The following is a 144,179-nucleotide window of genomic DNA, read 5'->3' as shown; positions in this document are numbered from 1 at the left end:
TCCATATATCTCGAAAGACATATGTATATTGTTCATATGTCTCAAAAGACATAGGTATAATGTCCATATGTCTCGAAAGACATAGGTAATTCTGTCTATATGTTCCGTAGAACATAGGTAAACCCTCGACTCTTGGCATGCCAACTATACCCCTAGCTATCATATCACATAACATGGGCATTATCATTTATAACAGTTCATATGTTCACGTCACTTATTCATATCATTTCTCTTTTAATCACATATTTCTTCTTTTCTGTCACATACCACATGTACGTGTAATCATTGATCTTATAATCACATGTTCCTTCTATTCTGTCACATACCACATGTATGTGTGAACATATATCTCATATCACATAACATATATCACATAGGTTCATATCATGTAACATACATATCACATGTGCATATAATCACGTAGTTTACTTTTATGTAATTCATATCACTTATCATATGATTTCATATTCATATGTCACATAGCTTGTATCACTTTATATGGTTTCACATTATATATATATATATATATATATAGCATATCTTGTTCACATATATTTCCCATATAAACTCATATCATTTTATTCATATCTTATTCTTACATCTCGTCTATGTTCATTCACTTAATCTTCTATGTTCATATATCACATATTTATATCATTCATTATGTCAATATCATAGGCTTATGTAAACATATATATATATATATATATATATCACTTATACCGGTTCCTATGTCTTATCACACTAGCAAATACTCATACAAATCATGTCATACATACAATAACATAAATACAATTTAAATTGCACTCACCTTAGCCATGCTTTGATTCAATCCTAATTTTTTGATTGTTCCAAAACTTGTTTAGGCTCAATATCTACATAAACATAATTTCTGGAATGATTATCAGAAGCCTAAACCTTATAACTTATGTTAACAACTTAAGCTAGTTTAATTAATCAACATTCCATTTTTTTTCTTTAGGAGGGAATCGATACCCCCCAGGGGGTATCTGTACCCCCTGCATAATCTGGATTTTTTGCCCAGAAAATTACTGTTCATACACGAAAATTCACTATTTCCACTTCAATTCTTCATGTTTCATTCCCTTTCATATTCTTAACTCAAATATACATACTTAAACTAATTTCTACTCATTTATCACATCTTAAACCTCAAAATCTTCTCCTCTTTATGAACTTCAAAAATCATACCCAATTTTCAACATGTTTCAAATTCAATTATAACACTTAATACTTCTTAATTAAGCTGATGACAAGTCAAATTTAACTTCAAATTCAACTTATCAACTCTATTTCAAGATTTCATTCAAGAACTCCAAATCTTTAATATTCCCTAACTCCTTTATCATTTGATTTTAAGATAACTTAAGCTTTCTTTAAGCTCAGTTATCATCTAATGATCAAAGCCCAACCATAAAATCAACAAATAATTAGCTAAATCGAAAACTTACATTTGTTTGTATGCTTCACGGTGAAGAAGGAGAAGAAGATGAGAGAAATGTCTGGAAACCTTTGTCCACATTTCTCTTTCACGTGGGTTATAAGATAACCCCCAAATATTATTTTATTCTTTTATTTGTTCAATGACCTTTTTACCCTTTAATTCATTTGATAACTACTAACAACTTTCAGGAAATATCTCCACATAAATCATTGAACTATTCAACTATTCTACTTTTATCCCCAAATTTTAAAATTTTATAATTTGATCACTAACCCGGTATTGAGGATGCTACACACATATACTATCATTATCATGATCTCTATCATTATCATTAACCAATTTATCATATGCTTTTGTACTTATCATTTATGTATATCATATAACACATATATCATAAATAAATAAACATACATAATATCATATAATAATGCAAAAACTTTTGATATCTTTTATAGGCTCACGTATATTACTGAGAACTTAAGGTATTCGAGTACATTGAGGTTGTGCACTTATGCTATCACCACTGCTCGAATAAGTCTCACTGAGTGGCATATGAAATTTTGTCCCGAAGGACCTGTGAATATGTCCTGAAAGACCTATGAGTTGTCCCGAAGGACCTATGAAACCCTCGACTCTTGGCATGCCAACTATACATATAGCTCTCGTATCATATAACATGGGCATTATTATTTATCATTTCACATATTCATATAAGCTCATAGCTTCGTTCACATATACCTGTAATCATGTAGTTTCTTTTCACGTAGTTCATGTCAATTCTCATATTACATGTACATTTTCTCATATATCTCATATCATATAATTCATGCTCTATCCTCTTATGTTCACATGACATATAATGCATACAAATCATATTCACACATGCCTTTACTCATGAATTCATACATCATACAAATCATGTCATCTTTTGTTCTCATATGTTTCTCATACATCACATATATCATTGTTATTACATTAAAAGATATACATGTAGTCTTATGTGCCCTATCAATACTATATGTTCCTGTAATCTCCTATTACCTTATAAGTAAATACTACTTATTTTATCTCACCTTTCAATTTATTCTCTTAATTATTTATATCAATTCACATGGTTTATTACCCAACTTATATCACATTTTCAAGTATTACACATATCTCGTCACATATCTTTTATTATAATTTCATATATAATAACATATACTCATTTTCATGTATTCATGCACACATAAGAATCGCAAATCAAATAACATTTTAGGAGTCACTTCTTACCATAGTAACTCCGTCACTGACTCATCACAAGCAAATGTATGTTCGATAACATAAGTACAATTAAATTTGCACTCACCTTGACACTTTATATATTCAAATCTACTTCTATGATTTATTTCTTTGGATTGATCTTATCATTGCAGTCGTTTCAGAACTTGCTTGTGCTCGATATCTACACAATCATACATTTTTAAGGTAAATATCAGATATATACACCTTGTAATTTGATACTAATAACTTAAACGAATTTAATAAACCCATATTCACTTTTTCATTTAGGGGGTATCGATACCCCCTAAGGTATCGGTACCCTTATTATATTATGGAATTTTGTTCAAGAGGGTATTAGTACACATACATAGGGTGCCGATACACTATGCCCAAAACAGACTTTTTCACCCGAAAATTCATCATTTCCAGCTTAAATTCTTCATGTTTCATTCCCTTTTCTGTTCTTAACTCAAGTACATATACTTAAACAAATTTCTACTCATTCAATACATCCTTAACCTCAAAATTCTATCTTTCATATAGAAATCAATAATCATACCAAATTTTCAAGATACTCTAAATCTAATTCTATCACTTCATATCTCTTAATTAAGTTGATGACAAGTCAAATTTAGTTTCAAATTCAACTTATCAACTCTTTTCTAGAAATTCACTTAAAAACTCATTCTCTTTAATCTTTCATAACTTCTTCATCTTTTGATTTCAAGACAACCTAAGCTTTCCTTAAGCTTAAGTATCACCTAAGGATCAAAACCCATACTTAAAATCAACAAATAATCAACTAATCAGAAAACTTACCTTTGCTTGACTCCCTCTCTCTCGTATGATGATGATGATGATGATGATGAAGAAGAAGAAGAAGAAGATGATGAAAGAATTGTGTGGAATCAAAATGGATTCCACGTGTTTCCCTTATCTTATAAGGGAAATAAAAATCTTTCATGTCAAATGACCATTTTACCCTTTAATTCATTTGATAATTACAAACAACTTTCAGGAAATATTTCCAAATAAATCATTGAACTATTAAACTATTTTACTTTAATCACCATATTCTGAAATTTTACGATTTAGTCACTAACCCGGTATTGAGGATGTTACAATTTCTTTTAAAGTATATTTTTTTAAAATGCGTTTAAGGAATTTGATGTGACAAGAAAATCATGGAAGACGCGGTTCTTGCCTGGAAAGTGTGCCTTAGGACATGCACCTTTGGTCCACTTAAGCAAAGGCGTGTTTCACTTAACGCGCCTTATTATCACTCAGTCAGAAAGGGTGCTAGACCAATAAAATTTGGGTGCCTAACAAGTAATATTATAATATTTGGGTATTTTTGGGTAAAAACGCCTTTGAAAGCCACTCGATTTTGCAAAAGCAAGTTAGATAGAATTTTAAAAAATGCTTAACACAAAAATAAGTCCCTAAATTATATTTAAAATTTATTCTTCATCCGTTATACTTTTAGGTGCCTACCGTTAAAAAAGTGTTAAAAGTGACACATGTAATATTTATATTTTTTTATTTAAAAATAAAATATTTTAAAAAAATATAAACATGACACGTGTCATATAACGGTTTTTTAACAGTAGGCACCTAAAAATGTAATGAAAAAAACATTAAACACCTATTTTTAACAAAAAAATTCTTTAGGCAACAAAAGCTAATTTTGAGTATAGTTTAGACGCTTATTTTTATATTAAGTTTATTAAAAATGTATGTTATGTAACTTTTGGGCTTAGTTGTTTTTAGGGTAAATTATACAAATTGTTCCCCCTATTATAAGATGTTGTTTTATTGAATCCACCTACTATTAAAAGTTATAAAATGATCTTTCGATTAAAGGACGATGCTTTGTTGAGTCCCTCGACTATTAAAAATTACAAAATAGTCACTCGATTATTCATATATTTCAAATATGTCCTTTTACGTTAAAAATTTAACGACAATCTGAGTTGTAAGTTAACCTACTGACTAATATATGATAAAATTTGATCCTAGAATCTGAAACGACCATCATATTTCAGTCAGTACGTTAACGTCTAGCTCAAATGGCAATCAAATTTTTAACAAAAAAAGGATTAGTTTGGAATATATGAATAGTCATGTGACCATTTTATAACTTTCAGTAATTGATGGACTCAACAAAGTAACATCCTATAGTCATATGACAATTTTGTAACTTTTAATAGTCAAAGGACTCAATAAAATAACACCTTATAGTTAGAGGACCATTTATACTCTTTACCCTAGTTTTTAATATGTTTTTTTTGTAATTTTATTTTATTAAAAGATTTAAAATAATAGAGTGGAAAATAATAAATTAGTCTGGAAAAATTAAAGGGATAAACCTTGGTAATAACATCACATACATTTAAATTTTATTAATCAAGCACGAACCAATTAAACTTAGTGATTAAATGATTTATTGTTATCCCCTAAGGTTTCGGGTTTGAACATATACGTGAAAAGTATGTCGATAGTTAAAAGATTTATTGTTATAATGAGTCCTGACCAAATATGCTTGCTCCAAACCGAGCTAATCTTTAAAAAAAAAAATTGAGACATTTTATTTCTTGAAATTTGAATTGTTATTTTATTTACTCCAAACAATTAAATTCGTTAAAAAAATTAATAATCTATTTTCGTTCTTAAAGATTTACAAGATCATCTTCTCCCACGGTTTAAAAAAATTCGTTTCTTACATAAAATCTTGTGGCCGTCGAATAAGAATCCCGCAGTTGATTTGCATGTTGTTGCCCCAACATTGATTTATACCCTTAAATACAAACTATCACCGGCACATTCAGATCATATACAACCCATATCGCCATTATTGTCTCTTACTTCAAATTCATCAAAACTGAATCAAAAGCTTCGCTTTAGCAGAACTTTGTAAACGTATTTTAAACCTGCATTCTAATGCATCAAAGAAAGCACACTGTAAATTATAATCTAACGTTAGATTATCGTTACGAACAACACAAGATCGAGACAAAAGGCTTCTGAAGAAACACGATAAACAATTGAAGACTAAGATCAAACTACGAGAGTTAGAGGTTAATGGAAGGCACCGCCACCCCATGCTATATTCAAGATAACAAATAAACTAGAAACCTGTCTAATTTGAAGCAAGAAAATGGAGGAGTGATCAGAGTTATCACAGGTTAAAATGGTGTTACGATGAACGGTGTGGATTAAAAGAGAGATTGAGAGAATTCGAGGCCAAACTATATCTTTTTTCTCTAAAATTTACGAGTTAAATTAGAAGTTAACCCTTTTTGTTATCGTGTCAAGCGAGTAATATAATTTAACTGCAAATAGATAACATAAATGATCAAAATATAATGTTTTCAAATTTGATGTTCAAAAGAAGAAAGACTGAAAATTAAAATGACCTTCAAATGTAATTTACCCATATTGATTCAAAAAAATTACATAATTTTATTTTTTAATATTAATAATCAGAATAATTCTTGATAGAAAATACAATAATTTATTTTATCAATAAAACAACTTAATAAATTCAAGTATTTATTATAAACTCACGGGATATACTTACCCAAGGCTAACACAGGATTAAGATAGTTTTTAATACTCTCTCTTAGAGTTTTCGGCTCTAATATTTTTCTTTTCATTATCGACTTTTAATATTAATTAATTTTCATTTATCTTATTATATCGTATATTTATTTTGACACGTTTTTCTTTATTTTCGTTTTAATTAAATGTGTAATATTTATAACGATAAACACCTGTATGAGTTAAAATAATTTAGGTATCTATTCGAGAAAATATATATAATTTGAATACTTATTTTAATATTAAGCCTATATTTTAAATCTATTTATTTTATATAAAAATAATAAATTTTATATAGTATAAGTAAATCTTATTAGACAATTGAAATTTATAATATTTTTCTATTTTGACTGTACATACTTGGAGTCTACAACTCGTCAAAAGCAAAAATATCGCGACAGATAAAGAGACACAAAAGACTCGCGTAATAACGGAAGGGACAGGACAAACAAGACAGGAGACGAGGGGACCCACTGGACGTGTGTACCGAATATTCGCTATATTTGAATTAGAGGTTTGGAATCCGCTTTTCTTTCCATCATCCCAAGCAATGATAAGCTGATAACTAAATCAATAACACATCATACCTATCACGATAAGCAGATTAGCCTTTCACTGCTATGTCAGTAGAAAAAGAAAGACGTCTGTACAACGCATAGAAGATAGCGAGACCACTTCGCTCTCTCCTCCCCTCCCCTCCCCTCCCCTCCCTCTTTTCTCTCTCTTCTGTATCTTTTTCTTCTTGTTCATTGCATTTGGAACCCTAGAAAATCCTCGAAACTCGAGCTTCACATAAACATCAGAGAAAGAAACTGAAGGCGAATCTGTAAATCTCTCGAAATTAGTCCAGATTCGAAGTTAGAGCCGAGTCAATTCGACCGGAATCGTTCCTTGACTCGGCTGGTTTCGAGAGATCGACTTTCCTTTTTGTTTCCGGGAATTAAAAATGTCGTCGCTGAGCAGAGAACTGGTGTTTCTCATACTTCAGTTTCTGGAGGAAGAGAAATTTAAGGAGTCGGTTCACAGGTAAGCCTTTTTTTGTTCAATTAAGTAGTTTCTCTGTATACGTATACGTACAGTGTATTCGTATCTTTACTTTGTATTCTAGTTGTTTTCGTATGCATAAGCAGAAGGAAATGAAGGAAAATTTTGTGAATCTGAAGTTTTACCTTTCTTGGGGGGTATTATGGTAAAATTTGTTTTAGTATTTTTCGTTGCTCTGGTAATTTGAGTTTTAGCGGTGGTGAATTGTGAAAATTAGAGGATTTTGGTTGTTGGGGGAAGTTTTTGATTATTGAATTACTGTGTTTGTATCGAAGAAACGAATTAATTGAATGTATTTGTTGTTTTTCTAGTTTTAAGTTGTTTAATTTTTTTGGTAAACTAAGTTATTTTAATTTTTAATTATTAGAAAGGGGAGAAGATTGGAAAGGAGAAGAAATGATAACTAATTATTAGTTGTAAGTAGATATTTTTTAGGCGGGCTATGTGTTTCTCTATTCCTTAGTACCTCACTTTTGGCTTCGGGAAGTACGGAGATTTGTTTTGCAAATTGATAGCATGTACATGGTTGTGATTTTTTTGTTTGAAACAATTCCCGTCTCCTGTAGGCTTGAGAAAGAATCAGGGTTTTTCTTCAACCTGAAGTACTTCGAAGAGCAAGTTCAGGCCGGAGAATGGGAAGAGGTTGAGAAGTATTTATCTGGTTTTACAAAAGTTGATGATAATCGGTATTCCATGAAGATATTCTTTGAGATAAGGAAACAGAAGTATCTGGAAGCACTCGATCGGTATTGTTAATGCTTCAGTTGTTTTCCTAATATAAATTCTTAAAATTAATGATTAATGAATAATTTTTTTCCTGCTTAAATACATTGAATTTTACTATTGTGTTGCAGGCAAGAAAAGGCAAAGGCTCTTGAAATATTGACAACTGATTTAAAGGTGTTTTCCACATTTAATGACGAATTATACAAAGAAATCACTCAGCTTTTGACACTCAACAATTTCAGGTAATTTCATGGTGGAAATAAACTGTGCTATGTAGTTTCTATTTGCCAAGGCATAACATTGATGGATGATTTCTATATATTAAGCAGTTTTTAAGTTTAGAGATTTGATTGGATAACAAGGATTTTTTTTTTTTATATAAGTAAGCTTTTTTCAGCCAAGAGCCAAGTAACTACATCTTGATCCTTTTTTAGAGAAAACTTTCATTTTAATGTAAACCAAACCCTGATGAATGCCTGATATCTTCCTAGTTGTGCAATTGTATTTTTCTGTTCTGATTGCAGGGAAAATGAGTAGCTTTCCATTTTAATGTAAACCAAACCCTTATGAATGCCTGAAATCTTCCTTGTTGTGTAATTGTATTTTTCTGTTCTGAATACAGGGAAAGTGAGCAGCTTTCCAAATATGGGGATACAAAAACTGCTCGAGCTATAATGTTGGTAGAACTAAAGAAACTCATAGAAGCAAATCCACTTTTCCGTGATAAGCTTGCTTTCCCTACTTTGAGGTCCTCAAGACTAAGGACTTTGATCAACCAAAGGTGAAGTTGATATGATACTTGCTACTATGGAGTCGGGATTCAAATATAATTTGTTTACTATTAAATATGTATGAATATATTTTTGATTTGCAATTATGGGTCCATACAGCTTGAACTGGCAGCATCAGCTATGCAAGAACCCAAGGTCAAACCCTGACATCAAGACTTTATTCACAGATCACACATGTACGCCTCCAAATGGTCCTCTTGCACCTACACCTGTCAATCTTCCAGTTGCTGCAGTTGCAAAACCTGCTGTGTATACATCACTTGCAGCACACAGTGTATGCAGTCATTTTGTTATTTCTGTGAATGGTGTTCTTCTTTAATAATGTTTATAACATTGCTTGACACACGGCTTGTCCTATTTTTGGCATACAGCCCTTCCCTCCACCCGCTGCAGCAGCTGCTGCTGCTAATGCTGGTGCTTTAGCAGGCTGGATGGAAAATGCTTCTGCCTCATCATCTGTCCAAGCTGCTGTTGTCACTGCATCATCTATATCTGTTCCACAAAATCAAGGTCAGAACTTAAGTCTGACTCATTGGAATCAGCTTTACTAAAGACTGGAATAATTTGGACATTTAATCTATTATTCACAAGTTGGTCAAAACTTAGTTTAATGCTCCCCCTTGAAACTGGGGTGTGTGGTTCCCGTCTTTTGTCTGTATCAGTGTAGAATGACATTTTCGTCATTTCTTATCCCTGGATGTGTTGCTCTTGAGGAAACAATTCTCTTTTAACTTGAATTCTTATTTACCTTTTCTTGTTGGTATTGAAGACTCTAGGGCATTTATGTTTTTTCCCCTATAAAGAAACTCTGCCTTTAAATGCCATACAAGATTGCCTAGGCGACCAATTTGTGTCATGTAAATCTCTTGTTATGTACGCATTTTAATCTTATCTCCATTTGAACTGTTTCAGTCTTAAAGCGTCCGAGAACACCTCCAGCAGTACCTGGGATGGTTGATTATCAGAATCCTGACCATGACCAGCTAATGAAAAGATTGCGGCCTGCTCCTTCAGTTGAGGAGGTGATTTGTCTCTCTTCCCCCCCCCCCCCCCCCCGGGGGGGGCCTTCCTTTTATCCTTCTTACTTGTTCCGCAACTTGTAGTTTCCCTTTGGTTTTGTTTTAGTAAATATGTTTATATTTTCCACTTTTAGGTTACATATCCCGTACCACGGCAGCAAGCTTGGTCATTGGATGACCTACCAAGAACAGTGGCTTTTACCATGCATCAAGGATCCATGGTCACAAGCATGGATTTTCATCCTTTACACCACACATTGTTACTTGGTATGGAAGTTTATTTATATCTTTCTCATCAAGACGAGCTTGAAATTTATCTCCTTTTATGATGCAATGTAATTGGAGCAGTTGGTTGTTCTAATGGTGAAATCACACTATGGGAACTTGGAATGAGGGAGAGGTTAGTTTCAAAGCCATTCAAGATATGGGGAATGTCAACATGTTCAGTGCAATTCCAGGTTTGTGTCATTAATTTATTGAGGTTTCTCTCTATGTGATAGTGTCACATGACTCATGTCTGTTTTAGCAATTTCTCTATGTTTCAACACCTATATTAATTTTGTTAGTGGAATTACTGCAGGCTTTAATGGTCAATGATACACCAATATCTGTCAGCCGCATCACATGGAGCCCTGATGGAAGTTTTATAGGTGTGTTCCTTTTGATGGATTACTATCATTTTAGTTCGCATATGTTTGTGCTTATTGCCTTTCTTGTTGCAGGTGTTGCATTTTCCAAACACTTGGTTCACTTTTATGCATATCCTGGATCAAATGATCTAATCCAGCGCTTGGAGGTTAGTTATTTTTTTCTACTTCTGAAACTAAAAGGATTCATAACTAGTGTTCGACTTTTTTTTCTTATTAACAGATTGATGCCCATGTTGGTGGTGTAAATGACTTGGCCTTTGCTCACCCAAACAAACAATTGTGCATTGTTACCTGTGGAGATGACAAGCTTATAAAGGTAAAGGGTATTAAGTTTTATTAGAAGTATTTGATTAAACTGGATGTTTCTTGTTATCCTCATCAAAGAAATGAAGCAGGTATGGGATTCGATGACGGGATAAAAGCTGTTCAATTTTGAAGGTCATGATGCACCAGTTTATTCCATCTGCCCACATCATAAAGAGAACATTCAGGTACCAACAAAATATGTCATGGTTGTTGATTATATATACCTTTTAGTCATAAGGATAGGAAACACGTAACAAAGCCTTAATTGTAAAACTGATGCACCAGTTGTGTTTGTGCTGTCTTGACTGAGGTTATAACTAGTCTTTGCCGCCTAAAGTCACTCTCACAACAACTTGTTCAAACTTTAAAGCATGAAAGTACGTTTATCAATCTGCTCTTGCCTTCTGTAATTTATGATTCCACTTTCAGTTAGTATCCATCACAGGGCTGCCTGATTTATCACAATTCAAAGCCATTTTCATAATTCTAGTTAGTACTTTCCCCTAATAAATCAATCTTCCCCTTGTTGCTACACTGGTCTACTATATCTGATTCACTCCAATATTTTAGGTCAGTGTCGTATGGACATATAGTTTTAGTTGGTTCTGTTAAATTACTTTTTGTTTTGGCTGAGAATTGAATGCTTATTTTTCTGTATGAATGCCAATTTATACCCATGTGGTGATCATCTATGCCGTTGAAGTTTATATTTTCAACTGCTGTCGATGGGAAAATTAAGGCTTGGCTGTATGACAATATGGGTTCCAGAGTTGACTATGATGCCCCTGGTCACTGGTGTACTACAATGCTTTACAGTGCTGATGGAAGTAGGTATGATCATGAATTTTAAGATAGAACTTTCATTAAAAATTTTGAGTTTATTGAAAAATTTTGTTTGCTCTTAACACCTTTAAGTCTTTTGCTGATTTCATTCCAGTTTTGAACTTTTGCTGATTTCTGATTTTGTTTCAGATTGTTCTCTTGCGGAACTAGTAAAGATGGAGAATCTTTTCTGGTTTTAGTGGAATGAAAGTGAAGGAGCAATAAAGAGGACTTATGTGGGGTTCAGAAAGAAATCAGCTGGTGTGGTGTCGTTTGACACAACACAAAATCATTTTCTAGCTGCTGGAGAAGATAGCCAGATAAAGTTTTGGGACATGGAGAATATCAATCTTCTCACTTTCACAGATGCCGAGGGAGGACTCCCTGTAAGTTAAATATTCGAATCTCATAGCTGTTTTGTGAAACATATTACATATATGCTACTATGTTGAGTACCTAACGGATCATATTAATTGCTTCAGAGTCTTCCACGTGTGAAATTCAATAAGGAAGGAAATCTCCTAGCGGTGACTACAGCTGACAATGGATTCAAAATACTTGCAAATGCTGTGGGTATTAGATCTTTAAGAGCAACTGAAACATCAACTTTCGATCCACTGAGAACATCCATTCTTTCTGCTTCGATTAAGGTAATGATTGTTTAAATTTGCTTAATATGTCCTTAAGAAAATTCATGTCTAAATACCATCATGTTTTTATGTTTTCTCTGTTGGTTAGGCTTCTGGCTCTTCTGCAGCTGGCAATGTCGGTCCTGTAAGTTGTAAATCGGAAAGGAGCTCTCCTGTCAGGCCTTCTCCTATACTAGTATGCTAGCTGGATGTACCTTGAGTCACCTTTTGAACTTTTTTTCTGAATACCGTAGTTGGAGCTTGCGGTATTAATCATATTGTTCATTTTTTGGAGAGGAACTTTTTGTTCTTGCTCTTGGTTACCACTACAAGCACATTAGGAGATTATATTTAAGGCCCAACTTCCTATTTTAGCTCATGGGCGCTCCCTTCCATATCCCTTTTCATGCAATAAGGACCATTTTTGTATTTCCACTGGAACCACTGTGCTGTCTATTATACAAACAGACTTAGGTTTTTCAAGTGTTTTTCATTCTTTTGACGTTCTTCCAATTGCCTTTATTGTTTTGAATTGTTCCCCCCCCCCCCCCAAACAAACAAAAGAATGGAGTTGATCCATTGGGAAGAAATGTCGAAAAGCCTAGAATTGCGGATGATGCAATAGACATCACTAAAGCCTGGCAATTAGCTGAAATCACGGATTCTGCTCAATGTCGGTTGGTTACCTTGCCCGACAGCACGGATGCCTCCAGCAAGGTCTGTTGAACTTCTAATAATCAGTTCTGTGTCGTTGTTTTTCTACCATAGCACTGAACCATTGCATCTCCTTAAAGGTTGTCCAGCTTCTGTATACAAATTCTGCTGTTGGCATTTTGGCACTTGGGTCAAACGGTGTTCAGAAGCTATGGAAGTGGTCCCGCAGTGATCAGAATCCATCTGGGACGGTAAAATAATTTCTCTAATACGATTGTTTTACTTTCGACAGTTTCTTTCTAAATTCCTTCCTTTTAATTGATGACCAGAACTCTAAAGTCCTTTAAACTTTAAAGGCCACTGCCAATGTAGCTCCACAACATTGGCAACCAAACAGTGGTCTTCTTATGATTAATGATATAACAGGTGTCAACCTGGTAGAAGCTGTACCATGCATAGCACTCTCGAAGAATGATTCGCATGTGATGTCAGCGACTGGTGGAAAAGTTTCTTTGTTTAACATGATGACTTTCAAGGTATGCCTTCATTTACCTGTGTATTGAATGCATTTCATGATTGGCATGCTAATAATATCATGATTTGCAGGTAATGACAACATTTATGTCCTCCTCCAGCCTCAACATTCTCGGCATTCCATCCACAGGATAATAATATCATAGCGATCGAAATGGAGGATTCAACTATCCATATTTACAATGTTCGAGTAGACGAGGTGAAACTTCCTAACAGTTTTTGATGCGTTCTATTTGTTCTTACTTCCTGGCATTTTAAGTGGTCCTGATGCAATCTGTTTTCAACTTTTTAGGTGAAATCAAAATTGAAAGGTCACCAAAAACGGGTAACCGGTTTGGCTTTCTCAACCAACCTCGGTATCTTGGTTTCATCAGGCGCTGATGCTCATGTAAGTAGTATCCTGGCTCGTCATATTTTACTTATTTTGTTTGCATCTTCCCTTTGGGTTTCGAAAGCTATAAAATTTCCGGTAATCATAAAAATATAGAGAAGGCCAACCGATTTTTTCAGTTAGTTTTTCGAGTTAATCTCCTTGATATTTTTCGGGTTCCAGCATCTCTGATATATATTTCAAATTCTTTCATCAACTTATTTTCAAGTTTTTTAGTTATATTAGTACTTGTTAACATCTTGCATTTCTCTGCAGCTGTGTGTGTGGAGCATTGATACGTGGGAGAAAAGGAAATCGGTTCCAATCCAAATCCCAGCTGGAAAGGCACCTACGGGTGACACTCGAGTTCAATTTCACTCGGATCAAATTCGCATGCTGGTGGTTCATGAAACACAGCTAGCAATATATGATGCCTCCAAAATGGAGCGCATCCGACAGGTAGTAAACTCAAAATGTGGCATGGACTTTGATGATTTGCTATCTCTTTTACACGAGGGAACACTGTCTAATGCCATTTCATTTGCTGCAGTGGATTCCACTGGATGGACTACCTGCGCCCATATCTTATGCAACATATTCTTGCAACAGCCAATCTGTTTATGCTACCTTTTGTGACAGTAATATCGGGGTGTTCGATGCTGATAGCCTGAAACTTAGATGTCGTATCGGCTCGACAGTTTACTTGCCACCAGCAATCTTGAAGGGGCAAGTTATCTGCAACTTTATTCCATGCAATGCATATATCATTCGGTTTATATAATATAACCGGACTGTTAATCTGGTTCGTTTTACAGAAACAAAGCTGTATACCCGCTTGTCGTCGCTGCACACCCAATGGAGCCAAACCAATTCGCAATAGGTTTTAGTGACGGATCTGTGAAAGTGATGGAGCCATCCGAATCTGAAGGGAAATGGGGAGTGAGTCCGCCAGCGGATAACGGTGTGGCGAATGGTAGAACGACATCGTCATCTACCACAAGAAATCACACCCGATCAGTTACAAAGATGAGATATGTTTTTTATAGTATTGAAAAAGTCTTTTATGTGTGGCTACAAATGTATTGGGTTCTTATTTTTAAGCCTTCCCTGTGTACCATTGCAGCCCTAGATTTTTATGAATGAATGCCCCAATTCTTGTATAACCCTCATTACTTGATTGAGATGGCTTTCTTAGTTTTACTTGTACTTAGCCCCTTGAACTTTTGTAAATATAATTAATATAACCCTGAATGTTATTTTGCATCTATTGTGTTCTTTAAACTATGAAATACATCAATGAGATTCGATCTAACCCAATTTTATTAGGTCACGGTTTCTAAAAAAGTGAATTTGCTCAGGTCAACTTTTTTAAATGGCAAGCTCAGGTCGGATTCGGTTTTAGGATTAAAAATACCCTATCCAACACAAAAATAATATAATTATACATTATATATATAAAGATAACTACGTTAATAACCCTCTCTATATTTATTTTTTTCAAATAGATCCCTATTTTATCGAATAAAATTAATTATTTTTTATAAATATATTTATTTCAGGTCAGTTCTAATCGAATTCAAGTTTTATCTCAAAACACGGATCACGTTTCAAGTCGAGATTTGAATAGGGTGAAGTCACCCAATTTCAAGTGAATGACATTTTTTTTAATTGAATCGGGTTGGACGAAACCCGGCCCATGACATCCCTATTTACTCAAATGGTCTTTAATTAAAATGTTTTATCTCTATTTTTTGAAGTCATCCCTAATTTCATCTCTATTTACTCGAATGGTCTTTAATTATTTAATCAAATCAAATTAATTAAAAAATTAAAATGTTTAATTATTTAATTAAATAGGGTAAATTATGACTGTAGTACTTAAATTATCAGTTTGGTCCATTTTAGTACCTAAACTTTCAATTTTTTCAAAAGCATACTTAAAATTTAGTTTTTATTTCGTTTTAGTACCCATGTTCAAAACTTAACATTAAGTTTTGATTTTTTTTGAAAGTTTAGGTATAAAATGGGCCAAAATTGATAGTTTAGATACTAAACGTTTTAAGTTTTTAACGACAGATATTAAAATGAAACAAAAACTGAACATCAGGTATGGCTTTGAAAAAAATGAAAGTCTAGGTACTAAAACCGACCAAAAATGATAGTTTAGGTATTAAATGCATAATTTACCCAATTAAATATTGTATAAAAAATAAAAAAAATTAGTTTAATATTAAAAGATTAGATAAACTTCACTTTTAATACCTTAAGTATCACTTTTGTTCCATTTGGTCATTAAAGTATTTTTTGTTTCAAAATCATACCTAAAGTTACATTTTAATCACCCAACGTTAAAAATTAATGGTGATGCTAACGTGTCACAATAAGGTAACGTCATATCATCATTGATTTTTTTTTTTAAAATGCCAAGTCAGTAGTTCTATTAATTTTTTAACAAAGGGCGATCAAAATGAAACCAAAATGTAATATTAAGTATGCTTTTGAAAAAAAAATGAATAGTTAGATGACCAAAATGGAACAAAAATGATAATTGAGGTACTAAATGTGTAGTTTATCCTAAAAGATACTAAAAACTTGCGCTAGAGAGTCTCAATCCAGATTCTAAATTGGTTCCTAAAACACATCCTGGTTATTATCAAACTCTTCTTCTTCTTCTTCTCTACCTTGCTCTTACTCCTCTCTTGCTACTTTTTCATGCGAGTCTATCAACATTTTAATTTTGTTTTTTGCTTATATTAGGTATATTTTGCTCAAATTTTTGTTATCGAAAATTTCTTATGACAAGTATGTTATGGTTGTTAAATGAAATTGACAAATTTAGGGATTTAAGAAGAGAAAAGATAATTTAGGATTTAAGAAACATGGATTTTTCATTGAAATCACCAGAATGAATTCCCCTTTACACTCCATTTGCACATATATTTCTAGTACAAGAATCCTAAGAAATTATTATATTCACAGACGGCAAAACTAACATAACCGTTGTACTCCTCTTTTCAAGTTTTGGACTGTTGATGACCCGGTCCAACTTTTCCTTCAAGCAATTGGTCTGCTTCTTCTGGGCTCAGTGGTGTTGGGCCTCCCAAACTCAATTGATCAGCCCCTCTTAATTCAAAACTCCCTATTTTTTTTCCATACTCTCCATTTTGCTAATACACCCCGTTTCATTAACCATTTCCGACTCCCATTTTTCCTTTTTCTACTCGCGACAAACCCCCAATTTGTTTAACGAAATCCCTAATTTCTTCCCCATTTTCTCTGCGAACATAACATTACCATCTCCTTTAATTGATCATTGTCCCTAAGGATCAAAGTCTAGAAATTGAGACTTCAACACACTATAGTCTTCCCAAGTCACATTTTCTACTGCCAAATTGGGCCACTGTATCAAAAACTGAGTCACGCTCTTGTTATGCCTCTTTAAGACCCTTTTGTCATGAACAATGGCTAGGTAGACCTTTATATCTCCATCATCGCTGATCTCTGGAGGATTTTTTATGGAAATTACTTCTTTACCCACCTTTTTCTTCAATAAGCTCACATGAAATACCGGGTGAATTTTTTAATTCGGAGGTAGTTTCAGTAGTTTCCTTTATCCTTTCTAATTTTATTATCCTTTCTATTTTGTAGGGGCTATAGTACTTGGCGGCCAAATTCAAATTCTTTCTGACAGCCACTGATGATTGTTTGTAGGGTTGCAATTTAATGTAAACTTCCTCTCATTCATCAAATTCTCGATCTGTTCTATTTTTGTCTGCGTTTTGTTTCATACGATTCTGAGCCTTAGTTAGGTTCTCTTTCAATATTCTTTGTAGTTGCTCTCTTTCTTCCATCAACTCTTGTACTGAATTAATAGTAGTATCAACTGTCCAACTCATCATGGGAGGCTTGTATCCATACAAAGCCTCAAATGGTGTCACCTCTAAGGTTGTATGATAGTTGGTGTTGTACCACCATTCAACTAAAGGTAAGCATTTAGACCAAGTCCCTAGTCTCAGATATGCTTCTTAAATAATGTTCTACACAATGATTCAACCTCTCAGTATGTCCATCCGTTTCAGGATGATAGGATGTGCTAAACAAGGTGGTAGTGCCTAATTGTCACATCAATTCCTTCCATAAAAGACTTGTGAAAGTCTTAACCCTGTCTGATATGGCCATCTTAGGAGGGCTATGCAACTTGTACACCTGATCCAAATAATTTCTTGCTATTTTAGTTAATGTATAGGGATGAGAGATAACAAAAAAATTCCCATACTTAGTGTACTTATCCACAACCACTAATATGCAATTGGATTTCATTGACTGTGACATTCCTTTAATAAAATCCATGGTTATAACTTCCCATGCTTGGTTAGGAATAGCAATAGGTTGTAACAGCCCTGATGAAGCCACATGTTCTCCTTTTGTTCGCTGACAAACCTCACACTTCATCACATACCCTTTAACTTGAGCCTTTAATCCCTTCCAATAAAATTATGGCTTAATTCTCTGATAAGTAGCTTGGACTCCTGAATGTCCTCCTCGGGAAGAATCATGCAAGCATTCATTCACCTTCTGTCTAAGGTTTCCATTTTCTCCCACATAAATTCTTTTTTTTTTGTACCTGAGTATTCATTTTATCCATTTCCACCTTGAATATTCTTCTAGATTAATTACTAAAGCTATAATGAATTTTTGAGCCAAAGTGTCCCCTTGGTAACTCTCCTCAATTTCCTTAACCCATTCTGGAACTAGTACAGTGATAGTCATTAATAATCCTCCATCTGTGTCCTCCATCTGTGTCAATTCTGTCCCATCTTCAAATCTTCTTGATAGTGCATCTGCAACCACATTCAACCTACCCTTCCTGTAGTGAATTACATAATCTAGCCCCAGTAATTTAGACAACCCCTTTTTTGAATGGTAGTAGTTAATTCTGCTCTAGCAAATGTTTGAGTGGTTCATGGTTTATTTTGATTATAAACAGTCTATTCTCCAAATAATGTCTCTACTTGGAAAAAAAAACTTTAAGATGGCTATGTATTCCTTCTCATAGATGGATAAATCTCTATGTATCGGTCCCCCAAAGCCTTGCTTAAGTAAGCCAAGGGTCTTCCATCTTGTTTCAGCACAGCTCATATTCCCTTTTGACTTGCGTCTGCCTCCAAACAAAAAGTTTTGTTGAAATTTGGAAGAGCTAAGACATGAGCCTTACACATGGCTTATTTTAATTCTTTGAATGCTTCATCTGCTTCTAGACCCCATTAAAATACTTTATTCTTCAGTAAATTAGTGAGAGGTTTGCTGATTTCACCATACCCCTTAATACATTTTCTGTAATCATCGGTCAGTCCTAGGAAACCTCTTTAGGACTTCAAATTCTTGGGTGTTAGCCACTGTTTTTTAAGGTTCAATAGAAACTTCTACTACAGAAATGATGTACCCTAGGTACTCCACCTTAGGTTATCCAAAAAAAACATTTATTCTGCTTAGCATATAATTGATTACTCCTTAATACTCCCAATACCACATTTAGGTGTTGCTTGTGTGTTAGATCAGGATTATACACTAATATGTCATCAAAAAAATACTAGCAAAAACTTCTTCAAATAAGGACCAAATAAGTCATTCATTAATGCTTGAAATGTAGCAGGGGCATTAGTTAAGCCAAAGGGTATCACCATGAATTCATAGTGCCCTTGATGTGTTCTGAAGGCTGTTTTAAGAATGTCTTCCTCTTTCACTCTGATATGTCAATATCATGACCTTATATTTACCTTGGAAAAATAGGAAGTTTCTGCCAATTCATCAAGCAAACCCTCAACTACTAAAATGAGAAACTTATTTTTTACTGTCACAAAATTTAGTTGTCTATAATCCACACACATCCTCCATATCCCATCATTTTTCTTCACAAGTAAGCAGAGTGAAGCAAAAGGACTCCTGTTGGTTTGGATAATTGAAGTAGCCAACATTTCATTAATTTTGATTTTCAACTTCTGTCTTTTGAGTGTGAAGAAACCTGTAGAGTCTGAGGTTAATTGGTTGTGTTATCTCTTTTAATACCATTGCATGATCATGGTTCCTGATGGGAGGCATCTTTTTATGTTCCTTAAAAATATCTTTGTATTCTTCTATCAATGGTTGTAATTCTGTTGGGATTTCTGGCTCCACTACTTTAATATTTAAAAAGTAAGATTCCCCAATTACTTCAGTGCCTTTCCCAGTCAATTTCATCATTTTAGCTTCTGAAACTATTCTTATAGGTAATTTCTTTTGATGTCCTTCTAGTTTAACTTCCTTATCTCCCATCATAAATGTCATTGTGAGTTCCCTGAAATTCATAAGACTGTAATAGCCTATCCAATCAACTCCTAGCACCATATCACTTTGTCTCATATTTAAAACTCTGAAGTCAAACTCAAACTCATTTCCTTGCATCTTCCAACTTAACCTCTTGCTTCTAGCAGTACTGTATAACTTGGAAGCATCAGTAAGGGAAATTGTTAGATTACTAGTTTGCTCTACGTCTACTCCTTCTTTAGCCCATCTTGGTGTGATGAAATTGTGTGTGTTGTCACTGTCCATAAAATATTCAAGGTTTTGCCTTTAATCACCCTTTGCAGTCTTATATTGTTAAGCCCATCACTGCCTGTTAATGCATGTATAGATATAGCCAAAGCACATTATTCTCTATGCTCTACTTTTTCCTCATTTTCTTCTTCTTCTTCTTTCAGTATTTCTTCTTCTTCTTCCATTATGTTGAGCTGTTTGAGTTTGCATTGATGATCAGGAACAAAATTTTCTCCACATTTAAAACACAAGTTATGTGTTCTTTTGTATTCAATCAATATTTGTTTGTTTTGAGGATTCACAGCAGCCTTAGTAACATGGTTTGAGCCTGTTATTTTTTAGGGTTAGTGTATGTATAATATCCTCAATATCGGGTTAGTGACCAAATTGAAATATTTCAGAATTTTTTGGTCAAAGAAAAATAGTTGAATAGTTTAATGATTTATTTGGGGATATTTCCTGAACGTTTTTAGTAATTATCCAAAGAATTAAAGGGCAAAATGGTCATTTGACAAGAAATATATTTTTCCCTTATATGAATGAATCACGTGGGGGAAGAGTTATATTCTTCTTTCTCTTCTTCATTTTCTTCTCCAACTGTGGAAGCTAGGCAAAGGTAAGAGTTTTCTATTTTGTTGATTATTTGTTGAGTTAAAGGTTGGGTTTTGATCATTAGATGATAATTAAGCTTAAGGAAAGCTTAATTTGTTCTAAAACAACAAAATGAAAGGTATATGAGAGATTAAAGATTTTGAGTTCTTGAATGAAATCTTGAAATAGAGTTGATAAGTTGAATTTGACTTGTCATCTATTAGAATAAGAAGTTAGAAGTGTTAGAATTCAGTTTGGATAACATGGAAAATTTGGTATGATTATTGATTTCTATATGGAGAATAGAATTTTGAGGTTTAAGATGAAATAAATGGATATAAATTAGTTTAAGCATGTATATTTGAGTTAAGAATATGAAAGGGGATGAAATATGAAGAATTGAAGTGGAAATAGAGAATTTTCGTGCAATGAACAGTGATTTCTAGGCTTGAACGAAAATTCCAGATTGTGCAGGGGGAACATATTCCCCCTAAATGAAAAATGGAATTTTAGTTCATTAAACCGGCTTAAGTAATCAACATCAAGTTTAAGGTTTAAGCTTCTGATAGTTGTTTTGAAATGTTATATTTATGTAGATATTGAGCCTAAACAAGTTCCGGAATAATCAAAGGATTAGGATCGAATCAAAGCAAGGCTAAGGTGTGTGCAATTTATTTTGTACTTAGGTTCTTGAACAAACATTGGCTTGCGATGAGCCAATGATGGAGTTACTATGGTAAGAAGTAACTTTTAAAATGTTATGTGATTATTATGTGTGTTTGTAAATAGAAATGGATATATATATATTCTTATATGTTACATGATTTACATGTTTACATGAAATTGCACTAGTGATGTATTGGAAACATATGAGAACAAGAGATGACATGATTTGTATGAGGTATGAATTCATGAGTAAAGGCATATGTGAATATAATTTGTATCCATTATATGTCATGTGAACATAAGAGGATAGAGCATGTTATATGATATAAGAATAAGTGATGAAACACAAATGATATATATGTTTATGTGAATCCATGCAAAGTGATATGAGCTATGTGACATATTAATATAAATTCATATGAAAAGTGACATGAATTACAAGTAAGTAAACTATGTGATTATATGCACATGTGATATGTGATCATAAGAGCAATGATATGAGTACATGAATATATGAAGCAAAAGAAAAATGACCATGTTATATAATACAAGAGCTATAGGTATAGTTGGCATGCCAAGAGTCGAGGGTCTATGTGGTCCTTCAGGATATATACAGTGGTCCATCGGGACAAATACATAGGTCCTTCGGGACAAATTTCATATGCCACTCAGTGGGACTTATACGAGTTGTGGTGACAACATTAGTGCACAACCTCAATGTACTTACATACCTTCAGTTCTCACCAGTGTACCATGGGCTAATAAAGAGATAATATCAAATATAATATATTATCGTATTTTCTTAAAAAGAGTTCAAAGGTCTTGATATTTTGTAAGAAAAAGGTTTTGAAAAGTCAATGTGATATTTCAGACTCGTATTCTGGTTGGATACGGGTTAGGGTGTTATATTTAATGGTATCAGAGCTACGGTTTAGCCGATTTTAGACTAAAAACGAAGTTAAAAGTGTTTTAAAGTATACATGGCAATACAAAGTGAAAAAATTTCTGATCTGATAGTGTAAGGAGTATAATGTCTTGATAATAGAGTTAAAGTGTTATGTTATATTAGATGTATGATCATAAGAGTTTCCAAAGTGAAGCATAAGGCAATAGACTGAAGGTAATAGCATTCACTTGCCCTGGCCAGGCAGGGAGAAGAGCGAAAAACTTCAGAGCGTGCCTGTACAAGATTAGAGAATGTTTCATGATGTTAAATGATATTATGACGTATTTTTAATTTTATACTTCTATAATTCATAGAATGAATGTATTTGAAAAGAGTTAAGAGCACCCGATTTTAAGGGTGAATTTGAGGAAGGTTCTGTTGTTACAGACCTTTGGTTAAATGATATGAAGATAATGCTGGAAGGTGTTCATTTCTCCAAATGGGAGAAATTAAATTGAGAAGTTTCGTTACTACGTGGATAAGATAGAATATGGTGAACGAATGTCACCATAAGAACATTAAAAGATCAAGTGACGTGGTTATGATTTATAGAACAGTTCAAGAATAAGTAAATGGATGATCGATTTATAAGACGAATGAAGTTAGAATATATGAGCTTGAAGCAAGAGAATTACACATACATGTGTATGAAAGTAAGTTTAATAAGTTAAACAGATTTATTGTTGAGTTGATTCTGATTAAGAAGGATACATGTGATTGGTTGTTTAGGGCTTGCGCCTTAAATTAAAAGAGTGTTATTGGTTTTGAATTTGTTCTCGTTTCAAGAAATGGTTAATTGCGCTAAAGCTCTAGAGAGATAGCTCGAAATGAAATGATTGGAGAACAAAAATCTCAGACGATTAAGAAAATTAGTGCTTCATAAAGTTAAACACCATCAAAGAAAGATAGAGATTATGGTTTTCAACTTTAAACTAGATATGAATTAGTTGTATTCTCCGTTAGAGAATCAAATCAGATGAGAGTTCGACAGACTCCAGCAGTAGGGTTTAATCTTGAAAGATTAAACAATGATTTAATTGATAATAAGTCAGGGTTAAAGACAACCTTTGTGAATTGGATGAAAAGCTCTATTAGAAGTTATGTAAATCGAAGTAGAAAAAATATTTTAAATGGATTAGATGAATATTGAAATCTGGTGATTGTTGAAACAAGTAGAGAAATTGACTATCAAAGTCATGAAAATGTGATAAGGAATGATAGTTAAGGATAAATATATGTGATATAAAATAGCATGGGAGTATGAAGGACATGGGTATGGTTTAGTTATGTATAAGACAAAGGTAAATGGAATGGTTGAATTTGAACCAAAGGAATTGTATTATGGACGAATGAGAATGAAGGTTTGATAAGTGATGAAAATAACGAATGAATTATTTTGACTGGAAAGAATATATATATATATATGGATAGTTTGATGAATGTTTATGTTTTGATGGAAAGAAATAAGTTGAATAATAAAGTAGTGTGATGGTGAATGTATTAAAGTTAAAAGATTTGTATGTTTGACGAAAACTAAGGATTGATAGAAAAGTTAAGAGGATAAAGAAGGAAAAATATAAATGATATGAAATGAATGTAAGAGCATAAGGGAAAAAGGCAATGAAAGAATTAAAGTAATGAAGTGAAGTTTATGATAGCACGAAAGATTTATTGAAGAGGTGATATGTGAAAAGGAATATTAGAATTGTAAATAGTATTGTGTACAAGCAAGAGTGTGGATATGATAAGGGATTTGAATTATAGATGGAAAGAGTTAGCAATGGCTAACAAAATTATGTGATGAAAATGTATTGGAATTATAAGATATTGTCAGGTTATGATAACCAAATATGAAGTGGATTCGAATGCAATGAATATTTTAATTATGTAATGTGATGGAGTGAAAGAGATAATGATTTGAATGCTCAAGAGAAGATAAATAGTAATAGAAAAGTTTGAGAATGAGTATGTCAGTGAACAATTTATAAGATAAAGGAAATTATAACGTTTGATTTTGAAACAGAGGAATAATATTGTATGTGAGTAAAAGTTCGAGTTTGAAAAGTTGAGTAAATCGTTAAGGCAAATTTCGATGGAAAAGAATGTATATGATCAAGTTAATAAGGGTTGTACCCTAGATTAAAAAGTTAAGGATTGCGTTCAGAAAATTAAATGTGCAACTGAATAATGTTAGAGGATCTCCACTATCCTAAAGTGGAAAAGTTAGATGAAGTAATTTAGTTGCTATGTTGTTGAGCTAAACTATGGTAAACAAATGTTATAATGGGAATAATAAAAGATGCATTGAGGTAAATATTGTTTTGGAAGAGCTTAAAGAAATAGTACATCAAGTGATTATTTTATAAGATAGAAGACGTTGAAATGTTTAGTATGAGCAAAGAAAATTTCATGGTGAACGGGAATGAATGTGGATTTGAAAAGTTAAGAAAACTATAGTTGAGATAATTCTGGTTGGAAAAAAAGGGTATATGATTAATTGATTAGGGCATGTTCCCTAGATTGAACAGTTGTTATTGACTAGCTGCAAGAGTAAAGGTGATAGAGTAATAAGATTGGAAGAAAAGATAAAGTCAATTAATCAAGTATAATATGGACCTAGACATGGTTATGTATTTTAACCATATAAATATGATGAAGGCAATGACAAAAGTATTTATAGATTTTAAAAAAAGAGCTTTGAGGAAGAAAAAAAATAATACAAGTACAAGAGATGGTAAGGAATGAGGTTCTGTATAAGTGAAGATGCTTATCAAAGTTATAAAGATGTGATAAAGATCGGTAATTAGAGATGAATATAAGTGAGATGAGTAGAGTATGAAAACACTGGTGAAAGATATGATTTAATTGTGGATAAGGGGATCTTGATTATAGAAAGATGGAGTTTAAATGATTCGATATGATAAAGATTATATGGAAGTGTAGATTATAAGTTTGATGGAAAAGTAAGAAAAAAATGTGCAAGGTAATGTGAAAGATTGTTTAATTCCGTAAAGTATATGTTTAATCACAATTGAAGAAGATGTAAAGTTATGTTCTTGATCAAACGATGATGGAATAAAAGTTTGGTTATTGTTGCACAATAATTAAAAATTTATAAGGAATTTGATTGATTTATGATGTTAAGTGATGAAAATAAATGTTACTGTTTATGTGATAAGTGACATTATATGAATTTTAGAAATATCAAAGGAAAATGCAGAATCGAAAGAAATAAAAGACAGGAATGGATGAGGTTACCTGTTACTGTTTATATGATAAACAAAAGTAGATTAATGAATAGGGAAAAAATGTTAGTTAAAGAACTAAAGGAAGGAAAGATTAAATGAAGGAAACAACATGAGAGTATTAAAATATTTGTTATTGTCAAAGTGTGTAATGAAAATTCGAGGACGAATTTTCTTAAAAGGAGGGAAGATTTGTAACATCCTCAATACCGGGTTAGTGACCAAATTGAAATATTTCAGAATTTGTTGGTCAAAGTAAAATAGTTGAATAGTTTAATGATTTATTTTGGGATATTTCCTGAAAGTTTTTAGTAATTATTCAAAGAATTAAAGGGCAAAATGGTCATTTGACAAGAAAGATATTTTTTCCCTTATATGAATGAATCACGTGGGGGAAGTGTTATCTTCTTCTTTCTCTTCTTCATTTTCTTCTCCAACCGTGGAAGCTAGGAAAAGGTAAGAGTTTTCTATTTTGTTGATTATTTGTTGAATAAAGGTTGGGTTTTGATCATTAGATGATAATTAAGCTTAAGGAAAGCTTAATTTGTTCTAAAACAACAAGATGAAAGGTATATGAGAGATTAAAGATTTTGAGTTCTTGAATGAAATCTTGAAATAAAGTTGATAAGTTGAATTTTAAGTTGAATTTGACGTGTCATCTATGAGAATAAGAAGTTAGAAGTGTTAGAATTAAGTTTGGATAACATGGAAAATTTGGTATGATTATTGATTTCTATATGGAGAATAGAATTTTGAGGTTTAAGATGAAATAAATGGATATAAATTAGTTTAAGCATGTATATTTGAGTTAAGAATATGAAAGGGATGAAATATGAAGAATTGAAGTGGAAATAGAGAATTTTCGTGCAATGAACAGTGATTTCTGGGCTTGAACGAAAATTCCAGATTGTGCAGGGGGAACATACTCCCCCTAAATGAAAAATGGAATTTTGGTTCATTAAACCGGCTTAAGTTATCAACATCAAGTTTAAGGTTTAGGTTTCTGATAGTTGTTTTGAAATGTTATATTTATGTAGATATTGAGCCTAAACAAGTTCCGGAATAATCAAATGATTAAGATCTAATCAAAGCAAGACTAAGGTGAGTGCAATTTATTTTGTACTTAGGTTCTTGAACAAACATTGGCTTGCGATGAGCTAATGATGGAGTTACTATGGTAAGAAGTAACTTTTAAAATTTATGTTATTATTATGTGTGTGTTAGTATATATATATATATATATATATATATATATATATATATATATATATTCTTATATGTTACATGATTTACATGAAATTGCACTAGTGATGTATTGGAAACATATGAGAACAAGAGATGACATGATTTGTATGAGGTATGAATTCATGAGTAAAGACATATGTGAATATAATTTGTATGCATTATATGTCATGTGAACATAAGAGGATAGAGCATGTTATATGATATGAGAATAAGTGATGAAACACAAATAATATATATGTTTATGTGAATCCATGCAAAGTGATATGAGCTATGTGATATATGAATATAAATTCATATGAAAAGTGACATGAATTACATGAAAGTAAACTATGTGATTATATGCACATGTGATCATAAAAGCAATAATATGAGTACATAAATATATGAAGCAAAAGAAAAATGCCCATGTTATATAATACGAGAGCTATAGGTATAGTTGGCATGCCAAGAGTCGAAGGTCTACGCGGTCCTTTGGGACATATACAGTGGTCATTCGGGAAAAATACATAGGTCCTTCGGGACAAATTTCATATGCCACTCAGTGGGACTTATACGAGCTGTGGTGACAGCATTAGTGCACAATATCAATGTACTCACATACCTTCAGTTCTCACCAGTGTACCATGGGCTAATAAAGAGATAATATCAAATACAATATATAAATTATGTATATGTTTGTTTTTATGATACGAAATGTGTTATATGAATTATACATGTTATGTGTGTTTTGTTATGAAATGATATATGTGTTCCATGATGTATATGGAAATGTTCAACATATGATTATATGATAAAAATGAATTAGTGATAATAATATGATTACTGATAAATATGTTCATGATAAATGTATATGTGTGCATTGGTTATACAATGGAGATATGATTTTATATGATGTGATAGTATTTTCCGATGTATGTCTTTTGTTTATATGAAATGGTATATAGTTATACTATATGTTTTATATGCCTCACTAAGTCATCGACTTAGAGTGTGATTATTTCACACGTAGGTTTAGAAAGCGAAAAAGAGAAGATTGAGAAAAGTTATGAAAGACATGTCAGTTTCTCCTTTCCAAAGATCAGATCAGAAAAGAAGTTAATATTATGTATTTTGTAATACTTATAATGGTTGGCATGTAAACAAAGATTTGAATCCGATATGTTTTAATCGGTTTTGTTAAAATCATATGATTGAATTTTGTAATGTTTTAAACGTGTATTTGTAAATGGTGAATGAAAGATGATGAACGTTTTAAATTTTATGAATTTATACGTATTTTACGGAAGTACTGTAGCAGTATTGTAGCAGGGTATCGATTCCCTGTTACAGGGTAATCGGTTCCCTATTACAATATGGAAATTTTAACATTCGGGGTACTGTAGCATAGTACTATTAACTACTATTCATACGGTACTGCTCACTGTTCATACCATATTTTACTGTTCATAAAACGTATATTTTCTTGATATTTTATCGTACTTTCTTAAAAAGAGTTCAAAGGTCTTGATATTTTGTAAGAAAAAGGTTTTGAAAAGTCAATGTGACATCTCGGACTCGTATTCGGGTCGGATACGGGTTGGGGTGTTACAGTATGCCCTGAATAATTGCTCTTAACTAAGTGTTGCTTCCTCTTTCCTTCTATCTCCAATGCTAACTCACACAATCTTGCCTTCCTATAACCTTTATCTAAATTTTGGTTCATGCATTCTTACTCTGTGTTTAATTTCTTTTTTCAATCCTCCCAAAAACATTGACACAAAGTAATCTTCTCTTAAATGAGGATTATGTTGTAGCATGAAGGGCTTGAGTTCCTCAAACATTTCTTGATTACTCTCCACTATTGATCTCTGCATACTGTATGAGTGTTCAATATGTTTAACCCAATTTTTTTTTTAAAAAAAACTTATGCATAATCATCACCACCACCGTTTTGCTTTCATGATCTATTGACTTATGCAATCAAGAATGGCAGAACTGTGAGCATAAAGGCTTCATAAGTAAATGAAACATTATTGTTATATGTGATGCCCTTTTCCTTTAGTTTCTCGGTTAGTCCCCGCACGATCAAACCAAACATTTATCAATATGGAGTAATTACAAGGTAATATCCGTTTAAAAGATTCTTAATCATTTGACAATGAATACTTGATAACTCTGTAAAAAGGCTATATTTAGTGCCTTTTTCACTTAAGTTATTGGCTATCTTAAAACACATATAGGTTCATATAGATGCATTTATGAGCATATAATTGTATTTTCATTTAATCCTTTAATTCGAATTTTCATTTATATTTTTTTCTTTTTTATTTCATTTTCATTATTATTTTATTATCCCTTTTAATAGTTTTTTACTTATTTTTTATTTTTTTAAAACCTTTTTTTTAACTTTTTTCTTTTATTTATTTGATATTTCTTTATTTTTTTCAATTTAACATTCTTTTTGTCTTTTTCAGTAATAATCTCAATCGATCAAAGGTAAGAAATTCGAGTTGAATTTTTAAATTTTAATTTTCGTAATTAAAGACAATCGACAAATTAAATGGTACTGAAAGAACAGTTCAAGGGTGCTAATCCTTCCTTGATTGTAACATACTCCCGAACCCGACACATTTATGGTAAAACGCAGATCAGTTAAGATAGTGTCCAATCGGCCTAAATATTTTTAAAATGATCGGTGGCGACTCTAACCCATTTTTTCAAATCGAATTAGCCCAATTCTGAGCCAACTCGAAAGAAGGCCACGACAACAGACAAAGTGACGTTAAGTTAAAAAATTTGGTACAATTATACGTTTGGTCCATAACGACACCTTATTAACAACTGATAGTTTGATTGTCACCATTTAAATAACTAAGTGATATGATCAATAAAATCGAAAGATGCATGGCTAAAATAGAATATCCCGTAATTAGTGGTTATGGGTGTAGTTTAGCCAAAAATCTAAAGGTGGGGGTAGTTCATGAGATCGAAGTTTGTTACTACCTTAGTACGATGATGACAGATAGTAATTAATATCAACAAAAAGATTGCTCATATGTTATTCACTGCAGATGATGATGATGACATTAACACACTTTCTGGGCATGTAATTTTAGTTCTACGGGCCGATGTGTTACAATGATTTAGTTAAGTAGGCCTAAATGGGTTCATGGACTTTGTACACAATAAACCACTCGCCGTTGGGGCTGTCCAAAAACTTAGTTTCGGGTCACACAGCACTCCGTCCTTTGTTTGGAATTTGCTTGATTTGTTTGACCATTGATTCCATATCTATAATATTAAACACTGGAAATTGTCTGATTATTAATATAAGTTTATTTGGAGCATATGTTCATCTTCATCGTGTTTTTGAATTCTACAGATAAATGTCGTCATACTGGGGAGGAGATGCGAGGGACAAAATTCTTGATGCTATTGATGATCTGAAGCTCGACTCTTTGGTCATGGGAAGCAGAGGACTTGAAACTGTTCAAAGGTACTATATTAACCTTTGATCATCTTAGGAGTGTGAGCAACTATGTTATGACGCATGCTCCTTCCGTCAAGGAACAATCAAGCTCCGACAAGCACTGAGAGTGTTTTACATATTTCGAGTTTGATTTGCATAAAAATAATTTGATATGCTCTTCTTGTTTGCTGGATCATTTTTTAGTCGGTGAGTGACGATTATGAACAGCAAAGTATATACTCAGAATCTTTATTAGTTATTGAGAACATGTATATAGGGGTGTTAAAAAATACCCGACTCAATTGACCCGAACCATCAACCCGTCGACCCGGTTAAAAATATCGAGTATTTATATTGAAAATACATGATTTTTTGGGTCGAGTACCCAACCCGCTAAACTTTTGGGTTTTCAGGTCGGGCTCGGGTCACAAAATGTTGCTTAACATGGTACCCGCCGACCCGATACCTAGTATATATATATATATATATATATATATATATATATATATATATATATATATTATTTTTTATTTTCATTTTTTATTTTTTTTATAATTTTCAAATTATTTCACTATAACATCCTAAATTCATAATTTATTAAATTTTGCTACCATAACATTCTAAATTTTTAATTCCTTAAATTATTTCACATTAATATTCTAAATATTTTTAAAATATTTATTTTAACTTCGAAACACTTGAAATTTAATTATATTTTTTATTTTTTATTTAATAAATTTTCTTTCAATTATGTAATTTGAATTTTTAAATTTTATGTGTGAATTATATATTATAGAACTTTAAATTTATATATATATATATATATATATATATATATATATATATATATATATATATATATATATTAAAAAATAATATAATTTAAAGGAAAAATAAAAAAATTATGAATTGGATACCCGTGACCTGAAAATACGAGTACCCGATTTACGGGTACCCGAATGTAATGGCTGGGGCACGGGCCGACATTTTGATATTTGAAAATTACAGGTACCTAGTTTTTCGAGTACCTGAAAAATCGGGTACCTGGTTTTGAACACCCTGATAACATGTATACGTGTGAAAACACAACGACTTGAACCATGTGCTTTTAGGGAGAACAACACCCTCTTTAACCATGAAGGTCACTTAATGAGTTCCTTTGAAGAATATTTTAATTGGTAAAAATGAAGATTTAAACGTTATATCATATGTTCAAAATGATTATGGATGAGAGATTGAAGATAAAAGTAAGTTACTTGGGAATGAATTGTTGGTGGTTTATGTTTGTCATGCCATTATTTTGTAAATAGTATTGTTTTACGAGGAAGGTTGTGTTTTGCTGATGATGTGCAGGTTGATGAAGTAAAGGGTCAACATGGAGATCTGTCACAACATTCCCAGATGGCGAGCAAAGGAGAATTGCCAAGGCAATTTGGGATGACTCATGTGCACAGAAAAAGACAAAAATAAAGAAGATATTTTTATGGGAGTTGCCAGTTGTCTAGCTCTCACGTGTTTTCTGTTACTAACCACCTTAGAAGGGACCACTTCCACCTTTGTACCTATTTTCACATGAGGGGAATGTGCTCTAGGGTACTATGAGAATTTTTGCACTAAAACCTAGGACATTCCCATGGTATAAATAGAAAAGGTGGTCATAAAAATCAGAGGAGGATTCTTCTAGGGAAATAGTGAACTAAGTAAGAGGTGGCTGAAAGTTTCCAACTTTCTTTCCCTTTTTATCTTTTCAAGGGTTTCCTCCATAGCCAAGCTCGAGGGAGTGGCAAGCTAGACGTCCGAGAGGAGCTAGCACGCTAAAGTGTCGTTTGTGGTGGTCCGAGGAAAAACCGACAATGTGTGTTGGGAGTTTCCTTCATCCTTATGCTTTTATTTTTATTCGATTACTTGGGTTAAATGGAACGAATTATTCTCTTGGATATTTCAAACCCTACCATGAACTAAACCTTATATGGTGTGGGTTTTTATGGATGATTAAGTATTTGCTTTAATGAATGATTTGAGTTTTTATGTTTATGTATTTGTTTTGCTCATTGTACTTAATTACTTAGGATTATAAGAGCTATGAGAGTAGTTATTTCTTAGGTAGAACACTTAGTGATCGAGAGAAACTAAGTGAATGATCCTTAGTGTTCGAGAGAAACTAAGGAAGTATCAACGTGAGCAACAATGAGTTTTAGCTGCTAACTAAGACCTAATTCACCTTAGAGATAAGGATAGGATTTCAACGACTAAAAGGAGTATTGCTTAATCTATAGGTTCTAAGTCACTGTTCACGCCGAGAGGTATTGCCGTGACATTTTTATCTGTCAGGTCTCATGACTAGATATAGTGTAGGGGCACTCTTTAAACTATGTCGAAAATAGACCATAGAAGCTTGAATCATTATGAGAGGCAAGGCTTAGGATTCCTTAGTAACCCCACCATTCATTCCCATATTAGCTTGTTGTGTGAGGATTATTAAGTCTGCTTATTTATTTATGAATTCTCAATTCATTTACCTTGGCATTTTCAGTTGTTTACATTTCAAGTGCATCTTCAATTGCCACAACATTTTCATCTGCCACATTGCCATCACACCTCATTTCGCCATTACATTTCACACTCCCATTGAACTCCTTCTTCATACTTCTCATTTTGCCAATATATTTTCACTTGTGCATATCATCACACTAACTATACTTAGATAATTTAGTATTCGTTATTTAATTTAACTTGCAATTTCCTCCAATCCCTGTGGGAATGGTACTCACTTATCACTTTATTACTTGTTCGATTGTGTATACTTGCACATAATTTGCGTCTAATTTATAGTACTCACAACACGCAAAAATACACATACATCTCTGCAGATCTCATGCTCGAACTCGAAACCTCTTGAGATAACAACCATCTTCTAAGTCGTTTGATTCGTGCATGACCCATCAGGTTAAATGAAGAGATTAAACAAAAAAGAATTTTAACCGTAAGGAAGCACCTGCGTAAAAGGAGGGAAAAAAGATTGATTAGTTGATGTTGTATACATAAAATTGGTCATGTTTTTATGATACGAGCATAAATTTAAATAGTGTTTCACGACTACGATAACATTCGTTATATAGTGATAGTGGTGCCTTTTGCGACCGTTATTACATGACCGTAATACCCACAATCGTCGATATAAGTTTTAAGGAGGTAACTCAGTACAAATGATATACTTTAGGAGGCAACTGTGCATTTAAGCCAATTATTAAGTCTTAAACTTTTTTTTTATTTTTAGGTTTCAAATTTTTTATATAAAAAAGGTTCAAATCTTATTAATATAATAACATTAAATATTTGATTATTTTTATAATTTGATTTGATTTAATTGAATTAATATGTATTTAAACTGTTAAACGTAATTCATATAAAAAATTGTACTCCTTTTACTTTCTTTTCTTTTTCAGAAAGTCGAAAATATGATTAATGAATTGATATTACTATTATTATTATTATTATTATTATTATACAAGGATAAACTAAGAAAAATATGGGGTTTGACTTTGAAAGAGGTCAGTGTTGTCATTGTCTTGTCATCCTATCCTTATGGATTAGCATTAAAATTTTAATATAAAAGTATATATGAATTAAATCAGATAAAATCAAAAATTCTATTTTAAATAGTTTTTTTTTTTTTTTTGAAAAAATAAAGTAATAAAAATATAATTAATATTTATATATTAATATAATTATATTTAAACAAAAATATAATTTTAAAATTATATTGGAACCAAACCAAGTTGATTTTATATTTAAAAATCTTGACTATGTTCTACTCAACTGATAGCCTTATTAGTTCATATTTTTATATTTAATTTAAATTTAATCTGATTTAATTTAATTGTTTTATATTGTTATATATGTTATGAAGAATTGATGGTATACATTTATAACCAACAATTAATTGGTCTAATAAGATGAGTCATTAGATTCATCAAAATAAGGTTAAAAGTTTAAACTTTTGTGTTTGCGAATGAAACAAACTGGGTTGGACGAGTTGTCTCCAGAGTCTATGTACAATCTAATCCAGAATAATCGATCAACATACCAGATAAATATGATTAATATATATATATAACTAAATTTAAATTTAGATAAAATTGATTCAAAAATTAAAAACTCTTAACTTATAGACAAGTGTAACTCTACATAAATTTAGGGATGACAAATTAGCGTGTAAGATTTTTTATCATCTTGACTTTAACTTGAAGTTTACTAGTCTCCACTCAATTTTGGTATGATCTAGATTTCAATATGATTTAATTCAATTTAATTTTGACATAATATTATAAAATTGTCGATTCCGTTTTTCGCCATGGCAGAGAAAGATCAGTACCGACTTGGGGTTTTTCTTTGAAAAGAATTTTAAAATGTGAGGAGTCACCACCAATCATTTAAGGTGTGATTATGACACTATAAAAACGGGTGATTTTAATAAAACATTTTATTTTTATCAAAATATCAAATTTTAAGGTTTGCGAAAATCCAAAAATCAGGTTCGAGAGTCGGTTACGCGTGGGAAAGGATTAACACCCCCACAAGTGCCCAAAAATTGGTACCTAGTTGATTACCCTATATTTAGAATCGAAAATTTTGAGTTCGAACTTTACTTAATTTAAAAATTATTACGGATGCAAAGTTGAAAAGAGTATTCGTTTATTAAGGCCGATAGCATTCGCCCCTAGCATAAATGCGGGAGATCAACTATTGTGCCTAATAATCGAACATTGCCTTAATTTTAGAAATCATGATGTGGTCTTGAAAATGATGTCTACCTATTTCGGGAATCTCCAGTAGTCACCCCTGGGCATACTTGCGGGAGATATATCATTAATTCCCTAATAAGTGAACATTGCCTTAGGTTTAAAAATAAAATGCAATCAAACAAATTTTTATTCATCATAATTAAGCTGAGGGTAAATTAAGGCTTTTTCTAACTTAAAGTGTCAAATTATGAATAATTAAAAACCTAGAGGCATAAACCTAAAAGGTGTAGGCTCTAATATTAATCTTAATCATTTTTGGTAAATTATTGAATTGAACAACCAAAATGGAGCCTCGAGCATAAGTGAAGACCAAATCGAAAATTCTCTTAGATTAAAGGACAAAGTTAAAAGGAATTTAAAATTGAAGGCAAAATTAGAAAACAATTAATGAATACAAAAGGACTAAATTAAAGAGAATAAAAAATGGAAGGCTAAAATTGAAATATTGAGTAATTCAATTTAATTTTGACATAATATTATAAAATTGTCGATTCCGTTTTTCGCCATGGTGGGGAAAGATCAGTACCGACTTGGGGGTTTTTCTTTGAAAAGAATTTTGAAATGTGAGGAGTCACCACCAATCATTTAAGGTGTGATTATGACACTATAAAAACCAGATGATTTTAATAAAACATTTTATTTTTATCAAAATACCAAATTTTAAGGTTTGCGAAAATCCAGAAATCAAATTCGGGAGTCGGTTACGCGTGGGGAAGGATTAATACCCCCACAAGTGCCCAAATATTGGTACCTAGTTGATTACCCTATATTTAGAATCGAAAATTTTGAGTTCGAACTTTACTTAATTTAAAAATTATTACGGATGCAAATTTGAAAAGAGTATTCGTTTATTAAGGCCGATAACATAATCCCCTAGCATAAATGCGGGAGATCAACTATTGTGCCTAATAATCGAACATTGCCTTAATTTTAGAAATCATGATGTGGTCTTGAAAATGATGTCAACCTATTTCGGGAATCTCCAGTAGTCACCCCCTGGGCATACTTGCGGGAGATATATCATTAATTCCCTAATAAGTGAACATTGCCTTAGGTTTAAAAATAAAATGCAATCAAACAAATTTTTATTCATCATAATTAAACTAAGGGTAAATTAAGGCTTTTTCTAACTTAAATTTTTATTCATCATAATCAAATTATGAATAATTAAAGAACCTAGAGGCATAAACCTAAAAGGTGTAGGCTCTAATATTAATCTTAATAATTTTTGGTAAATTATTGAATTGAACAACCAAAATGGAGCCTCGAGCATAAGTGAAGACCAAATCAAAAATTCTCTTAGATTAAAGGACAAAGTTAAAAGGAATTTAAAATTGAAGGCAAAATTAGAAAACAATTAATGAATACAAAAGGACTAAATTAAAGAGAATAAAAAATGGAAGGCTAAAATTGAAATATTGAGTAAAGGACTAAAATATAACAAAATAAAAAATAGTAGCTAAATCGGAAATAGACAGTGACCAAAATGCATAAGTTGAAAGCATCACATCCAATTCCAAAATAAATAAAGATAACATAACCAATTAGTGATTAAAGTGTAACAACATAAAACTTAGTGATCAGTTTCAAATAAATGACAAAATACAACAGTGATTAAATTAAAATAAAATAAAAATTGAGTACCAAAATAAAAAAATAAAAAGAACGTACTTGGTGACTAAAATGTAAAACTCGGCAAAGTTTAATGGACCTAAAAACTAATTAACCGTATTATATAAGCCTAAAATATCCTATTAAACAAAAGGGGAAATTACAAAATTAATCCAGGTAAATTAAAATAAAATTTAAAAAGTCATTACTCATGACCAAAATGTAAAAATATGTTAAACTTAGAGGGACCAAACAGTAAATTTACCAAAAATATATAACATGAAAAGAAAAGGGAAAATTGCAATTTTAAACCCTACAGGTGACCAGAATGCAAAAATACACTAAAGTTATAGGGACTAAAACACGAATAACCCAAAAATAAAAGGCACACAAGAAAAAAGGAAAATAGCAGTTTTGGTCCCTGCATGTGATAAAACTGAAAAAACACGCTAAACCTAGGAAGAACTAAGCGTGGTTTTACCCTAAATTATTTCTATAAATACCAACTTATTTATTTATTTATTTCATTTTAAACCAAGAGTTAAAAAAACCCAAAAAAAGAAGCTAAAAGCTTTCTCATCTCTCCTCGATCGGCCTACTGTCGGCCACCCTAAACCCTCTCCGACTGCAATTCTGACCACCACACACGGCGGTCAGAAAACCCAAAATAGCCAAAAAAAACTAAAAAAAAACTACATCTATCAACCTAGGACCTTGCTTAGAGCTAAAACCACCGAAAAACGTCCCTAAACTACCCGAAATCACTCGGCTTCCCCGGACTCCGACGACCTTTGAATCAGGTAAACATAGTTATATCACTTTCTTTTTATTTTTTAGTATTTTTACTACGAAAAAGCCTAGGTTATTGCTATTATTTCGAAACTGAAAAAAGATATTTTTTGTGTTTAATGTTACTCGCAAAAAAGGAAATTTTTTTACTTGTTCTGAAACTAAATAAGAATTTTGTGTGTTGTTGTTGTTTTTTTAAAGACTAAAAACGCTCTTTTTTTATTATTCGAAAACTGAAAAAAGATTTTTCTTCTCAACTGATATTCGAAACTTAACAAAAAAAATTACTGCTCGAAATAAAAAGGGGAAATAACCTTTAAATTCTGTTTATTGCTTATGGGTCTATAAAAAACCGAGAGTTTTACATGATATTTGCTCGGGTTTTATACCCATTTACAAAGAAAATTGAAATGATAATTGTCTTGTTTGCTTTCTGGTTGTTTCTGGTGCAGGGGTTGCGTGGAGTGTTGGGGCAGCCTGCGTGCGTGGGGCGTTCTGCTGATATTGGGGCATAGAATGGTGACCACTGGTTGGGGATTGGGCGGCTACCCTAGGGTTAGGGTTAGACCCGGGTCGGTCTAGTTTGAATTTTGGGTCGAGTATTTAGGTTGGGTCTCGGGTCGAGTCTTAGTTGGGTTTTAGTCTGAATTTTATTTTGTGAAGGGCCCGGGTAAAAGGGTCCGGATTTTTGTTTGGGCTTGTTGGGTTTAGGTTTGGGGCCTTGGTAGAAAAATGGTGACTACAAAAATTTAATCTAATTCTAAAATTTTAATTAAAAAAACCCAATTTATCATACATTGACTCTAAAAAATTTGCTAAATTTTTAAATATTTATAAAATAAGAATAGATTATTTTCGTAAGTATATTGAATCAAATTTGGACAAATTTCATTTAAATTTGATCTCGATCTGAACCCAAAAAAATTAATAAATAACTCTTCTCAACCTGTCTCAACTTTTGATTTTCTAGAAAATTATATCGATCAAATTAGGTTGAGTCAAAACTTGTCAAAAATGAAGGGGAAAAAGTATCATCCCTAAATAAATTGGAGTTTGGTCCTAACTTTTGACCCTTCTCATGTATTGTGATGCCAGTCAAAAAGTTGTATAATGAAGCTAAGTTTTGGACCATTAAAATAGACCCACTACCCCAAAGGGCAATTGGTGCCATATATAATTCCTAAACATGGAAAGTGGGATCCTTGTGTTAGTGTACCAATTTTGTATTTTAATACTCATATCCCTTCATGCACATTTGTGGATTACCTTAAATTACATTATTCATCGATTCTTCCGAATATGCATTTTCTTTTACATACAAGAGTGGAGTCAAGAAAACAAGAGTGGAGTCAAGAATTTGATGTTGTAAGGTCCCAACCAGTAAAAAAATAATATTTTTAGTTGATTTCAAATACGAAAGAATATACATAGATGGTATGTGGAACTTACAAAATTACATACATTATTAAATTGATATTCTTGGCATGACGGATGCAAGATTTTATGTTAGGGGACAAACTTAAATTTAAAAGGGACGAAAACAGATTTTCAATAGAAAATACATAGAAAAAATTTAAAATATATGACAATTTTAAATTTCCAGGGGACAACTGCCCCCACCCGCCCCTCTGTCATTCCTGATTCTTAGAATAATATATTCATGTACTTGAATAATATATATTCGTACTATATATAGAATGATTAATTGAGTTGGTGTCGCATATCAATTCGATATTTACTCAACTGATAAATTATTACTTCATCAATAATTCAAAATATATTTTATGAATGTATTGTGGTTTCTTTCATAAATAATTGATTCTATTTCGAGTTTCCGGCTCGATATATAAAATTAGAAGTAGAAGCCTATCGCATTCATAAATATGCCTATTAGCGATTAGTTGAAGGATACATATAATCAAAAAGCCAAATCATTTTACTTTGAATTTTCACTATACATACATACGGGGACGGACGAAAGATTTTAATTAGGAGACGAATTTGAAATTATAAAATTTCAGGGGAAGCAAATACATATTTTCAATAAGAAATACACATAAAAAACCTAAAATATATGATAATTTTAGATTTTTAGAGGACGACCGTCTCTACCCACTAACATATATATATATATATATATATATAGCAAATCACCTTCAAAGTTAATGCAGGTCACACTTAGCTTTATATATATTGAGCACCAGCTGGTTGGTAATGCAATCAAAATGGAAAGCACTTTTTCATTAATTAATTATTTTTCACTATGTTGAGCTTCAAGAATGAATCTAGAGTGATGACCGGGGATAGTGGTATATGTATATATATATTGATAATTTATTATCGTCCATCTAAAATTTTTAAATTCATTCTCTTAAAATTTTAAAAATTCTTCATCTAACGTAATATTTTGTATGGGTCTTAACTAAGCTATGGGGTGCCACCCAATTATTATGTGTACAAGAGAATCCAGTTCTCAAGCTTCTCATTGCTAAAAAAAATTGGCTTATTTCACCTGGGTTTTCTAAGTTGTCAAGCCTAGAATGACATAAATGGTGCCCTCTGTATGGTTTTGTAGTTTATTTTAGTGGTTTAGGTATCTATTATTTAATGACACTTTATATTTTCTAAGAGATTCTTAGGCTATTTTGCCAGAATAATGCATACGGGGAGGTTTAATTCCCCAAATAATGCACTTTAATTATTATTTCCCCAAATGGGATGATTGCTATAGGAAATATGGAAAGCTCGGCGTCTTCAGGCTGTCGTCGTCTTCAACTTGGATATCCCGGCGTCTTCAGCAGATGTGGAAGCGTGGGAGCTGTGCATGTATGATTGATCTCTCGGCGTCTTCAGTTGGATTCTTCATAGGAACTCTCGGCGTCTTCAGTGCTGTGCATGGGACTGGACGTGAGAATCACGGGTTCTGCAAGGAGAGAGCACGGGTTCTGCAAGGAGAAATCACGGGTCCTGGGTCCTGCAAGGCTGCACGTCTGCATGTGGGGGTCCTGCACTTCTGCATGTGGGGGGCATGCAACTGTTGGATTTCTCGACGTCTTCTTTACATTTAGGTAAGGATTTCTCAGCGTCTTTGCATGGAAGGCTGGATAGCTCGGCGTCTTCTTAACAAATAAATCCTAATGCATGGATGAGTTACGAATGTGTTTATAAGAGACTGCTCGGGCTGAGGCTGAGGCAATGTGAGAGTTTGGGGCTGAGGCAATTCACAATTACAGAAGCAGTGAGAGCTTGAGAGGGAGATTGATCAGCAGTAAGATCACAAAGTATAGCCTGAGGTAATTTAAACTCAAGCCCTAGATCTCATTTGATTCTTGTTTTAAAGGTTTAGGGTTTCATATTGATCTCATAATTTTAGTTTCATAAGTTTATTAATTTTGTGATTATATGTTGTTACACTTTGAAATAATAATTTATATGTTGTTACATAATTTGAAATAAGGTTGGGACCATTTTGGAACATTGTAAAGTTTTAGGGACCGTTTTGTAAAATTTAAGGAATTTAAGGAATAAGAGTAAATTATTAAAAGTTGCTATACTATGCTGGAATTTAGTATTAGTATGCTTAATTGGTTAAATTAGAAAGAATTTAAAATTTATGGATTAAATTGCTAACTCTGAAAATGTTGAGAACCAAATAGTAATTAGGGATCGTTTTGCAAAATTTGAGGAATTTAAGAAATTAGAGTAAATTATAAAAAGTTGGTATACTATGCTTGAATTTAGTATTAATATGCTTAATTGGTTAAATTTGAAAGAATTTATAAATTTAGTGATTAAATTGCAAAGTTTGAAAATGTTGAGAAGCAAATAGTAATTAGGGATCATTTTATATTTTATGTTTATTTTTTATTAAAGTAGATAACATGCAATTGATTATTTGAATAAAACAATGTAATAATTGAGTGTAATATTTAATTTTTTTTTTGTCTAGATTTGTTGAAACATGGCCGAAGAAAATGTTCTTTTGAGGCTAGATGGTCGACACATTTCGAGTAATTTGGGAGAACTGGTAATATGATCGACTTATTTTTTTATTTGAGAACGGTGTATTAATTCTAATTACAATGACTAATAAATTGCAGGATGACGAACAACGAGTCCTTCGTCCTCGACTTATCAACTGTGAGATGCCAGATCAACGTATTGTTGATAATTTGAAAACAGTGGGTTTTTATGATGTTGCTTTTGTAAGAGAATTTCGGTTGATCCCCGGTTTGATAAGTGCATTAATTGAAAGGTGGAGACCAGAAACTCATACTTTTCATCTTCCATGTGGTGAATGTACGATCACTTTGGAGGATGTGGCTTTACAACTAGGGGTTCCTACAAATGGAATGGCAGTGGTTGGAAATACAGATCTTGACATGTTTGCAATATGTGAGCGTTACCTTGGGAAGGTACCAGACAAAGATGTAGCAAAAGGGTCACGGTTGAGATTATCCTGGTTGGCAAATGAGTTTAAGCTCGATCCACAATGTAGTGAGCGAGACATTATATATGCAACTCGAGCATATATATTACGTTTGATCGGCGGAATCTTGATGCCAGATAAATCCAGTAATCTTGTCCATATACAATATCTTCCGTTTTTGGAGAACTTCTTTATGACCCGTCAATATAGTTGGGGATCAGCAATATTGGCATTCTTGTATCGCGAGATGTGCAAGGCATCATTAATTGTTAATGATGCGTACACGACTGAAATCGGTGGATGCACGATGTTATTACAATCGTGGGCGTGGTACAGAATTCCATGGTTAACACCGATTAGCCGAACTGCAGTTGACTTTCCTCTTGCCGGAAGGTAATTTTATTGATTTAAAATATTTTATCTTTAATTAAATAAAGAATATTTTGTAAATGAAAAATAATTACAAATTTTATTTTGATTGGTATACAGATGGAGGCATAAAATAGAAAGAACGGGGTTGGCGCACAACAACGTGAAAGAGTTTAGGTTTAAGATTGACATCAAATGCAAAGTTGAGGTATATATAAAATTAATAAGTGAATTTATTTTTTATTATGTTTATATTATAATATTGTTATTTATTAATTTGTTGATTTTTATAATTATTTAATTAAATAATAACTATATAATTTTATTTTATAGTTTATTTGGAGGCCGTACCATGATCAAGAAATTATGTCGTGCGTACCGCAACATGTCTGGGAGGGTTGTGAATATTGGTGTGCTGTTACACCATTGATCCATTTCATGTTTGTGGAGTTCCAATTTGCCGATAGAGTGTTGAGGCAGTTCGGCTTCCACCAACATATTCCAGTCATTCCAGAGAATCATGATGCTCTCCATCGATTAGATGGGCGGGGTAGGGTCGGTGAGGATTGGTCGGTGAGGCATGCTAACCATATCAATCATTGGAACAACAGGGGTTCATACTTGCCAACGCTCACTCCCATACAACCAGATGACTTTGACTTCAAGAGTTCGGATTACCTGAATTATTTTTGGGAACATGGAAAGCCGTTCTTGACAACGATCAGAGAAAGGCGACAATTTATAGAGTATACCAAAAAATTCGGTAAACCCGAGAAACCAAGAAGGACTGGGAGTGGGAGTTCTTCTCACCGTGGAGCAGAACAAGAGACAATGGATAATATCCCACCAGAATCTTTTGATCACACAAGATCATTTAGTCAAATGGTTGGTGATTCTGGTGTTACGCCCTACACTCCTCAGCATGTTCCTCATCAATCACTCAGTAGGTTGATACGATGTCGAATATTCATCAATATTGATATCAGCTTCATCACCATGGAACATGGCATCATCCTCAGCCAAAAGAGGTTCCTCAGTTTCTTCATCTTCACTGGAATCTTCAAGTATTTCTTCACAGCGGTTTTCAGCATCATACTCTGCGGCACCAGATGTTCCACCAACTTCATTTGCGCTTTCCAACATCGCCACAAAGCTGTTCATCGACCTATATGTTGGGTTATCGAAATGACTCTCGAAACCCATTTGAGATGAAGTTTCAACCGCATTTATTGATGACCCAGGCACATTAGATATATTACACAACTCAACAAATAACTCAATAATTGGAATATTTGTTGAGTCATGTAATTCAACCATAGTTATAATATCATCGTCTTCTTCAAGTGGTACTGCAGCATACCTGACCGGATTGGGACATACCATAAATCTGTACCTCAAACCATCAACTTTAGCACGTATTTTTCTTTCTATCCTCTCCTTGATCTCTGCAAATGTGATGTCCCTTTTAAACATCATATTTATAGGTGTTTCAGACTGAAAAATAACTCCGACCTCATTTTCCATCATATGTCCATTGTAATGGACAATTGTGAAAAATTTGTTGCTCATTTTCTCTACACGTAAAAATATAGATATTCAGAATAAATTACATTAATAATGTAATGAAAATTAATTATTTACAAAACTATAAATAATAAATATAAATTATGTTAACAATTGTTTTATAAAAATAATACTTAAATACATTATTATTACGGTAAAAATATCAGGATTACATAATGGGAATTTTTTTCCCACTAAATCAAAATAAAAATTCTAATAATTATTATATAAAAATACAACTAAAAATTACACGAAAATTTAAATTAACAATAATACTCAAACTTAAATTTTCTGTATACCTAATCATCAAACTTACATTTTCTAATTTTAAATTATCATTAGTACTCTAAATTACATTACTATGGTCTCATGAACAAAATTTAAATGTATCATTCTCCTAACATATATGAGCATTCTTTCAACACGAAAAAAACAGAGTTCGCATGGGAAACGAGAAAGAACTTACGTGTTTTTGAACGACGTTAAACCAAAGCTCGAAAAATTACCGAACCAACAAAAATCTCCAATATCACTTCAAGCAGCAGCTTCAATTGAATCTAATGCAAAAAAAAATTCCCTCACTTGCTTCTGTAAGTTAAAACCAACTGCATGCAATGAAATACAATACCCACCCCTATTTTATAACAAGTAATTGAAGACTTCGAGTATATTATTAGTCTCACGCTTCAGACGAATCTCACGCTTCAGACGAATCTCAACAGACGCATGCAGAACGAATCTCGGAAGAAGAAGACGCCGAGATTTCACGATCACCTGCAACCAAATATTCTCCATGTATATCTTAAGACGCCGGGAAATCGAACGCCCATGTAACCCTATTAACTAAAGACGCCGAGCACTCCTATTATTATTGTATTGAACTGTTAAATCAACTGTGCATGCATGCAGAGATGAAGACGTTCAGGCCCCCATAATGCATGCACGATTCAGAGAGTAATGCAGAGATTCCCGCCAGACGACAGGTGAAGACGCCGAGAGATCCACATTGGCATTCCTTGTAGCATGCAGAAGATGCCGAGAGATCCCGCAGTCCAATTGCTTGAAGACGCCGAGCATTCCCATCAGACGCAGGTGAAGACGCCGAGAGATCCACCTTGGCATGTCTTGTAGCATGCAGAAGACGCCGAGAGATCCCGCAGTCCAATTGCTTGAAGACGCCGAGCATTCCCATCAGACGACAGGTGAAGACGCTGAGAGATCCACCTTGGCATGTAAAAATTAACCCTAAAAACGCCGGGATATCCAAGTTGAAGACGACGACAGCCTGAAGACGCCGAGCTTTCCATATTTCCTATAGCAATCACCCCATTTGGGGAAATAATAATTAAAGTGCATTATTTGGGGAATTAAACCTCCCCGTATGCATTATTCCGGCTATTTTGCCGAGATTCTTAATTAACGGTGTGAATGATGGTAAAAATATGTTGGATATTTCAAAAGAAATTCATATATGAGGTAAAAAGTCTTTTGATTTTCTTTTATTAATGAGTGCGTATATGGTAGTATCTATTCAAAGATAACTTTTAATCTTTTTACATTGAATGCTCACACCCCTGACATTTATGGTGCTAGAACCCGAGTCCTCAAGAAATAACAACAATTCCTTCACTATAGAAGTTATTTGGTTCGTACCTTTTGATTTTGATTTAAATACAAAAAATGGTTATTAGACTAATAAGAAAAATAAAATAAAAAAGTCGTTTCATGTGCATGGAAACTTAACTCTAATTGTCATTGGCAAAGCCAGTTTATGATGAGTAGTGTCATATAACATTTCAAAAAAAAAATTAAACTTTAAATTTAATATGAAAATATTTAATAATAAATAAAATTAATATATTTTTAAAAAGAATATTAAACTCCTAAAAATAAATTTTCTTTAAATTTAACCCTTCAAAGTAAATTTTCTAGCTGCCGTTCTTCTCGCCATGCATGCACGTTTTCGAATTGTTTGAGTCATATTGACAAGACAATTCTCTTTTTCCTTTTATAAGATCTACGGACGAATATTTAAAATAAGGTCAATAATTTTAATTTTCTTTTTTCATTTTATAAATGAGTATGTGATTTCTTTAATTTTTTTCTAACTCCTTTAATACGTTAAACTAAATTTAATATTTTTTTTAAAAATAATTTAATAGTGTTAGGTATGGCTCATAAATATACCAGTAAAGAGGACAGGAGATGGAGCGGAGTGAGCGAAGCGAACATCAACTGTCTTTATAAAGAAAGTCTCGTTGTGGGGTTACGAATTATGTGGGTTGGGGGTGCGGGGGCGCAGCCCCGCGGTACGGTACAGGGTTAATTTTGTAATTATGTACCAGTGTTTTCTATTATAAATAGAGATGTAACCTAGACCTAAAATATCATTGAATAAAAACTTCTAGCGCCGCCTAGGCACCGAGGACGTAAGCACATTGCCGAACCTCGTAAAATTCTCGTGTTCTTTTGTTTTCTTTACCCGTTTTCGTCAACAATTGGTATCAGATGTCAGGAGCAAAATTCGAAGTCGCGAAATTCGATGGTCAGGGTAACTTCGGATTATGGCAAACGAGGGTGAAGGATCTATTGGCGCAGCAAGGGATCTTGAAGGCTTTGCGATCTACAAAGCCGGCGTCGATGGATGAGGAAGATTGGGAAGAATTGCAGCAGCGAGCGGCAGGAACCATACGATTATGCTTGGCGGACGAGGTCATGTATCACGTCATGCATCTATCGTCTCCAGACGAAATTTGGAGGAAGTTGGAAAGTCAGTTTATGTCCAAATCCTTAACGACAAAACTGTATCTGAAGCATCGGCTGTATGGGCTGAAGATGCAGGACGATCACGATTTGGCGCAACACGTGAATGTATTCAATCAAATCGTTTCTGATCTGGCTCGGCTTGATGTGAAAATTGAGGATGAAGACAGAGCGATGATTCTGTTGTGTTCGTTGCCTCCCTCTTACGAACACATGGTGACTACTCTTACATATGGGAAAGAGACTATCAATGTTGAGGAGATTACTGCAGCCTTGTTGGCTCACAACCAGCGGAAGCAGAATGCAGGGGAAAGCTCTCAAGCCGATAGCTTATATGTCAAGGGTAATCGAGATCGTGGACGGAAGCCAGAGAAGGCAGGGTCCGGGAAGCGGAATTCCAGATCCAAATCCAGGGATAAGAAGACGATTCACTGTTACAAGTGCAAGGAGGCGGGACATATGAAGCGAGACTGTCCGAAGTTGAAAAAGCAGACTGATGAGAAGCGTGATGGCTCATCCAAGTCTGTGAACGTGGTCGAGGATGATAATTCTGATTGCAGTGAGGGTGATATGCTTTCTATTTCAACGACACAATTGACGGATGCTTGGATTCTTGATTCTGGATGTTCTTATCACATCACGCCAAATAGGGAATGGTTTTCGACATACAGGCCGGTTAATTCTGGTTCGGTTTATTTGGGTGATGATCGATGTTGCAATATTGTTGGTATTGGTGATGTCAGAATTAAGATGCACGATGGCTCCGTTCGGACGTTGAGTGGTGTTCGACATATCCCAGACTTGAAGAAGAATTTGATTTCCTTGGGCACTTTGCACAAGAATGGTTTTATCCCTAAGGCTGACGAGGATAGGGAAACCATTCGGATTGTTAAAGGAGCATTGACTGTGATGAAAGGCAAGATGACTGCAGGGAATATCTACAGATTGTTAGGGAGTACCGTTGCAGGTGGAGTTCACTCTGTTGAGTCCTGTGATGATACGACAAAATTGTGGCATATGCGCCTTGCTCATCTTAGTGAACGTGGTATGGCAGAATTACACAAGAGAAACTTGTTGCATGGTGTCAAAAGCTGTAAGCTCGACTTTTGCAAGTATTGTGTTCTTGGTAAACAGACTAAAGTCCGTTTCAAGACTGCGAAGCACACAACTCAAGGGATTCTTGATTATGTGCATTCTGATGTATGGGGGCCTTCCACGACATCGTCTTTGGGTGGATCTAGGTACTATGTTACTTTTATTGATGATTTTTCACGGAAAGTTTGGGTGTTTTTTGAAACAGAAATCTGAAGTTTTTGAGAAGTTCAAGCTGTGGAAAGCTGAGGTAGAAAACCAAACAGGACGAAAAATCAAGTGTTTGCGGTCTGACAATGGTACGGAGTACACAGATTCACAGTTCCTACAATTCTGTAAGGAGCATGGGATTCAGAGGCATTTTACAGTGCGCAAGACACCACAACAGAATGGTGTTGCGGAACGAATGAACAGGTCGTTGAATGAAAGAGCCAGATGTTTGCGGTTGAATGCGGGGCTTCCCAAACACTTCTGGGCTGAGGCTGTTAACATGGCGTGTTACCTTATCAACAGATCGCCAAGGGCATCGCTGGCTGGGAAAGTTGCAGAAGAGGTATGGACTGGTCATGATGTTAGTTTTGATAACTTACGGATTTTTGGTTGTCCTGCTTATGTGCATGTACCTGCTGATGAGAGATCCAAACTTGATGCAAAATCGAAGGAGTGCATTTTTCTGGGTTACAAGAAAGGTGTCAAAGGATTCAAGTTCTGGGATCCAGTTGCGAAGAAAGTTGTGATTAGTAGAGATGTCGTTTTTGATGAACAATCCATGTTGCAGCAGAAGCAAGACACGACAGTGGTGGATTTCGAGCAGTTTCCAGTTGAGAAACCAGAAACTTCTCAACCGACTTCTGGTGGTTCCACTACGGATGATTTGCAGGATTATAGTCTCGCCAGAGACAGGGTGAGACGGACGAATATAAAGCCTCCGAACAGATTGGGTTTTGAAGACTTGGTATCTTTTGCACTTATTGTTAGCAGTGATGATCCGGTTACTTTTCATGATGCCGTTACTAGTCAGGAAAACGACAAGTGGATGGCAGCCATGGTTGAGGAGATGGAGTCTTTGAATCACAATCGCACATGGGAGTTAGTTCTCCTTCCTAAGGGTAAGAAGCCGATTGGTTGCAAATGGGTGTATAAGAAGAAACCAGTAGTAACAGAAAAAGAGGGGGAGAAGTTCAAGGCTCGTTTGGTAGCGAAGGGTTTTTCACAGCAGAAAGGAGTTGATTATGATGAAATCTTTTCTCCTGTGGTCAGGCACACTTCAATCCGAGTAGTACTTGCATTGGTGGCTAGTTGGGATTTGCATTTAGAGCAGATGGATGTTAAAACTGCTTTTTTGCATGGTGATTTAGAGGAGCAGATCTACATGCGGCAACCTGAAGGTTTCACTCAACCTGGAAACGAGCATTTAGTTTGCAGATTGAAGAAATCTTTGTACGGGTTGAAACAGTCTCCGAGACAGTGGTATAAACGGTTTGACTCCTATATGATCAAGATTGGCTACAACCGATGTGAGTATGATTGTTGTGTCTATGTTAAGAGCCTTAATGATGGTTCTTTTATTTTTCTATTACTGTATGTTGATGATATGTTGATTGCTGCGAAGAACATGGATGATGTTATCGGTTTGAAAACTTTATTGAGTCAGGAATTTGATATGAAAGATTTAGGTGCTGCAAAGAAAATTCTTGGAATGGAAATTTACAGGGACAGAGACTCAAGGAAACTGCGGCTATCTCAACGGGGTTATGTTGAGAAAATGCTAGAAAGGTTTGCGATGAGCAGCGCAAAACCAGTTAGCACTCCATTGGCGAATCACTTTAAGCTCTCATCAGAACAGTGCCCCAAGACAGATAAGGAAGCTGAAGATATGGCAAAGGTTCCGTATTCTAATGCTGTTGGCTGCTTGATGTATGCGATGGTATGTACTCGTCCTGATTTAGCTCATGCTGTTAGTCAAGTTTGTAAGTACATGTCTAAACCTGGTAAGCAACATTGGGAAGCAGTCAAGTGGATCTTTCGGTACTTAAAGGGTACTGTGGGACATGGAATTGTTTTTGGGAGTCAGCGGGATAATCCTTTGGTTGTAGGATATGTGGATTCAGACTATGCAGGTGACTTGGATAATAGAAGATCTACGACAGGGTATGTCTTTACTCTTGGTGGAGGGCCTATTTGTTGGAAGTCTACTGTTCAATCTATTGTGGCTCTATCTACAACTGAAGCTGAGTACATGGCAGCGGCTGAAGCTGCAAAAGAAGCTTTATGGCTTACTGGTTTAGTGAAGGAGTTGGGTGTTCAACAAGGTGGAGTTCAGTTGCTTTGTGATAATCAAAGTGCTATTCACTTGGCTAAGAATCAGGTGTATCGTGCTAGAACTAAACATATTGATGTAAGGTTCCACAAGATCAGAGAGTTGGTTGCATCTGGAGAGGTTTTGTTTCAGAAGGTACATACTGATGAAAATGCCGCTGATATGTTCACTAAGCCAGTTACGACAAACAAGTTCAAGCATTGCTTGGACTTGTTGAATGTTTCGAGTTGTTAAAGAATCAAGGTAACCCAACCCACATTGAATTTTCCAAGAGGCAGGATATTCGCCAAGGTGGAGATTTGTTAGGTATGACTCATAAATATACCAGTAAAGAGGACAGGAGATGGAGCGGAGTGAGCGAAGCGAACATCAACTGTCCTTACAAAGAAAGTCTCGTTGTGGGGTTACGAATTATGTGGGTTGGGGGTGCGGGGGCGCAGCCCCGCGGTACGGTACATGGTTAATTTTGTAATTATGTACCAGGGTTTTCTATTATAAATAGAGATGTAACCTAGACCTAAAATATCATTGAATAAAAACTTCTAGCGCCGCCTAGGCACCGAGGACGTAAACACATTGCCGAACCTCGTAAAATTCTCGTGTTCTTTTGTTTTCTTTACCCGTTTTCGTCAACAAATAGTTTTTCTAAAATTTAGAACATGATATTATAAGGATTCGTGGTTAGATTTAGAGATATAATATGCTACTATTGATGTGACTGTAAGTAGCTAAAAGGTAATGTGACCAACATGCATATATATTAGTATAATAGTCTTCCAAACATAGTACATATATGCACGCGTTTCGAGCTCCAATTGGCTGATAATGCACTAAAAATGAGATGCACTATTTGATCTTTTGTTTTTATGTTCACCTTTGGGTAGGGGTGTAAACGAGCCGAGTCGAGATCGAGTATTGTTGAGCTCGACTCAAAAACTCGCGAACTTAAAATTTTCAAGCTCGACTCGAACTCGAAATCCTAAACTGAAGCTCGTGAGCAGCTCGAAAAGGCTCGAAATGAAAAAAAAATCTTAAACTTAACTCGATTGAAACCTCAAACTCGAACATGAACCTTAAATACAAGAAATCTTACTATATTTTTTTTAAAAAAAATCAATACATAAATATTAATATTATTAATAATTTATTTCTAAAAAAATAAAATCTTAAAATATTATATTTTCGAGCTGCTCACGAGCTTTTCGAGTCGAATATCGAGTAGCTCGTTTCGGCTCGTTAAGAACTCGAGTCGAGCTCGAGCTCGAGTCGAGTCCATTCGATCCGAGTATTTATCGAGCATTGATCAAATCAATCTCGAGTAGCTCGTGATTTGTCTCGTCTCATTTACAGCCCTACCTTTTGGGTGTCATCAAGTACCCCTTATATTTTAGGTCAAGTGATTATTAATAGAAAATATAAAAGAATATTTAATAGTTTAAAATTTTAAGAAGAGATTGTCCTCGTCCACCCGCTGTGTCCATCCCTGGTTGCCTATATAAAGGACCATCATGTGTGCAGGCTCTTTCATTGCTCAAAAGAAAATTTGGTTATTTGTCATTGTAGTTTCTATGTTGTTAAAAACCCAAACAATGGTGCATGCGATAGTTTTCTTGTTCATTTTAGTAACCCAAGTGTCAGCTTATCGCCTATGTCCCAAATGTGGCAAGACAAAAGTCCCGTATCCACTCAGCACCGCTGAGAACTGTGGTGATCCGAGGTACCGAATCTACTGCAACGACGGCGTCCTCGAGTTCATGTCGGCTGAAGGTTCGTCCTACAAGATCCTCAGCGTCAGCCCCAAGGCTAATAAGCTCGTTATAAAGCCGCCTTCGATCAACCTAGACACTTGTTACTCGTCCGATCTCAACCAAGGCGGCTTGTCGCTCGACGAGAGCTTGCCTTTCAACATATCGACACGTAACACGGTCATGTTGTTTAATTGCTCTGATAATATTCTCTTGTCGCCGTTGAATTGTTCGTCGAGTAGTTTTTGTAGGGAGTTCGAGAAGTCCAGGGAAGGGCGCGGATGCAGGGGGACGCTTTGCTGCCATTTTTTGAAGGATTCGTCGATGACTTCGCATCGGATAAGGGTTCGGGTCGGCGGGTGCACGGCGTACACTTGTGTGGTCGATAAACAGGCTGATGATAGCATCGAGTCATGGAACTTTGGCATTGAGCTGCAATGGCTGCCTCCTAACTGAATAATCTCTTTATCTTCATCTTTTTTTTTCTTTATGGCGTACACTTGATTTTCCTTGTGTTATCGAATAATGATCCGTTTGTTTTTAGAAAATATTTTCTATTTTTATTTTTAGAAAATATTTTTCAGTTTTCAGTTTTTTGAAAATTAGAAAATATGTTTAGTTAATGTAAATGAAAACTTAAATTTAAAAATAAAAATTGCAAAAATATATTTGGTATTAAAATATAATTAAATTACATAAATCTTCATTACATAAATTTAACATGTGAGTTGTGCAAAAACAATAAAATCGATAAGAAATTTCATAACACAAAAAATCTATTTAATTGTTGACTAACTGAATCAAACCGTCAAGACGATTATATGATAATTCACAAAGTTTACATGATAATATACAATATTGATGTGATTATTCATTATGTTGTTGTAGTAGCACACAATGTATAATGATGTGGTAAACAAGTTTAATTGATTTTTTACTAAGTTTGAGGGTCTAATTAATATTTTAGAAAGTTTGAGGACTTATTTAATTTTTCAAAAAAAATTAAGATATTTAATAAATAAAATATAAAAATGCTAAAAATTAAATTATTAAAAAAAATTAGTTTAAGAACCACACTGTGTGTAAAAAAATTTAGGGACCATATTGATTTTTTCAAAAGTTTGAGGTTTTAGATACCATTAATTCAAAAAATTATTATTAGAAGGATTTGAATATGCGTAAATTAAGTTAAAAATCTAGATTTCATATTTTTCTATTTTTCAAGTTTCCAAAATAATTTTAATGAAAATACTGAAATCATCTTTTTTATGTTTTCATATTTTCACTTATTTTTATTTTTATTTTCTAGAAATCATTTTCTATTTTTTTCACCAAACATGTTTTCTTTAATGTTTTCTACTTTCTAAGAAAATGAGAATGAAAACATCTTATAATTTCTTGAACCAAACGGACCCTAAATTTCCTATTCTTCTACTGGAAATTAAAAAAAGAAAATTAATGTCAAATTCTGAATTTTATACTTCTTAAATTTATGAAATAATTAATTTTTGATAAATTTATGAACTTAAACAATTTATTTTTTACTATTTTCTTACGAATAAAATTATTGAAGTATTAATTTCCAAATCAACATTTTGACAGTAAAGATTAATAAAATTATCCAATTAAATTAATTTCTCAAATTTTGATAACAAAATTCTAATGAATTAAAGTAAGAAAATTAACTTCTTTAACTTTTGCAGAGTAGAAGACGAAATTTATAACTAAAATTATAATTTTGGGTAAATCATCCCATAGCCATATAACTATTGGGCATGTCCTATTTTGATCATCAAACTAAAAGTCACAAATTTAGTCACCTGCATTATAATTTGGTTTCAATTTAGTCATTGTCCATTAAACTAATTTGTATAACTACACTTAGTCCTCAACAGTCACATATCCTATCAATTTGATTTATAGTTTTAAGTCACTCAAAAATATTAGCCATCGTACCTACAAGTTTAAACCTCCATGATTACAAAGTCTACCAATTTGGTCATGATCCTAAAAATTCAAAAAGTGAAAGAACAAATTGAATTTTTATAATTATAATTTTTTTTTAAATTTGATGATTAGAACCATATTGATAAACTTTATAAATAAGGAAGGTTGAACTTGTAAATGAGGGGAGCTGAGTTGAAAAGTTTTGTAAAATGAGGGGTAAACTTGTTTAATTATTTAAAATTTGGATCAAATTAATAGGATTTACAAGTGTTGGTGACTAAATACATAGTTATACCAAATAAAAAGTTGACACATCAGGCACTCAGTTTAAAGTTTAATAAATAGCAACTAAATCACAAGAAAATTTAGTCTGGTAACCAAAATAGAACAAACCCGATAATTTGGTGAGTGATGGATAATTTACCCTATAATTCCTCCTTGTCTTAAAATTTCTTCAAGTGATCAACAAATTTCACCATCAATGCTACAAGATTACTAAGAACAGCTCAGTTGCACCAATCAAGTTCTAATGGTTGGCTAAAGCACAATCAAGTTTAATGCAGGAAGGAACCAGAAATACATATACATTTTGCAATCTTCACTTTTAATTACAAATTCAAGCGGTTAGCAATTCAAACTATGATCAACAAATATCTATCAGACACCATCTTCGTCCCGAGTTGGTCGGTGAAACAGCCGAGCACAAATGTAAACTCATAAAAATAACAATGGCAAAACAACCCTACCTCTTGATCTCTAACTCAGATCATCTACTGCAATCACCAGGTAATGGGAAACAAAGCATGTTCACACTGCCAGGGGAAAAGAATACATCATACTTACGTTGTAACCGGAAAAGATGTTTATGCAATCACCGTGGGTTTGCTTGCCCTTTTTCCTTCCATGGCGTCTTTCTTTTTCCGACAGTTTGTGCAGAGAAAAGGTCCTTCCCAGGGCTTTGAAGCAGGTGAGAAAAATGGCCCGGAGTTCACAGTTAAACCCTCTGCCGGAGGTTGATCAACTTGACAGACCGCACATTTGAATATTCCCGAGTTTGTACTTGTGGGAAAATCCTTACCTAACCTGCAAATTTTTGTTATGAAATCAATGGGGTTAGAGATTGATCTACTTTGTTTTGTTGGTCAAATATAAAACCTGGTAATCCTTGCTCCAGGCATTCAGGTGCAAATTTGACGTTATGTAAGAACTTGGCTGATCGATTGCGAGTAACGTGTCAAACATAAAATCTACTTACGGGAATACACATGAACAGCATTGCATTAGTAACTTCTGCAAGTTTTTGGAAGATAACAAACACTCCTTCCCCGCATGCATATTATAAAGAAAAAGGTGAAATTAAAATTAGGACAAAGTTTCAAAGCTTTAATAAGAGGCTGGCGGGATGGAAAGGCTCCTCTCTGTCACTGGCAGGCAGGCTAGTTCTAATTAAATCAGTGCTATGCTCACTCCCTATTTACTTTTTGTCAATGTTCAAGGTTCCAGCATCAGTTTACAAGACTCTAAATTCTATCATGTCAAATTTTTTGTGGGGAGGTGGTGATGGGAGAAAGAGGATACATTGGGTAAGCTGGTCCGATGTTTGTAAACCTAAAATTGAAGGAGGATTGGGGGTTCCTAATTTAAAGGTGGTGAATAGGGCACTCATGGAAAAATGGGCTTGGAGGTTTGCTATTGAGAGGGAGGCGGTTTGGAGGGAATTGCTCTGCATCAAATATAAATTGGATCCTTCCTTGATGCAGTTTGACAGTAAAGTCTCTCCTAAACTATCCTGGATGTGGAGAGATATGGTGAGAAACCATTATAATGCTGATTCGTTGGGCTGTAGTATCAGAGGTAAATATAGCTTTAAAATTGGCAATGGGAGGAGCATTCGGTTTTGGCAAGACAATTGGACTATGGATCATCCGTTGATGGTATTGTTCCCTAGAATATTTTCTATTGCAGTAAATAAAGAAGGAAGATTAACTCAGTTTGGGGAGTTCAGTTCAAGGGGTTGGATTTGGAACGTTCAGTTGAGGAGAGAGTTGAATGACTGGGAATTTGAGCAATGGGCAAATTTGATGGTTGTGATCTCTGATTTCTCTATTTCTGCTGATGCCACTGATGGATTGTTTTGGAAGGGGAATGGGGAAGGGGTTTATACAGTGAAATCATGTGTCAACCTATCTTATTCGGGTTCTCCCGATTCAGAGGAAGCTAAATTTTGGAAGTCTAATGTTTGGAGGGGTCTGTTGCCTCCAAGAGTTGAGACTTTTCTTTGGCAAGTTATATTAAAGAAGTTGGCGGTCAAGACAGCTCTGGTTAAGAGAGGTGTTCAGGGCATAAATGATACTTTGTGTTCTTTCTGTAATCTTGAAGAGGAGTCTTCATCGCATTTATTTTTTTCATGTTCGTTTGTTTGGCCAATTTGGATGAAATTCTTGGGATATTGGAATTTTCAATCGGTTTTTCATACAGAGGCTAAAAGATTCCTATTGGCTTGGAATGACTTGAAGTCCAACTCTCTTATCTGGCCATTCATTCCTGGAGCTGTTCTATGGACAATTTGGAAGACCAGGAATTTTATTGTGTTTGAAGGAGGGAAGCTTGATCGAGCAGAGATTTTCTTTCTTGCAAGGTGCAGGCTTGCTTCATGGTTTCTAGCTAAGGAAACTCATGTTAGTATTTCCAAGGATGATATTATTGCTGACCCGTCCATAGTGGATTCCTACTCATCCCATTCTTATCGGTTTCAACCGTGTTTCCTTGGTCCCCACCTCCAAAAGGTTTTGTTAAACTTAATGTGGATGCGGCTACCTCGAGTGATTGGAAGAGGAGTGGCTTAGGTGGTATTTTGAAAGACATGTCTAGTTCGATTCTTGGTTCCTTCAAAGAGCCGGCTGGTCCGGGGCCCCCAACTTTAATGGAATTGAAGGCTATCCTAAAGGGTTTAGATTTTTTTGAATCTATTCGTCATAGGGTTAAAGATAGACTGATTATTGAGAGTGATAGTCAGGTGGCAGTTGACTGGATTAAGGATGTGGTCTCTTGTCCTGTTGTTTATGTTCAAATAGTTAAAGACATTATTCAAAAGCTTAGTGTTTTTGAAGGTTTTATTAGGTGGGTTAGTAGGACAGCCAATATAGAGGCGGATGTCCTAGCTAAGGCGGGTATTGGGTGATTTATGCTCTGTTAAGGACTGTTTCTTTTTGGTTTTATCTCTCTTGAGGGAGATGGGTTGTATACTTTGTTTTATTTGAATTTATTGAATCCTAGGGCACTCCTTTCCTCCTTGTGTGGGTCAAGGAACTATTTTTAAGTTCCGTTAACCACCAAGGGGGTTTTTTGGAGGCCTTTTATTCCTATCAAAAAAAAAATTAGGACAAAGTAAAGTTCCAACGTACAAACCTTTCAGCAAGCATTGCAGAACCCTCCTCAAATAGCTCTTTAACAACTCCAACGGCCAAGAGTTTACTTTTAGTTTTGTTTGTAGAATTTAGAGATCTCTTCCCGAAAAGAAAAGAACTGAGCACATTCTGCTTTTTCATAGGTGTTGAAGGTAGGACAGGCATGTCAGAAGGAATAATATCGACAACCAGGCACGTTGTATCATCCTTCAGGCCCCTTGACCTCAAAGCTTCCTAAAAGTAGTATTAAAAGCAAGAATTAATGTGAAGGTTAATTGAATGAAAATCACAATGAGAAAGTTGTTCTGGTTCTGGATATCACCTTAACAACCAGCTTTGCTGCAAGCTCTGCTGGTAATCCCCGACAAGACTTGGCAGCCATGTCTGAAGACAAAGCATCCCAAATACCATCTGAAGCAATAATAAGTCGTCCTCCAGCATTTGACAACTAGGATAAAACAGAAAAGAAGTTTCAGATTCAGGGTTCCAATGCTCAGAAGAAAATTAATAAATCATCAGCAATAACATAAGAAGATGTAACCTTCACTTGCTTAACATGTGGTATTGGGACAATAAACTCCCCAACATGATAACATCTGTGTCACCAATTGACCTAGAGAGGCATAATCCACCAGGCCAGCAACGGAGCGGACCAACCTACAGAGATTCAATCCATAAAGATAACAACTATTAATAAATTTCACAAACCCCATTCCGCCACCTCTAATTCCACCAACTCAAACGAGAAAAGGACAAAAGGATGAAAATTTCTCGTGCAGTAAGGGTGAAATACCTCATTGCCCCCGAAAACATTAAGTCTCCCAACTTCACCCCCACTGGCAGTGACACGCTCCCTTTCTTCCACATTCTCTTCTAGCCTGTGATCTACAGTCAGGAGAGAAACTATACCCCCTTGGGTGTTCAATATACATCTAGAATCACCAACAGATGCAACAGTGACAGTCCATCCATCAATCAACACAAACGTAGCTGTTGTCCCAGAAGTTTCTCCTGTCATCAATATAAATGACTATAAAGATAAGCATGCAACATAATTTGACAGAGAGAAAAACGTGCGATGAAATAGAAATGAATACATGCCTTTCTGCTGAAACTCGATGTCTGTTTTCACAAAACATGCAACCAGAGCCCAAGGAAGAGCTTGAAGCCACTCCTCCCTACTGGCACTTTGTGGAATCGCACTCAAGACATTACCCAATAAGTTCTCCTTGGCAAAAATGGCAGCTGATATACCATTATGCCCATCAAAAATCTGTGAATAAAACCAATATTAGGAATCACCACAAGCATCAAAGTAATGTCACATTTATCATGCTCAAGATAATCAGTAAGAGAAAAGACGAATCATAAGATTTTGGTACTAATTTGTATGCATACAAATCAAACAAGAACATGCATTCTCGTAGTCAGCAAATCTCTCAATCTCCTTTTTCCCACATTATATGATTCAAATTATCTTTCTTTTTCATTCTTCATTACTTCATAACCAAACAAGAGGAATCTATGGTGTGCTATTTAAGCTGATAAGCCAACATCCTTCATGTTTGAGAGAGAAAGAGGGAAAGGGATGGGTAGAAGGAGGAAGAAAGTACCGCAAATACTGAAAAAGATGTTGCTGTACTCCCGGAAACCCTCTCACAATCAGGTTTAATCAGAAAGTAATCTTCTCCTTTTTTGGACAAAGCAGCCTGTCCAAACTTCACAAAAGGCTTCTCAACTTTCTCATTCCTCAGTTCACGACCGATTAAGGTCGTAAGTGGAACAAGAGGTGGCCTCATCCTCGATACTTCAGCCTGGCTAATGTTAGTTAAGGTGTCAACATTCCAAGAACTCCACTGCCGAAATTTAAGCAATCCAAATGAAAAAACTTAGCATCACCGGATTCGAAGGTCACGAAATCCTGCACGACACATACAGAATTTCTTTAGAAAAAACTGTGTAGTTCACGATTATACCGCACAATCAGCTAATAGAAGCAAAATAAGAATCAAACTGTTCTAGAGCTTCACAATTTATTTCAATATCATGTATTATATAAGATGACATATCGAAGCCAACAGGATCAAACGTCAAAAATGCATACATATTTTAGACTCAAGCTTGAATAAAAACTAAAGCTTCCATTAAAAAAACAGCAATCTAACAAAACCAATTAACCAAAAGTCCCCTTACACATCTCACCACATCAATTCAATACCACTGAGAAAAAATCCCAGGAAACCGATCTGAAAATCTGCACATATGACCTCACTTTTACACAACATAAATCAATCCCCAGAAGCAATGAGACTGAAAAAGAAACAGTGAATCAATCAAATACAGTGCACAAATTTAACAATACATGCTAAATTCTTTATCAATTGAAAACTTAACCTCAAAAGGTATCATTTTTAACCCATTAATCCGCCAAACAAAAACAATCCATTTTTTAACCGTTCTCTTACAAGCTCAAAGTTAAGTTCAAGTCCCAAAATTGAAGAAATCAAGCCGAAAAACACACTCGAAACCCCAAACAAGTGAAAATTGGAAAATCCCCAAAAAAGGACACTCATAATTGAAGACGAAGAGAGAAAGAAACCTCAGATCGAGCAGGTCTAGCCATACATTGGGTACCTCTTCATTTATCTGCTTGTACAAGAAAACATTCTCCATTTTGTGCTTTTTCTGGGTTCCAAAAATCAAAGCCCGAAAAGGGGGGGGGGGAGAAAGGGAAATGGAGCACATAGTGATTTGCTTGGTAGAGAAATCTGGAGCGAGAGAAACGCGGGTTTCGTTTAGGTGCTGATTTTTGGGGGGGAAATCTTCACACTTGCGTATTTTCCCACCTAACTAATAGGGATAAATCAACCTTTAGTCCCTGTATTTTGTTACTTTTCAAATTGATCCTTAGTTTATTTTGTTGGCATCAGCAGAAAACTTGAATTTTTCACTATTTTAATAACATGGAATTCTAATATTATCTTAGAGCTTCACCTTATCTAAAAAAAATTAAAGGGAAAACTATATATAGTACTTAAACTATTACTTTTGTTCCATTTTGATACTTAAATTTTAACTTTTTCACAAGTATAACTAATGTTTAGTTTATGTTTCATTTTGATACCCGTTAAAAACTTAACGGTAATGTTGATTTGTCATCATTGAAAAAATTTTAAAAAAATATCATGTTAGCAGTTTTGTTAATTTTTTAACGGCAAATATAAAATTTGGGTACCAAAACAGAAAAAGGTAATAGTTTAGATACTAAATGTATAGTTTACCCAAAATGAAAATAAGAAAATCCAGTACAAATATAGACAAAATAGTTGAAGGACTAAATTTAAAACTTTATCAAGTTTAGGGACTAAAGTTTAACTTACTCCTACAATATATATTGAAAAGGAAAAATTATAAAATAGAAACACCCTTGAAATGACAAAACAACAGTCAAATATTAATGATGTTTCACCCTTTTTATCTTACAAGAATTAAATTGATTACATAAATACATTTTAAAATTCAATTAATTAAAGTTTTATAGAGCAAAAATTTGTTATATTATGCAGTGACTGCCTTGTATTTTAACATTTTACACATGAGTCACAAAATAAATTTATCACAACAACAACAATAAAACCCTATTCCCATATACAATTGGGTAAGGGGAGGTAGGGTAGTAGGCTGCCCCCAACGCCAGGTTGAGAACAGCTTCCGTGGAAGACCTCCGGCAGTCAGAAAATTTAAAAATAAAGATAAAATGCAATGTGTCTATAAATAAATAAATACATAGTGGAACAGTCTTCGTATGCAGTCTTCATATGCGCGTCTGTAATGATAAGTAATCCATGTAAATAAATCCCTGCGTAAAAATCTCTGCATATAGACAGAGACGTAAGACCCAGCTAAATTTAAAAAGTGGATACATAAAGAGAAGGATACACAGAAGTCAACGATAGCAAGCAACGAGAAGGAATAAAGTCAAATGGGTTAAAACCTAAACTAAGGCAACACTACTCCGTTGCCCTAGTTTTAAGCCTTCATAAATTCCAATGATAGAAACGTATAAAAAGTAGAAGTCATGGAAATTACTACAAATGCATTAAAAAGAAGACAGAGATGTTACACCCTATGTCTGTGACCCGCACTACTCGGCTACCCTGGTCTTAAGTCTCCATACTTTCCTATCAGAGGTCATGTCCTCGGTAAGGACTAAATCCTTCAAATCAGATCTCAAGCAGTATTCCCACTTCCGCCTTGGTCGTCCTCTCCTTCTAGCACCGTCGACTGTAATCGACTCTACCCTCATGATCGCATCCGACGGTTGTCGCCTAAGGACATGCCCAAACCACCGTAGTGTTCCCTCCCTCAATTTTTCGGATACAAACACCGCCCCCAAGGATATCCTAATAGCAGAGTTTGGTGTCATGTCCCACAGAGTCCTACCACATGCCCATCGAAGCATTCTCATTTCTGCGGCCTCCATCCTCCTTACGTGATCCTTCTTGATTGCCCAACATTCTGATCCATACAACAACGCTGGTCTTATTGCCATTCTATAAAATTTTCCCTTAAGTTTTAGAGGCACCTTCTTGTCACACAAAACTCCAGTAGCTGCCCTCCACTTTAGCCATCCCGCCTTTAGACGGTGTATAATGTCATCATCTATACCCCCATCTTTATGTATCATAGACCCTAGGTACTTAAAACAATCATTTGAGGGGAGAACGTGTCCTTCTATGCATACTTCTACATCTTCATCGTTTTGGTTCCCACTGAAGTTTGAACATAAATACTCTGTCTTTTCAATATTGATCCTTAGACTTTTTTCTTCCAAAGCAGTCTTCCAAGTAGCCAGTCTACTATTCAGCTCAGTTTTTGTTTCAGCAACTAGGACAATGTCGTCAGTGAAAAGCATACACCATGGAACACCGTCTGGTGTCGCACAATAGATGTCGTCCATAATCAAGGCGAAGATGTAAGGGCTAAGAGCTGACCCCTGGTGGATTCTGATTTCCACCGAGAATGCCTCAGTGTCGCTAACTATAGTCCTGACGTATGTAGTAGATCTACAGTACATATCAAGAATCACCCGTATATACGTAGTTGGGATCCGTCTCGTTTCCAAGGTCTTCCAGATCATATCGCGGGGAACACTATCATACTCCTTTTCAAGGTCAATGAACGCCATGTGAAGATCTCTTTTTTTCCCTATATTTCTCCATAAGCCGCCGAAGTAGATGAATCGCCTCCGTAATAGACCTGCCTGGCATAAAGTCAAATTGATTTTTCTGAGTAGTTTAATACCTCTGTAGTTGCCACAACGTTGGGATCTCTTTTTTGACAACTAATAATAATTATTATGTACAAGTGTTATAGAAAAAGCAATATAGTAGGTATAATAAGAGAAGAAAGTGGTGTTTGACTTCTTTAATTAATTAATTAATTTATTGATATTTACTTGCAAATAATAAAGAGAAAATAACCCCAGTGACCAAAAATCCCATATAATATACGATTTTAACCAACTTTTTCCGGATTTGCCAAAATGACCAACAAAATCGCAATGCGATCGCTAATTCGCAACGCGATCTCCATTATCGCAAATTCGCGTTGCATTTCGCGTTGCGATAGTTGGAAATCGCGTTGCGATGGTATACAATGTCGTTGCGATTTTCCCAATTCGCAATGCGAATAAGTAAATCGCAACGCGAATTGGGAAAATCGCAATGCGATACTGACTATCGCAATGCGATACTTACTATCGCAATGCGATAATACAAAATCGCAACGAGATACTGACTTTCGCAACGCGATTCTGACTTTCGCAACGCGATTTACATAGCGCCATTCGTATTAACGCGTATTTTTTTTCAAATTCCAAACACGAATTTTTTCTTAATAAATCAGAAACTGAACCGTCCACAGTAATCGCAACTCATAACCTCAAACCCAAAAACACAACACTCAGTCCCATCTCCATCTCTCACTCTCTACGGCGAAATCCGTCCCCATCTCCGAAGATTTCCGTCCCCATCGCCGACGAAATCCCTCACAACCATTCACAGTCAAAAATCCCTCACAATCATTCAGAAATGGAAAAATCAACCTCCGAGGGTTAGTTTTTTTTATTTTTATTTTGAAAATTTTGCATTATTTTAGGTTTTTCATATTGAGATTGATGATAAGTTTACTGGTAATTTCAATAATAGATTAACCATTTCACTTAGATTTCTTATTAAATTCATTCGATTGCTGCCAATACTGCTAAACTGTTTAGCCTGTGAAGTTAGTATTTGTCTTTGCTTTGTCTTTTGGTTGAAGTAATGCAGAAGAAGAATAGTTTCGAGAATGAAAATCGCAACGCGGAAATAACTATCGCAACGAGATAATCGCAACGCGAAATAAAAATCGCAACACGAAACCAAAATCGCATTGCGATTTTCATTTCGTGTTGCGATTTTCATTTCGCGGTTGCGATTTTCATTTCGCGGTTGCGATTTTCATTTCGCGTTGCGATTGTCTGGTCGCGATAGTCATTTCGTGTTGCGATTCTCTCGTTGCGATAGTCATTTCCGCGTTGCGATTCTCATTATCTCGTTGCGATTTTCATTTCAACCAAAAGACAAAAACAGTGTTGCAAATTTTAGTTTCAAGAATAAACTACTATTTATGTTTATTGTTTTGTTTTTGGTATATCTTGACAGTGTAATTTTTGGTATATCTAACTTGGTATGTTTATTGTTTTTTTGTAGAAATTTTTTTCGGCTTCATTGACATTAAGGAATAAAGTTAGCCTAGCCACTACAATTGCTTCGAAGCTTTCACCTGCACAAAGAAAATTGTTTGAAGAAACCTGCTTCGGGCCATGGCTGAGAGTACAGCATCCGGGTGGATATGCTAGTTTGACCCATTTGTGGCTTCAGACCATGACTAGCGATCTACCCGACAGTATACAACGTGGTGAGGAAGAGATATGGTTTCATTTTCCACCGGCGTATACTTGTTTTGGGCGGAAGGAGTTCTGCTTAATCACTGGTCTACGATTCGGACACGATGATGTAGGCCGGTACACTCTTTATATCACCCGCCCATCATGGTTATCCAGGGTTTTTCCTGATGAGTCAATAGAGAAGCCGAACTTACACGTCGACGACATGAAGAAATTGTTTAATAAGAAAGATGGTTTTACTCGGATGAATGACGTCGATGTTGTCCGAGTATGCCTTCTACTACTTTTGTATGCCGGCTTTTTAGGCAGAGAGGCCAGACAACCTATTCCTCAGGAGCTAATATTATTGGTAGAGGACCTAAATGCATGGAATCTGTTTCCGTGGGGTTCGTATATATGGAAAGCTACCTGGACTAAGTTATCGTCTGCCTTTGATGACCGCAAAAGTTTGCGGGGCGATGGGTCGAAATACACTTTGTCAGGCTTTATTTGGGCCTTTAAGGTAAGAATTTATATATAATGTTTTCAAAATTATAATTAATTATTTAACAATTACTAATGTTTGTTATTATATTGTTTGTAGATTTGGATATTCGAGGCTTTCCCCAGCATGCGGACATATGCATTAAAATCCTCAGATGATATTCCTAGGGCTATTTCCTGGAAGAGGAAACGTATGTTGGATTGGGAAGACTTAATACCATATGCGACAATAAATAATGTAAGTTAACACAAATACTATCATATATAAACAAGTTATTAATAGTAGACGTTTAACTTTGTTTTAGTTTTTATATTTTTAGGAGGCCAACACTACATTAATGAGACTGACACCCACGAAGGCTGAGCTTGCCACTGATTGGTGGCAAGCTAGTCAGCGTTTTTTTGATGGCACGAATGATGAGCAGCCTCCACTTCCTCCACTTCGAGAGCCATCACCTCACCCAGAGCCATCACCTGATTGACCCGACTATACACCTCTACAACGAGAGCCATCACCTATCCCGTCACATCATCGAGTCTCTTCTCCACCATCACCTCATGATAGGCGACCGACAAAGATGCCACGACTTCTATCTCCCTGTTCTCCATCTCCACGGGATGGGTCAAGGGAGTTACGTGATGAGGTCAATGTCTTGCGTGAGGAGATCGGTACTCTACGCGATAACGATGGTGCATGGCGTGTGGAGGTGTCTACTTTACGTGGTGAGGTTGCTGCTCTACGTGAGATGGTAGTATCATTGCAGAATGAGGTTTATACTCTACGCAACGAGGTAAGTTTAAGATTTTCCATATTTAACTTGATGATAAATTTACTCGTAATTTCACTTAAATTAACCATTTCACTTAGATTGCTTAGTAAATTTATTCGGTTGCTGCCAAAACTGCTAAACTTTTTACTTTAACACTGTGAAGTTAGTATTTGTCTTTGTTTTGTCTTTTGGTTGAAAGTTTGAAATATATTTATCTTTGTTTTCACTGTTTAAATATCATGTCTGTTTATTTACTGATATTTGTATTTTTATTTAGCGGACCGATAAGGTGGATGCTTTACGTCGGGTTTTCTTGCACGACAGAGTTCACGCATCAGACGGCGTGCACGTGCTATTAAGTCTCTGTATACCCCAATAGTGCGAAAACACCGCAAGAAGAAGCCCGACTCGCCTATCATCCCTCAAGAGTCCACTCCTATCGTTGAAGAGGCCCCTATCATTCCTCGAGAGTCCCCTCCCACCGTTCAAGAGGCCACTGTCATCGTTGAAGAGGTCCCTCCCACCATTCCAGAGCCCGATTCACATGGGGTAATATATCGAAGTATTGAGAAACCCCCACCGGTTCCGGACATGATGGATGAGAGTTGGCTCTCGTATGAGTTACCGGCTAGTACCCTTCCGGTATCATTCATTTGCGCACTTATTTATGAATACCTTTAAACTCAATCTAAAATAAACACTAACCTTATCGACCTCCCACCATGCAGGAAAAAGTTTAGCTTGTCCATTGCCCAACGCAAATGATTCATCTCGTTGATTCTTCAAGTGAACGGCGTTAAAAGACGTCGGCATAATTGTATACCGTGTATTTCTTTTATTTTCCTTAAGTTTCCTAATTATTAGAAGACGTGACACCCACGCATCGATATGCTGTTTTACAAAAAAGACATATATTAGTAACTTACATAAATTTACAAAAAAAATAATCAAATGAAAATATAAGAAAAATATAAGACTTACCCCTCCATCGAAATAGCCATTGTCTTCGACCCCTAATAATACGCCCCACCAAGACCGATCAAGCAACAAATAGATATCATCATTGAGCTTGCATATGTCAGTGAAACACCCCTGGCTTCGCTCATGTAGATAAAAATCAACTGCGGTCTTAGCCCAAAGGGTGTTATCCAGAATTGTGTCTGGTAGTTGTTTCCTCTCCTCTTCAGATACCGGTATGGTACTGGCCGGTAACTCATACGAGAGCCAACTTGAATCCATCATGTCCGGCACGTCAGAGGGTTTCTCAAGAATCCTACATATGACGCCATGTGAATCAGGCTCTTGAATGGTGGGAGGGACCTCTTCAACGATGACAGTGGCCTCTTGAACGGTGGGGGGAATCTTGAGGGAGAATAGGGGCCTCTTGAACGATTGGAGGGGACTCTTGAGGGATGACCGGTGAGTCGGGCTTCTTCTTGCGGAGTCTTCGCACCATTGGGGTGAACGGAGACGTAATAGCACGTCCACGCCGTCTGATGCGTGAACTCCATCGTGCAAGGAAAACCCGACGTAAAGCATCCACCTTATCGGGCCGCTAAAAAAAATTAATACATAAATCAGTAAATAAACAGACATGATATTAAACAAAGACAAATATGTTTCAAACTAGCATTGTATTCACCCAAATCATTATTCTATCATAGTTCACAAAATGCTTAGATAACATTCCAGAAGTAAGCACTTATATAAACATTTAAAAGGACAACATATATAAACATTCCAGAAGAAGAATAGTTTACTTTCGCAACACGAAACTTAAAATCGCAACGCGAAATGACTATCGCAACGCGGAAATGGCTATCGCAATGCGAAATGAAAATCGCAACGAAAAAATCGCAACGCGAAATGAAATCGCAACGACAAAATCGCAACGCGAAACACAAATCGCATTGCGATTTTCATTTCGCGTTGCGATTTTGTCGTTGCGATTTCATTTCGCTTTGCGATTTTGTCGTTGCGATTTTCATTTCGCATTGCGATAGCCATTTCCGCGTTGCGATAGTCATTTTCGTGTTGCGAAAGTAAACTATTCTTCTTCTGCAAATTGAAACTTGAATGGATTGCATTACTTCAACCAAAAGACAAAAACAAAACCAAAAACAAATACTAACAAAAACAGTTTAGCAGTATTGTCAGCAACCGAATGAATTACGAGTATGAAAAATCTTAAACTTACCTCGTTGCGTAGAGTATGAACCTCATTCTGCAACGATGCTACCATCTCACGTAGAGCGGCTACCTCACCGCGTAATGTAGACACCTCAACACGCCATGCACCATCGTCTTTGCGTAAAGTACCGACCTCCTCACGCAAGGCATTGACCTCATCACGTAACTCCCCTAACTCATCCCGTTGAGGTGGAGGTGGAGAACAGGGAGATAAACGTCGTGGCATCTTTGCCGGTCGCCTATCTTGCGGTGATGGTGGAGAAGAGGCTCGATGATGTGACAGAATAGGTGATGGCTGTCGTTGTGGAGGTGTATAGCCGGGTCGATCAGATGATGGCTCTGGGTGAGGTGATAGCTCTGGGCGAGGTGATGGCTCCCGAAGTGGAGGCTGCTCATCAACCGTTCCATCAAAAAAACGCTTACTAGCTTGCCACCAATCAGTGGCAAGCTCAGCTTCCGTGGGTGTCAGCCTCTGTATAGGAGTGTTGGCCTCCTAACAATATAAAAGCTCAAACAAAGTTAAACGTGTACTAGTAATAACTTGTTTATAAACACATGGTAGTATTTATGTTAACTTACATTATTTATTGTCGTATACCGTAGTAAATCTTCCCATTGCAAGGTCCGTTTCCTCTTCCAGGAAATAGCCCTGGGAATATCATTTGAAGTTTTTATTGCATATGTCTTCATGGCGGGAAAGGCCTCAAATATCCAAATCTACAAACAATATAATAACAAACATTAGTAATTGTTAAATAATTACTTATAATTTTGGAAACATCATATAAAAATTCTTACCTTAAAGGCCCAAATAAAGCCTGTCAAAGTGTATTTGGAACCATCGCCATGCAAACTTTTTCGATCATCCAAGGCAGACGATAACTTATTCCATGTAGCTTTCCATAAATACGAGCCCCACGAAAACAGGTTCCACGCATTTAGGTCTTCTACCAATTTGATTAGATCATTTGGAATAGGTTGTCTGGCCTCTCTGCCTAAAAAGCCGGCATGCAAAAGAATTAGAAGGCATACTCGGACAACGTCGACGTCATCCATCCGAGTAAAACCATCTTTATTATTCAAAAATCTTGTCAGGTCTTCTACGTGTAGACTCGACCTCTCCAGCTCAGGAAAAACCCGGGATAGCCATGATGGGCGGGTAATGTGTCTAGTGTACCGACCTACATCATCGTGTCCGAAGCGTAGACCGGTGATTAAGCAAAACTCCTCCCGCCCAAAACACGTATACGCCGGTGGAAAATCAAACCATATCTCTTCATCACGACGTTGTATAGTCTCTGGTAGATCGCTAGTCATGGTTTGAAGAAACAGGTGTGTCAACATCGCATCTCCACCGGGATGTTGTACTTTCAGCCATGGCCCGAAGCATGTATCCTCAAACATTTTTCTTTGTGCAGGTGAAGCTTCGACGCAATTGTTTTGGCCAGGCTGACTTTATTTCTCAAGGTCAATTGAGCCGAATAAAGTTCTACAAAAACAATAAATATACTAAATTAGATATACCAAAAACTACACTGTGAAGATATACCAAAAACAATAATAACATAAATAGTAGTAGTTTATTCTTCAAACTTAAATATGCAACACTGTGAATTTCGTATTTGTCTTTGTTTTTTGGTTGAAGTAATGCAATTCATTCAAGTTTCAATTTGCAGAAGAATAATAGTTTCTGAAAATGAAATCGCAACACGAAAATGACTATCGCAACGCGAAACTAAAATCGCGTTGCGATTTGCATTTCGCGTTGCGATTCTTGGTTGATTTAATAAGCAATCTAAGTGAAATGGTTAATCTATTATTGAAATTACCAGTAAACTTATCATCAATTTCAATATGAAAAACCTAATAATAATGCAAAAATTTCAAAAAGAAAATAATTAAAAAAACTAACCCTCGTTGGTTGATTTGGTTGATTTTCCATTTCTGATTGTGATGGTGGCTCTGAGAGATGGAGATAGACGGATTTCGCCGGAGATGGGGACGGATTTCGTCGGAGATGGGTAAGAGAGTGAGAGATGGAGATGGGACTGAGTTGTGATTTTAGGTTTTAGGTTATGAGTTGCGATTACGGGATATACTGTGGACAGTTCAGTGTTCCAATATATTAATATTCATGTTTGGAATTTAAAAATAAAATACTTGGCCAGGATACTAATGGCGCTTTGAAAATCGCATTGCGATTATGTATTATCGCGTTGCGAAAGTCAGTATCGCGTTGCGAAAGTAAGTATCTCGTTGCGATTTTTTATTATCGCATTGCGATAGTCAGTATCGCATTGCGATTTTCCCAATTCGTGTTGCGATTTACTTATTCGCATTGCGATTTTCCCAATTCGCATTGCGAATTGGGAAAATCGCAACGATACTGTAGACCATTGCAACGCGATTTTCAACTATCGCATTGCGAAAATGCAACGCGAATTTGCGATAATGGAGATCGCGTTGCGAATTAGCGATCGCATTGCGATTTTGTTGGTCATTTTGGCAAATCCGGAAAAAGTTGGCTAAAATCGTATATTATATGGGATTTTTGGTCACTGAGGTTATTTTCTCAATAATAATAAATCTATCTGGAGAAAAGAGTGTTGGCACAAGTGGTTGAGATTTAAGAATTTGAGTTTGTAAGGTCAAGTTCGAATACCGCCACCGTCACTCTTGGTGGGCAATCTGTAAAATCATATGTAAATCTCAATTGGGTCTTGGATATGCCCTGATCCTGGATTGGAGAACCCACCCTTTACCCAAACTTTTGTTTACCAAAAAAAATCCATCTGTCAAAAAAAAATCAGGGTCTAAATGGAAATTGGGTTTTGATTTCTGTGTTTATTCATATAATGGAGAAACCAACTTTTTTGTCTCTCAATTTGACAAAATTTTCAATTTAATCATTGTATTCTTTTAACAAAATTAATCCCTAAACTTGATTTTTTCCTTCCATCTTTTAATTGTGGAACAATCTCATAGTGGTGGTCCATCAAAATGATTACAAAATCCAAGCTCAAGGATTGATGTGGATAAAAAGTAGTACCCAAATTTAAAAGGATTGTCAAGTTCAGGGATTAAAAGTTATATTATCCCTTATTATAAGGAAAAATAATAATAATGGAAATTTGCTGTTTTTTGGCTGGCAGAAAGAATGGTGGTTGGGGTAAATTTCCGGTTTTACAAAAAAATAATAATAATAGGCATTTGGTGACGTGGCCATGTGATTATGGGTCCTACATAAGATTAGACACTTATTTGAAAAGGAAATGTGACATGCATCAACGTTCATGCCCCCATGTTCATTTTGCTTCAATTGTGGCTAAAATCACTCTTCCCTAGTGAGTAAGTATAGATTAAAATTAATATTTTATTTGATTTGAGAAAATTCGGTTGAAATTAATTTCGAAATGTAATTTCATAAACTCGATTCAATTCAAGAAAATTTAAGTTCAAATCGAATAGTAATTCGAATAACTTGAAACTTTTAGTAATTAGTTAATTGATTTCAAGTTTAAGTTGAGTATCGCGACTTTGTATCATAATTGTATACCACATGAAAAAAAATATAAATAAATACACATCTATTGTATATGTTATAAAAAAACCATTTAAATTGGAACCAAATACTATCATAATATTATAAATATTTATAATTAAATTTAAACAGAAGCTCGAAATTCGACTCGACTAGAAAAATTTTAAAGTCAACTTCGAGATGTAAAATATGACTCGTCAACTTTAATAACTCGAAATTTTTCGACTCGACTTGACTAGATCAAACGCTTATCTCTACTGCTGCAGCCTCTTGATGTATATTCTAACTCCTCGTATCTGTAGATAATTTATAGATTTTGAGTTTAAGTTGTTTCGAGTTAAAATTATTTTCCGAATAAATGTTAGCATCATCAAATGACCAAATCATACAAGTAGGTGTATTAGTACTAAAAAAACTCACTTATGTACTCAATATGATACAGTTCCTCCTCCAATTTCTAGATAATACAAGAACAATAAAGGGAGAGAGGGAGAAGAAACAGAAAAAGCAAAAGCAAAGAATTCCCAAATCAAATCATCATCGTCATAGAGATTATGATTTTGCCACAACTAAGCCACTACTTTATATGTGACCATCTCCTTTTCACTGCAACTTAAGGAGCACAAAAAAAAAAGAAGAAAATGAGGAAGCCGGTTCTGTTAACACTGCTGGTTTAATCACTTTGTAGGCGTAGGTTTCCGTTTCGGCTTGCTTGCATTTGGAATAGCTCCGGTCGACTTTCTTCGGGTCGATGGTGACGGTATTAGTGATGGAACTGCACTCCTGGTTTGGAAACAAAGTGAAATGTAAATCACAAAAGTCAATTATGTGTTTATAAAGGCAAAGGCAGCTTACTTGACTTCTGTGGACTTGGTCTTTGCTGGACTAGGTACTCTGGATTGTTGCTGTCTCTTTGGTTTAAGTGCCACCCCATTTGAAGCAGTGGTGTTTTTAGGAATACTGTTGGATTGCGAAACCGAGTCGTTCTCCGAACAATCACTAGTCGTGGCATCGATGCTGGAAGAGTCATCGGTGGAGCCAACTTCAGACCGGACTGGTTGCTGATCGTTCTCTTGGTTGCCCTTTTTGTTTGCGGATGGTTTATTCGAGTTGTTTTGCTTGTTGGCCATGAGTTTATCGTCCTCGTTCGACTTGATAACCGCGAGAGGTGGCCAAAGAGTTGGATTCGATAACATATCTTGGATTTCCAAACTCCCTCTCCTAGAAGTGGTTGAAGACTCATTCTGAATCATCAAGCAAAGTATATCATGTTATGCAAATCTCTTCATTGGTTTTTTCTATATTAATCAATGAAATCATTTGCATTTTCCATAATCTTTATAGCACTTGAATAATCAACATCCTATAAGTTATGGTAAATCATAGTTGAAAATATTTCCTACCAATTTACATGTTAAAGCATACCTCAGCGTTACAGACACTGCTAGACTGATCACTGGAATTTTTGCCTTTTGGAAGAGAAGGGGATGTTTCAAGGCTCGATGTTTTTGCATCTGGAGTAGTCGGTATGGATTGACTCCGTTGCACTTGCTCGGTCTCGCCTTCCCTTTTTGCGGCAGCTAAGGCTGCTTTAAGGCTAGCTATCTGAAAACAGTTGAAAGGAGATGTACGAGTTAAACGATGTTTATACGAATAAACGAGTCATAAGCAAGCTTTAAGTTAAAAATGTAAGACAATGAAGAAACCTGGTCTTTAAGCTCTTTCACTTCTACGTTATCTTTGTTCATTTTAGCAGCACCGAGCTCAACTGTGGCTACCCTTTCTGCAAATTTGAGTGTACTGAGTGTTTCTCCATGAGCTTCGTACTCGGGAGCAATATGAACAAACATGAGTGTTTTGGCTTGTCCTCCTGACAGATGATGAGACCAATAACATGATCAGAAGACTTAAATACATTGGATGATGAAAAGAAACAGTACTAGTGCATGAGGTTTCCAACATAACCTTACCAAGTGAATCTTGGAGCAACTGAGTAAGTTTACTGTTTCTATAGGGAACGTGTGAACTTTTCGAAGCAAGAGAAGCGATCACGTCGCCTAAAGCTGCAAGGGATTTGTTAATGTGTTGTGCCTCTTTTAACCGGTCCCCTGTCACCTCGGATTTATCGACTCTTTCACTTCCTGCCAGATCAACTAGATGCATAGAGCCGTGAAGAACGTTTCCTGAAGTGAGGTCTTTTCCTTGAACGTGAACTGTCAAGCAGCTGTATTGAAGGATGCCACATTAGAAACTTAGCATGTTATAGATCAAAACTAGAAATTAACTCGGTCATTTGAATGGACCTGTGAGATCGACTACTCCGGTCATTCATGGCTGTGGAGAAAACCGTGCGGTTTTTTTGCCCAAGGTTCATCAAGTTTATGACATCAGATGTTGCCGATACACGTACAAGTTGTGCATCAGGTACATTAATCCCATTTTGAGAGCTGTTACGAATGTCTAGTGTATGTAGAAGTTAGAGAACACACAAGGGTCGACGATGAGCAATAGATAACATATAACATTCCAGATAAACATGTCAGATATAAAGGATATCTCTTATTTGCACCATCAGTCGCAAGGAGATCCTTGACTTGCTCATTGTAAATTTCAAGCATTTGCACCGAAATTTCGTAGGAAATTGTTTCTTTCCTCTGCTTTGAGAGTTCAAATAGATCACTCAATGCCCTGTAGTTTACACCTAAGCCTTCCTCTGTGAGCACTGTAGGCCCAGACTGGATACAAAAATGAGATGAACAACAAGTTTGTTAATCAACTTAAAAGCAAATATCAGTTCAGTGGCAAGATGCTGCATTTCTTACCATGGTATGAGTTTTCCCTGATCCTGTTTGACCATATGCAAATATACAAACATTAAAACCATCAAGAACGGATCGAATCAAAGGTTGGGTATCAGAGAAAACCTCCGCTGCAAGGAATGAGAATTCAATCTCAGGGAAGGCTGAGAAACTAAAAAGAAAATAACATGGATAGAAACATACATAGAACAAGTTCTTTTTGGCATTGCTAACCTTGGGTTGCAGAAGGCCCAAAAATCTTGTTAAAAGTAAATGATTTTCGGCCCTCTTTTCCATTTTTCGAAGGGACAAGGACTGTGATAGTTGTGTCATCTATGTGGTCTACACAACTCAGAACGTTTGATTGCGCACCAAATTGTGGCCTAACTCGGCAGTATACTCTTATACTCCCTAGAACATAGTAATCAAAAAATAAAATTGAGATTTGATTTAAATGTAGTACATGGTATATTCACCTAATCAAACTTTTGAACTGTTAAAGACACCTTTCAGGTCCTGCACTTGATTGTATAACTTGCGGTTTTCTTCAAGAACTCTCTTATATCCCGAAGCCGCATAAGCTAGAGTATGCAAGTGTATGCCTATCAAGAGAAGCTAGAATGAGAAATATTGCATCTTCAATTTTAGATCAAGATAAAAGGAATAATGGATTAACTCAAGTTGGTACCTAAATTGTTAAACTCTTCGTGGTACTTCATCTGCAAATGCTCCATACCCACTTTTGTCGAACGAAGAGTATTCTTCAGTTCCTACAGCCACAACGACATGCACTACTTCATATCTGCATCCCTATGGTAGATAATACAAAACTTATAACTAGAACTGGTGATTACTGCAAATTACCAGAATATATTTTGTTGTTGTTCAACCATTGTCATCTGTTTCAAAAGATGCCTTTGTTGTTCCTGCAGCCACAACGACATGCACTACTTCATATCTGCATCCCTAGGGTAGATGATACAAAATTTATACCTAGAACTGGTGATTACTGCAAATTACCAGAATATATTGTTGTTGTTGTTGTTCAACCATTGCCTTCTGTTCCAAAAGATGCCTTTGTTGTCCCTACAGCCACGACATGCACTACTTCATATCTGCATCCCTATGGCAGATGATACAAAATTTACAACTAGAAATGATGATTACTGCAAATTACCAAATATATTGTTGTTGTTGTTGTTCAACCATTGTCTTCTGTTCCAAAAGATGCTTTTGTTGTTCCTACAGCCACAACAACATGCACTACTTCATATCTGCATCCCTATGGTAGATGATACAAAATTTATAACTGGAACTGATGATTACTGCAAATTACCAGAAGATATTGTTGTTGTTGTTGTTCAACCATTTTCTTCTGTTCCGAAAGATGCCTTTGTTGTTCCTACAGCCACAATGACATGCATTATTTCATATCTGCATCCATATGGCAGATGATAGAAAATTTATAACTAGAACTGGTGATTACTGCGAAGTACCAGAATATACTGTTGTTGTTGTTCAACCATTGTCTTCTGTTTCAAAAGAAGCCTTTGTTGTTCCTCATCGGTATTCCACTCCTCATTTTTAAGTTCCTTTTTCCCTGGCTCAGTCAATGATTCATCTTCAACAGTTTCCTCTGCTGGTGCCTCTACCAGTGCTGGCGCCTCTACCTCCGCTGGTGCCTCTACTTCTACCTCAACCTTCATCGTTATATTATTTAAAGGATGTGGAAGTATTCAATTGTTGAATGAAGCAATAACTGAAAGCTACGTGGAAATTTTTGGCATACGGCCTACCTTGTCCTCATCACATGAGGCAGTTAGAGAATTATCAGGGAGAGATTCTTCCATATCCTTTGAGCTAGTTTTACTCTGTCAGATAACCCGAAATAGGTTAACATTTTCTTTGTAAAAGGAAAGCTACTAAGAGACTTAAGAACCCATGTATGTGAACATTACTGAGATCGTTGGACAGACTACATCATCAAACATGTTGCATACATTCCTTAGCTCTAGTAATACTAGCAAAAGAGAAAATGTAAGCAAATTTATCCGACCGACAATCGTTGAAATTTAGAGAATAAAGAAATGACAGTTCTGAAGAATTAAAGCTGCTCACCAGTTCACTCTGGCTTCTTGCCAAGCAACGCTCGTACTCCTCCGAGACTTTAGTTATCATAGATTCCACAATCTGTTGTAGAACCAGAAGAGTTGTTTCTATGGTTTTCCCTTATTAACTATTGAATTGATAGATTGAAGAAAATTAAATAAAGTAACTAATCTAGATAATATTCTTAGAGGAGGACCTTACCATTGGAATCTCTTCTTGCCTCTTATGTAAAATAGCTGCTCGAACTAGCATACGCAAAGAAGGCTTTGAAGCCTGAAATGAGCTTTGATGTTTGTAATTTGAATCCATAAAAAGCAAGAACACGAAAGAGAACCGGCAAGAAAAGGCTCACTAACCGCATCACCGAGGTCCGACTGCTCACTATTCAAGCTGTCCATGGATTTTTCACCCAATGACATTGTCCTTGAAAGGGAACAATTCATGAACGGTTCGCTGTTTCTTCGTGTGAACGATTTCACCGGTCCGGAATTTGTGGGGGGTTTCACCGGGATGGGACTTGTGGGGGGTTTGGAACTTTCTATATATCTCCATGTACCAATTCCACCACTCTTTTTCCATTCACCGTAAGACTTCAATGCAAGAACACACTGCACGATCCTTGCAGTTTTCCCACTCTGGAAAAAAAATGAAATTCAAGAAACGTTCATTTCATGATGTACCCAGAACTTCAAAAGACTAACCTGTTCCAAATCTGAAGCTTCAAAAGTAGGAATCCCCAGTTCCTCTATAACTTGAAGGAAGTTTCTCACATTCTCAAAGAATGGATATTCTGATAAATCAACCCCATCAGGAATTATACTTGAATCACTAGGTCCATCTACTATCTACAATTGACATAATATATACACATATGTATACACATATGTATATATTAGATCAGACATTTGATCAAGCAAGTGGAATACTATCAAAAAATAGTTGTTGAATCTGTAATCATACATACCTTAGGCACAGATCCAGGTTGAATCTTGTTAAGAGCAGTGCACAGGATCTTTCCACTTCGCAACCCGAGCCTGAATTCATCTTCAGAAGGCTCAGCAGGCAAATCTTTACCCAAAACTACACCAACTGTTTTTCTCAGCCACCCAGTAGCTTCATATATTTTTAAAGCTAAAAAAAACAAACAAGTTTCAACTCTCTCTGAATTCTATAGCCTTTATGAAAAAGTCAAAGAACAAATCCTGAGCATTGCCATAAAATCATCAAAACTAATAAAAACAGATCAATTTCCATCTCTTTAACATTAAATTCATAGAACATAAAAGCTTAAACATGATTAAAACTAATGAACATACAAGAAAACCCAAGATTGTATTTCAATGAAGCTCAAGAATGATCAATATTGAAATACATAACAAAAGAAAAAAATGGTTAGATCATTACAAGCCTCCTCTGTGTTTCTCGAACTAGTAATATGACTAATATCTTCAATTCGAGTTCCATGCTGCTGAATAACTTCTTCCAAAACTGATATTACAGCGGCTTGTGGAATCACCGAATCCGATGCCATTTTTCAGCCAAAAAAATACAAAATATACTACGGTTTTTCTTTCAGACTAACTTCAAAATTTTAAATTCATTTAGATTGATTTTCCAAACCCAAATCGTAAAAGCATAAATATATTAAAAATATCGTTTTTTCTTCTTTTCTTTTGTTATAAGGAAATGGTCTGTTCAAGGAACAGAGGAGGTTAAAAACAGAGACCAATATTTTTGTTTTGTGTTTCTATGTTTTTCAAAAATGGGTATTGGATATTTGTATGCAGATGATACAGAGAGAGAAGATTTGGAGGGGTTTATACAATTTTCCCTCACTTTCCCTCATTTTCCCGGTGATTTTTCTTTTCCTGTTTTCAGGCTCTCTCTTTCTCTATGCCTCTGTTTTTTTCTTCTCGTGTCACAGTTTCTATTCTGATATTAAGGAGAAGAAGCATCCACCAAACCTCACTCCGAACCTTATGGCCACGTGAGAGCTTCATGGTTTATATTTCTCTGGGTGAGAAAATGATGGACTAATTTTAAAACTTCATTTTTTTGTTTTATTTTTCTATTTTTTGCTTTTTCTTTTTTATGTTATTTATTTTTAGGTTGTTAGAAACTAATTAATGTCATTAATTAATTTATAATTTTACTAAAGATTTAATAATTTCGACTTATTGTAAGTTGGGTCAATTTTAACTTATTTATGTTTGATGTTTATGTTCTTTTAAGATCATTATAGACATGGATAAATATAAGATTTTATGTTAGAAAACGAATTAAAATTTCAGGGGACAAACTAAAATTTTAAGAGACGAAACAAATTTTTAATAGGAAATACATAGAAATTTTTTAAATGTGTGATAATTTTAAATTTTTAGGAGGTGGTTGTCCCTACCCGCTCCTTCGGTCCATCCCCGCTTATAAATTTATTTAAAAAATCATTATAGATTTATATAATCACACTGTCGGTATTATCATGTTTAGACAAAGAGATACAATCAAACTCTTTGAAATTTTTGAATTCTTTTAGAGTTTAGATATTTTTTTTTTATATTTTCTACTGATAATCAAATTTATAAGTTTTTATATATAATCATTATAGATTTATATAATCACATGTGTCACTCTCTGATTGATTTGAATTTTTAATATAAAAATATAAATTATAATTTTAAAAAATGACGTGACAGTGCCACGTCAGCGATCTAGATGACATGGACGTTCACGTCAACTTTCTTCTCTATGCGTGCGCGCTGCGTCAGCATCCGGCGTTGATCGTAAGGTGACTGACGGTTTCCATCCAACGTGGATTATTTTTTACCTAAAAATAAACGTTCGGTACCCAAATGTTCTAAAAAAACAATACGGGTAAATTTGATACAACTGTTAAACGTTAAGGTCATTTTGTTGCATTATGCCATAAAAAAATACCTAAACTATATCTCTTTTCTCATTTAAGTGTCTAATTTTTTTTTATCAATTTAGGTATCTAACATTAACAACATTGTCATTTAGGTGTCCCGTCTGTAATCACTGTTAAAAATTTTGTAATTTAAATTATATTAAGACTAACTTTAAAGTATAACATTTAAATTAAATTAAATTAATTTGTTTAAAAATATAGAGTCAATTTCTTTCTTTAAGGGCATTCAAACATGTCTAAATGTAGTGTCATTTATATATATATATATATATATATATATTAGAAATTTTGGGTGTCATTTGACACCCCTCATCCTGACGGAAATTTTAAAAAAAATATTATTTTATTTTTTCAAAATTTATATGGATCATTTTGCTCATATTTAGGAAGAAGAATTAAAATGCAATATAATCCATAATATAGGGACTTTATAATAATATAATCTATTAATTTTCATGTCATTTAATTTATAAAAAATATAGGGTTAATGGAATCTGAGCCCCTCAAACTTAAAGAAAGTATCAACGTGCCGTCTAAATTTATTTTGCACCTAATATGACTCTTAAATTGAGAGAAAAAATCAATTTAACCCTTTGGCCTATAAAAAGTGACACTGGCCGTTAGGTTCTTAAAATGGAACTAGGATCAAATATTGGGAGGGTTAATTTATCTAAGTTTAAAATAACATGGACTTATTATGTATTTAATCTAAAAAATTGGAGGTGTAAAATTACTTTTACTTAAATTTGAACTGATATGGACCTGAAATGCTATTAGACCAAAAATTTTGAGAACGGTAAAAACCGCTTAAACTCTCTATTTCACCTCGTCTTTGTTAAGAAAAATCCATAATTTTTACGGAAATAGTTAACAACGATAATTGTTTGGTTTAATTAATGACGTTATAATGCAAACGGATCGAATTGTAGAGATTTGGTATCATAATTAAACATCACAGAGGGATCAAAATGACAATTTTACCTTAATCGTGGAGGGATTTTGAAGAGACTATTGTATTTTCCCTAAGATGCATGCATGCAATCTATTCCATTGTATTTTATTTCCCTCCAACCAACGTTCAACTATATTTAAACACGTGGTTCGGAACCCGAACCTGAAGGCTCGGTATCCTTGACAATTGGAGTTTTGATTTGGTCTAAGAGGCCCCCGCAAAGAGCTTAAGATAAGTCTAAAAGGGCCCTATCTTTTAGTCCCAAAGCATGTATTGGTTAAGGGCAGCCAGCCCAATCCTACGCCATTGGCCCACATAAAGGAGGACCTCCCTCTTTTTAATGGTTTATATCACAAATAAGTACCTAAAGTATATTATCTTTTTCATTTAAGTACCTAAAATAATTTTTTTGGTCAAAATAAGTACATAAACTTATCTTTTTGGTCAAAATAGGTACTAAAACATTCAATTTTTTCATCTAAGTACCTAAAGTATTCTTTAATTAATATCACATGTTAACTTTTTTAGAACATAGATGAAAAAACTTGAATACTTTAGATATATATTTTGACCAAAAAATATTTTAAGTACCTATTTTGACCAAAAAATAACTTTAGATACTTATTTTAATTAAAAAATACTTTAAATACTTAGATGAAAAAAATACTTTAAGTACTTATTTATAATATAAGCCTTTTTTTCAATTTAACAGATAAATAAACAAAGGGATATATCTTTTGATCTGGGGAAAGCTTAAAAATTCAAAGACTCTAGTCTCTAGACTAGGGCTATGCTTGCACATGCAAAACTACATATATTCTTCCTATCAAAAGAAAAGTTGGGTTGTTTCAAATCCTTTAATTTTTTTAATATTTAGTTTATTATATGATTTTGTCGTCTTTTATATTTGTTTTATAGTTAATTATTTTAGATGTACCTTTTAATAATATCCTTTTTAAAGTTTGAATTTATATATAAAAATACTTTTATTCTATAAAATAGATGTATAATTGAAAAAAAAAGAGAAAGGGGTATTATATAAATTATTTCTAAATTTTTAGAAGAAAGTTGTATAATTACTCCGGTCAAGTCGAAGATTTCTCATTTTAAACTTAAACCCGACCCAATCTCATCTTCTACAAAAATTCGACCCGGATTTAATTTAGAAAGAACAATCCTATTGGATTTAGTTAGATCAGAATCTGGATTAAATTACCACTGGTGGCGGATGCACATAGCATCCACGGTAGGCACGTACTCGCCTTAAAAATTGAATTTTCTCCGATTAGTTATTCATCTTATTAATCATGCATACTCTAAAATTTTATTTATACTCATCTTCAAAAATATTTTCGAATGTGTAACAGATTACCACCCTATTGTATACATTAGTGTTCTAAAAATCATGGAGCGGGAAAATGGCTAATTTCATCTTTCCTTAACAGAAGGTTTTTTTTTTGGTTAGGGGCATAAAATCACATCCACAGTTATGTGTGGAACCATTGTAAGAAAACATACATATTTATAACTAGTGATGGATTTAGGCGGGGCAGTCGGCCTCTCTAAAAATATAAAATTATCACATACGCTTAAGGGTCACTGTTGCTCTTGTAGTAGACTAAATTTATCATTTTTGTCTCTATCGTATTTTTGCATCAATTTAACTCTCAAAGTTGTTTAATTGCATCATTCTATGCCTTTCCCATAACTTAAGACCCTAAATTATAAATCCAAAGTTAGTGTTTAGAGGTAATAGGGTCATGGTTTAGGGTTTATGGATTATAATTTAGGGTTTTAAGTTAGAGATAAGATTATAGAATAATGCAATTGAGCAACTTCGAGGGCTAAATTGGTGCAAAAATAAGATAGGGGCGAAAGTAATAAATTATGTCTACTACAGGGGCAAAAGTTACCATTTTGCCTATTATATATTTTAGATTTTTTTCTATGTATTTTTTATTGAAAATTTGTGTTCGGTTCCTAACTTAAATTCTTGCGTCTTTTAACTCACCATGAAATTTTATTGGCAAACTCGGCAAAAGTGTTTGAATAATGCAATGGAAAAAAATTATTCACTTAGTGCAGTCGAAGAATTATTTGCTTAAGTAGAGTGATTGCTACAGTGACCACCATAGGTCTCCAGGAGCACATGGCGACCTCCATAGCTCTCCAGGAGCACACGGCGACCTATGGAGGACTTGGCGACCTATGGAGCTGCAACAACGAAGGAAGAGGGGAGAGTTGCTGCAACAGAGGAGGCTTTGTCGCAAGGAGCACTTGGCGACCTATGAAGCACTTGGCGACCAATGAGGTAACTGTAGCAAACACCCCAGTTCAAGAGCGAGGAAGCCGGCAAACTCTGCAGTCCAAATGAACCCTGATTAGGACAAGTTTTCCAACAGCATGTGAACTCATGTAGAACCGGCCACCTTCTACTGGTTTGGGTTTAAAGACATTGGGACATGGAACTCATCAGAGTGTCGTCTTAGAATATTAGAGGCTGAGAAAGTGCGACCGCATTGTGATGTATCATCATGATAACCACTCAGTCAATTACGTTTTTGAAGATAATTTATAGTGTTTTGGATTCCAAGTAAGTGGCATCGAATCTCATACCATCGAGTAATCAAAATGACTGGATATGTACATGAAGTTACAATGAGAAGTTACATTAGAAATCACTCATGATTTCCTATATTTTTTAAGTATGTTTCTATGATTCACATTTTAAAGAATAATATCAAATTAAGGTCATGAACCAACAGATAATGCGAGATTAAATCAACCGATTGAATCGAAAATCAATGATTTATCTGATTAAATCGGTAGAATAATATCATATACTTTAACGACATTCTCTATCTTCATCACACAACCACAACTATATTTTAATCCAAATATATATCACACAATTCCCAGTTCCCTCACACTGCCATAAGACCAGAATGGTCCCAAAATTTTAGGGGTATGTGATGACTGAATTGGACAACTCAAACTCTCTTGAGAACCCTTTGTGGATAAAGAAAGATGAAATTAAAGGTGCATGATTCCATCCAACTAAGATATAAAATATGCACTGAATCTTTATATTCTAACCTATAAAAAGATATGTATGAAATGCATGTAGGGGACCTTTCAGATGGTTTATTAACTAAAAAATTAGCTGATCCTATTCCCATATGTAAGGGGTGAGGGAAGGTAAGGTAGTAAACTGCCCCCAACGTCAAGTTGAGAGCAGCTTCCGGGGAAGACCTCCGGCAGTCAGAATTATGAATTGCCCACCGTAGGACTCGATCCCACGACCACAAGGTTAAGAGCCATGCGCTCTAACAACTGAGCTGGTATATGTATAAGCTGCTTAAGGCTCAGGACCACCAGGGCTTACTTTAGGAGCTTTCTTTCATTATAGTTGGGAGACAGGTTGTCTAATTCCTTTTTTAGCTAAAGCCTTTTGGTTTTAGAATGATTTGAATAACTATATAAGAAAAACATGGTTTAATACTAAAGAAGTAGGTCGATTGTCACTCGAGAAGCTTGCTTTGTAAGAGTATGTAATATTATTGTATCTCTTTCGTAAGTCAGAATTTTGTTGTCATTCATTCGTTTATTGACGTTTTTGGAGGAATTCCCATGTTGATCGAAGCTTTTGAAGTTCATGCAAGTCCTTGCAGTTTTTATATTCTTCGATTAATCACAATCTCTTGACATAATCACTGGTAGACATATGTGATCTGTCACTAATGATCATGTCTGAGTCAAATCTACTATCTAACAAACATATTTAACTGTCATATTGACTTACAAATAACTATCTTGACCCTACGCTTAACACTAACCCTAAGAATCAATATATAAGTCAATATGCATGGTTAGAGGGAGGATTTTGAACTGTCTTGCTCTCTTTCGGTCTCTATCTATGAGCTTCTCATTGTATATGATCTTATTCGGTTCATTTGAACCACCGACCACAATTCTTCTTCCATATTAGAATGGGTGAAATTTCGAAATCCGTCGTAAGGATAATATTTCAGACAATACACTTCATTAAATAATTCAAACACAATAATTAAGAAATACATCAATTTACCAAAAGTATTGGGTGCTGTGATAAACCCACATTACCATGCTAAGATAAAAGCCTGAAGCTTGAATATAGGTTTGTAAACCGACTCAACGTTCAGTGAACCGTTCGTGAACTGTTCGACGGGAGGTTCGTTTATTTATTAAAAGAACGAACATGAACAAGATTTTGTGTTTGTTTAATTAAATAAACGAACATGAACAGATGACTCGTTCGTTCATTTACGTTCGTGAAAGTTCAGTAATATGTTCGTTTATGTTCATTCATTTATGATCGTTCGTTTATGTGTATTCATTCATGTTTAGTCTAATTTCTCTAAACTCATTTAAAATATTAAAGTCCAATAAATTTTAATTTGATACCCATAAAAATTTTAAAATTCAATTAATTTTAAATAAAAATAAAAAAGCTAAAAACAATTAAATAAAATATAATCCTAAAAATGTTAGTAAAGAAAAAAAATCTATTTTCATTTATGTTTGGTTACATTCGTTTATGTTCATTTATTGTGTTCGTTTACGTTCGTTCGTTTGTGTTCGCTTACGTTCCTTTATTGTGTTCGTTTATATTCGTTTACATCCGTTCGTTTATGTTTGTTCATTTGTGTTCGTTTATCATTTAAATGAACGAACACGAACAATAAATTTTTTGTTCGTTTATATTCGTGTTCATTCATTTGTCCGGTTAAAGTTAAACGAACGAACTTGAACATACTCCCGTTCGTTCAGTTCGTTTACATGCCTACTTGAATATTATATTATTAGCAAGAACAATTATGAACTCCTCATAAATTTCTACTTTGAACTATAATTTAGAATAGTAAAGTAAGATCCATATCAAGCTTGGGCCTTGGGGCAAATACCATAAACCCAAAAAAACCCAGAAAAAGCATTGCCATTAAACTCTTAGTTTGTTGGTAATTTGTTATTTTATTAGGAGAAATTATTTTTTTTCACCACGTTATCAATGGTCCTAACCAAATAAAAATAGTCACATCAATAATTTTTTACATTTCATTTATACATATGGCGTTATTTTAATTATTCGATTGGAAAGAAAAACAATGGAGTAAGATAAAGAAGATTGTTTTGGTGAAGAAGAAAAGGGTATTAATGAAGTTTCTAAAAATAATTCTAATTTTATTTTAATATGTATTAATGACTAAGTTGATATGGAAAATAAAATCCATATGTATAAATGAAATGTAAAAAATAAATTGACGTGACTATTTTTAATTGATTGGGACCACTGATGACATGGTGGAAATGATCCACAAAAATAATTTCTCTTTTATGTGTCAAGTTGAGCTTAAATAATCAGGGCTGGGACTAGGACGTTGGAGGCCCTGTGCAAATTCTTAAAAAGAGACCCTTAAATTCTTATAAAGAGACCCTTAGTAAAAATTGCAAAGCTTGAATGTAGTATATATAGAGAGATTGATGATATTACTAACCAAATCCTAACGGTGTGAGATAGGAAGATCATGAAGATGAGCTCATTTATCGTAAAGTGGTGTTAGACCCAAAAAAATGAAATTTTTATTGTAATAAATCTATTTTTTTGGGCCCTTGCTATTCCGGGCCCTGTTCGGTCGCACAACTTGTGCTCCCTCTAGCCCCGCCTCTGTAAATAATAAAAGTTTTAGCTCGAAATTCGTTGCTCAAACCAAAAAAGTCCAATTGATAAAATTATACTTAACATTACGTTTTAGTTTTATTTTGATTACTCACTATTAAAAAATAATTGAATTATTGACGTGACATTGTTTTTTTTAATGATACATGTCATTATATTATAATGTCACATTAATATCATCATTAATTTTTTAACAGCAGGTGATCAAAATAAAATAAAAAAGTAATGTTATATGATTTTAAAACAAAAAATAATTAGATGATCAAATGGAATAACTATGGTTGAGATAGTAATATACAACCGATTTATTATTATAAGTAAAATGGTATAGGAGACTGTATTGTCGACCGTACGCTTGTTATCATCTATCATCTATATGCCACCGCATGATATCGTTGATTCGGTCAACGACGCGCCTTCATTATTTTCTTCAAGGTTGGATCACTTAAGAAGGCAAGCAGTTCAAGAATTGGCGACCCCTTCGTTAAGTACACCTGTCAATTTGACTTTGTGGCCTGATCTTGCCGGTATGAGTTCAAACGAGCAACTCCGGAATTGCAGCAATGGATCAAACATTAGGCCTGACAGTCATGATTTGCCCTTTTCTGTTAGAGACGAGGATAATGTTTCGATGGCCAAGGGACAATTGCACGCAATGGTTAGGAGCCATTTGAAAGCCTTTTCAAACAGTATCGATTTAGGTAAGTCGAGCTCTGTCTTGAATCTATTGTTAGTGAATGATTTGTGCAAGTGGCTTCAGTAATTGAGTTCTATCTTGTGTTTTTGGAGACTTTTCAAAGCCTTCTATATGTATATGCAGACAACGGTACTCTTAAGGTCATAGCAACGAGTTCCATGCATACCATACTGGCTGCTTGTAGGCTTGAGCATATAGGAGTAGCGAGGCTCAAACCGTGCCTCCATCGTCAAATTGTGTGCACATTGAAAGAGTGGCAGCTGGACAAGCGAGCTTAATGAAAGGTTGTTGCTTAACTTGTTTCGATTATTTTGTAAAAGATGTAGTGAAGAGGATCATGGATGCTAGATCACAACGGTGGTTAAGTTTAGGTCTTTAGACCTTCGATGTGGTAAATGTATCTCTCTGCGTATTTTTAGCTTTTCAAGTAGGATTTAGAAGCAGATTTAAAACACCAACATTTTTTCAGTTGATTTATACTTACAATTCACTGACATGGAGCCCAAAATGTGCTATTTTCTCATTTGATCACCATAATAGATTGTTTAGCAGGGCAAGGTCATTTTTCTGTACTGCATTCTACTTGCATTTAGTGCTCATCTTCTCTAGAAAAAAAGAGAGGCTTGGTCTACGTGTACGCTTTCGATTTTGCATCTAGTTTGTGCAGGTAAGTAAGCCACTCATGCCACAGCTCAGGGAGCCATTTATGCACACCGTTCTACATCCAGAAACTTTGACGGACTATTCCGTATGCTGTGATTGCCTTTGTTATTCGGATGAATAAGGATATAGGGAAAATGAGGAGCTTGATTTTGTATATGCTACTTGAAAACAAACACCGTTCTAGAATTTAAATTTATTTTTCTTATTAGATATGATCATGAGAAAAGAAGCGGAAATCTGATCAGGCCCTAATAAACTAAAGAGTCCACATATGCTACATATATTACACTCATCCCTACACCTTATTCCAACATTATAAGACATCAACATATTCAGTGCATACATCAATAAAAACCCATAGAGCTTAGCAGTTGGCCCTCTTCGCCGTTAACCGGACGCTGTAAGGGATTCGAGTCCACAATTGCAGCCAACCATCCTTATGGCATGACAAGATAACCGAATGCCGGTAAGGGATTCGAGTCTACAATTGCAGCCATCCATCCTTATGACATCATAAGATAGCATTGAGAATCATGGATAACAGCAGCCCTCGAACGAATTCACATATTTTTGCCTTCTCTTCCTGATCTTTGAATGAAAATGGAGTTGACTACACATTTCTGTATCAAAGCCAAATATTAGAAGAGAAGGCTGATACAAACTTTAGGAAAAGTTCATTGCCAGAGGAGAAATCCAATACTAGATCATCATCAGTCTCATTGGAATAAGGTAGCAGTACCGATGCAGATGAGAAAGAATAAACACTAACCGAAAACTGAGACACTCAGCCTAATGACTAATTATTAAACCATTCATATTAGTAATATGGTAAGGCAGATGTACAATTTTACACTAGCATAAAGTTTTATAGTATGCCCCAACTATCCTGCTTAAATAACCGACCAATATGCGGAACTTTTGAAGAGAGGCCAATAAAGGCCGTGTACAGAGATGGAGTCCTTGACTAAAGATATAGGATAAAATCAGTAGTTCGAACCAGCAGGTAGAGATCGAGATCAATGGCAAAAGAGGTCAATCTGCTTAGTTTTTGCTTTAACAAGTGTAATTTTAAGAGATGAATGAATCCTCAAGCACATGACAGCGCTGAACATCTAGTTCTATTTTCTTGGGAGGCATAATAAGTATTTGCATTTCAATATTAATAAAATAAAGTCATTGCATGCTAATAAATTAAATGTATGTTGAATTCACCTCCTTTTCTCAAAGAATGGCATGGTAGATGGATTCTTAGTTGTGCTTGTTTCGCTAGAAAACTGAGGCTGAACACTAACACGATCATCAACCATGGGCAAAATAAACGAAGGTAACAATGGATCAGGTGCGGAGTTGGATGAGGGTGCTATACAAGAAGAACCCCCAAAGAGGGATTACATGTTTCCTTCTTGCAGCGCCTTCCTCAGAAGATAAAGTGTTGAATGTGATCCACTTCTAAGCGATTTCCGTTTGCGCTGCATGTAACCACTCGCTAAGGAAATGAAGATATATGAATCAAGTCCTAACAATGGCACAACTGTCGTACAACTAAGGCCACAAATAAAGGTAGGAATGCTGCTACTGTTCCACAATACTGGAATGGGGGCAGAGGAGTCTTCTTGCACACCAAAGGTGATAGATTTTCTGGTAAGATTGAGATCCAATGGTAAAATTCTACAAAATTTAGCAGACTCCAACATGATTTCCAGGTAGATGTCACACAAAATAAGCAACGGATTTAAACAACTTGACTATGAATTTCAAAGATATTTCAACATAAACAATAGTAACTTGATACGCAGGGACACCTTGAATATATTTCCATGTTGTAAGGTTATGTGTGCAACCATATCTACTCCCACCCTCAATGCACAGACAGGACATACCTGCAAATAGAAGCAAGTCAAGCAACCCATCATCAACCGAGTTTAGATTCGGTAAACATCTTCCCAATTATAATAAAAAGCTCTCACACCGATCATTATCAACATAAGAATCTATAAACGATAACTATAAAACTCCTTTACATCAAACTTACATATAGAAGACCAATCTACTATTTGTCAAGCCCGGCCAGGATTAATATAAAATGTGTAAATCAACAACTTGCAGCTTAAAACTTCATATTATAAATAGTTAGCTGAATTGGAGCTTGTAGTCTAAACTAGTTCACATTATAACTATTACAAGAGCCATTTAAATAAAATAGTAACTTTTGAAGCAAAAGCTTAAAACTTCGACAACTTGGATCTATAACAAACAACTCCCTTTCCAATTCCTTTCAATTCGACTGATAATAATTCACAGCTTAACTCAGTTAAGTAAGCTTTGAATAATTCTTAAAATAGAAGTACTAACAAGATAAACTTGCTAATAAGTTGGCAAATATCAAAATTAAAGAAAAGGGGGGAAAAGGATTGAGAAATACCCCATTTTTTGCTTCCACGGGATGCTCATCATCAATGTGACAGCACAAGCCGACGATATCGAAATACTCTGAACAAAAAGGGCATGGGAATTCCTCTCTTATATCATCTTCTCCATCCATTTCTTCAAACCCCATAAGCATATCTGCATTTTCAACCCATTTCCAAACATTAAATCAACTCTTTTAGAAGGCAAAAAAAGAATCTAGTAAAAAGACTAATATTTTCTTAAAAGGTTTCCAAGTTTTTTTTTTTTGAATGGATTTTAAGGCCTACCAGATCGTGATTGAAGAGCTGATTGATGATGATACCTCCTAGTGGTTGAAGAAAGACAAGCAGCCCATTAATCAACATCCATTTTTAAATCAGTTAATTTTCAACCCAGAGATTAAGAAAAAAGAAATATTGAATTTATGGGGTAAAAAATCAAATCTTTTATGCTCTGATCTTGGTTTTGTGAAGTTCAATTAAGAAAGGCAAGTTAGGTCTTTGGGGGTTGATATTTGAGAAAGAGAAGCAGCTACTTTTTTACGTGGAGATGGAAATAGTAAAGGTTATTAGGGAATAGAATTACTGGAAATGTTGTATTTTGTGTTTTGGTTGGTTTAGTAAGAATGTAAGATTACCGTGTTTGGTTAAAGGAATACAAGATTATTGAAATGTATATTTGACTAAATTGTCCTTATTATATATTTGTATAATATTATAAATTGTAAAATATTTATATATTTTCTTTAAAAAAATTAAATTCATAATATTTATATAATTTTTTTACAAAATTAAAAATATAAAAAAGGTTTAATGAAAGAGTAAAAAAAAATTTTAACCCTTGAACTTCATATAAAATTTTAATTATAGATTTTTTTGTAAATCTAAAATAATTTAAGGATAAATTTGTAATTTAACTTTCGTAGAATTTTTATTATTCAATGACAGAAGAAAGATATTTTTGAAAAAAATAAAAATTTAAGGGTATTTTAGTTCAAAACGCCAGTAATGTTACAATACCTAAGAGAAGGGAGATAATGACATTCCCAGTAATATACCCCAAAAAATCTACTATTGGTAATAAAACATTACCGGGAATGAGATTCCCAGCCAACCAAACATGGGAATGTGGGATTCTCATCCCATGGGAATCCCACAATCTTTGAATCAAACACCCCCTAAGTGTTAGCGCTTATGGGTAATCTGCTCTACGACGTAATTAATATACGAAAATATCGCATAAAAATATTAATATTTTTTTAATATTTTTAATAAAATATTATTTTTTTTACCGAAAATGTTAATTTTTTTACCTAATTTCTTTTAATAAAAAATAACATTTTAGGTAGTGCCGATATAATATTTTCAATAAAAAAATAATGTTTTTTCTTTAGTTATATATTAAGATTGTCGTACTTGAGATATCTCCGCTTTTATATATAAAAAAAGAATCTTAATTTATTTATCTTTAGGCTTTATTTTAATTTATGAGTATATCAATATCTAATAAAATTAAAATTAAATTATTTTACTTTCTCACGAATAAACTTAATTCGATAATTGAAAAAATAATTATTATTCCTAGAGGTAAAAGGTTCAAGCATTAGTGATTGCAGAAGTGTGATTAAGCATTACTTGTCAAATAGTTGAGAATATTTAAAATAAATACTACTTTGTAATCATCTTAGCTTAATCAAAAAAATATTTTATTTTATATTTTTAATTATAATTGGCCTTTCTATTTTTATAATAATATCAATAAGTATATATTATCAATAATTTAGAATAAAAACAATAAAATGATCTCAGAGATAAAAAAATATTATTTTTTCTAGAGGTATTAAATTAAAGCAATTACATTTATAAAATATACGTGTATTGTTAATAAATATTTTTTGAACAAAAATTAGTAAATTACATTATAATCGTTTTAAACAATTCAAAAAATAATATTTAATATATATATATATATATATATTTTACATTATTTGAAATTAATAAGTTTTAATATAATAATAAATGTTAAAACTATACTCAAAATTGATTTTTTTGTGTCTAAAATTTTTTTCGTTAAAAATAAATGTTTAATTTTTCTCAGTTACACTTTTAGGTGTCTATTGTTAAAAAAATGATTAAGTGACATGTCATATTTGTACTTATTTTTTAAAAATAAAATATTATTTAAAAATATTTTAAAAAAATCTAGACGTGATACATGTCACTTAACTTTTTTTAACGGTAGATACCTAAAAGTGTAACGAAAAAACATTAAGCATTTGTTTTTTAAAAAATTCTTTAGACACCAAAAGTCAATTTAGAGTATAGTTTGAACACTTAATTTTATATTAAACTAATTAATAAAAATTAAATTATTTTTAAAAAAGAACCAAATTGTCAAATTTTAAAAATTTAAAAGGTCTAAAAGGGCCTTTTTTTACTATTTTAATCATAATTATTTGTTCAGATAATTTTTTGTTGAACATTAGTAGATCATGAAATTGAAATGTTGGTGAATTGAAGGATATATATATATATATATATATATATATATATATATATATATATATGGTTAATATCACTCACATAAGGTAAATTTTTTTAGTTTTACGTAGATTTAGGACCGTTAAATAAGTGAAAATATATAGTTGAGATTAATTCCTTTTTTGCAGTGAATATCTTTTCATTTCCTACTGTTAACTTCAACAATCTATTTTTACTCATCCAACGGTCTTAATTTTGTGTAAAACTAAAAGAGTTTAACATTGTGTATCATGATGATATCTCATATATATATATATTCAATTTCTCAAATTTTCTATATTCAATTGCTCAAATTTTCTGTAGGGGATGATAATTCTCTATCATCCAAATTTTGAACTAAAATGTGATTAACTTCACTAATAAATCAAAGTTGTAATTTAGAGCCTAATAATATGATATAAATTCTCAAAAAATAAAATAAAATAAAAATCAATGCGCACCTTATCATTTCTTCCCCGGCACGTGACTCGGCCGTTGTTCAACCGTCTCCTTAACGGTCAATCGCCGGCCTCCGGTCACGTGGCCACAGAACTCGTTTTTGCTCCGCCATGAGAATTTCATCAAATTTAGACTTCTAAATTCTAAATCTGAATCTGTATTTAGATTTTAAAAAAAAATGGCTGTCCCTTTTCCCTGTATTTAGATTTAAACATTTTGGATAATATCTAAATTTCGTTTTTAGAGAGCAATGGCGACGAGGAACCGGTCGTGGTTATTCAATAAATATAGGGATGCGTTGAAGGGCGCTAGACTTCCGACGAGCTCGTCGACGGCGAATCTGAGGCCGAGATCCGGTGGAGCGCCGGCGATTGAGATGGCTAGCACTTCGTTGCTCCATTCAAAGCGGTCTTATACTGCTCTGAGTACCGATGATCCTGGAAACTCGAGGTAATATTGCATTTCAAACTGTCGTTATAGATCATATTTATTTTCCTGTTAATTTGTAAATATAAGATGAAGAATTCAAGATCACGATCAATTTTTTCTTCTTCTTTTAATTCTGCTTGAACTTATTCAGATATAAATTAGTTAGCTTAATGGTCATAAATTATTAGGAGGACAATAAAGGATCGTCTACGTTTTGCAGTAAGGGTACAGCCCCCATCGGTCTACCACCGTCTTGGGTAGATGTTTCCGGAGAAATAGCAACTAATGTGCAACGTGCGCGGGCTAAAATGGCCGAGTTAGGCAAGGCTCATGCAAAGGCTTTAATGCCTTCATTTGGTGATGGTAAAGAAGATCAACGCAATATTGAGAATCTTACTAGTAAGATAACCAATCTGTTGAAGAGATCGGAGAAGAGATTACAGAAACTCTCTGCTACCGGACCTTCTGAGGATTCAAATGTCAGGAAAAATGTTCAGGTAAGGCTTAGCGGCTATCAAATTCATTTTTGAATTGTGAAGCTCAATGTTCAGGTCAAGAAATGTAAATCATTTAGGCAAGTATTCGTATGACACTTATCCATTTAGCATGGCAATTCTTTCTTGCTGCTTGACGATTTGTCTATTGCCTATTGGCCTAAATTTTACTAGTAGCAGGCTTTGGAAAGGATGATATTATCATATGATGCAGTGTCAAGTGCTCCCTATCTCTATCACCTTTGTTGTCATCTTTTAGTTATCTAGCCTATACACCTGTGTTGTTGGAATGTGAAAGATACTAGTGTCTAACATCTGGTGTTATTCTTTGGTTCTCCATGGGATCTGACATTTTACCTCAGTTGTTAATCTCTCAAAAGATGTTTTATTCTGGATTTTGCTTTTGTTTTAATTTCTTTCTTTCACTGCTTTTCTTCTTTTTGGCAGCGTCAACTTGCCACTGACCTTCAGAAGCTTTCAGTGGAGCTTCGGAAGAAACAATCAACTTATTTAAAGCGCCTCAGGCAGCAGATGGAGGTAATGGAAGAAACTTTCCGGTAGGCAATACAACATGTTATCGTATTTTATTGCATTCTGAATTCTAATTAGTCGAACGATTTAAACTTATTGCTTTACGTTTTCAGTGTAATTAATTTTGGTTTCTTGTGTATGATCAGGAAGGAGCTGATATGGAGATGAATCTAAATGGGAATAGATCTAAAGAAGAAGATGATGATTGGGATGATATGGTATTTCTTTAAACCATCTCCTGCTCATGTTTCCATTATATGATCTATCCTAACTCATTTCAGTAAAGATGAGTTTTAGGGTGCTAAGCCCAAATATCATGTTAGGGTCTTGGAGCTCAATTGTATTTTGTATATCGAGATATTAGGTCTTATATTTGATTTCAGTTAGGTGTCAGATTCTAATCTTTCACAGTTATGTTATTTAGATGTTTAATGAGCATCAGATGGCAAAGCTAAAACAAAGTGAGGTGTATACAGTTGAGAGGGAAAGGGAGATCCAACAGGCAAGTATTGCATTACTCGCAATACGTTTCTTATCTCAGCTGCTTTCATAGCTATCAGGTGCTATTTATTTATATGTACTTAAATTCTTTTTTGTAGATTGTGGAGTCAGTAAATGAGCTTGCTCAGATTATGAAGGATCTATCAGTTCTCGTAATTGATCAGGTCGGATTACATCAGCTCTTGGTAATAGGTTCTGACCTTTTCCGGTATTACTAAATGTACCTCTCTCTTCAAACAGGGCACAATTATCGATTGGATCGACTACAACATTCTGAATGTTGCAACCACAGTTGAAGAAGGCCTCAAACAGCCACAGAAGGTCCTTTCTCTTTTGTCCAAATATCGATCCGAATTCAGCTGTTTCCCGTGACTCTTTCTCATTCTTGTATGGATTGGACTTTGCAGGCAGAGAGAACACAGAAACAAGGAGGAATGGTGATGTGTGCTTCAGTACTTGTTGTCATGTGCTTTGTCATGCTAGTCCTCTTAATCCTCAAGGAGATATTCTTTTGATATGCAAGCATGGCTTTTCATGACCATGTCCATTTTGACCCGTGGTGTGAGCCGACACGATATGTCCAAAGCCGACATTGTCCTCGGCCAGCTGAAGAATGTGGGGAAAAGATGTCCCAGCGTCCGTATAGAGCTTATGATGGATTCTTTTTCCTTGAAGCTAAGAGCTGCATTCTTTTGATTTGACAAAGAAAGATGAATTGTTTTAGGGTCGTTCGGGAGTTTTCTAGCTAGTTTCCCATTGAGTTGATTTACTCGTTTCAATTTCTATTGATTTGATTAAGAAGATTACATATTATATAAAAATCCTACATATATGCCCCCCTCAAATCGAATTTGATTTGATTTCGTAGCTCGGTTGCTTAGAGCACCCGTTTAGTAAGCAGGAGGTATTGAGTTTGACTCTGAACGAAAGCAATTTATTTATATTTTCAATATTATCATTTTACGCCATTGGACATTGCCTTTTATATGCTAACTTTCTCTATGTTTTGCAGCTTGTAATACCTGGGTGCCTGTAAAAGCCAAAGAATCGATGATTTTGGGTCAGAATAACTCACAGTTCAGACTCTCAGATTCTAACAGCAAATAGTGTACCGTAAGAAAGGCGATGGCGTGCCCGACATGCATTAGTTAAGAATTCATCATGTGAACGAATAAGAGGTACCGATGTAGGAAGTGCAGGCTTAACCAGAACAACAAATAAAGGATACTCAGCGCGTTAATAAAATAATAAACAAAAGTTACTTTCAAAGGTGATTAGGCTATGTTGCTTCTACAAGAAGAGGGTATGCAAGGAGACTGTGGTTGCATTTCTTATTTTCTTTTCATTGTCACTCCTTGTTTTCAGGTTACAAGAGCATCAGGAAATTGAGATGACATGGGGAGGTGATAAAAGAATCCTTCGGAACTAAAGGATGAATGTGTTATTTACATTTAACATCGGGTATGAGAATACAATGTGTTGCTCATGACTGATCATAGTTAACCATGCCGAAAATAGTAAAGATCATTCGAGTGGGACTAATATATATATATATATATATATATTTGAAAGTTAAGGTGATTACAAAATAATATCTATTCTAAATACTTTCAATCATTTTTGACAATAAATGCTCAGTCGCCCTACTGCAGTTGTTGGGACTCATATTTCAAGGGTTGCTTTAAGTAATTAGCACATAGCCAATGTTTACAATTATATGCAAAATGTAAAAGACTTTTAGGAATCCTAAGATTCGCAATTCATAAACTGTGCATTTTGTTCCGTTTATAGGGTCATGACAATAGCCAAGAACAAGCTTGAAATTCTATTGATTTGACTAAAAATATGACATAGATCCAGTTTGTTATATAGGAATCCTAGCTAGATTTCCCCCCTCAAATTTGATATGGGGTGTGCAAATTCGGGTATCTATTTTTTGGGTATCTGATTATCGGGTACGTGCAACATTTAAGTCAGTGATTTCTCGGCTCGTGTCCCGACCCGAATGTTGCCGATACCTGGTAATCAGGTATCTAGATTTTGCAGGTACCCAGTCTTTTTTTCATTTTCAAATTATTAATTTTTAAAAATATATATACAAATTTAAATGTTCGAAACTTCGAATTACATACTCCAACATCCGAATATAAAATTTAAAAGTTCGAAATACAAAATCTAATAATTCATAATATAAATAATTCATTATATTTTATATATATATAAACTAAACGGGTACTCGGGTAACCTAGTACCCAAAAACTTTAATTTTGTGACCCATGCCCGATCCGGCAGGGTAAATGTTTTTAGAAAATTATCTAATTTTTATAGGTCCGGATCGGCGGGTCGGATAGTTTTGCACACTCCTAATCACAAGGTTTACATTAGATTTTTGGTATTGGAGGTTGGGAAATTGGGATCAATTTTAACTGTTACTATATTTAATGAATTTATAAACTTTTGAAGAAAACTGTAGCATCTGCTTTCGTAGCTCAGTTGGTTAGAGCACCCGTTTAGTAAGCGGGAGGTCTTGAGTTCAACTCTCAACGAAAGCAGTTCATATTTTTTTCAGTATTATATTATGTCCTACACCCTTTGTCATGCCTTTTACCTGGTAACTTTCTCTATGTTTTGCAGCATGCATGTGCAGCAAAATGTTTCTTATTTGATGCTTTCATCGGCTTCCAACTGCACCTCGAAACTTGTAACAGTGCATGGACTGAAAAAAGATCGAGGTCGATGCACTAGATAAAGCATATGGTGTTGGTTCAGGCCTCAAACTCGAACATGATTCAGCACTTAATTCCATAGCCTTTTCACCAATTTTAAAGTGATCATGAAACCAAAAATTCACGTTAAAGCTTGAAGTTACACAGCTCACAAAAATATATGAAACCAAGACAAAATGTCTTTGAACTCATCACATGTAACGAGCCGACCAATCCCCGGGCGATATGAAGCATAGAGGTTAAGAGGATGGCTAGAATGAAAAAGGGTGTTGTATCTCGAATGGCAATTTAGCACATTTTTCATGTAGGTAAAACTCAAGACGTGTTTTACTTAAGTAGCTATAGGACCATTAAATACCAGACGACGACCGTAGCAAAATGTGTGCTTCAGTACTTGTTATCATTTGCTTTGCCAATTGCCATGCTAATCCTCTTAATCCTCAAGGAGATAATCTTTTGATATGCAAGCATGGCTTTTCATGACCATGTCCATTTTGACCCGCGGTGTGAGCCGTTGACACCGACATGTACATAGTCGACATTTTCCTTGGCCAGCTGAAGACTGGGGGGGAAAAGATGTCTAACATCTGTATAGAGCTTATGATGGATTCTTTTTCCTTGAAGCTAAGAGCTGTGTTATTTTGATTTGACAGGAAAATGAATTGTTTTAGGGTCTTTTGGAAGTTTTCCAGCTAGTTCCCCATATGAGGAGTTGATTTATTTGAATCAAATTCCAATGATTTGACTAAGAAGATTACATAAATCCACTTTTTTATTTAAGAACACTATATGTATTTTCCCCTTAACTTCGGCATCATAAGGTTGGCATTAGATTTTAGGTATTGGAGGTTGGGAGCTTGGGAATAATTATAACTGTTATTTTGTTTAAAAACTATAAAATTGTTAACAAAATAGGGGGCATCTGCTCTCGTAGCTCAGTTGGTTAGTGCACCCGTTTAGTAAGCGGGAGGTCTTGAGTTCGACTCTCAACGAGAGCAAATAATTTTTTTCCGATATAATTTTTGGACCGGCTTCTCAGTACACCTCGTAGCTTCAACAATGTATGGATTCATTCGTCGATGCCTTTTATCTGGCAACTTTCTCAATGTTTTGCAGCATGTAATGCTCTTATCTCATTTGATGCTTTCATAAGATGGAGGACACACCAGATAAAGCCATATGGTGTTGGCTCAGGCAGGCTTTGAACTCCCAACATGATCCACCACTTTGCCCGGACTCTTCCCTACCACAATCTTACAGGTTCACTGCAACCATGCTTTAGCACCGCAGTGGTGCAGGACCTTGACGATCAACACCAACGATTCACGTCTCAAATGAAATATATCTGCATGAAGTTGTACTTGTCAATACAATATTAAACCTACAAGGATTTGGTTTATATGGCTCGTTCTTTGTTTGCTCCATACTGTTGGGTTTTATGAAAAGATTGATTATGGCAGCAATGACCCCATTAGTATTTAACGAAGAGCTCGGAGAGGAAAGTACAGATGTCGAAGCTGATCAAGAGAGATTCCGACGTTGAATATCAAATCTGTGTCAACCGGTGCTCGAGCCATAGTCATAACCTCTATATTATTCTTGTAATATATCTTATAATTAATTATATATGTATATTTACAATTTAAATTAAATCATAAATATATATAAATTTAAAATATAATTAATTATCTTATATATCCTTATAATATTTATAGTTTCAATACTTTTTTTATTCCAAATGATTATGATAGGCAACTTTTTTTACCCATAAAATGAAAGAAATTAACCCTAAAACTAAATTTTCCACGCGTCAGCACGAGAACTGTTCATTTTAGCCGCATTGCCTTTAGATGCTGTGACACGTGTTCTCTTACTCACCGTTGGATCGGGGTTCTTGTCATCTCCGCCGACCATTTCTGTAAACATCCTTTGCAAATCCTCGAAACTATCCCCCTACGGTTTTCCAAAAAGGCCATCCCAAAATATCTAGGTCAGTCCATTAGAATCATAATTACGAAATATAACCTTGTTAAAGTAATAAACCAAGGGCTAACCTCGTCTTTCACATTATTCATCATTGATATCATCTCCTGCATAAAGTCACAGAAGTCCTGCTTCGCAAATTTAACAAAGTTCAGGGACGAAAATTGAAAATGAAACAGTAAAACACGTTTAAAATACGGAACTAATAAAAAAGTTTAAAATAATTGATATTTTTCCAAGCCAATCGTTTCACCGATCACAAAGTATAAACCTACACCGTTTTATATGCACAAAGGAAGATATTTTTTTGGGTAAACTACACGGGAGACCACCAAACTATGGTCATAAATCAATCTTGCCACCGAGCTATTTTTTATCTCAATTCGACCACCAAACTTTTTAATTGAATCAATCAGACCACTTTCCGTTAAAAAAATGAATTTGCTCCGTTAATAAAAATAGCATAATTATATATTTGGTATTTAATATTTACATATTCTATCAATTTAGTCACTATTTTAATTTAATTAAATAAATTTAACTATCCAATTAAAACGTGACACATGTCAATATATGATTGGAAGGTTTTATTTATAAATTTTAAATTATTTAATTAAATTTTTTAACCAATCAGGTGGTGACACGTGTCACTACCCCGATTGAAATGGAAAATTGAACAAACTAATTTGCGCCCAAAGGGATTATAACCTGTGCCTTTAGGATAGAGTAACTAAATGCCCAAACCACTAGGCCAAAGCTCTCTAATGGTTCTAACATACAACAATTTGTATTTAACTTGTAAAAGTTTATTAATTATAAAAAGAATTAAACAAATTATCTGCTTAAATAAATTATTTTTTCTTTAACCGTTAACCGAAATTTATTTGAAAATTATTAACCGAACCAAGTTAATCGAATTTTTTTCTTTAACATTAATCGAACCAAAATTATTTGACCGTTAATCGAACTGAAATTTATTTGAAAATTATTAACTGAACCAAATTAACCAAATTTTTTCCTTAACATTAATCGAACCGAAATTATTTGACCGTTAATCGAACCGAAATTTATTTGAAAATTATTAAACGATTTTTTTTTCTTTAACCATTAATCGAACCAAAATTATTTAACCGTTAATCGAACTGAACCAAATCAATCGATTTTTTTAACCATTAATCGAACCGAAATTATTTGACCGTTAATCGAATAGAATTTTATTTGAAAATTATTAACTGAATAAAATAAATTTGGGTTCGATTAACTGTCAAATAATTTTGGTTCGATTAATGGTTAAAGAAAAAAATTCAGTTAATAATTTTCAAATAAATTTCGGTTCAATTAACGGTCAAATAATTTCGTTTTGATTAATGGTTAAAGAAAAAAATTTGGTTAATAATTTTCAAATAAATTTCGGTTCGATTAACGGTTAAATAATTTCGGTTAGATTAATGTTAAAGAAAAAAATTTGGTTAATTTGGTTCAGTTAATAATTTTCAAATAAATTTTGGTTCGATTAACGGTCAAATAATTTCAGTTTGATTAATGGTTATAGAAAAAAATTTGGTTAATTCAATTCGGTTAATAATTTTCAAATAAATTAAATTTTCCTTAACCGTTAATCGAACCGAAATTTATTTGAAAATTATTAACTGAATCGAATTAACCAAATTTTTTCCGTAACCATTAATCAAACTGAAATTTATTTAACCAAATAATTTAACGTACAAGTCAAATACAAATTGTTGTAAGTTAGAATTTTTAGGAAGCTTTGGCCTAGCGGTTTGGGCATTTGGCTACTCTCCCCCCAAAAACGCACGTTCAAATCTCTTGGGGTGAAAATTGGTTGTTCAATTTTTCATTTCAATCGGGTGGTGACACTTGTCACCACCCGATTGGTTATAAAATCATTTAATTAAATAATTTAAAATTCATAAATAAAACCTTCCAATCATATATTGACACATGTCATGTTCTAATTGGATAATTAATTTTATTTAATTGAATTAAAATAGTGACTAAATTGATAGAATATGTAAAAATTAAGGACCAAATATATAATTATGCTATTTTTAGTAACGGACACGTCAGCAAGTTACTGATTTAATTTTCTTGTTTTTGATTTATGACCAGAAAGAATCCGGGCACATTAGAAAAAATTGATCTAGAAATCGAAGCGCGAGAGAGACAAATTCACGGTCAAACACTTTGGGAGAAAAGAAAGAAACGACAAGAACAAACAAGTTCTGAGGACACAACTAACGCCACATACGAGGAATCAATATATTCCACGCATTTCACCAATCCAATTGACGCTGATTTCAAATCCTTTGCAAATTCGACATACAACGTAGAATATCCAGAACGAATGGGCAATCAAGTCATCCGCGAACTAACCGTAGCTCCTGCAGTGCAATCAAATCATCTGCGTACTAACCGTAGCTCCAGCAGTGTAATAACCACTTTGCATCGCCTATCCTCAAAGCGGTACGCCGTTTCAACTCAAACGAGTTTGATACATTTACTTCTGACCTTTCACAGTATTCCTAGCAAAAGTCTGCACAAGCACTTAACCGGATTTCATTTGGTCTATTCAAGCATAAAATATCATGGAGTATCTGAAAACCAAATTAAATTACGAGCATTTCTATTCTCTTAACAGGTTTTTTCCAGCAGTGAATGTAAGCGAACTGAGGTGAAGCATCCTAGAAATTAAACAAAATAACGAGGAGTCACTTTATGACTACTGGGAGCGATTCAAGAAGCTATGTGTGAGTTGTCCGCTACAAAGATTAACTGAACAAACACTTCTACAATATTTATATGAAGTTTTGCTTTACATGGAGATGAAAATAATCGACGCTTCTAGTAGGGGAGCCTCGTCATATTTGGGACCTTTTCACTTAAGTTATTGACTGTCTAAAAGCTCATATAGGATCATATAGATGCATTTAGGAGCATATAGTTGCATGTGGTGGAATTCTGTTTGCCGAGGCATTTTTATTTTGTAATCAGTGTTACTTTTATGGGGAAGATGTTTTGTTTGATGATGTGCAGGATTTGGGAGCAATGATAAGCAAAAGGGAATTGCCATGACATGATGAGACTACTGAGCAAAATGTGATTGCCGCAACAACTCGGACGACATTTATGGGCAGAAAAAGTCAAAGAAAATATTTTTAGTAAGAGACAGCTGTCATGGCATAAAATGTGATTTCTGCAATCAGCTATAAAGGAGGAGCCAATTACCATCTTTGCACCGACTCTCATATAAAAGGAATGAACTTTAGGGTACTAATATAATTTTAACACAAAAAACCCTAGGTTCATTCTCCCCTATAAATAGAAGATGAAGCCTGACTTTTTAAGGGGGACTTGGGAAACTTTTACACAGCCGCCAAGAGCCTAAAAATTCGAAGAAAAATATCTCTATTTTTTTCGTCAATCATTTTTTCCGTGGCATTCCTCCGTTGACAAGCTAGAGGGAGTGGCGTTCTAGGCATCCGAGAGGAGCTAGTTCGCTGGGACAGTCCGTGGTGGCCGAGGGAAGCTCCGACAGTGCACGTCGAAGGCTTTTCCTCCTTTCCTTTGCTCTTTGCTTTCATATTTTATTAATTGGGTTGTAAGGAACGGGTTAACTTGCTTTGTGCTTGTTTATTTCGAACCCCACCATGAACTAATCTTATTTGGTGGGAGTTTATTTTGGATATTTAAGTTTTACTTTAATGAATGATTATTTTTCCTATGTTATGTTCTGTTTTGTTTATGAAGCTTAGTGCCTTAAGGTTGTAGGAGCTACGAGAGTAGTTGTTGAGTTAATCGATTGATTGAATCGGCCAAGAGGGGGTGAATTGGCAATAAAAATTTTGTGGAAGTTTTTTGCAGAAAATTGAAAGAAATTGCACAGCGATTTAGAATGGTTCGACTTTATCAACCAAAGTCTACGTCCACTACCTTAGCTATCCACACTAAGGATTTTCTAACAAATTCACTAATTTGTTCTTTCTTTTGAGGCCAAAGAGATAACCTTACAACTCCCTCAAGAATATACCCCAATTCTTGAGAACACTCTTTTCTCAAAGAGAAATACAAATTTGTAAACTTACAAGAAAAACCTCACAAGGCAAATATGTTTGCACAATTCTAGAACAAAGAAAGAACACTCAAGAATAAATACAATTGAGCACAATAAGTGTTCTTGAAAGCAAAATGAATATTGAATGAAAAATAGGCTTGAAATGCTCAAACTTGAGGTTTGATGCTTTCTCTTTGATTATCTCTTGATTCTAATTGCTTGATGTTTCTTGTTGTTTGATCAATGGCTTCTAAGCTTGCTTAAATACACCTTGAATCACTTCTGAAAGTTGGGGATAATTAGAGAAAATAATATAGTCGTTTTAGTGTGAAAACAATTAATAAAACAGTTTGGAGCGTGGGGGGAATCGGTACCCTATGGGGAATCGACTCCCTAAATGTAAAATTCAAATATTTCGATCGTTATACAAGGGGGAATCGGTACCCCCTGGGGGGAATCGGTTCCCTCCGAGCATACTGGAATTCTCGGAGCCAAACCATTCAGGGGGGAATCGGTACCCCCTTAGGGGGGAATCGGTTCCCTCTGAGCAATCTGGAATTTTTGGCTTTGAAATGGTTCGAAATACTTTGTAAAATTATTTTGAAATTGTTTTAAGATTAAAACTTAATTTTACACTTTGAGTAAGGATTAAAAATGATCTTTGAAAGATTTGGAGTAATGTTTTGATATTCGAATAATTCTATCGAATATACTTAGAAAATCATTTGGAAAATCTTAAAATTCATTTAACTTAATTTGTTATATCGAAATATCAAAATGTTTTCAACAATCTCCCCCTTTTTGATATAACAAAACATTTTAGTAATTTTAAGATTTTGAAATCAAGTTTTGAAATTACTCCCCCTTACTTTAACACTAACACTTCTCCCCCTTTTTGTTAAATCAAAAAGACATTTTAAAGAATTTAAACACGGTTTTAAAATCATTTAGCCAATTGATTATATATATAATATAAGCTGTTAAGATCACAAGCAAGAGAAACGTTAGCCATTAGTTTCATAATCAATATTCATAATTAATGTGAAATGGCAAAATTGGTCATTTATCTAATCATGAAGTAAATGATGCAATAATGAATAAATTTAATCACACCAAATAGATAATTTCTAACCGTTCATAAAAAACAAATTCAAAGTCAATCAATCCACAAAAATATTCCAAAATATTCAAAATGTTAAAACAATAAGTTTGGAGTTCAAAGCAAAACATAGAATCACATATCAGGATCAGGAGGAGGAAAACGAGCTCACATAGCGGCCATTTCGTTAGTGAGGTCATTAATACGCGCGTTGGTTGCTTCATTATTTGCATGCATCTCCCAAAGAATTTCTAATTGTTGAGCTCCCATTGTGGATAAATGGGACTCTATAGAAGTAAAGTGCAAATCCATGGTAGCATATCGAAAATCGAATGTCTCCATAAAGGTTTGAAAATATGGAGGCATTTGATGCGTTTATTATGCTTGCTCCTCGGGCTGCTCCTCAGGTTGCTCAGGCTCATCTTCGGCTTCATCGATATCTCGCATTAATTGCTCAAGCTCGAGATCTTCGTCAGCTTCGGGTGGAGCCTGTGAAGAACTAGCTCCCGGAGTATTTGCAGAAGATCGAACCCATTCACCGGTTTCCTTATCCTTAATCCATCCCGCTCTCGTTAAGGAAAGAAGATTAATTTGTTTCTTAAGGGGGAAAACAACATCTAGACCGACTCTAAACCCAGCTTTGGAAAACAGATTACTCAAAATGCAACCGTAAACAAGAGATGAACAGAGTTTTTTTGTTAGGAACAAGATTTACGGTTTCAACAATTTCAGCAAAAATAATATGAGGTAGGTTGATTTTAATATTGTTTTCGAAACAATGTAACCACCAAAGATCTAAGGCTCTAAGAGTAGAATAACAACCTCCGGATGGTCGAAACCACCAAGAAATCATTAGATGAAGAAAACGTTCATGAAGGTCTAAGACACTTGCACTATCCCTTCTTTTATAACGAGATCCTAAAACCTGTTTTTCATTTGAAATACCATCATTATCTAATCCGAATGTATTGGCTATGTAAGCCGAGTCAATATATAAGAATTGTCCTAGGAGGTAGGAATGAATTCCTATAGTTTCGGTTTCAGTTTGGTTTTTAACACAAACGACATTAGAATAGGAAATACGAACAAGTTGATGGTAAACGATGGGTTCAAGGTCAAAGAGTTTATCAAATTTCCACTCTTGTAAAAGAGGGAGATATTTAAAATTGATAGCTAACATAGCTTGACGAGAAGGAATACGTTCTTCCCGGATTTTGTAAGAGTCAAAATATTGATAATACCAAAAACGATGATTTCTAGGACCATAATGATTGAAACATGAATTTTGGATAGTCAAGTTAGGATCAATGGGATTAGGATTAGAAATTGGAATAGGAGGAGGATTTGGAGGTGGATTTGGTTGACGGTGTGAACGACTAGATGATGACCTAGCACGTTTAGGATTGGACATGGTTTAGGAAATCATAATATAATTGATAACCTGCAATTTAGAAAACACATGTATGCAATTCAATCAATCCCAAAACTCAATTGAGTCCTCAATATTTCAAGGTTCTCTAAATCAATCCTAATGGGCAAAGTTTTTGAAAAACTTTTGAAAAATATGGTTTTGAGAAACAATATATGTATAGTTTTCATAACAACAACATGATTTAATCAAAACACAATAATTTGAAAATTATTTTTTTTTTATTTCGAAAATTTTGGAAAATTCATGTGTTTTTGATGAAATTAGTTGTAATATCTAGTTTCTAATCACTAAATAATCAATGCCCGATCTAAAATTCAACCTAGAACTAATTAAAACTAGTTCTATGTTCATAAATTGATAAAAAAAGAAATTTTGAAAAAATACCTTGAATGATTTCGGATTTGAGTGAGATTAGATGAAGTTTGCACGTTTTTTATGATTCCAACAGGTTAAGAGGATGATATTTGAAGTGAATTCCGATTAAAAATGTTGATTTGATGCAAAAATGGAGATTTGAGTGCTTAGAGGGAGAGAAACGACGGAAGGAAGAAAAATAGAGGGTTTTGAACAAAAATAAGGGTTATGCCCGTGTTTAACCAGAACCCCAGGGGGTATCGATTCCCCTGTGGGGGGAATCGGTTCCCCTTCAAAGGGGGAATCGGTTCCCTCAAGGGGGGATCGATTCCCTCTGCACCAAAATGCTAAAATCCGATTTTAAACACCCAAATTTCTAAATTAATTTCCTCTAGTGGTATTGGCAACTCATATGTTGAAAATTAATCATGTTCAAACAATTCAATTAATCTTTAAACGATATTTGAACATAAAATTAATTTTTCATCAAGAATCATAAACTCCCCCTAACTAATAGCAATGAATGCAATCAAAAATTACTATTATAAAGCATTTTTCATTTATTATTAAAAGTGCTAAAATTATTTTAAACACTCAGTGAAGATAGATTGGTCAAACCTAATTCTCTCCTAAGTGTCCAAAATCGTTCCTTGTCTAAAGGTTTTGTAAAGATATCCGCTAATTGGTGCAAAGTATCAACAAATTCTAGAACTACATCTTCCTTAGTGACATGGTCTCTAATGAAGTGATGTCTTATTTCAATGTGCTTAGTTATAGAGTGTTGGATGGGATTTTTAGTGAGACAAATAGCACTAGTATTGTCACACTTGATAGGAATGATACCTACTTCAATTCCATAATCAAAAAGTTGTTGTTTCATCCATAAAACTTGTGCACAACAACTACCAGCTGAAATGTATTCAGCTTCAGTGGTAGATAATGCAACACAATTTTGTTTCTTTGAAAACCAAGAAATTAGCATATTTCCAAGGAATTGGCAAGTACCGGAGGTGCTTTTCCTATCTAATTTGCATCCTCTATAATCCGCATCAGAAAAAAGCATGCAAGCTAAAGCTAGAGTCTCTAGGATACCAAAGTCCTAAACTAGGAGTGTCTTTAAGGTATCTAAAGATTCTCTTAACAACTAGTAAAATGTGATTCCTTAGGACATGATTGAAATCTAGCACATAAGCAAACACTAAACATAATATCCGGTCTACTTGCAGTTAGATAAAGTAGAGATCCAATCATTGACCTATATAATTTAACATCTACACATTTACCTCCTTCATCTAAGTCAAGCATTGTTGAAGAGCTCATTGGAGTGTCATGAGGTTTCCCATTTTCCAGTTCAAATTTCTTGAGCATATCTTTGACGTACTTAGCTTGATTGATGAAGATGTCATCTTTTCTTTGCTTGATTTGGAGTCCCAAGAAAAATGAGAGCTCCCCATCATGCTCATCTCAAACTCACTTTGCATTAGCTTAGAAAATTCTTGGCAAAGAACATCATTAGTAGAACCAAATATTATATCATCAACATAAATTTGAACTACTAATAAATCTTTACCTTTATGCTTCAAAAATAATGTAGTGTCAACCTTCCCTTTTGAAAAACCTTTTTCAATTAAAAAATTTGACAATCTTTCATACCAAGCTCTAGGAGCTTGCTTTAAACCATAAAGAGTTTTTGTCAATTTTAAAACATGATCCGGAAAATTTGAATCTTCAAAACCTGGAGCTTGTTCAACATACACTTCTTCTTTTATAAAACCATTTAAAAATGCACTTTTAACATCCATTTGATATAATTTAAATTCATTGAAACATGAAAATGCTAATAACATTCTAATTGCTTCCATCCTAGCTACGGGAGCGTATGTTTCATCATAGTCTATGCCCTCTTCTTGAGTATACCCTTGAGCAACAAGTCTAGTCTTGTTTCTCACTATATTACCACTCTCATCAAGCTTATTCCTAAATACCCATCTAGTACCTACAGTAGATTTATTACTAGGCCTTTCAACTAATGTCCATACTTTACTTCTCTCAAATTGATTTAACTATTCTTGCATAGCCATAATCCAATGTTCATCATTTAATGCTTATTTAATATTCTTAGGCTCTATGCATGAGATAAATGCAACATAATTACAAATATTTCTAAGAGAAGATCGAGTTGTTACCCCTTTGGATGGATCACCTATAATTTCACCATCTTTGACATAGTTGTACTCTCTTGGATAAGATACTTCCATTTATTCAATGGTTGGATTCTCAAGAGGATCATGAGTTTCCTCATTTTTCATTTCTTCCTTTGATGATGGTTCTCCAACGTCATGTCTAACGTCATTTGTATTTATAACACCTACATCATCATTCACATAAGAATCCTTCCTCGGAAGGGGATTATCATCGAAAACAACATGTATAGACTCTTCTACAACTAAAGTTATTTTATTAAATACAAGATAGGCTTTAGAATTTAAGGAATAACCCAGAAAAATTCCTTCATCACTTTTAGCATCAAATTTGCCAAGGTTTTCTTTACCGTTGTTTAAAACAAAACATTTACATCCAAAAGGATGAAAATAACTAATGTTAGGCTTTTTATTTTTGAAAATTTCATATGGAGTTTTCTTTAAAATTGGCCTAATCATTACTCGATTTACAACATAACAAGCGGTATTTGTGGCTTCTGCCCAAAAATATTTTGGAAAATATTTTCACAAAGCATGGTTCTAGCCATTTCTTCTAAAGTTCGATTTTTCCTCTCAACAACTCCATTTTGTTGAGGGGTTCTAGGTGCTGAAAAATTATGGCTAATACCGTTAGAGTTTCAAAATTCAGTAAATCCAAGATTTTCAAATTCAGTTCCATGATCACTCCTAACACTAGTTATAGAGTAACCTTTTTCATTTTGGATTACTTTTGAAAATGTGATGAATTGTTCTAATGATTCATCTTTAGTATTTAAAAATAGAACCCAAGTATATCTAGAGTAGTCATCTACAAAGACAAATGCATATTGTTTTCCACCCAAGCTAGTAATTCTAGTTGGCCCAAAAAGATCTAAATGGATCAATTGTAAAACTCTACTAGTTGATACATCATTAATGGATTTAAAAGAAACTCGCTTTTGTTTTCCTTTAGCACAAACATCACAGATTTTATCATTATCAAATTTAAGCTTAGGCAACCCTCTTACTAGGTCTCCTTGAATTAACCGTTGCAAAACACTCATACTAGCATGTCCTAGTCTCCTATGCCATAACCAACTATCATGTTCATCCTTAGCAACTAGGCATAAATTAGTCATATCAAAAGAATCTAAATGCACCATGTATATGTTTCCTATTCTATGACCAACAAGCATAATCCGATTAGATGCAATGTCAATGACTTTACAACCATTAATTTCAAATAAGACATTGAATCATTTATCGCATAATTGACTAATAATCAATAGATTATGCTTTAATCCATTCACATATAAAACATTTTTAATTTGTATGGAAGAGGTATTACCTATTGTACCAATACCTTCAATGTGACCTTTTGAATTATCTCCAAAAGTCGCTTCTCCTCCATTTTTGGCGTTAAGCTCAATGAACCGGCTTTTGTCTCCGGTCATGTGTCTTGAGCATCCACTATCAAGGTACCATGAATTTGAATTTGTTTCCCGTGTGTAGACACATGAATTTCAAGGCCTACATGTTGGCCCAACAATGGATTAACACGCCAAGCCCAAATCCCATACAGAACCGGTTCCACGTAGGGTTGTTTGAAACCCTAATCTCCTATCTCATTCAGCCGCATCGCATCACCCATCCCAGCCAAGGACTCCCTGCCGTGCACGCCTCTCCAACAATCCTAGAAACGTCCGGCAACCGAGACTCATGTTCATCACCAACAACCCAACATTAGACTTCTATTAGGATTCAAAATGTAATCTAAAAACAGGCTTTTCTTTTATTATAAATAAGTGTAAAGCAACACCATTTGAGGACATTCGGATTACATGAAATAAAAGCAGAAATTCCAAGCAAAAGTCAGAGCAAAACCGAAACTTTTTTTTTGAAGAAGAACAAAAGGTAAAGTTTGTACCATTTTTTCGTTTGGGCACTTGCATGCGTTCGTTTTGATTCGAAAAACCACCAGAGGAAACGTTTTGGCCGATGAACATGGGGTAAACCGAGATCTTCTCCCTTAGATCCACGGTTCCCCGAGGCCCGTTTTTTAAAAAAAAAGGGGCTTTGATTCTCGAAACGAGGGTAAAACGAGCTTTCGAATGGCAAAAAAAAAAGGTTTTGCCGCCGATGAACGACGACCGTCGCCGTTCAACGACGGCGGCGAGGTGGCGCGGAATGGCCATGGTGGCCAGAAACTGGATTTTGGGGGCCTGTTCTTCAGAAATGAAGAACAGGCGAGAGCAATTCAAATAAAAGAGGGGAGGGGCTTAGTTTTTTAATCAGGAAAAGTGAAGGTTTTGGCATATATACACGACCCGACCCAAATTTCTGACCCGTGCGTTTTTAAATAAATATGGGTTAATCCCATTTTTAGTCCCTCATAGATTTAATCCTTGTTCTTTGACCCTGAATCCTAATTTTTTGAATCTGATTCTCCTCTAATTTGTCATTCAATTTTCCTTTTTTTACAAGTTAGTCCTTTCTTTTAAAAATTTTAATTCTGCTTTTCTATATATATATTATATTATTCCTTAATATTATTTTATTAGTTTTCTTTTGTCTCTATTCTAGTTTTTTTTTTTACATTCGTGTATTATTAATATTATTTATTTATTTTATTTATATATATATATGTATATATTTTTTTTTCACTTATTATTATTTCTATTCTCTCTATTTTTTTAGTATTTATTATACTTTTGATTATCTTGTTATACTCTTTTTTATGTATATATTGTTTATTTATTATTAATTAGTATCATTAACGTGTATATATATAAATATTATTTAATTTTCTTTTTATCATTATCGTCTTTGTACATATTCTTTTATTCATTTCATTTATTCACTTAATTTTATTTATTTATTTTTTTTCTCTTGTCTAGTTGTTATTTATTTATTTATTTATTAACATACATTTTTTACTTTATTTATTTAATTATTTTATTTATTCGTTTGTTTTATCTTATTAATTTCTTATTATCTTTATTTTTCGATTCACTTCCATTTCTTTTTTTTTTCTTAACATTTCTTTTCCTTTAAGGTACTTTCAATCAATCTAAGGTAAGTAATTTTGGGATCATTATTTTACCTTTTAGGTTAAACTTTCAATTTTCTTAATTAAAGACAACTGGAAATTATATAGTACCGAAAGGGCAGTTCAAGGGTGCTAACCCTTCCTTGACTGTAACCGACTCCCGAATCCGACATATCTCTGGTAAAACGCAGATCAGGTAATAAATAGGGTATCCGATCAACCCATTTATTTTTAAATAAATGATCGGTGGCGACTCCAATCCATTTTCCTAAGTCGAAGCCCAATTCCGGGGCCCAACCGAAAGACGGTTGCGACAGCTTGGCGACTCCGCTGGGGACACAGGTAAGTGAGTCAGGCTAAGGTAATTTCCAGTTGTCTTTTTAATGAAAAAGGTAAGTTTAAATTTTAAGGTAACATTTCGATCCTTATTACTTACTTTTGGTTATATTTTTTTCGAGTAAATAGTTGGACTAATCGTTTTCTCATGATTTCAGCCTTCAAAGTTTTTTTTCATCTAAGGCTCTATACCCGAGCTCCAATTCCTTTTAAGTGGGGGTGAAAGCGACGCCTTCGTGTGAATTTATTCACCGTGCGGGCCTAGCAAGTAGCCTTCGGGATTCATATACCTTATGTCTTCGTGTGAATTTATTCACCGTGCGGGCATAAGGGAATGTGTCCCCTCGAGTTTAACTTAGTCCACACAAGCCTGTGATGGGTTTAGGACTAAGGGTCTGGCAAGCCCAAGGGGGCACCAGCAAGGAGAACTCGGGTACCGTTTTTAGAACCTAAACCGGGAAACCATGGAGAATTAGAACCTACCCCGAAACCGCATTTCCGAAACCTAGGATATTTTTACCTTAACCATGTCTTCTTGTTTTTTTTTCTCTTTCGTCATTTATTTATTTATTTATTTATTTACTTTACTAACATTTTTTGCCTTTGTGTTTGTTTTTTTAAAAGCATTTTGCATCATAACAAGAGGCTATTGATCCTTAAAAAGCGTTTGTTACACACAAAATAATCTGAATTAATGGACAAAGGTGTTGTAATACAAGAGATTGAAAACGCTGAGGCACGACTATGGTCAGAGAAGACTCAGAAAGAGAAGGGAGACAGTCTTCAGGGAAACTATATGTCAGAACTGGTTAGTTATGCCGCTGTCAGCCTGAAACAGAATAATGTCCAAGAGCTGCGAAACATTTGGGACAGTTGGAAGAATGACAGAAAGCAGAAGTTCAGCCAACGATATGGTGATATCGCCCTCTTGCTCCATGTCAAGACTGATGAGCCCTTACTCCAAGCATTAATTCAATTCTGGAACCCGGGATATAGTTGCTTCACCTTTAACCAGGAAGACATGGTGCCTACTATCGAAGAGTATACTACTCTACTGCACTGCGAAAGCATCAAACTAGAGAGGGCATATATTAAATATATCAAGAGTCAGCCCTTCAAGAACAGACTGGCCAAGATTGCAGGAGTTGATGAAAAGTGGGTGACTGATCGACTCCGGCACAAAGGTAGTGGGGAAGGAATTGAATGGAACCACATAAGGCAATTAATGAAGAACCACCCTGATGAGTGGAAGACTATAGACCTTTTCGCACTGGGTCTGTACGGTTTGATTATTTTTCCGAAGGCTTTGGGGTGTATTGACGCAGCCGTGGTGGAATTATTTGAACAACTACCGAAACAAGTCAACCCAGCACCAGCCATCTTAGCAGAAACCTTTCGTTCTCTTAATCATTGTAGAAGAGTTGGTGGAGGAAGATTCGTTGGGTGTGTTCAGCTCCTTCAAGTATGGATTCACAGCCACTTCTGGAAGACCAACGGGGTTGCCTATCGTCGATTTAGCACTACCTATTCGCCTTTAGGAGAGTTCATCACTATGAAATGGCATGAGGGTGCTTCAAAAGAGAAGTGGATGAAAGTCTTCACTCATCTTCAGGACCGAGATATTGCTTGGAGAGCCCCCTGGTTGTTCCTCAGTGATATTCTTTTTCGGTGTGAGGGCTCTGACACGATGACCTTACTAGGACTTTGGGGTGCAGTTGGGTATGCTCCATTGTTAGCACTAAGACAGTATGGGGCACGTCAGTTTGTCCCAGCAACATGCGGACTATCTGGATCAGAGTTTGGGTATTACGGTAACAGCTATAAGAAGATGATCAAGGAAGCAGCCGATTCTTGGAAGAAAATATTCCGGATGGACATCGTAGCTGCCAAGAACATGCTTACCCCAGATTATGTGGAATGGCGAAGATTGAGGAAAAATGACAATATTCCGGTGCCAGACTGTGAGGACACCCGAACTTTGGAAGAACATCTCAGGCCTGTCCCTTCTGAACTTGAGATAGCCAAGACAGAGTTTGAAGCTGTGAATAATGAGCTGAGGCAGAGGATAAAAGAATTTGAGGCTGAGCGCTATCAGTGGAAGCTGGATGCTGACTCTCAGAAAGATAAAGCAGACAAACTGGAAAAGGAACAGAAAAGAGTCCGTTTCGAGCTCGAAGACTTAAGAAAGGGGGTATCAAGATGCTGTCAAGGATAACTCAAAGTTGAAAGTGTCCTCTGAGTACTGGAAAGACGAAGCTCATAGCTTGAAAAGAAAGTTTGAGGGGCCTGAGGAGAGAGAACATGGAAGGAAAAGATGAAGATTGCTCAGAGGCGCTTAGCAGACAGTCAACATCAAAACCAACGCTTGAAAATCCAGATGGCTGATCTGGAGAAACAGCATGAGAGAGATGGCAAAACAATAGGTAAGTTAGAAGATATCGTAGATGGATTCAAAAAGCAAGCAGCCGAGCTTCAGATAGTGCCCTTTGATGGAGGTCTGCAATGGCGTTTCCGTTGGGAGCAAGCACAACAAAGGGTGAAGGCCAGAGACGCAATCATCCGAGACTTCCTAGATCAAGTACAAAAGGCAGCTCGTCATCTTCATGGCCTAGCAAGGGAAGCCGGAGTGGTTCGACAAGGTATTCAACCAGTGACGGATGAAGGCAGAAGACTTGTCAATCTACTAGAAGCTATTCGGGGTTTAGAGGATTTAGTCCGAGTATACCTTTGATTGTTTTTATATCTCTTATAAGATAAGATATTTTTGTCTGAATAAAGATTATTTATAATAATGAACATTTTTTTTGGATCAGTGCCTCTAAGCTGCATACATCATGCATTGCATATTTTGCATTCTATATTTCATGTTTATTTCTATATTTTCCATGTTTTTACATTCGTATTAACAAACAGAACATGTCTCAGAAAGCGAAAGAGAAAACACCAAGTCTACCACTACAGGCATTAAATACGCATCATCCACATAATACCCGAGCAAAGAAGAGACAAATGGAGGCCAAAATGGAAAAACTCGAGGAGAACATGACGAGACTGCAAAAAGAATTGGAAGACAGGATGGCTCAAAATAGTCAAAGCACCATGGAGTCCATCAAGAAGAACCAGGAGTCATTGGTCGATCAAATTGTGGCCAAGTTATCTGGATTATATCAATCTAATGTAGTAGAGGGAGATTCCTCCGGAGGGGTAATCATATCACCAGCCCCACAGGTGGTTATCTCACCCGAGATCATACCAACACTACAAGAGAACTCTTCTGCTGTCAAAAGAAAAGTATCATCTGCTGTAAAGGTGCAAACTTCCACAACTAATCCTGATAATCGTCCAGATGATTACGGTATCCCGGATTTCGATAAAGATGACAAAGCGAAGAAGATAGAAGAAAAGATCAGGATGTTAGAAGATCGAGTGAAGTTGGTCCAGGGGGACTATGACTTTTATGGAGTGGACGCAAGAGAGCTGAGCCTAGTTCCAGATTTGGTGCTTCCGCCAAAGTTTAAAATTCCTGAGTTTGAGAAGTTCGATGGGAACAGTTGCCCATCGGCCCATATCACTATGTTCTGTCGGAAAATGACAGGGTATGGAGGGAATGACCAACTCCTGATTCACTGTTTTCAGGAGAGCTTGTCCGGTTCGGCTATCCGGTGGTACAACCAGCTCAGCCAAAATTATATCAAGACATGGAGAGACTTAGCTAAGTCTTTCCTGGAGCAGTACAAGTACATCAATGATATGAGACCAGACCGAGTTATGCTACAAGGACTGGAGAAGAAGCACAACGAGAGTTTCCGACAATATGCACAGCGGTGGAAGGATTTGTCTGTGCAGGTTCATCCACCCTTGGATGAAAAAGAGACTAGAAAGTTGTTTGTACAAACTCTGAAGACACCTTACTTCGGACACCTGGTGGCAATTACATCAGGGGGTTTTTCAGATCTAGTTATGGCTGGCGAAATGATTGAGTTGGCCATTAAACAAGGGAAAATCGAGGGAGGAGACTCTAGTAAAAAACCTCCCACGAAGAACAAAGACCGGGAGGTCAACAATGTCAACACCTATAACGTCAACAAAGGTGTTACGGTCTCAAGCTCGAAGACCACTGCAGCTGCACCATCTGGTACTTCTAATCAAGCTCAGAGAGAACCAAGGAAAGAAAGGGAAAGAGAGCAGTTCGATCCCATTCCCATGTCATATAAAGAGTTATATCAACAACTCTTTGATACTCATGCAGTGTCGCCTTACCCAATGGATCCAATGAAACCCCCATATCCGAGATGGTATGACGAAAATGCGAACTGTGAATACCATGGAGGTGTGCAAGGGCATTCGATCGAAGGTTGCCTCGCATTCAAGAGGCTTGTACAACGAATGCGGAACAAAAATTGGATCACTTTTAACTCTGAAACACCGAACGTTGCCCAGAATCCTTTGCCTAACCACCCAGATACTGGAATTAATGCAATCACCACCAGGGACGGCAGGAGAGTCAAAACCAATGTTTCAGAAGTCAAAACTTCTTTGACCTGGGTATGGAACCAAATGATAAAGGCAGGGTTTCTTATACCGCAGTCATGTCCAACAAGGAATAAAGGTGGTAATTATTGTTGCTACCACAATAAAGAGGGGCATAAAGTGCAAGGATGTTCCGAGTTCCGGACATTAGTCCAGTTCATGATGGACCATAAGGAGCTGGAGTTCTACGAAGAAGTTCAGGATTCCCCGGAAGCAGACATTTGTGCTACTGAAGGAGCATCAGACAAGAGATTCGGTAGGGGTAATCCTTTGATCATTACCCCTAAGGCAAAGATATCAACAGTAGTTCCACAAGCAAAGGTGGTAATTACGCCCCCTCGACCTTTTCAGTACAAAGACAATCGGCAAGTGCCATGGAAGTACGGATGCCAGGTGAGTACTTCCAAAGGATGTGACAACAATGTGGGGCAAAGACAACTAGAGCCCTTCAAGGAAGATGTATCGACTATCAATGAACCTATCAAGGAGGAAGAAGCTAAAGAGTTCCTCAAATTTCTAAAGCATAGTGAGTACAGTGTTGTAGAACAGCTTCACAACTTGCCGACACGCACTTCAATATTGGCATTGTTATTAAGCTCGGAAGCACATCGGGAGGCACTGTTGAAAGTCCTGAATCAAACATTCGTGCCACAGGACATACCAGTCAGTAAGATGGATCGACTGGTGAATAATATTCAAGCTGATAATCTCATCTCATTTTCAGATGATGAGATTCCGTCCGGAGGAAGAGGCCGAACAAAGGCATTGCACATCACTACCTACTGCAAGGGGCATGCTCTGCCAAGTGTGTTGATTGACAACGGCTCAGCTCTGAACGTAATGCCTTTAGCCACTTTGAAAAGACTGCCAATAGATACCTCTCATATGAGGGCATGCCAAAACGTGGTCCGAGCATTTGACGGAACCAAGAGAGAGGTAATTGGCAAGATCGAGGTGCCGCTGACTATCGGACCAGCCACCTACAACATTGAGTTTCTGGTGATGGATATTATGCCTTCTTACAACTGTCTTTTGGGAAGACCCTGGATTCATCAAGCTGGTGCAGTACCATCTACATTGCACCAGAAGGTTAAATTTGTTATTGACGGGGCCTTAGTAATTATTAATGCTGAGGAAGATATTGTGGCAAGTGTGACCATGGAGGCCCCATACATCGAGGTGGATGAGGAAGCGGTGGAGTGTTCATTCCGCTCCTTGGAATTTGTGAGTGCCACCTTTGTGGCAGAAGGAAGAACGATTCCTAAACCCCCGACTTTCCAAGTGTACCAGAATGGAGATCATACAAACATTGGGACAAGGTGCCAAGACTGGAAGAGGTTTTGGGAAATTTCTGCAAGGGAGGATTGATCCAGTTCTTCCTATTTCAAAGCCAGACCGATTTGGGCTCGGCTTTCAACCCAGTTACCATGAAAGGAGGAAAGAAGTTCAGAAGAACCGAGAAATAAGACTAGCCAGATTGACTGGACGTGAACTTCAATGGGAGCCCATGACATTCCCGCCTCTTTGCCACACATTCAAGACGGGTGGATATGTGTTTGAAACCACCCCGACAGATTTAGAGACGGATTTGGAAGAACTGAGTATCAATGTCGTAACCACTGGAAATGCTGACGACATCGTTAGATCTGGGATATGCCCTTTGCCACCTGGATTCGTGCCTAGCAGTTGGACGGTCGAAGAACTACCTGTGTTTTACAAGAATTTTTCAGAGTAATATTCGAACTATCCCTATTTGCCTATACCCGGGGCAATAGGTAATCTTTTGTAAGGGTGAATAAATATTAGGTTTAAGTTCAATAAAAGATGCATTTTTTCTCTCTTTTCATGGCAAACAAATTTTCCTTTATTTCATTTTGAATTCATTATCTATTCTCTTTATTTCAATACTTCGTTTCCACTTTCCCTAAAAAACTTGATTATTTCGTGTGGGATATTCTCCTCTCACACATGCACATTTTCCCATCTTTCAGATCCCCAGATAACGATAATGTAGGCACTAATGATCCTGATCCGGAGGTGGATTTTGAATCGGCCATTTGTCTCGGGGAATTTGATGAACACAGCACTGAAGGGGAGTGCAACTTGCCTACTGAATTGTTGAGAATGGTAGAAAGAGAAGATGAACAAATACTGCCCCATAAAGAGACAATCGAAATCTTGAATCTGGGCACTGAGGAAGATCGAAAGGAGGTTAAAATCGGTACAACTCTTTCGACTGAAGCAAGACAAAACCTGATAAATTTACTTCAGGAGTACAAAGAGGTGTTCGCCTGGTCATATCAAGACATGCCTGGACTAGACACAGATATGGTAGTTCACAAACTTCCAATTAAACCAGAATGCAAACCAGTGCAGCAGAAAATGAGAAGGATGCGGCCAGAAATGCTCCTCAAGATCAAGGAGGAAGTCAAGAAACAATTCGATGCCGGATTTCTTCAAGTGGCCAAATATCCGGAGTGGGTGGCCAACATAGTGCCTGTACCGAAGAAGGATGGGAAGGTACGCATGTGTGTCGATTACCGGGACCTTAACAAGGCAAGTCCCAAAGACAACTTTCCTCTGCCACATATAGACACTCTTGTGGACAATACAGCCGGGAATAACTACTTTTCATTCATGGATGGATTTTCGGGATACAATCAGATCAAGATGCACCCTGAGGACATGGAGAAGACCACTTTTGTCACAATGTGGGGAACTTTCTGTTACAAAGTAATGCCTTTTGGATTAAAGAATGCTGGGGCAACATATCAGAGAGCCATGGTAACCCTGTTCCACGACATGATGCATAAAGAAATCGAGGTTTATGTCGACGACATGATTATCAAGGCACAAACCGAAAACGAACATGTCGAGCATTTGAGAAAGCTCTTCCAGAGACTAAGGAAGTTCCAGCTTCGACTGAACCCTAACAAGTGTACTTTTGGGGTAACATCCGGGAAACTGTTAGGTTTCGTGGTCAGAAAAGAAGGCATTGAGGTTGATCCTGACAAAATTAAGGCTATACAAAATCTACCTCCACCTCGAACACAAAAGGAGGTCCGAGGTTTTCTGGGCAGATTGAATTACATAGCGCGGTTCATATCTCAGTTAACCGATAAGTGTGATCCAATCTTCCGACTTCTCCGAAAGAACAATCCTGGGGCATGGAATGAAAACTGTCAGATCGCATTCGAGAAAGTGAAAGAATACTTATCTCATACTCCTGTTTTAATGTCCCCCATCCCAGGCAAACCTTTATTCCTATACCTTTCAATATTCGAGAACTCAATGGGTTGTGTCTTGGGTCAACATGACGAGTCTAGAAGAAAAGAAAGAGCCATCTACTATCTGAGCAAGAAGTTCACAGATTGCGAGGTCAGATATCCGCCTATCGAGAAAGTTTGTTGTGCTTTAGTTTGGGCTACAAAAAGACTCCGACAATACATGTTGTATCACACCACTTGGTTGATTTCCAAGTTAGATCCTTTAAAATACATGATGGGTGTACCTGCTCTGTCCGGAAGGTTAGCCCGATGGCAGATGTTATTATCTGAATTCGACATTGAGTACGTAAGCCAGAAAGCCATAAAAGGAAGTGCCATATCGGATTTCTTAGCAAGCAGAACCGACGAGAATTATGAGCCACTAGATTTTGATTTCCCAGATGAGGACTTGATGGCTTTATCTTTAGAGGAAGCAGTTACTTCAACAGACAATTTTTGGAGAATGTATTTCGATGGGGCATCCAATGCATTAGGACATGGTATTGGGGCAATATTGATCTCTCCGGAAGGGGGTCACTACCCGTTTACCAGCAGATTGAACTTCGATTGTACTAACAACATGGCAGAATACGAAGCTTGTGTCTTAGGAATTCGAGCTGCGCTGGGGCAAAGTATAAGGACCTTGCGAGTATACGGAGATTCAGCATTAGTAATCTATCAACTCCGTGGAGAATGGGAAACCAAAGATACAAAATTGATAGAATACCGAAAGCTAATGTTGGATTTGCTCGAAGAATTCGATGAAGTCACTTTCCACTATGTGCCAAGAGAAGAAAATCAAATGGCTGATGCTTTGGCTACCCTGGCGGCCGCATTCAAACTTGGCAGGGAATCTGAAATGATGCCAATCGACATGCAGTCATATGAGTACCCGGCTCATTGCTACCAGATTGAAGAAACAAAAGACACTAAGCCTTGGTACTACGACATTTTGCAGTATATCAAGCATCGAAGTTATCCGGAGGAAGCCACTGAAATCGACAAAAGAACCATTAGAAGGATGGCCGCTGGGTACGTTCTTGAGGGGGAGGTCTTATACAAGAAAAGCCATACTCAAGTTCTGTTAAGATGCGTCGATGCTGAAGAGGCGAAAATGATAATGAAAGAAGTACATGACGGAGTTTGTGGAGCACATGCAAATGGACAGATGATGTCGAGACAAGTAATGAGATGCGGATATTTCTGGTCCACACTGGAAGGTGATTGCATCAACTATGCTAGAAAATGTCATAAATGTCAGATTTACGGAGATAAAATAAATGTTCCACCTCATCCGCTTCAAGTTATGACATCACCATGGCCTTTCTCCATGTGGGGCATGGATGTTATTGGGCAAATCCATCCGAAGGCTTCGAATGGTCATCGTTTCATCCTTGTAGCCATCGATTATTTCACAAAGTGGGTAGAAGCTGCTTCATATGTCAGCATCACTCAATCTGTTATCTGTAAGTTTTTGAAGAAAGAGATCATATGTCGGTATGGTTTACCTGAAAGAATCATTACCGATAATGCTACAAACTTGAACAACAACATGATGAAGGCTGCTTGTGAGCAATTCAACATAAAGCATCATAATTCTACTACCTACAGACCAAAGATGAATGGTGCAGTAGAAGCAGCAAACAAGAACATTAAAAAGATAGTGGAGAAAATGACTGAGACCTACAAAGACTGGCACGAGAAGTTGCCCTTCGCTTTGTTTGCTTACCGAACCTCGGTACGAACCTCGACTGGGGCAACTCCGTTTTCGCTAACATATGGAATGGAAGCAATGCTGCCCATTGAAGTAGAAATCCCATCATTACGGGTCTTGACAGAAGTCAAACTGGATGACGCGGAATGGGCTCAATCCAGATATGATCAGCTAAATCTGATAGATGAGAAGAGACTGAAGGCCATTCGCCATGGCCAAATCTATCAGAAACGAATGATTCGAGCACATGACAAGAAGGTACGCCCGAGAATATTTCGAGAAGGAGATCTGGTGCTAAAGAGAATTTTGCCAGTTCAGAAAGATTTCCGAGGAAAATGGACGCCAAATTGGGAAGGACCATATGTTGTGAAAAAGGCCTTTTCTGGAGGAGCCCTTGTCCTGGCCGAAATGGACGGACCTGACCTACCACATCCCATCAATTCGGATGCAGTCAAGAAATACTTCGCTTAGGATGAAAACCCGAAGGGGCGTCCTAAGTAAAAAAATGAAAAACGTTTAGGGTGAAAACCCGAAAGGGCGCCCTAAATTGAAAAAAAAAAAAAAAAAAAAAGAACAAAAAGGTGGGTTCAAGATGAAAACCCGCAAAGGGTGTCTTGCAACCAAGGATGGGTCCGAATTGAAAACCCGAAAGGGCAATTTGGATAATTCAAAGAAATCCAGGCAGTTGAAACTTCCCGGCATCTGAATTTTCTGTAGACTCAACGAGTCGGAGAAGGGTTGCACTCTCCTGAAGGTCGTCACATTTTTACAGATCCTTTGGCAAAGGTTGTATTCAAGGTCACACAACGGCTTTTCAGCTCAGAAGTGCCCACATTATTGAAATCTAAGACACTCGTTTATACCTCATTATGTCTTCACCCTCCAAAATGTTTGTCATGTATTATTTGTTCTTTTTCCCTTGTGAATAAAAGGCAATTCTTTTCTCTACACCAATTCCTTTTGAGCATCTTGGATTGAGCTTAAACTTAGTGATTTATTTATTTGTGCAAAAGATATTACTGTACAAAGGTTCATTGAAAAGTACAGGTACTCGGAAGCCGATCAAGGCTCATGCATTTAAGTGAGATGGTCGAGAAGCATTTCCCAGATCAAGGATAAAAAAACGAACATCAGATTGGAACATTTGAAGAATCCAAGGTCATGGATTGAAACCTCATGACTCCATAATCAAGATTTCTAGACAGGCCTTAGCTAGAGTCAAAATCAACTTCACAACGAAGGATATCTAGCACGAAGCCAAACACCCACGATTTCAACTCCACGATGGAGGATATCGTGCCACTCAAGACAACACAAGTTCAACTTCACAACGAAGGGACGGCTGGTTGTCAACGAACAACTTTCCAATTTCAAAGCTGATTTCAACTCCACAACGGAGGATATCGTGCTACCCAAGACAACACAAGTTCAACTTCACAACGAAGGGACGGCTGGTTGTCAACAACAATTTCCCAGCTTCAGGACCAATTTCAACTTCACAGCGGAGGATATTGGACCCAAGACAGCACAAGCTCAACTTCACAACGAAAGGGCGGCTGACTGTCAACAAACAATTTCGGAGCCAATCTCAACTTCACAACGAAGGATATTGGACTCGAGACAACACAAGTTCAACTTCACAACGAAGGGACGGTTGGTTGTCAACAACAATTTCCCAGTTCCAGGGCCAGTTTCAACTTCATAGCGAAGGATATTGGACCCAAGACAGCACAAGCTCAACTTCGCAGCGAAGGGGCGGCTGACTGTCAATAAACAATTTCCCGGTTCCAAAACCAATCTCAACAGCGAAGGATACCGCACTCAAAATCTTCCAGTTCGACTCAACCTCACGACGAGGGAGTTATTTCAGGATTCAATCCAAATCCACAAATCAGTCTTAACACCGGATTTCAACTCTACAATAGAGGATATTCGATGTGATTGAAATTCGTGTCTTTTAATCTTTGCACTATTTTCGTTACACGCTAATGAGCAAAGAGGGGCAGCTGTAGACACATGAATTTCAAGGCCTACATGTTGGCCCAACAATGGATTAACACGCCAAGCCCAAATCCCATACAGAACCGGTTCCACGTAGGGTTGTTTGAAACCCTAATCTCCTATCTCATTCAGCCGCATCGCATCACCCATCCCAGCCAAGGACTCCCTGCCGTGCACGCCTCTCCAACAATCCTAGAAACGTCCGGCAACCGAGACTCATGTTCATCACCAACAACCCAACATTAGACTTCTATTAGGATTCAAAATGTAATCTAAAAACAGGCTTTTCTTTTATTATAAATAAGTGTAAAGCAACACCATTTGAGGACATTCGGATTACATGAAATAAAAGCAGAAATTCCAAGCAAAAGTCAGAGCAAAACCGAAACTTTTTTTTTTGAAGAAGAACAAAAGGTAAAGTTTGTACCATTTTTTCGTTTGGGCACTTGCATGCGTTCGTTTTGATTCGAAAAACCACCAGAGGAAACGTTTTGGCCGATGAACATGGGGTAAACCGAGATCTTCTCCCTTAGATCCACGGTTCCCCGAGGCCCGTTTTTTTAAAAAAAAAGGGCTTTGATTCTCGAAACGAGGGTAAAACGAGCTTTCGAATGGCAAAAAAAAAAAGGTTTTGCCGCCGATGAACGACGACCGTCGCCGTTCAACGACGGCGGCGAGGTGGCGCGGAATGGCCATGGTGGCCAGAAACTGGATTTTGGGGGCCTGTTCTTCAGAAATGAAGAACAGGCGAGAGCAATTCAAATAAAAGAGGGGAGGGGCTTAGTTTTTTAATCAGGAAAAGTGAAGGTTTTGGCATATATACACGACCCGACCCAAATTTCTGACCCGTGCGTTTTTAAATAAATATGGGTTAATCCCATTTTTAGTCCCTCATAGATTTAATCCTTGTTCTTTGACCCTGAATCCTAATTTTTTGAATCTGATTCTCCTCTAATTTGTCATTCAATTTTCCTTTTTTTACAAGTTAGTCCTTTCTTTTAAAAATTTTAATTCTGCTTTTCTATATATTATATTATATTCCTTAATATTTTTTTTTTTTCTTTTGTCTCTATTCTAGTTTTTTTTTTACATTCGTGTATTATTAATATTATTTATTTATTTTATTTTTATATATATATGTATATATTTTTTTTTCACTTATTATTATTCTATTCTCTCTATTTTTTTAGTATTTATTATACTTTTGATTATCTTGTTATACTCTTTTTTATGTATATATTGTTTATTTATTATTAATTAGTATCATTAACGTGTATATATATAAATATATTTAATTTTCTTTTTATCATTATCGTCTTTGTACATATCTTTTATTCATTTCATTTATTCACTTAATTTTATTTATTTATTTTTTTCTCTTGTCTAGTTGTTATTTATTTATTTATTTATTACATACATTTTTTACTTTATTTATTTAATTATTTATTTATTCGTTTGTTTTATCTTATTAATTTCTTATTATCTTTATTTTTCGATTCACTTCCATTTCTTTTTTTTTCTTAACATTTCTTTTCCTTTAAGGTACTTTCAATCAATCTAAGGTAAGTAATTTTGGGATCATTATTTTACCTTTTAGGTTAAACTTTCAATTTTCTTAATTAAAGACAACTGGAAATTATATAGTACCGAAAGGGCAGTTCAAGGGTGCTAACCCTTCCTTGACTGTAACCGACTCCCGAATCCGACATATCTCTGGTAAAACGCAGATCAGGTAATAAATAGGGTATCCGATCAACCCATTTATTTTTAAATAAATGATCGGTGGCGACTCCAATCCATTTTCCTAAGTCGAAGCCCAATTCCGGGGCCCAACCGAAAGACGGTTGCGACACCGTGCCTTGTAGAAATGCTCCTTTCCCTACAAACATAGATTAATTTTTGATTTTTGGTACCCAAATTCTTTTGGGTCCATATTCATTAGTTTCCAAAATCCTAGTCCCCTTAGGTATCCATTTGTGTAGGATATTTTTATCTTTAGTAGTAATGAGTTCTTTAGGAACCCACATACTTCTAACGATTTTTCCATTAGAGGTTCTTTGGGGACCTCTATGATTGTAGTTTCTAAAACTTTTTCTAACAAAGTTGGATTTTGAATTTCCACCTTTTTCAAAATGTTTTGTTCCAACTTTATCAAACGAAGTTTTAAGATCATCAATTTTCTTTTGATGATCATCATTGATCTTTGAAAGTAAATTTTGCAAATCTAAAATTTTCTTTTCAAACTCTTCTAGTTTGATTTGCAAATCTTTGATTTTACTTTCAAGATCGTTGTTGGTTTTGGATATGAGTTTGTTTTCATTTTTCAATTTTGAAACATCATTTTTATATTTTAAAAATAATTTCTCATAATCCGAAGCCAACCCATTATATTCCTCTAATAACTCATCATAGGATAAATCATCAAAATCGGATGAGTTAGAGGTTACCTTAGAATCTTCCCCAAATGCCATCAAGCACAAGTTAGCTACTTCTTATTCCTCTTCATCTGAACTTTCTTCATCGCTCCATGTAGCCACATGAGCCTTGTGCTTATTATTTGATTGACCCTTTTTCTTCAATTGTGGGCAATCATATTTGACATGCCCTGGCTTTTTGCATTCGTAGCAAATGATTGGGTATTTCTCTTTCGGTTCATTTTTTAGGCCTTCATTTCGTTTGAATTTTATTCCTCAATAAGGTCTCATCATTTTTCTGAACCGTTTGGCAAACAATGCCATTTGTTCGTCATCGTTATTCGAATCACTCTCATCTTTTGTGGATTTGAGAGCAACTCCAATGTTTTTCTTCTTCTCCTTCTCCTTTGGTGTCTCGTCAATCTTGTCGAGGTCCACCTCATCTTCGAGCATTATTTTATGAGTGAGGAGTGACCCAATTAGCTCTTCAAGAGTTAAGGATGTTAAGTCCTTAGACTCGATGATTGCCGTCTTATTTGATTGTCACGATTTTGGGAGGGAGTAGACTAACTTCCTCACAAGCTTTTCATTTGAAATGATCTCTCCATATGATTTGAGACCATTGAAAATCGTTGAAAATCTATCAGTCATAGCTTTGATATCTTCATTTGGTTTCATCCTGAAATTTTCATAGCTATGCGTTAGAATACTAATTTTAGATTTCTTTACCTCATCGGTACCTTCATGAGTGACTTAAAGTTTGTCCCATATTTCTTTGGCGGTTGTACACGATGAAACTCTTCCGTATTCATCTGGTCCAAGAGCACAAAAAATGATATGGATGGCTTTGGAGTTGAGTTGTAACATTATTGTCTCTCCTTAACTCCACAACCTTGGATGAGTGAGAGGTTTGATGTATCATTCTTCTACAGGATTCCATGCTCCCATGTCACTTTCTTGAATGAAGTACATCATTCTATTATTCCAATAAGCATAGTTAGCTCCATTGAATAAATGAGGCTTGTTGACGGGCATCGAGTCGAGACCGGAGTCAAAGTTTGAATCGAAGGCCATTGATGACTTTGATTATCGATATAACTCTTCCCGAATCGACTCAAGAGGCGATTAAACCTTCAAATGAGTTAGGCTCTGATACCAATTGTTGAGTTAATCGATTGACTGAATCGGCCAAGAGGGGGTGAATTGGAATTAAAAATTGTGTGGAAGCTTTTGCAGAAAATTGAAAGAAATTGCACAGCGATTTAGAGTGGTTCGACTTTATCAACCAAAGTCTACGTCTACTACCTTAGCTATCCACACTAAGGATTTTCTAACAAATTCACTAATTTGTTCTTTCTTTTGAGGCCAAAGAGATAACCTTACAACTCCCTCAAGAATATACCCCCAATTCTTGAGAACACTCTTTTCTCAAAGAGAAATACAAATTTGCAAACTTACAAGAAAAACCTCACAAGGCAAATATGTTTGGACAATTCTAGAACAAAGAAAGAACACTAAAGAATAAATACAATTGAGCACAATAAGTGTTCTTGAAAGCAAAATGAATATTGAATGAAAAATAGGCTTGAAATGCTCAAACTTGAGGTTTGATGCTTTCTCTTTGATTCTCTCTTGATTCTAATTGCTTGATGTTTCTTGTTGTTGATCAATGGCTTCTAAGCTTGCTTAAATACACCTTGAATCACTTCTGGACGTTGGGGATAATTAGAGAAAATAATATAGCATTTTTAGTGTGAAAACAATTAATAAAACAGTTTGGAGTGTGGGGGGAATCAGTACCCCCTATGGGGAATCGGTTCCCTAAGTGTAAAATTCAAATATTTTGACCGTTATACAAGGGGGAATAGGTACCCCCTGGGGGGGAATCGGTTCCCTCTGAGCATACTGGAATTCTCAGAGCCAAACCATTCAGGGGGGAATCGGTACCCCCTTAGGGGGAATCAGTTCCCTCTGAGCAATCTGGAATTTTTGGCTTTGAAATGGTTCGAAATACTTTGTAAAATTATTTTGAAATTGTTTTAAGAGTAAAACTTAATTTTACACTTTGAGTAAGGATTAAAAATGATCTTTGAAAGATTTGGAGTAATGTTTTGATATTCGAATAATTCTATCGAATATACTTAGAAAATCATTTGGAAAATCTTAAATTCATTTAACTTAATTTGTTACATCGAAATATCAAAATGTTTTCAACAGTAGTCATTCCTTAGGAGATTACTTAGTGTTCGAGAGAATGTCTAGGTAGCACTTACTTAGTGTTCGAGAGAAATTAGGGAGGAACCACATAAGCAAAGGGTTCTAGATAGTGACTAGGCCTAATCCACCTTAGAGATAAGGCTAGGATTTCATTCGACTAAAAGGAGTTGTGCATGAGCAATAGGTTAGATGTTAATGCTGTCGCAAAAAGGTATTGCCGAGACATATCCCGTTATCTGGACCAATAGGATCACTGCAGGGGTTTACGCCAACCGGTTTTGCCAAGGCATCTTCACTCTATCGAGTCCCTTACTAGAGATAGCATAGGGCACTCTAGTAGACTCTGTCGGGAAGATTAGGCATAGAAGTAAGATCATTCTGAGAAGTATACTTAAATTTCCTAAGTAACTCCTATCACTCATTCCCATAGTAGCTTGTCGTGTGAGGAAGTCTAAAGTCCTGATAATCAAATCCAGTATTTACATTTTATATTGCCTTTGCATTTCCATTTGTTTGCACTAAACACAATTTAATTTGTCACGACATCTACATCCATTTTGCCACAGCATTCTCATTTGTGATTATCATTAGCTATACTTAGTTACTTTCGAATAGTGCATAAACTTTACTCAAGATCTCTTCAATCCCTGTGGATATGATACTCACTCATCACTGTATTACTTGTTCGATTGTGTATACTTGCACACATTTCCTCATCCATATATAGTACTCATAATTCGCGGACACGTATCGAGTGAATCCAACCGATGGGTTCACGAGGTAAGCACCGTTTCACTTGAAAATAAAATCGATAAATTAACTAATATTGTTAATTCCCTTGTTGTAATAAAGAATGGATCAACCAGAGTATGTGGGATTTGTATGATGCCATACCACCCAATCGATTGATGCCCAACATTACAAGAAGAAGATAGCGTACAAGTGAATGTCATGGGTAATTTTTTGGGACCTCCCCAAAGGTCTTATAATCCCCAAAGCAATACATACAATCCGGGGTGGCGAGATCATCCTAATTTCAGCTATGCGCAAAACTAGAGGTTGAATCAAACTTACTAACCGAGGCTACCGCAACCATATCAATCGTTGAAGACTTCACTTGAGACCTTTGTGGAGCGATTGACACAATCCCAAGAAAAAAATCATAATCACATGGAGTCACACTTATAAGAAATTGATAAACAAATCAGTCAATTAACATAAATCGTGGGCCGCTTAAAATCACATGATAAGCTTCCCTCTCAGACCGAAGTAAACCCATATGAGAATGTGAGTGCCATCACTCTCAGAAGTGAAATAATTGTCGAGCAACCAATCTGAGAGAAGATTGATGCCAAATCCCAGAAAAAAGATGAAGAAACAATTGACTTGGAGAATGATGAGGCAAGTGACACAAACTCTCACGAGAAAAAGAAGGATGACACCATAATTCAAAAGAAGAAGTATTCGATACCTAAATTTACACCATCCCCATATTTCGTACCACCTCCTTTCACATCAAGATTCATAAAGAAAGACAAGCAAGCCGAAGAGAATGAGATCATATACGTCTTTCAAAAAGTTGAGATAAATATCCCACTCTTAGAAGTAAATTAGAAGGTCCTAAGGTATGACTGTTTCCTTAAAGAGCTTTGTACTACTAAAAGAAGACTTACCGGGCATGATAAAGTAAGACTTGGAGAGCACGTTTCTGCGGTTTTGACCCGACGATTTTCATTGAAGTGAAGGACCAAAACATGTTTGACATACCTTGCAAAATCAACAAAATGGGCATTAAGATGGCAATGTGTGATTTGGGAGCCTCAATAAATGTGATGTCTTTATCCATTTACAACACTCTTTCAATTGAACCATCGAAGGACACAAGAGTTACCATTAAATTAACGGATCACTCAGTTATCTACCCAGAAAGACTCTTGGAGAATTTCTTAGTAAAGGTAAACGAGCTAATCTTTTCGGTCGATTTCTATATCATCGACATGGAAAATAACCGCTCAAATACTTCATTTGAGGTCCTCATTGGGCGACATTTCCTTAGCACTGCCAATATAAAAATCAACGTGAGGAGAGGTATTCTCACAATGGAATTCAACGGTGAGATCGTTAAATTTAACGTTTACAAAGTAATATGATATCCTAAAATTATTCAAAATAATAATTTTATTGATGTGATTAAGCCTGCGGCTGATGAATTTATTGAAACTAACTTTTTAGATAAGTTTTGCAGGGAATTGGACGATTTTGATAGTGAATTTAGGGAGTTTGAACAAACTTTTTCCATTAGTTCTAATGAAATTACTACACATTCGAAATCTAAACTTTTACATTCTGTTTTTACATACTCCTCATATCGAATTAAAGGAATTACCAGATCACTTGAAGTACGTATTTTGGGCGATAATGATACTTTACCAGTGATTGTGTCGAACAAATTTACCGAAGAAGAGGAAGAATATCTTGTAACGATATTACGTGCATATAAAGAAGCTATTGGTTGGACCATAACTGATATTAAGGGGTTAAGTCCCTCAACTTGTATGCACAAGATTAAGATTGAAGATTGAGCTAAACCATAATGAGAAGGACAACGCTGACTAAATTCATTGATGATGGAAGTGGTAAATAAGGAAATTCAGAAGCTTTTTGATGTCGATGTTATCTATCCGATCTCGGATAGTAGTTGGGTAAGTTCGGTTCATATTGTACCTAAGAAGATTGATGATACGGTAATCAAAAACCCGGAAGCTGAGTTAGTTCCAACTAGAGTACAAAATGGGTCGCGAGTCTGCATAGATTATAGGAATTTGAACTCTCTAACTAGCAAAGATCACTTTCCTTAACCTTTTATTGATCAATTAATAGAAAGATTAGCCAGTAAAACTCACCATTGTTGTCTCAATGGATTTTCAGGTTTCTTTCAAATCCTGGTGGCTCTTAAAGATCAAGAAAAGACGATGTTCACATGCCCTTTTGGAACATTCGCTTATAGGTAAATGCTCTTTGGACTGTGTAACGCGCTTGACACATTTCAATGTTGCATGCTCATCATTTTTTTATTTTGTTGAGAAAGGTATAGAGGTATTCATGGACGACTTCGCTGTATATGGTAATACTTTTTTTCGAATGTCTTTTCAATTTATCAAATGTTTTAAAGTTGTGCCTAGAATACAACTTTGTTTGAAACTATGAAAAATGTCATTTCATGGTTGATAAAGGGTTTATTCTAGTACACATTATTTCTTCTAATGGTATTGTGGTTTATAAAGCCAAGACCGATGCTATTCGCTCACTCCCTTACCCCACTACAGTAAGGTAATAACATTCTTTTATTAGCTATGCAGGATTTTATCGACAGTTTATCAAGGACTTTTTGAAGGTAACACAACCATTATGCAATCTTCTCCAGAAAGACATGACTTTTTACTTTAATATGGAGTACCAAAAATCGTGGAACACATTGAGAATTTGTGATGCCTCCGACACTAGCATTGGCACGGTTCTCGGCCAAAATATTGAGAAGGAGCTGCACATCATTACTTATGCGTCTCGCACCTTAGAATCGGCTCAAAAAAACTACTCTACAACCGAAAAAAACTTCTTGCCATAGTGTTTGCTTTAGAAATTTTTTGATAATATTTACTTGGTACTAACATTATCATTTTTTTTCTAATCATGCAGCATTATGGTACCTGATGAGCAAGAATGAAGCAAAGTTGAGGCTAATTCGTTGGATTCAACTCCTTCAAGAATTCAACTTGGAAATAAAAGACAAGAAGGGGAGAGAAAACTTAGTAACCGATCACTTGAGCTGAATTCCTATCATCTTATCCGACCTGCCAATTAAAGAATAATTTCTAGAATAACACTTAATGTTGGCACAATAAAAGAATTTGCCATGGTTTGCCGACATGGTGAATTGCTTAGCCTCGGGTAAAATTTTGACACATTTACCAAGAGTGGTAATTAATCGAATCAAGAGGGAATCTCAGTTTTATATTTGGTATGATTATTTTCTTTAGAAGCGCTGTACTGTTCAAGTAATCTTTCATTGTGTCACCGAAGAAGAGGTGAACTCGATCCTTAATTTCTGTTATTCAAACTCGTGCAACGGTCATTTTGGGCAGAAACACACTACTCACAAGATCTTAGAATGTGATTTCTTTTGGTTGAATATTTTTAGAGATACTTATTTTCATTGCAAATCATGTGAAAAGTGTCAATGAGCAGGTAATCTAAGTCGTAAAAATGAAATGCCTTTAAATCCAATCCAGATATACAAATTTTTTTATGTATGAGGTCTTGATTATATGGGTTCTTTCGTTTCATCTTTTGGTAACACTTATATTATTCTCGTTGTTGACTATGTTTTGAAATGGGTTGAAGCGAAAACAATCCAAAATAATGATGCGAGAACAACTGTGAATTTTCTGAAAAATTTTATTTTTTTCCAGATTTGGTGCACCAAAGGTAATTATCAGCGATAGAGGAACCTATTTCATCAATCGCATTATCGAGGTGCTTATGAAGAAGTTTGGTGTGACATAGAGAATCGCCACGACTTACCATCTGCAAACAAATGGGCAACAGGAAGTATCGAATCGCGAAATTAAGATGATTTAGAAAAGATTGTCAAGCCAGATCAAAAGGATTGGAGCTTAAGGTTAACTGATGAGCTTTGGGCATATCGAACGTCTTATAAAGGGTCGATTTGGATGTTTTCATACCACCTTATTTTTGGTAAACTGTGCCATTTACCAGTTGAACTAGAATATCAAGCCTATTGGACGATGAGGCAATGCAATATGGAAATGGAATCAATCCGAAAAACACATAAATACACATTCAAAAGTTAGAAGAAATCCGACGAAACACTTACGATAGCGCCCAAATTTTAAAAAAAAAGATGAGAAAGTTCCACGATCGAATGATATCCTTTAAATCGTTTAATGTTAATCAAAAGGTTTTGTTATTTAATTCTAAACTTAAGCTTTTTACTGGTAGACTTCGATCAAATTGGCTCAGACCATTTACGGTGACTAAGGTTTTTCCTTATGGAACTGTAGAAATCGAAGACAACTTGGGAACTCGATTTAAAGTGAATGACCAAAGGTTGAAGCCATATTATGAAAAATGCTCCAGTTGGATTAGTCGAGGAGATTGAATTAGAAGAACTCACACTTTAAAATTAGGTCGTCGAGCTAACGACGTTAAACAATAGAGCTTGATGGAAGGCAACCCATTTCGTTTTCCTTTAATTCGTTTCTTTTTAATTTATTTTCAATTTTTAGTTTTCAATTTTTGTTTGTTATTTTCATTCGTTTTACATTTGAGAAAATCGCCTCAGTGACCAAAAAAAAGTTATAATATACGATTTTAACCAACTTTTTTTGGATTTGCCAAAATGACCAACAAAATCGCAACGCGAAATAAAAATCGCAACGCGATCCCCAGAATCGCAAATCAGTTTCCAAAATCGCAACGCGATTCTTGAAAATCGCAATGCGATAGTCAAATTCGCATTGCGATTTTCCAAAATCGCAACGCGAATATGAAAATCGCAACGCGAACACATAAATCGCAATGCGTATCCGTAAATCGCAACGTGTATCCGTAAATCGCAACGCGTATGGGTAAATCGCAATGCGTATCCGTATATCGCAACGCGTATCGGTAAATCGCAACGATAATACATAAAATCGCAACGCGTATCCGTAAATCGCAACGCGATATTTAAAGCGCCATTATAATCGCTACGCGTATTTTATTTTCAAATTACAAAAACGATATTAAGACAAAATCCGTAATCGCAACTCATAACCTAAAACCTAAAATCACAACTCAGTCCCATCTCCATCTCTCACTCTCTACGGCGAAGAAATCCGTCCCCATCTCCGAAGATTTCCGTCCCCATCTCCGGCGAAATCCCTCACAACCATTCACGGTCAGAAATCCCTCACAATATTCAGAAATGGAAAATCAACCTCCGAGGGTTAGTTTTTTTAATTATTTTTATTTTGAAATGTTTGCATTATTGTAGGTTTTTCATATTGAAACTGATGATAAGTTTACTGGTCATCTCAATAATAGATTAACCATTTCACTTAGATTTCATTTCGCGTTACGATTCTCGTTGCGATTTCATTTCACGTTGCTATTCTCTCGTTGCGATTTTCAAGTTAGTATTTGTCTTTGTCTTTGTTCTGTCTTTTGGTTGAAGTAATGCAATCCATTCAAGTTTCAATTTGCAGAAGAGTCGCAACGAGATAATGAAAATCGCAACGAGAGAATGACTGTCGCAACGCGAAATGACAATCGCAACGAGAGAATCGCAACGCGAAATGAAAATCGCAACGAGAGAATCGCAACGCGAAACCAAAATCGCATTGCGATTTTTATTTCGCGTTGCGATTCTCTCGTTGCGATTTTCATTTCGCGTTGCGATTCTCTCGTTGCGATTGTCATTTCGCGTTGCGATTCTCTCGTTGCGATTTTCATTTCAACCAAAAGACAAAACAGTGTTGCAAATTTTAGTTTCAAGAATAAACTACTACTTTTTATGTTTATTGTTTTTGGTATATCTTCACAGTGTAGTTTTGGTATATCTAACTTGGTATGTTTATTGTTTTTGTAGAAATTTTTTTCGGCTCAATTGACCTTGAGAAATAAGTCAGCCTGGCCACTACAATGCTTCGAAGCTTTCACCTGCTCAAAGACAATTGTTTGAGGAAACCTGCTTCGGGCCATGGCTGAGAGTACAGCATCCGGGTGGAGATGCTAATTTGACCCATTTGTGGCTTCAGACCATGACATCAAATCTACCCGACAGTATACAACGTGGTGAGGAAGAGATATGGTTTCATTTTCCATCAGCGTATACTTGCTTTGGGCGGAAGGAGTTCTGCTTAATCACTGGTCTACGATTCGGACACGATGATGTAGGCCGGTACACTCGTCATATCGCCCGCCCATCATGGTTATCCCGGGTTTTTCCGGATGAGTCAATGGAGAAGCCGAACCTACATGTCGACGACCTGAAGAAATTGTTTAATAAGAAAGCTGGTTTCACTCGGATGGATGACGTCGATGTTGTCCGAGTATGCCTTCTACTACTTGTGTATGCCGGCTTTTTAGGCAGAGAGGCCAAACAACCTATTCATCGGGAGCTAATAATATTGGTAGAGGACCTGAATGCATGGAATCTGTTTCCGTGGGGTTCGTATATATGGAAAGCTACCTGGACTAAGTTGTCGTCTGCCTTTGATGACCGCAAAAGTTTGCGGGGCGATGGGTCCAAATACACTTTGTCAGGCTTTGTTTGGGCCTTTAAGGTAAGAATTTCTATATAATGTTTCTAAAATTATAATTAATTATTTAACAATTACTAATTTTGTTATTATATTGTTTGTAGATTTGGATATTCGAGGCTTTCCCCAGCATGCGTACATATGCAATAAAAACGTCAAATGATATTCCCAGGGCTATTTCCTGGAAGAGGAAAACTCTGTTGGATTGGGAAGACTTAATACCATATGCGACAATAAATAATGTAAGTTAACACAAATACTTTCATATATATAAACTAGTTATTAATAGTAGACGTTTAACTTTGTTTGAGTTTTTATATTTTAGGAGGCCAACATTCCATTACAAAGACTGACACCCACGGAGGAAGAGCTTGCCACTGATTGGTGGCAAGCTAGTCAGAGTTTTTTTGATGGCACGGATGATGAGCAGCATCCACTTCCTCCAATTCGAGAGCCATCACCTCACCTAGAGCCATCACCCGATAGACCCGACTATACACCTCTAGAACGAGAGCCATCACCTATCCCGTCACATCATCGAGCCTCTTCTCCACCATCACCTCATGATAGGCGACCGGCAAAGATGCCACGACTCCTATCTCCCTGTTCTCCACCTCCACCTCAACGGGATGAGTCAAGGGAGTTACGTGATGAGGTCAATGCCTTGCGTGAGGAGATCGGTACTCTACGCGATAACGATGGTGCATGGCGTGTGGAGGTGTCAACTTTACGTGGTGAGGTTGCCGCTCTACGTGAGATGATAGTATCGTTGCAGAATGAGGTTCATACTCTACGCAACGAGGTAAGTTTAAGATTTTCCATATTTAACTTAATGATAAATTTACTCGTATTTCACTTAGATTAGCCATTTCACTTAGATTGCTTAGTAAATTTATTCGGTTGCTGCCAATTCTGCTAAACTGTGTATTCTTTAACACTGTGAAATAGTATTTGTCTTTGTTTTGTCTTTTGGTTGAAAGTAAATTTGTTCGGTTGCTGCCAATTCTGCTAAACTATGTATTCTTTAACACTGTGAAATAGTATTTGTCTTTGTTTTGTCTTTTGGTTGAAAGTAAATTTGTTCGGTTGCTGCCAATTCTGCTAAACTGTGTATTCTTTAACACTGTGAAATAGTATTTGTCTTTGTTTTGTCTTTTGGTTGAAAGTAAATTTGTTCGGTTGCTGCCAATTCTGCTAAACTGTATTCTTTAACACTGTGAAATAGTATTTGTCTTTGTTTTGTCTTTTGGTTGAAAGTAAATTTGTTCGGTTGCTGCCAATTCTGCTAAACTGTGTATTCTTTAACACTGTGAAATAGTATTTGTCTTTGTTTTGTCTTTTGGTTGAAAGTAAATTTGTTCGGTTGCTGCCAATTCTGCTAAACTTTGTATTCTTTAACACTGTGAAATAGTATTTGTCTTTGTTTTGTCTTTTGGTTGAAGTAATGCAATCCATTCAAGTTTCAATTTGCAGAAGAAGAAATAGTTTACTTTCGCAACACGAAAGTTAAAATCGCAACGCGAAACCAAAATCGCAACGCGAAATGAAAATCGCAACGACAGAATCGCAACGCGAAACCAAAATCGCAACGACAAGATCGCAACGCGAAACCAAAATCGCAACGACAAGATCGCAACGCGAAACCAAAATCGCATTGCGATTTTCATTTCGCGTTGCGATTCTTTCGTTGCGATTTTCATTTCGCATTGCGATTCTGTCGTTGCGATTTTCATTTCGCGTTGCGATTTTGGTTTCGCGTTGCGATTTTAAGTTTCGTGTTGCGAAAGTAAACTATTTCTTCTTCTGCAAATTGAAACTTGAATGGATTGCATTACTTCAACCAATAGACAAAACAAAGACAAATACTAACTTCAGGGTATTAGTTTGAAACATTTTTCTTTGTTATCTGATGCATTTTGTGAACTATGATAGAATAATGACTTGGGTGAATACAATGCAAGTTTGAAACATATTTGTCTTTGTTTTCACTGTTTAAATATCATGTCTGTTTATTTACTGATTTTTGTATTTAATTATTTAGCGGCCCGATAGAGTGGATGCTTTACGTCGGGTTATGCTTGCACGACGGAGTTCACGCATCAGACAGCGTGCACGTGCTATTAAGTCTCCGTACACCCCAATAGTGCGAAGACACCGCAAGAAGAAGCCCGACTCGCCTGTCATCCCTCAAGAGTCCACTCCTATCGTTGAAGAGGCCCCCCTATCATTCCTCGAGAGTCCCCTCCCACCGTTCAGAGGCCACTGTCATCATTGAAGAGGTCCCTCCCACCATTCAAGAGCCCGATTCACATGGCGTCATATGTAGGCTTCTTGAGAAACCCTCTGACGTGCCGGACATGATGGATTCAAGTTGGCTCTCGTATGAGTTACCGGCCAGTACCATACCGGTATCTGAAGAGGAGAGGGAACAACTACCGGACACAATTCTGGATAACACCCTTTGGGCTAAGACCGCTGTTGATTTTTATCTACATGAGCAGAGCCAGGGGTGTTTCACTGACATATGCAAGCTCACCGATGATATCTATTTGTTGCTTGATCGGTCTTGGTGGGGCGTATTATTAGGGGTCGAAGACAATGGCTATTTCGATGGGGGGGTAAGTCTTATATTTTTCTTATATTTCAATTTGATTAATTTTTTTTTAAAATTTATGTAAGTCACTAATATATGTCTTTTTTGTAAAACAGCATATCGATGCGTGGGTGACACGTCTTCTAATAATAAGAAAACTTAAGAAAAATAAAAATATACGATATACAATTATGCCGACGTCTTTTCACGCCGTTCACTTGAAGAATGCACGAGATGAATCATTTGATTTGGGCAATGGACAAGCTAAACTTTATCCTGCATGGTGGGAGGTCGATAAGGTTAGTATTTATTTTAGATTGAGTTTAAAGGTTTTATGAATAAGTGCGCAAATGAATGAATTATACTTATGATTGCAGGTGTTTATCCCTGTTTTGGAACGTAAACATTGGATTCTCGTCGAGCTTCAGCTCCCATCCCTTAAGACAATAGTGTATGACAGCATGATAAATTACATATCATTGGCTGATTTAAGAGATGTTATTAAGGGATGGAGCTCTCATTTGGCTAAATTCTTGGATGCGATCAATTATTGGACTCGTTCTGGAAACAAGAAGCCAAAGAAGCTCAATATTACAGTTATTAGAGACGAGACCGCGCCACAACAAACGAGCGGAGCCAGAGGAGATTGTGGTCCTCTCGTATGCTTGGCGTTGGAGCGTTTGACGACGGGAAGCATCAAGTATCTACCTCCCACCGATAGAGATAAAGCTGCAGTAGGCTTGTGGTTTCGGCATTATATGGCTAATCGATATATACGAGACGCTGCCTACCTGCATCCGCGTTATAAAAATGTCCATAAACAATTGGTAAGTTTATATACTTTTGGTTTGAAAATGTTTGGTTAAGTAACTAGAATTCAATAATTTGCTGTTTGTAGGTTTAGATGTGTAGAAAGTGTTGTTTGAACAAATGTTTGGTTTCTGCAGGTTAATCTCAGAAGTGAACTGCGTGAAAATGATGTCGAGCTGCAAAAGTTGATTCAATAGTTTAATTGATTGTTTTTTGATTGTTTAATTGATTTGTAAAAGTTGATTCAATAGTAGATGATCGGAAATAAGAATTATTGCTTATTTAATTGATTTGTAAAAGATGATTTGTAAAAGTTGATTTGTGTAATTGATGCGAACATAATTCTTATTTGTGCTTGTTTAATTGATTGAAATGTAATGGTTGATTTTGTTGATTTCAATCTGCATTATGTTGAAGGCAAAAATGACTATCGCAATGCGAAATGAAAATCGCAACGAGAGAATCGCAATGCGAAATGAAAATCGCAATGCGGAAAGAAAATCGCAATGCGTTTATAATTTCACATTGCGATTCTCTCGTTGCGATTTTCATTTCGCATTGCGATTCTTTCGTTGCGATTTTCATTTCGCATTGCGATTTTCATTTCGCATTGCGATTTTCATTTCGCATTGCGATTCTCTCGTTGCGATTTTCATTTCGCATTGCGATTTTCATTTCGCATTGCGATTCTCTCGTTGCGATTTTCATTTCCGCATTGCGATTTTCATGTTGGGATTTTCATTTCGCGTTGCGATTGTAATTTCCGTGTTGCGATAGTCAAATGCATGCCTAATAGTGATAACAACTGAATAACAAGAGTTGGTTAAGTCAAAATGGTTGGCCTGAGTCATTAATTCAACTGAAAATGTTAAAAGTTCACACATAAAATCCACATAATACAACGTTTGCATTTAAAAATCACCTAAGTTAACAGTCTCAAAAGGTGAAGCCAATTGTGATTGGGATTTAAAGATGATTGCCTTTTGCTTGACACCATATGAGCTTTGGATTTTGATGAGGATCCATATTTTGGTAGAGGAAAAGATGATTTTGATGGCACTGGTGATCCACATGTCAACCTTGTATGACCACTTTCCTTGCACCGACTACATGTCGATCTCTTCTTCTCTTCACCCTTAGACGGTATACGATCGTGACTTTTTGGTCGGCCAGGTAGCCTTCTGTCCATGGCTGGTGGCAAAACTGTTTGTAAGTCATCTGGTATGTCCCACTCAGAAGGATGTGGAATAGGGTAGACAATCTCGGCATAAGTTTGTCGATAAACTTCTGTAGTGTAGCAATCCATAGCGTATGCGCTTGAATCATCTTGGTTTAAATGAAGAGCAACTTTTATAACATGGCCACACGGATAACCAGATGTTTGCCATTTCATACAACTACACGTCTTTGCATTTAGATCGACTAGCCCATTTAAGTTATTATCCAGTACTTGAAACAAAGTGTTTGAACATGGTTCAACTCTCCATGACGTTGACTTCACAACACGTTTCGTTATCTTTTTTTCAGTCCATGGTGTAACACGATGTTCCAATGTTCCTGTAAATTTAAATAAACAATACTTAGTAAAATATAAATATGATAAGTTACGAATTCAAAGAAATACCTGCATGGTTTCTTTTCTTGTAGTACCACTGTTGAATAGAGGCTCGAAAAAACTCCATTAACATAGTAATGGGTAATTTCCGGGAATGACGACTTAGAGCGTTGATTGATTCTGCACTATTAGACGTCATGAAACCATATCTTGCTCCAAGTTGATGTACTCTTGACCATCTTTCAAACCCGACATCTTCTAATGTTTGAGCACACTGAGGCAAAACATGTCTTAAACAATTTATATGCTTATTGAAATCCACTTCCCGATAAGCTTTTACAGCCTTCCAGTATGTCCATTTGTGCTTTTTATACCAACAGACCTTGATTTTAGATTTCTATACAAATGAACACCACAAAGTCCATGAAAAGCATCTGGGAAACACCTTCTAACAGCGTTGTCAATTGAGTTTGCCCTATCGGATATGATTGTCAGATTGCTAATAGGACCTATGCAATCCCTAAGATGCCCCATAAACCATGTCCATGAATCAGAGGTTTCAGATTTGCCAACCCCGTAAGCTATTGGCAATATCCCATTGTTAGCATCCATGGCTACTGCTAATAAGTTTACTCCAAGGTATCGACCTTTCAAATGTGCTCCGTCAACTATAATAACTGGGCGCATGCAAGTAATAACGAACGAATCTACAAAATAATATACACAAAATATAATCATTTAAATGTGAAATGCATGTAACTAACAAAATGAGTCAACAAAATTATATTGATTTACTAACCGTAGCACCAATGGCGATAACAGCAACTCAAAGCGTCCATCTCTCTGTTTTGATATGAGTTACCGACCCAGGATTTTTCAGCTTTAAATTGTGACAATAAGCCGGCAGTTGGGCAAACGATGCTTCTGGCGACCCCCTCAACAATTCCAGGCATAACATTGGCTCTCCAAGCTTGAGAATATGATATACTAATCTTGAACCGAGCATTCATGTCAGTCATAATTTCATGTCCCCGATATACCCTGCCATTCAAAAACATTAACTCAGCCAAAACCACCCAACACCTTTTTGTTTGCCTGTCTATGGTGAGGAAAAACTTGGGTTCTTGAACATGTATGTTTATCAATAAAAGTCCTAACTTGAAACATTTTGCAATCTTTTATTCTCTTTGCAATTATACGCCACGTACAGTTTTTGTCAATCATACACCTTGTTTCGAAACGATCTTTGCTTGATTTGTTAACTTTTAGTTGATAGCCATCTTCCACACATTTCGTATATAAAGCTATCTTCAAGTCTTCCTTTGTATCAAAACAATCATCTTTCTTGATACGAATAACTTTTGTGTAACAATCAACTGCTTTCTTTATCAACTCTTCTTCCGGTATCTAAAGTAATTCTGGCATATTCCAGTTATACGCCCGTGGCATTTTCTTTTCTTCGGGGACTTTTTCTTCTTCTTTTTCTTCTTCAGGATTATATGAATTACAGAATGGATGTTCAACATGTTCATTCACAGTCGTAACTTCCTCCTCATTATCATCAACATTACATTCTTCGGCAACGGCTGTTTCATCATCAAATTCGGGTATTGACCAATATCAATATCATTACACGCATGGTCTGTTTCTTCTTCTGAAACATCATCAAAATCCGTGTATTGACCAATATCAAAGTCCGGATATTGACCAAGACCAAATTTCGAATACTGGCTAGTACTCACAATTTTTTCTGTTGGCTCATCATCGTCTAACTGGTCAATACGAAAACCGGAATTTGGTGCTGAAAGTTGATTGGGATTTGGATTAGAAAGGTTGTGGGTTTTGAGAAAAACTTAGTTGATTACTACCCGCTACTGACCCAACAATACTACTTCTAGGTTCAACAACATACAATGTAACATCATCTTGTGAAACCCTAATGTAAGCAATGAATCGTTCAACATCTTCATTGTCGTTAACAAATAAACTTTACCATTTCTCTGATAAGATAGCCTAAATCCACTTAGGGCTCTAAATTCAATTTATTTGAAACACGTAGCATTAGAGTTTCATAAGTTAACTTTTGTAAAGACAATTTTAGTTGAAGATTCATGGGTAAAGGCATATATTGTAAAACACCATGAACATTATCCCATGACCCTCCAAAACACAAATCTATCCAAACATGATCAACATTAGATGATTTCATGGTTGTAAATTAATTTACTAAACAGACGAGATGCGAAACTAAAACCTGTTGCCGGATTGGGAAGGATGTCGTTGGATATAGGAACGGATGTCGCCGGAGAGAGTGATAGATGGAGATGGAATGAGTTGCGATTTAGGGATTTAGTTTATGATTTCAGTGTTATATACCCAAAATTTCAGTGTTGTGATTTACAGATTCTCGTTGCGATTTACGGATTATCGTTGCGATTTACAGATTCTCGTTGCGATTTACGGATTATCGTTGCGATTTACGGATACGCGTTGCGATATACGGAAACGCGTTGCGATTTACGGATACACGTTGCGATTTACGGATACGCATTGCGATTTATGTGTTCGCGTTGCGATTTTCATATTCGCGTTGCGATTTTGGAAAATCGCAATGCGAATTTGACTATCGCATTGCGATTTTCAAGAATCGCGTTGCGATTTTGGACACTGATTTGCGATTCTGGGGATCGCGTTGCGATTTTTATTTCGCGTTGCGATTTTGTTGGTCATTTTGGCAAATCCAAAAAAAGTTGGTTAAAATCGTATATTATAACTTTTTTTTGGTCACTGAGGCGATTTTCTCTTTACATTTTTATTTCTTGATTTGAATTTTGTAGGTAACCCGAGCATTTTAATTCAACTGCAGACAAAGCAAGGCGGAAAATTGTTTCAATTGACGAAGGAGTTGGCCGAATTTAAGGCCAATTTGAAGTAGAATTTCGGCCAGATTTGAAGTAGGTATCACACGGCAACCTCAAACCCACAAATTTATTTCCTTTGCCGCCAACATTCCATCACCTTTTGGCCTCATTCTTTTGTAATTTTTGGTCGATCATCTCCCCAATCAAAGTCAATTCTTTTTGAATTGATAATCAACCTCCCTAATCACCTCAAATTTCAAAATTAAATTCCCTTACCAACCAAAACACTTCACCAAATTAAAACTCATACCCTACCTCACGTTAACCATAAAAAATTAGTATTTCCCCATTCTTTTATTAATCGGTCGAAACCTTACAACCATCAAACACCATTGACGTCGCCTCGCCTCACCGCCGTTAGTCTTGCACCATTGTGTACTCACCGTTCCATTACCGTCGAATATGTAGTTCCACTATTATTGTTTCTTTTCTTATTTTGTTGATCAAGAAACGTGGTGATAACAAGAAACCATTTGGGCAATCCATCTCGCCCACCGATTAATCTCAGTGGTGGCCGATGTCGTTTCACTACTTCTCCAGTGATCGATATTTCGAGAAGTTCTTACTCGCTGCCACAGCCTGCTCCCATTCCTCAATCAGCCGCTCGACATGGAGGGAGACATGCGCGACAGCCGCACCCTCACTCGTCCACACCCGAGCCAATGTCATCATCATCCGCTCATCATTCATCCGATTTTATGGTGCCACCGCAAGGTTCTGTTGTTCCATCTGAATCACGCAAAAATTGACCGTCCTCTTCATCCACTCTGATATTTTATTCGATGCCATCTACGACACATTCGCAATCAATGTCGGATGTTGCTCATTCAACACATGCAACACTACTCGAACAAACTGAACAACCCAAGGTAAATTCTACTCCTATTGATATCGAACCATTACTAATGTGGCATCCTATTTTTGGCATCCTATTCTTGGCATCGGTAATCGATCGTCCTTTTATAATCAAGGTGATTTTATTTCAAAAAGTACACGTTGGAATTGGATTTCGATTTCGATTAATAGATGGAAGAAAGTATCG

General features: G+C 35.4%; 5 protein-coding genes, 2 long non-coding RNA genes, 2 other non-coding genes and 3 pseudogenes across 9 annotated transcripts; 9 read left to right on the top strand and 3 right to left on the bottom strand.

Annotated features, from left to right (window-relative positions):
• Nucleotides 1–7,044: 7,044 nt before the first annotated feature.
• Nucleotides 7,045–14,903, top strand: LOC120189457 (annotated as a pseudogene).
• A 4,133-nt stretch (nt 14,904–19,036) lies between these two features.
• LOC120189563 lies at nt 19,037–30,618 on the top strand. Its single transcript, XR_005522542.1, has 3 exons — nt 19,037–19,048; nt 19,664–19,666; nt 30,501–30,618. It is a non-coding gene; the product is annotated as an uncharacterized LOC120189563 (long non-coding RNA).
• Nucleotides 30,619–30,652: 34 nt separating this feature from the next.
• LOC120189529 lies at nt 30,653–45,701 on the top strand. Its single transcript, XR_005522532.1, has 3 exons — nt 30,653–30,790; nt 31,912–31,918; nt 45,691–45,701. It is a non-coding gene; the product is annotated as an uncharacterized LOC120189529 (long non-coding RNA).
• Nucleotides 45,702–51,875: 6,174 nt separating this feature from the next.
• On the top strand, nt 51,876–52,636 carry LOC120189506 (wall-associated receptor kinase-like 20). The gene has a single exon (XM_039192777.1). The coding sequence runs from the start codon at nt 51,897–51,899 to the stop codon at nt 52,527–52,529; it is 633 nt and encodes a 210-aa protein (XP_039048708.1). The 5' UTR covers nt 51,876–51,896; the 3' UTR covers nt 52,530–52,636.
• A 1,951-nt stretch (nt 52,637–54,587) lies between these two features.
• Nucleotides 54,588–60,156, bottom strand: LOC120189453 (annotated as a pseudogene).
• Nucleotides 60,157–72,037: 11,881 nt separating this feature from the next.
• Nucleotides 72,038–77,820, bottom strand: LOC120189442 (kinesin-like protein KIN-14G). Its single transcript, XM_039192728.1, has 19 exons — nt 77,672–77,820; nt 77,232–77,398; nt 76,969–77,112; nt 76,624–76,902; nt 76,469–76,540; nt 76,277–76,348; nt 75,955–76,029; nt 75,655–75,858; nt 74,847–74,928; nt 74,665–74,760; nt 74,393–74,569; nt 74,183–74,289; nt 73,917–74,095; nt 73,664–73,825; nt 73,331–73,584; nt 73,067–73,230; nt 72,786–72,965; nt 72,216–72,604; nt 72,038–72,143 (listed from the first exon to the last, which is right to left on the bottom strand). Exons 1-19 carry the CDS (start codon nt 77,796–77,798, stop codon nt 72,038–72,040), a joined length of 3,036 nt encoding a protein of 1,011 aa, XP_039048659.1. The 5' UTR covers nt 77,799–77,820.
• Nucleotides 77,821–86,237: 8,417 nt separating this feature from the next.
• Nucleotides 86,238–87,125, top strand: LOC120189635. Its single transcript, XM_039192858.1, has 2 exons — nt 86,238–86,562; nt 86,682–87,125. Exons 1-2 carry the CDS (start codon nt 86,238–86,240, stop codon nt 86,834–86,836), a joined length of 480 nt encoding a protein of 159 aa, XP_039048789.1. The 3' UTR covers nt 86,837–87,125.
• A 305-nt stretch (nt 87,126–87,430) lies between these two features.
• On the bottom strand, nt 87,431–90,110 carry LOC120189503 (annotated as a pseudogene).
• A 2,577-nt stretch (nt 90,111–92,687) lies between these two features.
• On the top strand, nt 92,688–95,078 carry LOC120189634 (syntaxin-41-like). The gene is made up of 8 exons (XM_039192857.1): nt 92,688–93,058; nt 93,258–93,534; nt 93,979–94,068; nt 94,209–94,280; nt 94,487–94,564; nt 94,662–94,748; nt 94,804–94,884; nt 94,971–95,078. Exons 1-8 carry the CDS (start codon nt 92,859–92,861, stop codon nt 95,076–95,078), a joined length of 993 nt encoding a protein of 330 aa, XP_039048788.1. The 5' UTR covers nt 92,688–92,858.
• Nucleotides 95,079–97,041: 1,963 nt separating this feature from the next.
• TRNAT-AGU lies at nt 97,042–97,115 on the top strand. The gene has a single exon. It is a non-coding gene; the product is annotated as a tRNA-Thr (tRNA).
• A 1,098-nt stretch (nt 97,116–98,213) lies between these two features.
• On the top strand, nt 98,214–98,287 carry TRNAT-AGU. The gene has a single exon. It is a non-coding gene; the product is annotated as a tRNA-Thr (tRNA).
• A 12,233-nt stretch (nt 98,288–110,520) lies between these two features.
• Nucleotides 110,521–143,886, top strand: LOC120189633. Its single transcript, XM_039192856.1, has 9 exons — nt 110,521–110,655; nt 114,948–115,220; nt 115,302–115,815; nt 116,044–116,648; nt 116,817–117,464; nt 117,571–118,055; nt 118,409–120,435; nt 143,054–143,147; nt 143,586–143,886. The coding sequence occupies exons 1-9, from the start codon at nt 110,521–110,523 to the stop codon at nt 143,884–143,886; spliced, it is 5,082 nt and encodes a 1,693-aa protein (XP_039048787.1).
• Nucleotides 143,887–144,179: the final 293 nt, after the last annotated feature.

This window comes from Hibiscus syriacus, unplaced genomic scaffold, assembly GCF_006381635.1.
Source record: "Hibiscus syriacus cultivar Baekdansim isolate YM2019G1 unplaced genomic scaffold, ASM638163v2 tig00116958_pilon, whole genome shotgun sequence".
In the NCBI taxonomy this organism is placed as follows: Eukaryota; Viridiplantae; Streptophyta; class Magnoliopsida; order Malvales; family Malvaceae; genus Hibiscus; species Hibiscus syriacus.
This window is presented reverse-complemented; position numbering and strand designations above follow the sequence as displayed.

Excerpts from the sequence above, each read along its gene's own strand:
- LOC120189506 (XM_039192777.1), top strand. The coding sequence starts at position 51,897 with ATGTTGTTAAAAACCCAAACAATGGTGCATGCGATAGTTTTCTTGTTC.
- LOC120189442 (XM_039192728.1), bottom strand. The coding sequence starts at position 77,798 with ATGGCATCGGATTCGGTGATTCCACAAGCCGCTGTAATATCAGTTTTG. Across the intron at positions 77,399-77,671 it reads GAGAAACACAGAGGAGGCTT|CTTTAAAAATATATGAAGCT; the intron begins GTAATGATCTAA and ends TGTTTTTTTTAG. Across the intron at positions 72,605-72,785 it reads GCAGTGTCTGTAACGCTGAG|AATGAGTCTTCAACCACTTC; the intron begins GTATGCTTTAAC and ends TTGATGATTCAG.
- LOC120189635 (XM_039192858.1), top strand. The coding sequence starts at position 86,238 with ATGCCACCGCATGATATCGTTGATTCGGTCAACGACGCGCCTTCATTA. Across the intron at positions 86,563-86,681 it reads TTCAAACAGTATCGATTTAG|ACAACGGTACTCTTAAGGTC; the intron begins GTAAGTCGAGCT and ends ATGTATATGCAG.
- LOC120189634 (XM_039192857.1), top strand. The coding sequence starts at position 92,859 with ATGGCGACGAGGAACCGGTCGTGGTTATTCAATAAATATAGGGATGCG. Across the intron at positions 94,069-94,208 it reads GCCTCAGGCAGCAGATGGAG|GAAGGAGCTGATATGGAGAT; the intron begins GTAATGGAAGAA and ends GTGTATGATCAG. Across the intron at positions 94,885-94,970 it reads GCCTCAAACAGCCACAGAAG|GCAGAGAGAACACAGAAACA; the intron begins GTCCTTTCTCTT and ends TGGACTTTGCAG.
- LOC120189633 (XM_039192856.1), top strand. The coding sequence starts at position 110,521 with ATGGCAAAAAAAAAAGGTTTTGCCGCCGATGAACGACGACCGTCGCCG. Across the intron at positions 116,649-116,816 it reads TAGTTCCACAAGCAAAGGTG|GAAGCTAAAGAGTTCCTCAA; the intron begins GTAATTACGCCC and ends ATCAAGGAGGAA. Across the intron at positions 118,056-118,408 it reads TTTTACAAGAATTTTTCAGA|CACTGAAGGGGAGTGCAACT; the intron begins GTAATATTCGAA and ends TGATGAACACAG.